General features: G+C 41.2%; 5 protein-coding genes and 2 long non-coding RNA genes across 9 annotated transcripts in view; 5 read left to right on the forward strand and 2 right to left on the reverse strand.

Moving 5' to 3' along the window:
* Nucleotides 1-8,730, forward strand: part of NMNAT3 (nicotinamide nucleotide adenylyltransferase 3) — a 12,559-nt gene extending 3,829 nt beyond the window's left edge. The window contains exons 2-4 of the mRNA XM_068201293.1: nucleotides 2,590-2,773; nucleotides 6,596-6,705; nucleotides 8,023-8,730. Of these exons, the coding sequence (XP_068057394.1) occupies nucleotides 2,590-2,773; nucleotides 6,596-6,705; nucleotides 8,023-8,432 (704 nt within the window). The 3' untranslated portion in view covers nucleotides 8,433-8,730. The remainder of the gene's footprint in view (nucleotides 1-2,589; nucleotides 2,774-6,595; nucleotides 6,706-8,022) is intronic.
* Nucleotides 8,731-10,749: 2,019 nt separating this feature from the next.
* Nucleotides 10,750-27,085, forward strand: RBP1 (retinol binding protein 1). 2 transcript variants are annotated; one of them, XM_068201295.1, is made up of 4 exons: nucleotides 10,750-11,551; nucleotides 12,170-12,348; nucleotides 23,577-23,677; nucleotides 24,140-24,565. In XM_068201295.1, exons 1-4 carry the CDS (start codon nucleotides 11,479-11,481, stop codon nucleotides 24,282-24,284), a joined length of 498 nt encoding a protein of 165 aa, XP_068057396.1. In that variant the 5' UTR covers nucleotides 10,750-11,478; the 3' UTR covers nucleotides 24,285-24,565. The 2 variants fall into 2 exon arrangements, with proteins under 2 accessions (XP_068057396.1, XP_068057395.1); XM_068201294.1 differs by lacking the exon at nucleotides 24,140-24,565 and adding an exon at nucleotides 26,812-27,085 and having other exon boundaries at nucleotides 10,807-11,551; nucleotides 23,577-23,678.
* A 17,047-nt stretch (nucleotides 27,086-44,132) lies between these two features.
* RBP2 (retinol binding protein 2) lies at nucleotides 44,133-52,213 on the forward strand. The gene is made up of 4 exons (XM_068201300.1): nucleotides 44,133-44,276; nucleotides 46,893-47,071; nucleotides 50,118-50,219; nucleotides 51,943-52,213. Exons 1-4 carry the CDS (start codon nucleotides 44,204-44,206, stop codon nucleotides 51,994-51,996), a joined length of 408 nt encoding a protein of 135 aa, XP_068057401.1. The 5' UTR covers nucleotides 44,133-44,203; the 3' UTR covers nucleotides 51,997-52,213.
* Nucleotides 52,214-62,393: 10,180 nt separating this feature from the next.
* Nucleotides 62,394-70,339, reverse strand: LOC137480238 (uncharacterized). The gene is made up of 2 exons (XR_011002756.1): nucleotides 68,310-70,339; nucleotides 62,394-65,143 (listed from the first exon to the last, which is right to left on the reverse strand). It is a non-coding gene; the product is annotated as an uncharacterized lncRNA (long non-coding RNA).
* A 1,433-nt stretch (nucleotides 70,340-71,772) lies between these two features.
* Nucleotides 71,773-84,243, forward strand: COPB2 (COPI coat complex subunit beta 2). 2 transcript variants are annotated; one of them, XM_068201296.1, is made up of 21 exons: nucleotides 71,773-71,910; nucleotides 72,164-72,250; nucleotides 73,128-73,254; nucleotides 73,808-73,956; nucleotides 74,998-75,144; nucleotides 76,175-76,274; nucleotides 76,404-76,546; nucleotides 76,774-76,973; nucleotides 77,254-77,364; nucleotides 77,614-77,702; nucleotides 77,778-77,884; nucleotides 78,168-78,311; nucleotides 78,961-79,091; nucleotides 79,375-79,582; nucleotides 79,812-79,922; nucleotides 80,730-80,944; nucleotides 81,214-81,306; nucleotides 81,384-81,564; nucleotides 81,684-81,752; nucleotides 83,403-83,495; nucleotides 83,894-84,243. In XM_068201296.1, exons 1-21 carry the CDS (start codon nucleotides 71,857-71,859, stop codon nucleotides 83,987-83,989), a joined length of 2,655 nt encoding a protein of 884 aa, XP_068057397.1. In that variant the 5' UTR covers nucleotides 71,773-71,856; the 3' UTR covers nucleotides 83,990-84,243. The 2 variants fall into 2 exon arrangements, with proteins under 2 accessions (XP_068057397.1, XP_068057399.1); XM_068201298.1 differs by having other exon boundaries at nucleotides 83,406-83,495.
* Nucleotides 84,244-84,769: 526 nt separating this feature from the next.
* MRPS22 (mitochondrial ribosomal protein S22) lies at nucleotides 84,770-91,675 on the reverse strand. The gene is made up of 8 exons (XM_068201299.1): nucleotides 91,540-91,675; nucleotides 91,185-91,345; nucleotides 90,297-90,461; nucleotides 88,004-88,147; nucleotides 87,450-87,533; nucleotides 86,373-86,518; nucleotides 85,194-85,302; nucleotides 84,770-84,945 (listed from the first exon to the last, which is right to left on the reverse strand). The coding sequence occupies exons 1-8, from the start codon at nucleotides 91,658-91,660 to the stop codon at nucleotides 84,853-84,855; spliced, it is 1,023 nt and encodes a 340-aa protein (XP_068057400.1). The 5' UTR covers nucleotides 91,661-91,675; the 3' UTR covers nucleotides 84,770-84,852.
* Nucleotides 91,676-114,720: 23,045 nt separating this feature from the next.
* Nucleotides 114,721-117,610, forward strand: LOC137479603 (uncharacterized). The gene is made up of 2 exons (XR_011002385.1): nucleotides 114,721-115,682; nucleotides 117,398-117,610. It is a non-coding gene; the product is annotated as an uncharacterized lncRNA (long non-coding RNA).
* The last annotated feature ends 25,150 nt before the right edge of the window (nucleotides 117,611-142,760 follow it).

The raw sequence follows: 142,760 nt of genomic DNA on the forward strand, positions 1-142,760 counted from the left end.
TTATTCCTGGCATAATTTCTCGCAGTGAATTCCAGACTTATTACCAGAAGAAATTAATCTTTAGAAGCTCCACCAAAATACACAAACAATTTTGTATGAAATTGGCATTTGATAAATTTGCTTTAGTATTAATAAGCTAATTAAGCATTATGATTTGTGTTAGTGTTTGTGAGAATTTGCAGTGACATGTTAACATTAACGTGCTTGAGGGACAGTTTTTGTTTCATTCCTTTTGTTATATTTAGTTTTCTGAGTACTAGCCACTTCTCCTAAACAGTTCGTAGAGAATATAAATTCATAGCAAGAAGAACTTTTTTGCTGCTTTTAGGAGGTATATTTTGAAAAACAAAGCCACTTGAGGGCCTGGAGGACTGTTACACAAATTTAGGACAAGCAATAATAACAAACTACATGATGAAAGAAAATAGAATTCCAGAGAAATAGAATTTGAAGGTAATTCTGGACCAAGGAGAGTATGAAACAACCTGTAATAATTTATGGGAGAGAGAATTGCAATAGACATTAAGAAAAGCCCAGGGTGACAGAATTTAATGATTTCCTCTTTGCACGCTTGCCAAAACTGAGGGGCATATTTGAACAGGTGAACTTTTAAATTACTGAATGGGAAACAAATTATTTAGAGCCAGTAATAAAATTATTTCCTATATTTTGACAGCTAAAGTTTGTGTTTCTATGTGGAAGTCTCTTGTGCCTCCTGTTTGCACTGTGCTTGGTTACTCCATTGTGAATCTCCTCAAGCCATTCCTGTGTTTGACTCTCTGAAGTGTTACCAACCTTGATTTTTCTCTTCCAGTCAGTTTCATTTCTACTTGGAAACAAGCTGATATGGCACCAGAAGCCTTTATCTCATCCCATCATTTATGCAACTCTAGGGCAGATTAAAGACTGAAATCTTTTCATCTCACAGGGATGTGGCAGACCCATATGCTTGGTTAGCCTGAGCTCACAGAAATTTAATTTTTTAATTTAATATATTCATTTAAGCTATAAGGGAAAAACTTATATCCATAGAAACTTAAAGAAACTGAAACATGGAAAATAAAATCATCATGTAGGAAAAGCCTTTTAATAAGGTTAACATAGTAGTGAATTCAAACTGCAGTTTCCTTCCCTTTAAATGAGAAATGAATTTAAACTGTAATTTCTTTCCCTTTAAATGACAACTTGTTATATCACTGTATAATACCAGAGTACAAGAGAATAATTGTTGTTCATAAATCAAGTGGAATTATTTCCAATTTCAAGTCAAGAGATGGACTTAATTATACGCACTTCTTTGCATGATTCTGGAAAATTTTATCTTCCTCATTTTGCCTGTAATGAGACTATTTTAAAACAGAGGATGGTTTGAACTGTCATCTTAAGAGGATGTAAATCTCATTGAATCATACTGCTGGTTTTTTAAGTCAGATTCAATGAAGTTCTTTTGAAAATTTTATTACATCAAAATAAATGTGACATTGCTAGAGTGACATTTTCGTGTTGGAATATTAAATTGTCATGTGCCAGTATCAGAAATGTCAGAGGTGTTGTTTTCCTTATAAAGCAATAAAGGTAGCATGCTGCATTGAAGTTTCTTTGTTAAAATAATTGAATTAGAAAAAATTAGGATTTTTTTCCCTCTTCAGTATCATATTTATCATAGTTATTTGAAATGCATGTGCTACATTAGAAGTAATTTTGTTCATTCCTGTTCAGTTGAAACACTCTTGCTCTCCTCTCAATTTCTCAAGGCTTGCAGCTTGTGGTGGTGCTTTATTTTTGTTTCCTGCTTTGGGGCCAGAACTGCAAAATCTAACCAGTCTGTTGTGTTAATGGTTATGTTGTGTTACAGGGGTAGAAAACCAGGGGCATATTGTCAAATGTATTTAACATGGTCAGCCAAACAGAAAGGCATTTAGTGGCTGATGAGCTGATGTGAGGAGCACAGTGCTCCAAGTCTCATTTTAGACTCCATTAGCCCCATCTTTGTGCTTGAATCTTCTGATTTGTCTGAATCACATCTATCACAGCTGCAGTAATATGCTGTAATTTGTGCTTTAGCACAAAGAAAGTCACAATGATTCTGATAGATAACAATGATCAGATATCTAAGAACAAAGAAGTGGTCAGTTAAGTCGGTATTTACTCTGGCTATATCAAAGCTGTACTAATTGGACTATGAAACTTAATTCTATCTAGATTTGATAGTTTGCAACATCAATTATGACAATGTCTACATGGTTTAAAATTGTCTGTTTACTCAGCTTTCCTTTTTTTTGGGTCATTTATTAGCATAAATATGATAGTAATTGTAAGCAGTTCACAGAGGAACAAAACATTTGCTTTTTTTTTTTTTAATTGCTGGGAATGAATTAATAACAAAACCCAAATCAAGTTGTTCATAGCATCTTAAAACTTTGACGTTAACCATGGAAGTTAACGTCAAACTTACCTTTGCTGAAGGTTGGACTTTTGAGCTTTGAAGAGGTCAGACTAGGTGAGCTCCCAATCCACCTATCCACCCTAAATTTTCAAGATTCTGTGAAGAGGATTTCATTTCATTTTTTCTTTTCTTTTTTCCCAAAGGAAGATACCAGGTGATTGAAGGCATAATGTCTCCTGTCAGTGATAGCTATGGGAAGAAAGGCTTGGTGTCAGCAAGGCACCGGCTAGCAATGGCCAAACTGGCCCTGGAGACATCTGACTGGATCCGGGTGGATCCCTGGGAGAGTGAGCAGGACACGTGGACAGAGACAGTGAAAGTACTAAGGTGATTACATTATCTTCTTCCTGTCTTTATGAAATTACTGACTGCCAAAAATTTGCCAGGCTGCCATGTCAATGCACAGAACTTGCTCCTTTAAAACACCCAGGCAAGTCAGGACTCCCCACTAGGAATCTTTCATTTGCTTTCCCCAGACCTGTGCAACAACCATGGTACTGCCCTCGTGTCCTTCAAGTAGTAGGATGCATGTGGAAAGCCTCTGCAAAATGATGGCCACTGCTGGGTTCTGCAGGAAATGTTCCTGCCTCTCATGTTACCTATCTTGGGTGTAAGTCCCTAAGCAGGTGATAGTGAGCTTGTGATCAGAAAGTAAGAGAGTTCACAAATTATGCTGTTCTTCAGGAGCATCTCTGTTCCAGGTTAGCTATGGTAGCAGTATTATGCCTCCAGGTTTATCTGTTCACACATCCTTGTGAAGTTTTCTTATTAACTCTAATGGTGAATTAAGCCCAAGCCCATAACTGCTGATGTTTTCTTCAAAATCTCAAAGTTCACTTTGGTTTTGTGCTCAGAGGAGAAGCTAAGCAAGTTGTCCAAAACTTGATGCAAGGACCTTGAAACATGTCCTTTCTGCATGGTAATAAATGGGGCAGGGAGTGAAAACACAAACTTCTTGTGCTAGCTGCTCTTTGGAAAAGGTGCTACAGAAGGTAACAGATACCATTAAACTGGAAGCCTTCATGGAAGCCTACAAGAAATGTGCTGTAAGAGCTATCACTGATTCTTCATTTTTATCCCCATTTTCTAGGTTACTTTCTAAGTGGAAACAGGTGTTCAAGCCTCTAAATTGTGCCCTCCAACAGCTGCCCCAAAAGCTCTTGTGGCTCTTTGTGAAAGCAGTTAAAAGCCAGACCTGTTGCTTTACAAAAGCATCCATAAGAATTCACTAGAAAGTTACAGGACAAAGTAGAGCTTTTTAGATCTGTTTTTATTTGCTTCCCTGAAGGAACACAGACATCCAGTTGCTCCTTTTGCCCCTTCCCTCCAGGCAGCAGAGCAGGATCAGGGTGGGAGCTTTTCTATCTTTGCAGAAAACTGTATTCTTTCTCTAATCATAGCTGTATGTCCCAGTTTGAGAAGTCACCACATGCTGTCTTACAGTATAGCCTGGGTATGGGGCTTTTGTCCTAAACTTCAGTCAAACAATTTTCCTCCAGAGAAGCAGTCTCAGATCTTACAGATCAGGTGATCCTACTCTGCTCTTGCACAGCTCCAACTGAAGTGAGTACTGCTTGCAAGACTGGGTTTGTAAATTATAAATCCACTTCAGAGTTCTTCAGGATAAGAAATCCAGTAAGTAAAACCTTATATGTATAATTTTCTGCTCAGGCAATGTGGTATGAACAGCCAAACTTCCCATCTGCCTAGAAAGTGAACCTGTAGTTATATTAGGAAATCCATAAAACATTAAAATGGCTGCTTGTTAAGGAGAGAAATGAGCTTAAATCTTGTTTTGTCCACAAATGTTGATGTGTATTAATGAGCTGAACCAGTGCCATAATCCAGTGCTGAACTTTGTCCCTTGAATGGAGAAGCAGCATTCTGATGAAATGCAGGTGTTTGTGCTTTACACTGTATTTAAGTGTCACAGGTGAAAAAAAGATTAAAAAAGAGCAGGTCCTTACTAAGTATAAACAGGCAATGGTTTATTGTAGAGTTGTATTGTAGAGTTAATCTATAGGTTCTGCGCTCCTCAAAAATCCAAGGACTAACTGCTGCCTTCACAATAAGCTCCCTCAGGTAGGAAACTTCAGTTCCAATAGAAAGAGATTTTCCTATTGCAAGGAAATCATTATTGTACCTAAGTGTCTCTTGTTATCAGTAGTTTGAGTTGTACACTTACCTGCAGTAGAACATTTAGTCCTGAAACACATGAATGGCCTTTTCCTACAGTACTTGTTTTAACTGAGCACGATAAAAATGTCATATTTCATCAAAACCTGTGGATTTTGCAAAGGATCCCCTTTCGTGACACAAAAGAATTTAAAGCAGCAAAGCTCAAGTCCCACTTAGGCAGTGCTATTAAATGAGTATGGAAATCTTGGAGACTATCCCAAGGCTTTTCTTAGGAGGAGGAGGGAATATAATAGAGCTGTTCCCACATAGCTGCTGTTTATGAGTATTCCTAGACAAGGAAACAGTATTGTCAGTAGGCAAAGGACTGCATTCATTGCTCCTGTGGATTTGATTGGCATGCAGCTATACTACACAGTAATTAAAAATTGGCAAAAATCTGCATTATCCAACTTCTGTTGAGTTGTGCTTGTGATTTAGCTCTATAGTTACTCAAAGCTTCATACACAGTTCAGGAAACTCTTGAGAAGTTGGCAGATGGGTTTGTCCTTTTTGCTGTATCTAGAGTAATGCAACTCCATTTGCTCCAGCCCTTGAGCTGCTGAGCAGACCTGGGCAGCTCAGATTTTGCGATGTTTGTAATGTTGGTCGTGCAGGGAGCCCTTTGCCAAACGTTCTTGGTTTTGAATCCTGGCCCAAGAATGTCAGAGCATGACACACAGTCGGTGTGCTTGGCTATACATAGCAGTAGCCTGTTTACAGCAAGGCAGGGTTAAAATTAGGTGTGTAGGAAGGCACAGACCAAGCTCCTGGTACCCACTCTCTGCTGCCATATGTGCCTCACCTCTTGGCCATGCAGTTTCTCTGGCCAGTGGCTGAGCACCAGAAATCACTGAAGGCTGCTTTGCAGCCTGCCTGGGTGTAGGTTCTTGACATGTATGCAGTTTATTCCTGTGGCTAAAGTGTTTGCACAATTAGAAAAGTGTACTTTTAAATCACTAATCTGTGAATTCCTTCCTTACAGCAGACATTCCAAGGGTCATCTGGGGCTTTGTACATACACTGGATTCAGACTGTTCCTTGAAACTCAGAACCTTTGTGTTGCTGCAGTTGGATAAGAGCTGATGGTCACTGTGGCTCCATACATGCTGCACAGAAATTGGACACAGCCTTGATTCTGTGTCTGCTTGTCCTGCCTGACCAGGAGCTTGTATCCTTGAAACAATGTTGGCTTGTGCAAATATGAGCAATGCTTAGGCCTGGCTCAGGATGGTACGAGGCAGAGACTGTTTTAAATAAGCAAGGTTGTGCTAATTTGGAAGGAAAAGGCCACTGCCATGAGGTGGCAATACCATTATTGCAGGGGGGCACCAGGGATGAGGAGTGATAAAGTAGCAGAAACCTGGAAAAACATGCAAAGGGATCCTTGCCTGCCCTCCTGGATCTGAACTCAGTAAAATTAGAAGCACAGTAGATGTTAAAAATCTTACGGGAATTTTTAGTTTCTTGGAATTGCAATTCTTCTAATTAAAATAAACAGGAAACAGCAAGGTAAAAACTCAGGGAACATATTTTTATGGAGAAGAGGAGAAGAGAGAACAAGACTGTCTCCTCCTCAAAACCGAGCACATGTTACAAAAACACTATCATGAGGGGTTGTATTTAGTCAAGAAACTACAGCTAGTGATTGAAGTGAGATTTAGTCGTGTTTCAGGCAAAAAAATCTCCTCTATGTTTTAAATGTAGCAGCTACCAAAATTGCCATAATGGTAGAATTTCGAAAAGAATTTACAAACCAAGATGCCATTAAGGAAATCGCATGTGAGTTCCACAAAATGTAACTACATTGATACTAATCTCATGGCAGCACAAATGTGCCAAATTCCTAAACAATGGTATTCCAATCCAAAGGGCCTAAAAGTAGACCCTGTACTGGAATGGGAAAGTGCTAGGTAATCACTTTGCTGCCTCTCTGAGAATTACCTCACACAGGAGCCTTTGTTTTTAATGCAGGCACCATTATAATGAAGCACTCAGAGCATTCAAGTCCAAGGAGGAGTTCACAAGAAACAAACATGCCACAGAAAGCTCTACGGGGGACTCCCTTTCTTGCCAGCAACCAGGTTGGTTCATGACTGCAAACATGATGCTGTGTTTAGCATCAAAAACTGTGCAGCTTTACCAGATTAGTAGTGAGAAAATTGAACATAGTAGCTGGTCAGTTTTGACAGTTGGAGCTGCATGGCAAAACCAAGCCATGCCAAATGCCAACATAACTGCTTGGGCAGTTGTTCTGGAATAGCTCCCACACAGATAAGACACCCTGGAGTTGTATTAATTCTTGATTTTATAAGCAACTCTAGCTCTGTCAGAAATGTATGTTGTGGCCCTGCTTTTTTTGAAAAGTACAGAATACATTAATAAAAAATATGAAAAATACAGGGATTGCTTAGACTTCTACTTCTAGTGTTAGACAATGGACAAAGTGTATGGATAGCACAGAAGTGATGCTGCCATGTTGATGTTTGCTGTCCAGAAAAGCTCCTGTTGGCAGTAGAGGCACGGCAGGCTCTGGAAACAATGTCAGTTTTCAGTTCCCTATCTAATCATCTTCCCTAGCCCTATGGCTTGCCAGGATGCTGCTGGATTTCTGATACATTGCCTTTTTCCTCTAGTCTTGTAGCATCTCTTGGACATGAATAATACATTTCCCTTGTTCCTGGTTCTTGAGGAGTTGTATCTTTACAGTTGGTGGAGGAAAGAAGTCACACTTTTGACACATCACCACTGGAATGTTTCTTACATTCTGAATCTCTCCTTTAAGGTGTTTCTGGAAGACTTGCAGATGTGCTAACCATCAAATAAGTGTAAAGTGAAGGCAAATCACCATCTTTCCCCTTCATTTCATGTGAATAGAAGGCTGTGAAACTACCTGGTCAATGTTTGTACAATGCTCAGGTGGAATAATGATGAGTGCTGTGGAAGAACTTTGAGGAAAGAGTTCTGTGCTGGGGCTTAGGCAGGGAACAGCAAAAATAGAGACAATAAAGAACAGCAGGGCAGGATGGTGTGGTGTAGCCAGCTTCAACCAAGTCTAATCTTTCTGCTAAAGTATTTCTCTTTATTTGCTTCTTCCACTTTTTGGATTGCTTGAGTGGAGTAAAAATTCTCCTTTAACTGTGTACAGATAATATTCAATATGCTTTGAATAATGATTAAGTAGGTGATAAAGTAGTTGTGACCAGACACATAAAAACCTAAACTGAATTTTTCTGGCAACCTTCTGAAAAAAAGCCTGGAGTAAAGGTAAATGATTAAAAAATAAATTAAAAAAAAATCTAAAAAAATCTAAAGTGGTGAGTTAAAACTGATTTTAAGTATATGCTTCCTAGAAGACTGAGAAAGGATAAGACATCTGTTATTTCCTTTTGTCTTTCCAGTTCTACCAGAATTAAAGCTGCTCTGTGGAGCTGATTTTCTACAGACATTTAAGACACCCAATCTCTGGAAGGAAGAAGACATCAAAGAAATAGTGGGAAAGTTTGGTTTGGTCTGCATTAGCCGGGCTGGCTCTGATCCATCTCAGTTCATCCAGGAATCAGACCTTTTATCCAAATTTCAGCACAATATTTTTCTAGTGAGAGAGTGGATCCAGAATGAAGTCAGTGCGACGCAGATCCGCTCTGCCCTGTGCAGAGGGCTGAGTGTGAAATATCTCATCCCAGACTCTGTCATTGCCTACATTGCACAGCACAATGTCTACACAGCGGAGAGCGAGCGCAGGAACGAGGGGCACCTGCTGCAGCCTCTCAGGCTGCAAAACACAACAATAAACCCTCTGAGGGACTGATTTCTGCACTGGGTGCCGTGTCAGACCAGGACCTTTGTCATGTAGATTTCTTGAGAAAGTTGTTTCTTATTAATAATGAAGGGAATGTCCAAAATTTCTTGAAATCATGTGGTGTTTTAAGTTCATGAATCTGTGTGAGGTAGTGTTCAAGAAAATTGGGATGCTCAGCTGTATAGCTTAAAATACACACTGAACAGCTTCCTTGTGAAAATAAAAGAAAGGAGATCTTCACAATAAATATTCTTAGCATTTCAATAATTTCAGTAAGTCAATAAATATGACTTAAGGGTCAAATATAGTATTTCCTTAACTGGTAATTCTGCAGTCCTTACTGTTCTAAACCAGCAAAATACAATGAACCATAACTTGAGAGAGAGATATATGTTTAACTGTGTATTACTTCTAAACTTTGACTTTATAAGACCCTGAATAGCTTTTTTGATTTTTGGTGATTTGGCCAAGATGTGGAAATCAATCTTTCTTTCATGCAAGCACTTAAAAATGCACGTGCTACTTCTGCCAATTCTGAGGCTCCGGGTTCTCAAAAGACAGGCAGTCCTCCTCCCCACATTTAAAGCAGTGTTTTGGTTTGAAAAGACAGGTGTCTGCTAAGGAAGGCAGGAGACGCCCTTGGAATGGGAAATGTAAATCCGCTCCCTCCGCATTATTATAAATTTAAAATTAAGGGGCTCTCACGCAAAGATATGGGAATAGCAATAACAGTTCTTTACTAGTGTGTATAAATAATAAATTAAAAAAACCCAAAAACCTACAACTTATTAGGGAAATGAAAATAAAATGTAGTAGTACGAAAACACTGCCAGAGTCAGAACAGGCCCTGGCACCCTGTGGGTCAGGGAGGTGGCAGCAGTCCCATCCCATGGTGGCTCAGCCCTCCTGCAGTGCCAGCTGTGGCTCTGCTGGAGCAGGGATCCTGGACAAGGGTGGAGTTTTCCTCTGAAGCTCCAGGGCTGGTGGAGATGGGCCTGGGCTTCCTCTGGGAATGCAGTGGGGAAGAAAGCTGCTCCTCTGGGAATGCAGTGGGGAAGAAAGCTGCTCCTCTGGGAATGCAGTGGGCAAAGGCTGCTGTGGGGTTCCAAGGTCAGATTGTATCCAGGTAGGAATGCTTGGCTCCTCCCCTGGGTGGAGCATCTCCCCATGGGATGAGGTAGTGATATCAGACCTTTTATCTAAAAGTGACACTGCAGTGACATTCAGTGGCCCATTAATAGAAGATATTTCCCAGAGAGGGAACTGGTCATGGAAGAGATAAAGAAAACTGCCCCACCTGGTTTTAACAAATAGTTATAGAATACACACGTCAGGTTACATCGCGCATTGCAACCTAAGATAAGGGGGTTTCTTTTCTTCTCCGTTCCAGAGTCTTCTCAAGAGCAAGCAATTGCCAAAGCCCCAGAGGAGATCAAATATCCAGTAGGGGCTTCAGTTGTACCACATGCAAACATCTGAGAGGCTCAGTACTTGAGTTCTGATGTCAGTGGGGAAAATCCACGCTCCTCTCTGCTGGTTGCCTGTTAATGCTGATTGAGTGTCTCTCATTTCTGACAGGAGTCACTTTCAGAGAATACAGAACTCTATAAACTGCTCCCTCTGTGTTTCAGAGCTCCTCAACTGAAAGCATTCATGCAGCAGTGCTGTAGCATTTATCACTGTACAGAGTAACCACTGCTTCCTAATACAAGTTTCCACCTAACTGGTCCTTCTGAGCCCCCAGCTGCCCAAGCAGCTTCCACTGGTGGTGTGGGAGGAGGGATTGTAGGAGAATAGAGATAGTGCTGAAGGCAATCTCGCCCCTGAGGAGTTGCAGCTGGACTAATTACCAAAGAGTAGGAACAGGCCTGCCTTAATAGAGCACAGCTGTGTCCAATAAGGCCTGCTCTTAACAGGGTGCAGCTGTGTCCAATAAGGGTGGTCCAGTAAGGATGGGTGTTATAAAAGAGTGGATTAGCTGGTCAAGGGGGAGTTGGAGTCAGGTGGCTGCTGCTGTGAGGAGTAAGGGTCAGGTGTTTGTGCTAGGGACAGAAAGGGTTAGGTGTTTGTGCTAGGGACAGAAAGGGTTAAGTGTGTCTGCTAGGGACAGAAAGGGTTAAGTGTGTCTGCTAGGGACAGATAGGGTTAAGTGTGTCTGCTAGGGACAGATGGGGTCAGATGTTCATATTAGGAGCAGTAAGGGTTAGTATGTCTGCTAGGGACAGATGGGTCAGGTGTTCATATTAGGAGCAGTAAGGGTTAGTATGTGTGCTAGGGACAGATGGGGTCAGGCAGTCATGGTAGGGACAGAAAGAAATCAGCCAGCTGTGTGGAAGAAAGAGAAAAGGAGTGAGTGTTGCAAGGAGCTGCCTGTGAGAACTCAGAGAGCAGGTATGAAAGTCGTGCAGTAAGACAATAAACTGATGGTGAGAGTCAGTTCCTATCCACCGTCGATTGGTGCCAAGCACTGGTGCCAACAACTGGTGGCCTGTACAGGATGAGTTCTGATATGGTGGCTCTTCAGCATTCAGGAGCTTGTGGAACAAGTTAAAGGAATAGCAGACACAAATGGCTTGACTGAAAAGGTCTGTATGATTGTTTTCTTGAAAGAAAGCATAAAGTAGCTGAAACCTATTCAAGAAAGAAGAATTTGGCTCAAAAACCACACAAGATAAGCACTTTTATAACTTTGGCTAATATCCTAAACTAAAGCTATTTGAAAGGGGTTTTTTTCTGAGTGGCATGAAGAATGAAGAGTAATGCGGTTAAAATGGATTTCCCTTACACAAGTAATATGAAAGGTGACTATTTCATTCATTTAAAATCAAGTCATCCTCCTGCCATTAGAAATCTCAGAGGTTCAGCCTTGTAGAAGGATTTAAAGGTGGCACTTCAACAATAATCGGATTAGAAGGACTTGCATAGCTCCATGGTCTAAAAAAGAGATAAAAGAAACCAGAGTTCAAACTTGCCCCAAAGCAAGGCAGTGAGTTGTGTGGTGCAGAATCAACCCACGGTTCTGAGCCGGTGATTTTGGCAATAACCTGAAGCAGGGATGCCTGCAGACTTCAATGGGTACTGGAAAATGGTCAGCAATGACAATTTTGAGGAGTATCTGAAAGCACTGGGTAAGGTTCCCTTCAAACTTCTTGAATGAATAATCAATGCCACCTGTCTTATTCTCGACGTGAATAGATTTTTTTCTTGTACAGTCATGAGTCATTTTTTTGAGAAGTATTTTTTTTCAGAAATGCACTTTAAGAATTGCCTTAAGCAAAATTGTTTTGCCTTAAGCAGACTCTACTTCTTACCATCTTGAAGCTTACATTAACAGACAATAAACTACATAGCTTGAAGAGGTATGCGGTGGATTCCAAACATTAAAAATCTCCTATTATTTGAAAAGCAGTAAAATTTTTATATTTAATAAAGGTTCTATGTAGTACTTAATGCAATTTTGTGGTTTTGTATTTGATGTTGTGTTAGTATCTCTACAGAAATATTGGAGGCCTTATTAACTGTCAAATAGAAATTGTATTTTTTATAGCTTTCACATAATAAGAAAACTGAAATATTAAGTTATTTAAGTTATAAGAATTAGGTTACATACTTTTTCTGGATCGGAAGGCTGGTTTGAAAGATTTGGACATCTATTTATCTTTGTTCATTTCAGTTCTCCCTAGAAGCAACAAGCTGCTTCTTGTGGAAGACTTTCCTGGATAAAAATAACTCTTTTTCTTTTTCAGATGTAAATGTTGCTGTAAGAAAAATAGCAAACTTACTAAAGCCTGACAAAGAAATCCTTCAAAACGGGGATCATATGATCATTAAAACGCTAAGCACTTTTAGAAACTACATCATGGAATTTGATGTAGGGAAGGAGTTTGAGGAGGATTTATCTGGGGTGGATGATCGCAAGTGCATGGTAAGAAGTAGAACTTCAACAATGGACAAAATGAATATTGATAACCTGAGACCTTTCACAGAACACAGCTTTTAACCATCCTGGTGACTATTCCTGAAATTATTTCTGTACTTCTCCATTTGCCAAGAGGTACCTACAGTTTTGAGCATGCCTTTAAATTAGAGGAATGCTAATTTTAATCAGGAGCACAAAGCAATTTTATCAATCAGCGAATAATAACCTCAGTGAAGCTGTGCTCATTTATACTGGGATGTTTGTTAGTCAAAATGACATCTAGGGTCACTTCCAGAACCTCTTTAATGAATAAGGTTTTACAGTAGAGGAAATCCACTGAATGCCAGGTCAGGCACTGTTCCTGTGTGAGAATGGCCAAGTGCTTAAAGATCGCCTGGGTGTTCTTATTAGAGTACACACTTAATTAGCCCCCTGGAACAAATCTCACTGAAATGAAAATGCAAACACTGAGGACTTTGTTTTAGAATAGCTCTGTTTTATGAAGTCTTTTTGCTTTTTAATTTAGGACTGATAAATAATCAGTTTACAGAGGAAAAATTTGACAATAGCAAGTTCTCACCTATTAGTTTGGCAGCATGACACTGGCAATATTCTACAGTTGGGAAGTTGACAAATAAAAGAAAATTATCTCAGGAGGGACTCTAGAGGAGAAATCTCATAAAAGAGAATGAATAGTTTTACATTCTGAAAAAGATAGTGCTATTTAAAACCAATACTTTTCTCTCACACTAAGATTTGCAAATTTGCTTTTGCTCTGATCATGGTAGGAGAGGGAAAAAAATTGTGAAAACCAGAGAAAAAGAATGGTTGGCTACTGATTGCCTCAGCAACTCCCTCTGTAGTCCTTGTTCCAGAGGGTACAAGTTTGATGAGAGTGCAGAATCCAACATTCACAGAAGGGAGGAGCAGGTGCATTTGTGTTTAGGAAAGTGCCCCAGTGGTATCTTGTGATTTTTGTCTCCTGGAATGCTCTTAGGATACTGAAGTCCAGATTCACTGAACAGTTATGAGCCCAAGGAAAGATTTAAGATTGAGGTAATTAAATTGCCATCAAAGATAGCAATGTTCAAAACATCTACTCCAAAGGTTTGTGTGTGCATGGAACTGTCCATGTGTAAGCATTATCTGTACTTGAATACCATTAATTCCCATCTGAAGGAGAACTAAACCATCCTCTGCATGGTGGAAAGAAGTAATATTTTATTATTTTTAACAAAGCAAGATTCTCTACCCTATTTTGCTAAATTGAGTGATAAGGGAAGGATTCAAAATGTTAAACAAGAAAAAAGAAACTAGAGAGAGAGAATTTCAGTCACTACAACAGCTGATTGATTTGGCATAGAAGCTGGTTCAGCCTACTTTCAAAGGTTACTCAAACATTTATCTGTTTACTGTTTAGTGGGAAGTGCTTATTCAGCCTTGGAAGCTGAAGGTATCAGCAGCTTCCAGCCTGTTACAAACAAGCAAAAACCCCAACCAACCAGGGGTAGTCGCTGTCTCTGACTGGGGTTTTTTAAGAAGGACTTAGGGGTGTAATTCCACAACCCCCCCAGAGATCTCTGTGTCTCTCTGTGGTGTCTGGCTGTAGCTGGACAGTCCAGGTCACTGACCACTGGTGCTCCATTTGCCTTGTAGCAGCACATCATGCTTTACAGTTCGATTTTCTTATTAAAGATTTCTTTTCTACATGAGACCTCTGCTTTGTCAATGGCAAAGCAGTACAAGAAGCTGTCTTGCTGAAGTGACTTCAGTCCAAATCTGATAACCATAATGTCAGGCAAAATTTGCAGTTGTTAAGCAGCAAAACGACTCCAACAGTGCAGGAGTCTTGTGAGAGAAGAGTCATGGATATTATAAGAGATACTGGACCACTCCTTGTGTTGTGTTAGAAAGAAAACCACCACAAAAGCAAACTTTAAATATCATTCTTGGTGTTCCATTTGTTCACGTAGAGCCTGTGGAACTGCATGCCATAAAAGGCTTAATCATTAATAGTCAGCCTGTGTAATGGGAGAGGGTGTGAATCAATTATTGTTATTTATATTGTGGACTGAGCAGACCACTGGGCAAGTTTTATCCAAGGAGCGCAATACATGAGCAGTAAAAAGTAACATGGATAAGACAAATTACACATTAAACATTAATCTATACAGCAGAGCAATCATCAGGAGACTAACAAAAATCACCTTAGAATTAATCCTTCCTGGATGTATAGATTGTTTTTTCTTTTAATGAAGAATATATCATCTAGTTAGAGTTAACATATCTGTAAAAACAATATCAGCACAGTGGACAGGTTAGATCCTGTGTGTAATTCACTGAAATTGTGTTCACCTTTCAGTTGTAAAATTTATCCTTGAGCCGGTCAGGGTAGAGTGTAACTACAGTAATTCCAAATCAGTTCTGTCCATGAGGAGGAAAGGCTAAAAAGTTTTGCTGATACTTATTTTTGCTGTTGGAGTTTTGACATGAGAAACTTGATAGTCTTGTGATAGTACAAGCACTCTCCTCCTTTGCAGTTAGGGTTTTTTAAAATATTTATAGTTGGTCACTCCTGGGAGCCTGTCTGAACTTTCTGGATCAGGGAGTTAATTGAGAAGGATAAACCTTAGCAATTTCAGTTTGTCCTTCTTCTGCCCTTCAGCCTGGCTTTCTTGCATGCACATGTTTTTGGGTGACTTTCACTGGAGGGATAGAGGGAACAGCAGCTGGTGACACCAGGTCCTTTAGGATGTTGTTTCTGCTGGGAAGTGAAAATTTGCGACTTTGGAAAATCGAAAGCCCTGCAGTTTAGTTAAAGATGCCGTTACTGTGTTCTGCAAAACCAAAGATGGGGATAGTTGAGCACAGGAGAGATCACAAATGACAGCTGGCATCAATGCTTCTCAGGCTTTCCACCCAGGATTGGATCTCCTAGATAAAAGTTAAATCTATTCACTTGGCAATTTTGTGAAGGAGATCTTTCTGCAACTTCAGTCATACTTAACTATGCAGGGTTGTTAAAAACTTGGCAGTTTCAAGTACAAACGTAAAATGAAAGTTCAGGAGCATCTTTCATTCCTTGCAAATGTTCCAAGGTGTACGTTAGATTGTGCAGAAGGAAGTTTAGAACATTAATTTGTGTTACATTTTGTCTCACGTGATGTGAATTGGAGCATGTAGTCAAATTCCTACTGCTTTGAAGGGTTTGTTCATAGTTTTAATTGGCAACATATTATCAGATGGAGAATGTACCGAGACAGAAATGTAAAGTTAAATGGAGAGCTCTGGCTTTGCTATTTCTCACACTGAGTCTTTGATCCTGCTGTCTTAATTCTCAGTGAAGCTCCAGTCTCATCATGAAATCTCAGTTTTAAAAAGAATTTCCACAATCTCAAGTTGTGATTAATTTAGCATCTCAGGTGTTGTTCTAAGTATGAAACTTTGTTTCATGCATATAAACATTACTGTGAAAAAAATTTACTGTGCATGCAAGAGGAAGACCCTATTGAAACAATTAATCCAAAACCATCTCTGAAAGTATCTCTCATTTATCAGCAGATAGTTTTGCTTCCCTTTTTCACTGTCAGTGATAACCAGTGAAGCTGGTGAAATACCTACAGTGTGAAACATGTACCAGCACAAAGGAACAAGACACATAAGCCTTCTGTACCTTCACAGTGTAATTTACTTAGTGTTTAGTAAAGAAATTATGAAAAAGTTAAGTGAAAAACCTTAAAATGCTGAAACAAAGGCTGAAGTTTCAAATTGCAAGTCTTTGCATCCAGTGAATCAAAGCAGACTGAAAATTGGATAGCTCAGATGCAAAAATTACTTTCTTAAAATTTTTAGTTTTCTAATGATTCTGCTGCTAAAGTCAGAGAAAACGTTTGCATTATAATTATTCTCTGCTGTTCAGGCATTTGAAAGACTTAATTGCTTTATCTTATGCTATGCAGAATTAATCTCTTTTGACAGAGGCTAAGGGCAAGTGATGTGTTAAAAAATCAAGAAAGATTTTATGTTCTAAATATAGAAGAGCAGAATTTCTTGGATAAGTGAGAACAGTTGTGTTATAACTGAGTATTTGTCCAAGCATATGAGAGGTGCTTTGGTAACTCAGAACCTTGTGCTCTCTGATACAGTAATTTTCTTCTTCCATTGAAGCAGGAAATGGAATGACAAAGGCAGGGAACTGGGAAACAGAGAAAACTGAAAGAATTTTAAACTGAATGTGGGAAATAATACATCTTAACCTTTTAGTTATCTAAACCTGAATATAAGTGGGATATAACCACGAATAAGATATCAAGTGGGTGTTTGTTTCCTTTATTGGAACTAACAGAGCTTGTAGTCCTAGATAAGACTTGCTGGGGTGGGGTAGGGTGAGGAGGATTTGGGAGTTGTGGAATTCCCCTCATCAGATCTAGAATACTTCTTACCATGTGAAACGGTTCACATTTAGTGTTGGAAACAGCGACACAAGGACTGTTCACAGACACCTGACTGTGCCATGTCCTGCTGAAGGGAAGGAAGTTGCTCAAAACTGATCATGGCTCTGTTTTAATTAACAAACGTGCCTAATGTGACACTGATTCCTCTCAGGTTTATACTCAGGAAAACTGCAGTGGAGGTAGTTGTTCTGGCAATAATTTGATTTATACCACTGCAAGGACAGAATAAAGCCCTATTACAAAATCACATGGTTCATGAAGCTTATTTAACTATGTAGGCAGGTTCCTGTGTTACACAAATGGAATTCACAGCTGTTAATCTAGTTCTGAGCAGGTTTGGGAATTAAGACTTTGCTGCCAGAAAAACAACAACCAACAAACAGCATTTCAGTACATGGAATTGCAGGAGGGATCTCCCACAGAGTGAGAAGATTCAAAATAAATTGTGCCTGTCTAGTAAGATGCAAGATCAGCAATATGTCTTTACTCGATCCCTCTGATTTAGCTGTTTTATTCTTTACCCTTCCAGTGCTGCCCTTTTGGGCTTGTAAGTATTTTCTCAAATACTTTGGTGGAACAAGCATTATTCTAGAATCATTGTTGCTGGGGCTGGTCTCCTCTCAGATTTAGTGCCTCCTGTCTCTTTGCAGTACTGTAATTTCCCCAGTTCCTCATTGGCATAATCCCTGATTTATTTTTTTTTTAATTTTATTTTGAGGGGGAGGGAGGTGTAATTTAAAAGAGGTGGACTTTATGATAGTTTTCTGTTGGTATTTCTGGCCCTTTACAAACTGCTCTCCAAAAAAGGTGGAGAAAAGTCCTCCAGTCAACGCTCTGAGGCTCCAGAGAGCAGGAGTCCATCCTGGGCTCGTCGCAGGCTCTGTCAGGATGGACTCTGATCTCTTCTGTCTGTGCCTCAGTGAGGAGGAGCAGTTTCTTTTTGCCTGCCTTGTCCCACCCTGCTTGCTCCTTGGGCATTAGTCCCTTTCTGTAAGTGATGTGCTCAGAACATTTGCACAGTGGCAGCAAATGAGATGATCAGAATCTTTGGCCGTATAAATGTCATAAACTTCACATTTTGCAGGGTTGGATTCCTGTCTAAACCACGAGGCTGATTAGAAGCTTTGGAGCTAGTTATTCACAGAGCTGCTTCTAGCATAAGCAAGCTCTGCAGGGAAAGTGGGTTTGGATAGGTTTAACATTTCAGCTTTTTGTGAACTCTAAAAAGCTCTGAGAGTTATGAATGCAGAAAGCACAATCAGAATCTGCTGAAAAGCTGAGAACCAGACTTAACAAATCCAATTTTGAATGACAAACCATTAGTGTTATGTACAATTGTATCTTGCCAAAATTACACAGGTGATAAATCTGTTATAGCCATTAATTTAAACAGTAAGTGTCTTAGAATCGATTCTGATCTTTGCACAGAGTGAATTTGATGTGATGGGATTACCTCTTCTTTCTGGCATGGGATATACACAAGTTATCCTATTTTTGTATTACTTGTATACAGTTTTATTTCAGTAAGAAGAAAAGCCACCATTCCTAAGAAATAAAACAGTATGCACTGTCTAAAATATTGATTCTCCTCCTCCCCCCACATATTGTCAGCTGCATAGCCCAGAGCTTTGCACCTTCACTTTCCTACTCCCTGGAACATATCTTGTCTTTGCTTTGCTCTGTTGATCTTATGAGCAAGGATTCAAGACAAGGAATTGGAACTTTTAGGATCTGATCCTATCTCACTACAGCTTACCTTTCATCGAAATTTTTTCAATCCAGTCCTAAGCCCCTTTTCTAGCAGTGCCACCCCTGGAGATGCTGACAGTGACAGAAGCAAAGGAGACTTTGCCATGACTGAGCTACAGCGTGGCTAAATAGGTTCAGCCTTTGGCCAGCACCAGGACCTGGAGATAAAGGTCAGGAATTGTTCTGTTGGGTTTGTTGTTGTTTTCTCAGTAGTTTCTGCTGCTGAACTTCCAGATGCAGATGTGATGAGACAAAAGGGGTTTCAGGGGAAGGTGACAAAGCTGCCCATGGCTGTAGCCCCTGGAGCAGCCTCCTGCACAGAGGCCATAGGGAGTGACCACCAGGCAGAATTCCTTCTCACAGCTACACTGGACTTTGTCTGGGACATCAACATGAGTTTGTTCCATCAACATTTCTTTTTTTCCCCAAATAAAACCTGCTTACAAGAGGTTTTTAAATCACTTTGATACTTAGTACAGATGAAATGGTTTATCTTGAGAATGGTTTTCTTGCTAGAGATATTGCTGTGTTTGACCAAAAGTTCTAGGATATTTTCTTTGGTGTTATTTATAAGACACAGCTCAAATTGGATTTTTCTGTTTCATCTGACCTAAAAAAAAATTACTTTCCATTTTTTAATCCTTCTTATATCATAATAACAGTTGTAAAATGGGCTGTCATTCTCCCAAGCAGAGACTTACTGGCTGAAGATGGAGCGTGGAGTGTGGTGCACGCCTAGCTTTGCAGTCATTTGGTGCTCCATATATAGAGACAACACTGAGGGAAGCAGGAGAAAAATAGAACTGATGCTGCTGTGTTTGTGCTACAGATAGGAAATCAATAACATATTTTTGATGAAAGGTGGGAGCTGCAATTCATACTTGTAAAGTCAATGTGTCAAAAATCTATGTAGCATTAACAAAAAAATGTTCATTAACTACTTGGATAAAAGGGTTTTTTTTCCATTCATCTGTAAAATCCATTCTGTGCCCTCAGCTGCTGAGCCTCTGACCCAAGCAGGCACACACGAATTGCCAGCAGGAAAATGAGAAATATTGTGCAGAGCCAGCACCAAATGTCTTTGCACTTAGACCTCACTGGGAAATGCAAAGTACTCTGATAACATGTTTGATGACTATTTCAGTAAATTACAAAAGTCACTGTCTCTGCCTGTGTTTCAGGATGATTTACCACTCGAAGCTGAAATTGTGCAACATTTCACTACAGCTGCTGCTGCTAAAGAAAAAGCAGATATGTGGTCAAGAATTTGTTTAGGGATTACTAAATATTTCATTTAATAAATCTACCTTGTCTCATAACTGGAAACAGTAATGAGAATACTTTAATTATCATTTCCTCCAACTTTAATATTCAGGAAGATTCAGGCAGTGCTATGCATATGAATTTAAAACTTCATAACACAAAGAGATTAAATCACTATCAAAAGCATGTGTATGCCTAAGTAATAAAAGGAGAATATCAAAGTACACAAAAAGTGAAACACTACAGAAACCATACCATAAAAGTAAAGAAAAATGTACTTTTTTGTGTTCTCAGGCTTCAAAGGCTTTTCCATTTCCCAGACGAGCTCCAGTCTCTAGTATTACACCTCAAGAACAAAGTGTACATAATCTGAAAAATCTGCAGTATTGGTGGTTGGATGTTTTGGGAAGAGTTAAATTGAGGCAAGACTCCCTGGTTTTTACCTCACTCCATCCCCTTTTCTGGCATTGCTTTAGTATCATTGATAGAACTGTTGACTAATTGCACCCATCACCATTCTCTGTTGAAGTTTCCTACAGAATACCATGCACATGACCTAGGAAGTGTTCATCTTAGGGTTAAGTATGAGCAGGTGGTAAGTAAGCAAGATTCAAGCTTGCTTATGGTAAACTAGATTATGTGGCATGTAGTTGAAAGGAATAAACAATGGCTTCCATTTATTATCGAGTAGTACAAGGTGCTCAAAAAGGCAGAGCTCAGTTTGAGAGAAATGCTCCATTTTCAGCTTGTTGGTTCTGTTACTGGAAACTGCAGCTCTGCAGTGTCCCCCGGGCTTGGCTGGCTGTCCCCCTCCTGTGGAGGAGGATAAGGAGCAGGAGCTGTGTCCCCCAGCCCGGGGAGGATTTGCAGTCGTTTTGGGCAGCTGGCAGCAGCTCTGTAATCACCAGCCCTTAGGTAATGCTATTACCAAAATGGGGGCAAACAAGGTTCCTCACAAAGGCATACTTTGCTAAGAAAAGCAGCTTTACATAAAAGGTAAAGTGTTTGTTTATCTTGGGAGTGTGTGCCAGGAAGAGCCAAAGGGTCACACAGAGCTACCTTAGCAGTCTGCAAGCTCCTGATTATACCATAGCAATATCCTGATCCAGTCCTCAAAAATAAATCCTTGCTCATTGATACAGCAAGAGAGATTATACATACAATCTTTGCCCTACAGTACTTCTAGAGTACTGTTTTTATGTTCCAATTCAAATATTTGGGAATGTTGTAAAGCAAGTGTTGCTCTGGTTTAGGTGTTGTAGAGGGTGGAATGTGCACATTAACAGCCAGAGCAACTTCAACCTCAGCTAACACTCTCTGTGTGTCTCAGTAGAGGTATTTGAGGTGAGAGGATGTGTTTTAATCTGAGTTAAAAGAGAATTTTGTGTATTGGTTTAATAAAAGAGACATTGAGACATTACAGTTTGACCTAAAGACAGGATACAGATGCCACTGATTAATCTTGCTGTCATAAAGTGGTGTTCCTGCTAAAAACGAAAATGACATTATGTTCTCTTGCAATGTATTCTGCCCTTTATAACCTTCAGAACAAAACAGCTACACACAGAAATCCGGAATTGTGTGGTTTACTCATATCCCCTCAGTATTATATATTTCTCAAAGGGAAGGCAGAGGATACCTGAGAATATTGTCTGATAAGACAGCTTGGTTAATGTTTGTGGGTTTAGACTCTGCGTGGTTATCACCAAATTGCAAAAAATAATTTCTAATCTTGACTGGAAAAACAAAAAAAAAAATCCTGAGGAAAAAAGTGTGTTGTTTTCTGAGATAAAACAATTTCAAACACCCTTGGAGGCTAAAAATTAACATTTCCTTGTGCTGCTACAAATATTTCTCTATGTCCCCCAAGTGTAGTAAGTCAGGGTAACACTCACAACTGACTCTGATCATTAGTAGGACCAGTGAGGTTGGATCCTACTTTATCATGGTGTTTTGCCTCTGAATTCACATCTAAACCCACCAAATGTAACTATTGAGCTAGACTAAAGATTAAACTATGCTGAGCTAATACTCAGTGGATATAAATAAGTGGAGTTCCTAAACAAAGTTCCACATAAAAATGCTTTATTCCACAGTATCCCTCAACTCATCATTCATTGTCTGTTACATTCATTTTTGAGAATCAGAAATGTGTAGATATGTTAACTTGCAAATTACACATTATTCACTTTGACTCCTGTTATTTGTTATCCTTTATCTCTTTAGTGGATGTGTGCAGATTGAGATATGGGAGAGGATTTAGGTTATGGTGACCACATTAGCTACAGTTTTACCCAAATGTGTTGTTCCTTCCTGCATTAGCATTTTTTGCATTAGAAGGACATGGTTTCATAAAATGTCATCTACTGCTTGGTTTAAATATATCACTTTACAAAAGAGAACAGAAGAATTTGTGAATGCATTTTCTAAATCAGAGAGATTTTTAGCAAGGACACGTGAGTTTGTTTCTCAGAGCCCCCATGGGGTGCAGACAGACTGATGGGATCAATTCCATTGCCTTGCCCATGATCATGTCTCCTGGCACTCTGGAGTGATTCATTTGCCATGCTGGTTTCATCTAAAGCTTCCCAGGGGAGGAGGCTGCTGCCTGCACTCATTCAAAGATAGCGGCTGTCACGGTTATCATTTAAGAATTAATTGTTTGTGACATACACAGATTAAATACATAGGACTGGATAGGTTTTGAGTGTTGAACTGGGTTTAATTACCAGAAGGAAGAATGTAGGCTGACTTCTTCTCTTAGGAACTACACAGGATAGATGCAGGAATTGTCCTTTAGTGACAGATCAGAATTCTTCATCTCTCCATATCTGACTGCTCACGCAAGCAGTGGCTGAAGACTTTTACAAGGTAGGCAGCGATTCCATATTTAGTCCTCAGAGCACCTTCAAACAAGCTGATTAACAGGCCATGTGCTAATATTAATGTTAAACTACCTCATGGAGCACAAACTGTGCACCACTCTTCCCTCTTTAAGTGTTTTACAGAGCATTGCTTCTCTTTGTCTTAGGGAGATGGGAAAGGCAAATTGTCTGTAAATGCTGAGCAGAGGAACAGGCTGCAGGATGCACTGTCATACAGTGAGGGAGTTTCATGAATCAGGCTTTCCTGAACCCCTCAGGACAGCACCAATAGTCACAGAATGCACTATTCATTACTGCACCTGACTCTTGACTTGCTCTGCCACTCCTGGCTCGAGAAGTTCCCCAGCCTCGGTTGCAAGAAGGAGGATGCTGCCAAAGTTACCAACTTACTGACACTTCCAAACCACTCTGCTGGGTGAAGGAAGGCAGATTAAGACATGAAGAAAGGCCAGCTCAGAATTCAAAAGCTTTGTTCATCCACAGGAAATGGGAATTGTTCTCAGGTAGAGCAGCTGGGGAATCATTCTTAGGGTGGAAAAAGCCAAACTGGATCTTAAGTTTTCAGCTCCTTTTGCAAATACAGTGTTAGGCTGAAGGGCCCTTCTGCTGCTGCATTATTCAACAGGGAGAGAGGAGTGTGTTCTTACACAATGGTTTTGATGGTATTTTTTCTTGCTTTATCTCATCCCTCCAGTTTTTGGCAGGCATTTGAGCAGCAACTTTCTGTTCAAGCTCATTTCTTTGGTAATTATCCTAAGTGGTACAACACTATCCAATCATACTTTTTATGAGATACAGTCATCATTAGAGATAAGTTTTGCTTCACAGAAACTAATCATAACATCAGAGATTACAGTAATACCAAACATGTCTGTTTTGTTAGACTACTGTGTCTTGGGATGGAGATAAGCTGCTTTGTGTACAGAATGGAGAGAAGGAAGGCCGTGGCTGGACCCAGTGGATTGAAGGAGATGAAATGCACCTGGTAAGATCATGTAAGAGGTTTTGAATGCCCCTCCATTCAAATGGTTAGGTATAACACAGCAGGGAATGTGCTATGTCATTTTGGCTTACTTTGACAAAATTGGGTATTGGTGCAGCATTTGACTTGTTTCTAAAGCAACAATTTCATTTGGACCCATTATGGTTTTATGTCTCTCTCAAAGCCTGACCATTTTGAATGCTGTTTCTATGCTCAGTCCCTGTCCAGACTCAACCAGGCTCAAATGTTCACACAAGGAAGACATTTATCAGAATGTCCCTGACAGTCTGTAAAATGCTCAGTATGGGAGCTGTGAAACTGAGCACCCAAAAATAAGGGGGAAATTCACAATTGTTCTTTTAAAATAATTATAGGCCACACTACATTATAGCCTAGAGAAATAAATCAGCAATTAAGCTTTTGAAATAGATGATTTTTTCAGATCATCGCTTTTATCTTTCTAAATTAACAGGACCTGAAAGAAGATGCCTGTTCTTTTGTCCTGTAACTCTTTATAGCATCCTCACTCTCTCATCAGTGTGGGTAAAAGGCAGTGTTCCTGCTGGGATAATAAACTCCAACCTCCATTTCTCCTCACTGTGCTGTTAGCATTCAGCAATCTAAATGGATATCTTCTAAATCTTCAAATCAGTAGCAGAGTTATCCAGTCTTTGCAGAAGTACCCCAAGCACCTTATTACTGAACATAATTTTGAGGAAGTATTGGTGGTTCTAGAATGCAGTTGAGGAGAGGAATGGATGTGACAGATCTTCCCACCTGGCCTTGGTGCAGCACAGGCAGGGAGAAGGTTGCTGTTTGAGGACTTTATAGCTGAGGCCATGGGCTCACCTGGAGGAGGGGAGGCAGCAGTAAAAGGAGATGCCCAAATTCCCAGTGCAGGCACACTCCCTCCAAGAAGCACCTGTGAGTATTTCCACACTCCTCCCAGCTGCACAGCAGGCAGGGCCATGGCAGCAGGCACAGCCCTTCCAGCTCCTCTGCTGGCAGACAGGTCCAGTCACCCATCACAGTGCCTGGCCCCAAGTTCAGCTCACACCTGGCTGCCCTCAGTCCTGCACATCTGTGCCTTCCCCTGCACACATAAACAATGGCACCAGTTGCTCTTGGATTTCTCTGGACTGGCATCCTGCTTTCTGGCCTTTGCTAGCTACCAGGCATTATCTCTTCCCATCTCCTGTCCCCAACACCAATTCCTTCAGCCCTGGTTTCTGCTGTCCTTGCTCTGATTCCTGCTCTAGCCATACAGCCTGGCCCTGGACCTCCATGCCCAGACCACTTTATAGACTTGTCCTTGTCATGAGGTTGATTTTAGAAGTCAGAAATTCAGATTCTGTTGCTCAAATACTTGTGTCTAGTGCCAGTTCAGGTAGCCCAGAGTAACCTCACTGCTCTGATGTTGCTTTTCAGAGGCTGGGAGGAATTCTGGATCATACCTGCCAGTCCATGCATTCACTCACTGGCACTTGGAAAATTTACCACAGTCTGTCTCCCATGTACACAGAAGTCAGTACAAAATTAATTCATGCAAAAGAAAGTAACCAAGTGTTTTAGAGCCCACTCCTCGATCTTTCAATTTTCTCACTTCTGTTATTTCATGAATTTCAAAAGATGTCCTCTTTATTTCTCTAATCCCTGTTAATGCAGCTCTCTCCATTAAAAGTACTGTAGAGTCCCCTTTAGAATCTTTGACCAGCTAAGATTACTAGGTCCTGTCCTTTTGAGAGAGCTTTAATACAATGAGAAGTTACCTTTAAAGAATTGATACTTCAATAGCTTTATGATCCTATTGAACTTTACACAATGAGCCAAGTGTTAATTTATTCTTTTCACAGTTCTGCAGAAGGTAGGACCACATCCTTTAGTAGTTTATCGCTTCCTATTTTCTTCATTTCATTCTGTGGTCTGTACTTCGTAGTTCTTTTTAGATTTTGTTTTATGTGAGTGACTTATTTGACCATTCCCCATTTCCTTTTGAGTTTTATTGCCCTTTTCTATTGTATTGATTGCTTCTGCTCTGTAGTTTTTTGTCACTGTCAGCAGATCTCTCAGCCCTTATTGCACACTCCTTCTTCTGGAGTGAACAGAACAGGTCCTAACCAAAGTCACTGCATCAGTCTGTTGTTCCACCAACTCAGCATGAAACACTTACTCTTATTGGGGCCCAGCAACATATGTCAATTAAGATTATTGACCTAATTTAAGGTTTTTTAAAGTAATTTTATCGAAGTCCCCTATAAGAATTGTGCATAACTTCATCAAAATATTCTGGGAGCTTTATTAAAAGTCCCATCTTGAACTGGAAAGTGTATCCCTTCTGCTAGGTCTTGCATGAGCACTGTCTTTATGTCCATTAAGAGTTTCCACACTCTTTTTTCTTGCATCTAAACCTTGCCCCAGGCACACACCTGTGTGCACTTCTCAGGTGAAACTTGAGGAGTTTCAGGAAGGGGATGGGTGAACAGGCAAACAGCAGCAGCCTCACAAATCCCAGCCCAGGATGGGAACTCTGCCCCTACTCATGCCCAGCTCACAGAGGTGCAGAGATCAGCAAGGGAGGTTTCCAAAGCTCCTGTGGAACTCAAAGAGTCAGCTTTATGCATCCAGGGTGCTCAGGCTCAGTAAAACCCTCAGTGCTCTGCTGGTTGACAGGCCTGGAGCAAATCTTCTGTACAGTCACCTGCCTCTGGTAGCCAGGAGCTCTGTGTTGCTAAAGTGACTCTGATTTCTGAATTTGCAGACTTGAGCTACCAATTGTCACCACACAGATTCAGAGCTGGTGAGGCAAATCCATCCCCACTGCTTTATGTATCCAAAACAGAGAATGCCCATTCCAAAGGCCTAAAGCAGTTCCTATTATTCACTGCAAATCAAGAACGTATTTGGCCCTTTAAGATCTGAGATCCCAAAATAACTTCCCTTGTTCCACCTTTCAGTAGAAAATGAACCCAAACCAGATGTTTTCTTTTAGGATGAAAAATAGGCTAAAATATGTACAAGCCTCCCAAATTAAATTTAATAGAAAATAGTGAATTCAAATTCAGCTGGATGTACACAAAAATCTGTTTTTGTGTCCTTAATACAAAAATTGTGGTTTCTAATTATTATCTCTTCCTAGGAAATAAGAGTGTGTGGAGTCACATGTAAGCAGGTCTTTAAGAAGGTGCAGTGAGCTACTGCTGCTACAGGAGTGAAGAGCAATGGAATTTACTGACTTGCCAGCAACTCTCCAAATGCTAGTACTGAGCATCCTCAGCAACAAGAGCAAACACAGAAATGAAATCACATTAGAACCATATAGCTGGAATAAAATATTTTTAGGAAATTGAAAAAAATTGCTGCAAATACAACTATTTTTAGAAATGCTAATTAAAGATACTAAACTCTCTAAATGTGTGCATACCATCATTCTCAACTATGCCAAAAAAGGACTAGTAGGTATGAAACAAGATGCTGGAGTTTTAGACCTTGTAAGCTATTTTTTTACTTTCAGCAGACATCACTCTTTTAGAGCCTTAGCCTTGTTTTCAAATGGTGAACTGCAGTTTTAAGGAAGCAAATGAGAGCTGTAGGATGCAGCTTGCACTGAAATCCTGAATTCACTGAAGCCAGTAAGAATGTTACCATTAGCTCTGGTGGAGTAGATCTATACTGGAAGTGTTCCATCAAAAATAAAAGTCTGATTTCTCAAAACAAGTAAATTTATGGATCGATGCTTTGGAAAAAAACAATGCTTACAAAAGCATGGCTAAGGGGCACTGCTTTTCCAAATGCTTTAGCCAATATCTGCCCTTATTTATTTTTGTTTTGGTTTTGGTTTTTTGGGGTTTTTTTGGTGGTTTTTTTTTTTTTTTTTTTGGGTTTTTTTGTTTTTTGTTCTGGAGACACTGAGAGTAAGTTCATAGCTAGAAACTGTCTATAACTGTACACACACCACACAGAGGATGAGACCAGCATTGCTTTGTACAGTATCATTTGCAGATATTTCATTGTCCCATGTTCTCGTGCAGACTGAGCATAGGAGAGCCTTGGCCTGGCAGTTGAAATCAAAACACTGATCAAAAATGCTGCCAGATTTTCAGTCCATCAGCACACTGGATCCAGAGAGCACCACCAGGTCATATCAAATTCAAAAAGGTTTAAATTCCCAAAGCTTTAGCATGTAACCCGGAATTCCAGTGTCTCCTGTAACAGCTGTTATCAGCCATTTTCAGGGACTCACTCAGTGGGGAAATCACCACAGCAGAGCCTGCTCTGAAGTGGGAACATCCCCTTCCCTGCTCTGCTGCAGCTCCTCTGCTCAGCCCTGCTTTTTCCTTCCCTGGAGACTCAGTGCTGACTGAGACAATTTAGACCTGTAAATGGAACAAAAGCTGCCATCCTCTACTAACCAGAGACTGTTTTAAAACATGCATTGTTATTAATCCTGTTTAGGAAAGCTGGGAGCCAGATCTAACATGGAATCACAGACTCACAGAATGGCCTGGAATGGAAGGGACCTCAGAGATCCATCCTGCCTGCCATGGGCAGGGACACAGCACGTGTCGGGATCTGTGATATGTAGATGCTCCCGAGGTTGTAGAAAGTCTCTGTCTTTCAGCCCCGCTGCCAAAGAAGGAGTCGTAATTCATCTGTGCTGGTTTTCAAGGTTGTTTATTTCTTCTTATCTAAAATATTTTCTCTCTGACCTGCAGCAGGTCTGTCCTGCAGGACAGTGTGCAGGGCTCTGCCCCTCAGTGGGATGTTACAAACATAATATACCAAAAACTACGTGTGCTATATTTACAATAACGTGCCAATATCTATCACCCATGTTGAACAGTGTGTCCCCAGCCCAAACCAACAGAAAAATGCCAACACCACAGTGAAACATGGAGGGCATGAAGAAGAAGAAAAAGGACAAGGCACGCCCAGTTTCCTCCATCTTGCCCCCTTTGAACCCCTTATCTAGAATCCTAAAATTCTACTTTTGCACCCATGCCACACTAATTACTACTTATATCAAACACTCAGAGCTTGTAATTCATCCTGTAAGACTGAAAACTCTTTTCCATGGACAGAGATCAGAGACAGTGTCTCTCGGGGCTCTGTACAGGGGGGCTCCTGACCCCCTGCCAGGGTCCCAGACCTTCCAGGGCAGCCAGAGGGATGCCCTGGATTCCCACAAGCATGGAGAAAAGAAGGTTCAGAAACAGCCATTGTAAAGTCTAAAGTTAGCACAGCAGGGATGGTAAACTTCCTGAACGATGTTATTTCAATGGTCCTGTATCTTGTGGGTGTAGCACCAGATGTGCTGTAACAGACATCTAACTCAATTTTCTAAAGTTCTGGGGTTTGCTTTACTTCAGAAAGTACCCAGAAGATATTACCCACAAAGACGTAAGCATCCCCATGTGATAAACAGGTGAATAATACTCCCTGTCCATGTAAATTCTTGTGCTAGCATTGCAACAGTTGTGGATGATACCACTCAGAATTACAGACATGCAATGAAATTATTTATTTGAGTTCCCCTGTAATTTTTTTCATGGTAATACTTATGGCTAAGGAAGTCTCTGGGAAATATCCTTGAGTCTGATCAGCCAGGTCCATGCAGAAGCTGCTTTTTTCTCCTGGAAGAGTGTGTTAGCCAGCCATCTGTCTGTCCAGAGCTAAATGGGTATCCCGACAGACAGACAGACAGACCACCAGCTCATGGGGATTGAGTTTTCTGGTACTTGGAGTGGGACAGATCAAAATTGGTTTTGATTAAATAGGTAGAAAGGTTGTAGGAGAGGGAAAGGATCAGAAACCTGTGGATCCTGGGCTAAAATGCTGCTCTGTTTAAGGGAAATTGCAAGTACTTGCCTACTTAAAATGCTATTTATCATCTAACACAAGGTTGAGGATATCTCAGTTGCCAAATTTCAGCACATCAGTCATTTGTCTTTCTTGGAAGATTATTGGATACAGAAACTTTTTTCCTTAAAGTTTCTAATTAATAAAGTATAATAAAGTGATGGCTCACATCTCCATCCCCAGATAAACTTGGCAGAATTTTTTTTTTAATGCTCAGCACTGACAGAGACCTTTTTGGAAATGTAGTTTTCCTTCAATAGAACTTGGCAGTTCATAACCCTTAATTCACCAGCTGTCTTCTAATTTTTGCCTGCAGTTCTCTCCAGTCTTGTATAACATTCAGAAACTCTTTTTGCAGAAGGTTGTAAGTGGATCAATTAACATCTAGCTAAGTAAATCCAATTGTTAAAAGCTATTATTATTGTAATCAAACAGACAGCTTTTCCCCTTTGGGTCATTTGGTACAAGGGCAAATTTAGCACCATACTAATAACTAATGGCTTATCAAGCAGAAGCAATGTAACCTGCTGCTAATTATGGAGGAAAGGCAAGCCCACAAAGCACTTCCACATCTCATGGATGGAAAATACAGGAACTTCAGAAATGTTTAACTTTGAATAGATTCTCTTAAAATCATCTCAATTGCTTGTCAGTATAATTGTAACCTCTTATCTCACTGCAGCAACCCTTTCCCTTGGAAAAGGAAATTATGTTCATCCATTGCTTCCACAACGATGCTTTCCAATTAATGTGTGTAAAATTACCCATGCTGTTTCCATGAACCTTTAACAACTGTTATCATGAAATGTAATTTAAAACTTTCTCCATAAAATAGGTGTTTCCTGAATGTATAGCATTCAACAATTACTTGACAAACATCTGCCTCCCTGACTATTTCATAACTACTTAGTAACCAAGACCTTCACAGGGAATTCATATTCAGATTGTCTTGTGACTCAGGAAACAAACTTCATATTGATTTTCTTGATCTTCAACAGAATTTCAGCCATGGCTTGCCAATATCCACTCTGTATTTCTACAGAACTGCAATACCTTCAGATAATGGACATCTTAATTTTGTTAGGAAAGACCAGTGCCTACAGAAGCAGTGTGAATGGAAAGCGTAAACAAAACAGGCTTTTCCCATTGTTGAGAAAACACTTTTTCTTTACGTGAACCCGCAACCTACAGGTACATTACAATGTAATTCCTCCCACCAAACAGCCATTCCCTGTTTTGTCCATGCCACTCAGGTTTTCTTTACCCCTTCCAGTGTATAAACTTGGCTGTTCCCATCTCTTACAGTCTAAGCCACGGAAACCAGAACTGAAAGAAGAGTTGGGGTTATAGCCTACATTTATGCAACAGTCCAGCTGTGAAGGCTGGGGAGGATGATCCCCAGCCTTCCTTAGTATGATCTGTGTAACAGTTTTACTGTAAAATAAACACGGGCTGAATGGCAAATTCCTCACAAGAAGAAGGAGCCTCAGATTCCCAAAGAGTGTCCCATGGGACTGAGCCCTGGAGCACAGCAGAGTCCTGGTGTGGCTTGGTTGTGCTCCCCTGGGCACATCCACTTCCACCAATGTCTGTCATTTGCTTGGCTCTCCTCTATGAAACTTGACAGTAAAAAGCAAGAGTTCACCACTGCAACATTAATAAACCTTCCTAGAATGTATCATTTTGTATTATATTTTCTTTTGGACGGTCTCATCTGTAACCACAGAACAGATTATCAGCTATTCATCCTTTCACCCTCTATCAGTAGCACATTTGTCTTGGATTATTACTTGGGTGGTACAGCTATTTCTATTTTAATAAGTTTTTTTTCACCTCAAAGCAAGTGTTTATTTAAATAATTTGCTCCTGTCTAGCAAAAGTAGAGTCCCTTCAGTACTATGTATTACTAGGGCAAGCTTTTTCTCTATATTAATAGTGACTTATAAGAATCCACACTGAAAAATTAAGCAAAATGGCACTTCAGTTCTTCACCAAACCCTTCAGTAAGACTGCCTGGCAATTAAGTTTCTGCACCATGGAGGCAAAATAAAATACCCTCTTTCAATGGCAACGTTCTTATTAAAGGAAGAGAGGAAAGAAGGATAGGAAACAGTCTGTGATTATTGACCCTACACTTATTTGCATAACAAAAGACCATTTGTCTTGTGGTACACCCTGATCCTAGTGCTGAGCAAATAAAAGGTCAATATTGTGACAAGAGCATTCCAAATTTAAAATCTTTTATTTTAATGTTCAGCTGTTTGACATTTCCAGATTGGAGCAGAAGCACGAGCAGTTATTTATGTGCCCATCAGCATTACAGAGTAGCTAACATTTAAACGTTGTGTGTGCACGTGCAGAACACATGGTTACGCAGACCATGGTTATCAGCAGCACACTGCAAAGATTGGCAGTCCTTTAAATGCTTTTAGCCTCACTTCCAGAGCTTTATTGTGCCTGTTTGATTGGCCTTTCTTTCCCCTCCCCTTCCAGCTACAAAAGGCAACAGTGCAGAAGAGCAGAGGTGAAACACAACAGAGACAAAGACTTAATGCAAAATTATACTGAAACTTGGACTTAAACAGAAAAGTTCCTCTCCATCCTGATGTTCCCACTGAATTTTTCTCTCGTGCAAGTCAGGATTTACTACAAAAAGGAAGTGTTTATAACACAGTGCAGTCACCATTGTGATTTGGTGAGGCTTAGAACCACAGCACATGGGGAGAACTCACTGGAATTTAACATTCCATCAATTGCAACAAGACTCACAATACTTCCTTGCTCCCCTTCTCTAATTTGAAATCACCATGATTTGAGTAATACTGTCTTACCTAGGTGCTGACGCTTGTCATCCGTAATCATTCCAATTTCCAACACTTCTCTCCAGCTGGGCATGCTAAGGGCATGCAGAGGAAGTTAACACAACTCAATAGAACTTCTGTGAAATGACTGTGTGATCTTTCACTCATCCTGTCACGAAACATGTTGCCATTCTCGATGCTGGCATTTCCAAGATTATTTTTATAGACGAAAATGAAAGAAAAGTGCCATTTTATGTGTGTTACAACAGCACAGAAAGAACTTGCTCAGACAGAGCACTGAGCAGCTCCTCCACACACCCAGCTTTGGGTACAACAAGGTAGTGCAGTCTCTCCATTGCCACACTGATGCCAATGTTCATCAGAGACACTTAATTACTCAGAACAATCCTTAAGGGCAGCGTATGGTCTGAAGTAGCCCTGGCTGGAAAGCCAAGCCATGACTACTCCTTGATTCCAACATGTGTTCATATTTCAGCTATAAACACAGACACTCTCTCAGTTTCTCTTTGGAACTGGCAATAAATTCTAAGTCTGAAAGAGTTACTTGGGAGTTTTAGACCTATTATACCTAAAAAAGCAGCAAAAGCACAGAGCAGACTGTCCCAATGCTCTGCAGCGTTAACTCATCATCCCAGCTTTGCCTGGGCTCAGCTTAGCCAGTCTGAGACATGGGGGCTGGCAGGAGACAGACAAACAAGAGCTGCACACGAGGTTTCACACCCTGAAATGATGCAGACACTGATGATTCATTCCCCATCAAGCCAAACAAAAAAGAAGTAGAACATCAGAGTTGCCTAGCAAAATAACCTGTGAACAGTCCGGTTCCACCTCCTTACGGACTAAAAGCCCCAAAATTCCACTGGAAGCTTTCTTTGCCATCTTTTGTGCGATTGAACACAAAGGAAAACGACTCCCAAACACAGATGCAGAATTATTTCAGATAATATTTTTTTCAACATATATTCAACCCTTTATAATGTATTTTTCTCTCACAGCAAGTCCACCTTGTAGACATTTGAATTATCACATTACACAAAATTCCATTTCTGGTTCCACCTCTCAGCATGGAAGCATCTATTTTTGGCTGTCTTTCCAAATGTATTTTGGGAACCAAAGAAACAAGGATGTACTTAAACTGCTGAAGGTCACTCAAAAACCTTACCAGGTGCTTAACTTTGAGTTAAAATTAACAGTTAAAAAGTACCTAATTTGCTTGATTTTTTTTTTTTCCCTGTGGATTTTATTGCTGTGGATATTTTTAGGAGAGCCTTTTTGCCTCTTCAGCCAGAAAAAATGCTTTGAAAATCTGATTAATGTCACACAGTGCTTCCCACTGCAGCTTGCGTATCTTCAGGGACATCTAGGTCCTTCTCAGTCACATATTCCCCTGAAGTGATTAGTTTTCAGTACCCATTAGACACTAAAAATTTGAAAAGGGAATGTCCAAATCTTAGTCAAGTGAAGGCAAATGTAGAACATATCCCCAGACAAGTAATATTGTTCTTCTTTTACGTCCCCCCCTGCACAATGCAAAGGAAAAAAAAAAGCCCCCACAACAGCAAAATCCTCAATAGCAAAATAAGCACAGCTTTCAGTCACAGAGATGACCAATGGTTCACTGCAGCTCATCTCTGAAGCATCAAGCCTCAAGGCACTGGATCATGAGAAAAAAAAATGTACTAGGTATGCACAGAAAAGTGCTCTTTTTGTAAGAGATATTTCTTTGTGAACTCAAGCTCTTCCTGGACCCACTGCAACTTTTTTTTGGAGTGCATTTTGTTTTGTTGTGCAGCAGGTGTGTTCCACCAGACAAAAAATAATTTTTGATGAAACAGCTGGGCAGAACAAGAATTTTCCTTTTTTCATATTCCCTTTTTAGTGTAAGTACTCCTTAATTTTTAAAATTTGAATTTTTTAAAGATGTACCACAGGTCATTTTGGTGCTAATTTGCTTATAATTTGGTCTTTTCACAATGAAAGTACGTCCTGAAATAACACTTTTTAATTTCTTTTTTATCTTTTGACAAGACAACAAAACTACCTGTAATTTTGCCAAGGATTTAAAAAAAATAGGTATTTCCATGTTTAAGACTGATTAATTAACTTCCATTTTAAGATTAATACAAGTATGTTTCCTTGTCGCATTTAAATCTCTAAATTCAACCTACTGTCTACATTGCAAATGCCCTTGAATGGGATTCTGCAAGGGACTGAGATCTCTGCCTTGATATGGGAGCTATAAAAGCACAATGCTATCACTGACAGAAAGAAAAAAGGTATTTTGATGTGCTGAGGAGATAAAAGGGAGATTAGCCAGCAGCTGCTGGGTCAGACACTAATGAAAATGTATTAATGAGGGGGAAAGGAACAGTCTTGGGCTGCTTTTGATAAATCTAAACTTGCAAAGCATCCAGTTAGAGACTGGCTCTGGTAAGTGAGTGTGTAACAGCCACCAGGGAAAGGTTGTAATCATGATGTGATGTGTTCTTTGAAACTCTAGCTACACCTGATTGCCACACAGCCCCAGAGCCCGGAGTTGTGAGGGAAGGATCTGCTGGGCAGAGGTGGCAAATCCACCTAGAGAGGCCATGAGCACATTCCAAGGGGTGGCTGGCAGGAGGCAATTCCCCAGCCCTGTTCACAGGCCTCGCAGCCCCTCCAGCCTCACTGCTCTTTGTCACTGTCACTCTTCCAGCGTGCTGCTGTTTGCACCCTTAGCACCGCTGGCTGAAGACGGAGCTGTAGGAGTCACGAGGAGGAAAAGGAATAATTATTTCCCCCTTGTTATATGTAACAGGTATAATTCGCGCCATTTTCTTGCATTATATATATATATAATATTAAAGAGTTGTTAGGATGTACCTTTTGGCATTAGAAGCCCCCCCCTTCAGGCAAAACTGAGTGTGTGTTGAAACCTGATTTACAAGCAAGGGGATGTGGCTCGCCAGGAGATGGGCCTTATCCGAGGCGATATGGAGACACCCAGGCGCTGATCCTCATCAGGAACATCCTCCCTCCCCGGGCCGATACATGTGAATACTCTGTTCCCCTAAATTTCATCAAGAGTTTCCACGACACCAGACTTTGAATTTCTCTGCCTTGTCGCCGAGAAGGAAATCTCATCAAGTTATGGGACTTTGAATGAAACAAAGGACTGAATGCCGAAATCCTGGCCTCAGGCAAAATTTTCCCTATGAAAATCGCTTGTACCAGGATGGTGGTGTGGGGGCATAGAGCGAAACCTCTGCTGAGGCTGATCTCTGTGTCTTGCACCCAGCGCCGATCCCGGGCTCGGCACTGTCCTTTTCCGTGTGGCTGGCTAAGTTAGATCTCTATTGCTAAAATAAATTCCTTTTATTTTTTTAATTTGGCTGGATCATTTTTCATTTATAACATGCCTCATGCTGAATAGTGTTCTAACAGACATATTTTCTACCTTAAAATGCCCCCCTGTTTCCACCTGCTGAGAGCAGAGCTAATTCATGCTGCAGTGCTCTCCCCAGAAGTTCTCCCCATCTTTCAGCTGCCAAGCAATGGAGCACAGTGCCCTGACAGCCAAGACTCCTCTTTTCCCTGACAGGATTGTCTTTTACCAGCAACAAAGGCTATGATAAACATCACTCTAACAGATATATAGCTTACTGCAACGACTTTGCTTTATGTTTGGCAAGTTAGAAAAAACTGCCCGGTTATCTATATTTTTACAAGTAACACATTTCATTTCAGCACAGGACTTTGTTTTCCCACTGCTGTGAAGGGACACTCCTCATGAGGAGTCTAATGGTGCTGAAGAAATACTGTCCAGCACAAACTCCTTTTTCAAAGCAGAAGTCAGAGCTGACACTTCACTTGTGCTGCTCCCACACCCCTGGCAGCCTGTGTCCATGTTCATGAGCAGGACACACTTGTATCCATATTGGGTTTTGCTGTGATCAAACCCCAGATCACCTGGAAATTTCTATAAAGTCATGATGGGGCCAAAAGCTACCATAACTGTAACTTCAAACACAGTCTAAAAGGGGCAGGTGGGGAAAATCTCTAGAGACCAGAGTAGACACTTTCATGTTGCAGTAAATTGCAAACAGTTTTAGCAAGACAGAGGTAAACATGGCTGTTCTGCCTTATCCATCCAGCTTTCTTAAGTTCCTTTTGGAATAGGCAAGCTATTTTCCTCCTTTCCTTTCCTTTCCTTTCCTTTCCTTTCCTTTCCTTTCCTTTCCTTTCCTTTCCTTTCCTTTCCTTTCCTTTCCTTTCCTTTCCTTTCCTTTCCTTTCCTTTCCTTTCCTTTCCTTTCCTTTCCTTTCCTTTCCTTTCCTTTCCTTTCCTTCCCTTCCCTTCCCTTCCCTTCCCTTCCCTTCCCTTCCCTTCCCTTCCCTTCCCTTCCCTTCCCTTCCCTTCCCTTCCCTTCCCTTCCCTTCCCTTCCCTTCCCTTCCCTTCCCTTCCCTTCCCTTCCCTTCCCTTCCCTTCCCTTCCCTTCCCTTCCCTTCCCTTCCCTTCCCTTCCCTTCCCTTCCCTTCCCTTCCCTTCCCTTCCCTTCCCTTCCCTTCCCTTCCCTTCCCTTCCCTTCCCTTCCCTTCCTCCCTTTTTTTCTCTTTCTTTTACACTTTTAGTGAAACACAGCCTGCCATTCTCTTATATTATATATAGAGAGATATATGTATTGGTAAATCTCTACCTAAACCTATAAATTTTCATCTAAAATACAGAATTTAGGAAACTTTCTTTTCTTTTTTATCTTCTTCTACATTAAATGTACTTGGTACATTTTACTGAAAAGTGAAATTACCATATTTATCAATTCCTTATTTCCATTCAGTTTCCCAGTGGCAATGTCAATAAAACAGATATAAATGCTCCTTCCCCTGCTTTGCATGCATGTGCATCCAGTAACTGAAACCACGTGGCATCCCTGCTGTGAAGAACCAATCCTGTCTGGGAGAACTCTCAACTCCAGCAGTGTATCTTGGATTGTCTTGCTTGGCCCATCTCCAAACACTGATGGATTACATTCATGCCTTAGGAGCCAGCTTGCAGTGTCACACGTGCTGCATTTTAACAGCACTGGGTGGACAAACTCATTGAACTACTGCAGACAATACTGGGATTTTTCAACTTAGTTTTTTTTTAATTATTACATTTTCATCTTAAGTACTATTTCTATCAAAAAATTGCCAACTTAGAGCCAGGAATCCACCAAAAGATCAGACAGATATCTAAATGCCAGTGTTCCTACAAAAAATTATTTTCCCATGTTCCAGGATGCCTTGGAGAGTTGCACTGGTTCATTCCTCAAACAGGGTGGGGCAGAACAAAGCCAGAGCCATTCCCACAGAGGGGATGCTGCTGTGGGGCTGGAGATGCAGACAGAGAAGAATTACCCACACAGCACTGTGAGAGGAGCAGATTAATGGGATTTACTTCACTGACGATCCCCTAATCAACAGGAAATAATGACCTGACATTCTGAGACGTGCAGCAACACAGGATGAGGGGACTCACAGTCATCCTGATTTGCTGCTGGCTCTCTGAGCTGGTATTTTTTTCTATCTGAAGCAGTAAAAGGGATTTATGGCAAAAAGAAAGCAGAAATAGATACACTCACCTATCCAGGAATTTTCCTGGAGGGGGTAATAGTTCTGGAACTGCTCTGCACTGATGGCAGCACAGTGAAGGAACACAGGCTGGGTGTTGGTGGGGATTTCCATCAATAGTTCTGGAGACAGCATACAGCCCTGTGGGACACTGGCCCTAACTCCTTGAGTTACCACAAGAACGGTTCTAACCTTCTTCTAAATGGCTACAGTGAACCCGAAATTGGGCACTAATTGCAACAGCTGATACAACCTTTTCTCTTTATCAGGATTGTAGAACTGGAAACAAAATCTTTCTGTCATTGAATTCTATCACTTATGAGTTATGTGGAAACTTGAGGTCTAAGATACTCGAAAGTATCTCTAAAAGTGTTATTCAGATGAGGTAAAGAGGATTGTTTCTGTCTGAAAAAACTGAATCTTTAAAATATTCTTCTAATGGATGAGAGCCCCTGCATTAAAATGGCATTTCAGCTTTTATGGTCAAGCATGAACAAGCCGAAGGAGATACCTATTTTCTTAGCTAAATTGTGCTTGTTGTGGAAGTATCAAAGAAAAAACCTCAGACTTCTTTCTATAGATTCTTCTAATTCAAAATCCATCCAACAGTATTCCAGTTCAATGTCTGAGTAATACAAACTTTAACTGATAAAGATAAGAAGTGGCAGTTGCAATTACAAAACTTTGCCACACAATAAATACAATTAAGATATAGATTACAGTTACAGATATTAATGCATAGTTCATGCAGGGAATTCCCGTCCTGAAAAAAATCTTTTAAGAGAAAATTTAACCAGCCCTAATGGCAATGACAAAGCACTTGAACAGGGTTCAGATTTTCCATCCATGCTGGAGTTAGTCCAGAAGGTTTTAGTGCAGAATGTAAAAGGTTCTGCTCACTGACTGCTCTGCCTGGTGGGTTCTTTCATGACCTTGGCCAAACCATGTTGTCTCCTCAATTTTTCTGATTTCACAAAGGCTGATTACTTTTATCTGCTTCCTCGAAGCCTGAATAAAGAACTTTGAATAGGTGCTCAGGAGACTAACAAACAAATCCAGTATTCCTCATTTATTTTGAAAATCAAGGTCAGTCAGTTTTATCCACTGATAGTTCTCTAGAGCGTAATATTTCAAAATGTAAACCACCTTAATAAAAGTGAGTTCTCAAAGCAATATTTTTTATGTTTTCAGTAACACAATCACAAGTGACATTATGAAGTCTCTAAAAGCTAAGCTAAAGTCCTTAGTTAGGAGAGGAGGGAGGCTTTTGATTAATAATGTTTGTAACATCTGCATCCAACTCCATCAACAAAATCAGATGGAGCAGGAGAGGTGAAAATGACTGAAAAAAAGACAAAACCTCAATGGCTGAAAACCAATTATTTCTAAGAGTGATTTAAAGCATATTTTCTGCATCTTTACTGAAGTTGAAGGTAAACACAAAATGTGCTGAACTGGCATAACTGACCTCTGTGTACACTGTTGCCTTTTTTCCAACCTGGAAATGAAACTCGAGATCATTTTAGTAATGCAGGAGCAGATCTTTATTTGAAGGTCTTCGAGGCAGTTACAGAAAGATGTCCACAAAAGCCCCCCCTACAGGGATGAGTACACAGTTACAGGTTTTAGGAAATCAGCACAATTGATAAAAGCACCAATTAGGAGGACAAGTGGAGATGCAATCCTCCCCAGGTCAAGCCCCTTCTCTGGAGCCCCCCTGGGCACTGGCTGAGCTGTGTCCATGAAATGGATCTCCAAGAGTTGCTCTCAGCCTTGGTTCCCAGGAAGAGCCAAGACAGCGCAGGGGCCTTGTGCCTCCCAGAGCTTGGAGCTCTGGAATTTGTTTTTTATTTCTGCCTAGGGAAGGGCCATGGAAAAGTACTGGGAAAACTTGTCACTAATAGAACAGGTGACAGAGCTACAGATATATGTGTGAAGGATACAGAGAACGTAGAAAAGAAAAAAAGGCAAAACCCAAACTGGCATCAACACCCTCATCCTCCCACAGCACCTGCACCCTGTCCCTGGTTTGTCATGAGGTGTCAGACAAGTCCCTGTTCTGAGATGGAAATGAGGGAATTCCCCCTTCTTTTAGGTGTCAGCAACAAGTGTGTCCCTGCAGATCTCTGCTCTGGCGTGATCAGCTGAGAACTGACACCAAATAATAAGTGTTTGGGCAAGAAGAACTCTAAGTACAACTGCCCAGAATCCCTCCATTCCCTCTCTGGAGGGCAGAGCACAGCAATAAAGCCCAGGAGTCACAGCCAGACCTCCAGCCCCAAGGCACTGAAGGAGGCTTGCTCATACTGAGTGTGCCTGACCCAGCGAGAAAGGCTGGGATCAGCCAGGGATGACCAAGGTAGAGCAGGGCCAGTCAACGCTGGGGGGAGGCAACCCCCACATGGGCCAGCAAACCGTATTTGCTGAGCCCCTCTTGCAAATACAACCTTTGGATTCTGTCCCCTCCTGCTGTACACGCCTCTCCTCCTGCTCCTGCCACATCCTGGTGAGGTCCCTGCAGGACATCACACATGGACAAGGAGCCCATTGCCTCCTTCCAGAGCACTCCTGGTGTTCAGAACGTGACTCCTGGTGTTTGTGCAGAACAGAGCCCCCAGCCTGTGGGACAGCACCTCTGACAGCTTTTGCAGCAGCAGCCATCACTGACTACATTGCAAGAGATTAATTTTCTAAAAAAATAAAAATAAATCTAGTGAGTGCAATGTGCTAACAAGTTAAAAATAATAATAGGTGTCTGTGACCATGCTGCTTCTGTCTGAATCCTTCAGGGGGATTCAGTTGCTAAGAACAACTCACGCAGTTTGCCATATTCCCATGTGTTAAACAACAACCAAATAACTACAGGCAAAAGTCCCAGCTGTCAAGCATGAGGAGTGTAGGGGCTGCTTGGGGGAGTACCAGGCATTTCTCTCCTGTGTTATATCAGCATATTGGATAATTTAAAAGAAAAATTAAATGAGGCAAGGGCAGAGTGGGAAGCATGTTACAGACTCTTCAAAACACCATCCCCTAAAGTTTACAGGGAAAATTCCATTTGACTGGTCCTGCTGTGCTTTATATAGAGCTCTGACAGAAGAACTTTTCCAAGGGGAATGCACTTGCAGCTCTTTCAGACAGCATGAAAGAGCTTTCTTCACCTACCCAGGTAGAATTTCTCTCTGGGCAGGTCTCAGACACAAAGGGAGGAACTGTAAGTGTTGGAAGCAGCATCCATGACTGCTGACTCTTCCACACATGCAGCATTTGGGTGTTTTCCACGACAGTTTTTCCTTTCAAACTGCCTCTAATCAATCCTGATTCATAGGAATGAGGCAAGCAATGCCATCTTGGTTTCTTCACGCACACATAAAGACTGGAAAAGTTATTTAGGCTTTTAGCAGAAGTAAGTTGATTTTTTGTGACTTTGCTTTATTTCCAAGGACTTAGTATTCAGCCATATATCTTAGCCCTCTGTTGAAAAAAATATATGAGCTCAGTGTTTCATTTTTAGCAAGTGGTTTTGTAAGAAAAGGATGCTGAGAACAAGACAGTCATGACAATTAGGAGAGGGCACCTTATCTGCATTTCTCCAAATGCAGACTTTTTCCATGGGAAGGTAACACTCTTTTGCCATTTTAAAAGTTTGTCTCTGTGTATAGAGTACATAAACAATAAATACAAAGCACAAAGAATAATTAATAAGATTTCAAGTAGATAATAAGTAAAAATTTTAAAACTTTGTTGAGAGGCAGGTCAGTGTAACGGGCAAGGCAGAGCTGAGACTTGGATGTGTGCACCCAGGGCTTTCAGGCAATAGTGTGAGCAGTACCTGTGCTGTGCCCTGGCACCCTGTGATTCAGGCAGGCATTTGGCTGTGGTGGAGGTTTTACTGTCTCTCAAGATATTGATTCATAAACTGAATATTCTCTTTGTGGATCTTAGTACAACAGTCTTTTAAAGCTCATGAAGCATCACAGAACTCTGTCAAGTCAATATTTCATGTTTTATTAATTCCCTACTTAGCCAGTTCTCTGATTGGTTAAATGTAGTGTCTGTAAACCTCCTGGTTGTATTTTTACCTGAAAAGGCTCAAAATGCTAATTTGGGCTGATGGATAAACACATGCTTAGAAAATACATACATTGGGGGAAAAATGCGAAAGAATTAATAAGGGATGAGCATAACCAAAACACTGTGGGGAAAAGCTGTACAAGTATATGTCTATGCTGTTAACTAGTTATCAAATTTTGTGCAAAGGATGCATTCATGTCATAATTAATTCTCTCAGAATGTGCCTGGCTCTGCATATCTACAGCAATGGAGCCTTCTGTTACTCTATTAATGGCCATTAATTGCTGATGGTCACAGGACACAGCTTCAGTCTCTTCCCCACCTCACCAAAATGAGTGTTAAACAGGAAGTAAACTATGTCAGAACTGAAATCAGTGAGCATCTAAAATATCCCACCTTCAGCTTCTAGCACTTGCTCTGATTCTAGGAAGTGACTGTAGACAGTCTGATATACTCTTATTCTTACAGGACCTTTATATGTATATATAAAATGTGTTAATAGTAGCAATGTATTATTGACATTGTTGCAACACAGAGGCTAAGAAAGATGTGCAAAATCCAAATATCCAAGCATTACATAATACACTACAGAACAAAAGGGGGTTAATTTTCACTTTCAATGTGGCATCACTCATAGAGTTCCATCTGGAATTTCGCAGAGTGGAAACAAACACATCAGCTGTAGATGTGATCAGCCCATTAAATTGTGCTGGAGATGAGACAGGTTTCAGAAAGCTGTTCTCATCCTGTGTAAAGCTGTCAGCTTCCCTGGATAAACTGCTCTGCAGACCAAGTGCACCCCAGAGCCAGGGCTGCAGGTCATTTCCTGGGGGCATTCCCACAGGAATTCAGCTCCAGCTCCCAGTCACTGAGTTCCCTCTGCCTTTGTCCCACTGAAAACCCTCTTCAGGGCTCCTACAAGTACAGATCAGGATACTTCTTTTCATTGTCCTAAATTAGCTCCTTAAGGCATTTTAAGAACTCAACTCCCAGAAACTCTCATCTTCCTTTGGGTTTGTTTTGAGGGTTTTTTTAATCTCTGTACAAATTTTCAGCATGTGTGGAATTTTGCCTTAAATTTTAACAAAGTAAAGGCTAGAAGGATAGAAGAGAAATCATAAGATCAGTAACTCTTCCCTTTACTTATTTCTGAGTTGAAGATCTAGAGCTTAATACTTTTTCTAGCAAATTTTAAAATAATATTTCCATTAAAAAAAAACAAACAAAAGAGGGGAAGGCAAGGAGTTCAAGGAGTTTTTTACTTTTGGTCACTTCAGTTATTGTCTCTGTAGAGCCATCTGTAGATTATCTTGATTGATTTAAGCCACATAACATAAAACCTTATCTTAAATTAATTTGCTTTTAGTACTTACTTTAAATTCCGATAAAGTTTGACTGCACATTCTCCATTCTGACACATTTTGAATGTGCTTATCTGCACAACTGAAATCCATGTTTTTCTCCGCAGCTATGTATAAAATAGATTTCCAATGCAAACTGACATGTTTCAGAGGAATTACGAAATCATTTTCAGGGCAGAATTGATACTAAGTATGATTGATTTTGATTTCGTTAACATTTGCTAAACTTGCTCTTAAACCAAAACAAAAATATGGAAGTGTAGTTGGTATAAGTACAGCTATTGGTATATGGCAGATATATTGAAAATCAAACAAAAGCAAAAATATTTTGAAGAGGAGTATTCTGTTTCCTGCCCTGTCTAACATTTGTTTCACACTCAAGACCTCCATAAGCTTTAAGCGGGAGTTCTGGATGGGTCAGCTCTGTAAGACTCAAATTCACAGGGAAAAGTGACACGTAGAAAGGAGCTAAAAGCCAATTCACCTTGGAAACTTTAACTGGGTTGTACAATTTGCCACGATGTTCAATATATTTCAAAGGTATCCCGTAATAGCCAGCAGTTCTCTACAAAGGTCACTGTAAAATCATATCCTGTATTACTCCATATTTCTGAGATTGTTCCTTGTCTGCCAGCTGTTCCGCTGAACTTTGTCAATGAAAGCAAAGTTTCCAGGGTTATCACTCTGCCCCTTCAACTGCATTATCTACAAAACCATAAACCTGAGTGGAAAAAAAGATCTGGAAAGGTTTATAAAAGATTCCCTGAGCAGAGGTTGTTTCCAGCCTCTCCTCCTGAGCTGAAGCTGGGTTTAGGCTCTCGCCACCATGCCTGCCGATTACAATGGGACCTGGGAAATGGTGACCAATGACAACTTTGAAGGCTACATGGTTGCTTTAGGTAAATGACAAAATATTAATTAGATCAAGAGAAAATGGTTCAATTGTCAGTCGAATCCTTCTAAAAATTAAGGAGCTTTTTCTGTAATGTACATTGTGGCATAAGGGTTTCTGCCAATCACATTACAAATCAAGTAATTGTTTTCAAAATTGCAATGATCTAAATATATAAGCAAATGAAGGCTTGTAGCCAGAGATGTTATTCTTTATTTAGATAAATGAAAAAACAGATACAGGAGGGGAAAAAAAACCCCAAACCAGTAAGTTTTCAGATCTAAAAGCTCTTTTTTACTCCTGGTGTATTCGTACTGTAACAGTGGGGCCACAAGTTGGTTAAAGAGGAATAAGATATTCTATAGCAGTAAGGTAACAATAATTCCATTATTGAATTAGTGCTTTGAACTAATTATGGTACAGAGGTGAAAAATTTGATACTTTAACTGATTTTCTACTAGTTTTACCAAAGAACCTTAATCCTAATTGATTGATCTGTTCAGATTGAAATAGAAGAAATACATAAATATATAGAAATAAACTCTCATCATTATTCATCAACAACTGAAAGCAGTTGCAATTTACTCAAAGCTTTCTCTCTCTTAAGAGAGAAAGGCAAGTTTCACTATTCATGGTTTTTAGCTTGTGCATTTGTGGACAAAAACTCAATAGCTTCAGGGACATCTGTAAATAATATGCATATATACTTGTGAGGGGCAAAAAGAGAGAGTGCTTGAAAATGAGAATGATTAGGAAAATGATTAGGACAATGTCTTGAATTTCAGGAGAAAGATACAAATTAATTGAAGTGATTTTGTGCATATGTGCATATATAAACCATAAGTTATATATACACAATCAGCTATAGTAATTTAAATCTGTCAATGAATAAGCAAAAATAACCCAACACCAAAACCACTGCAAAGATGCATATGCTGTAGGTGATTCTCAGAAAGAAATGGCAGGAAAGGGTGAAAAGATATTCTTCTGCTCTTTTTCTCACCATTTTACATTTTGTTGATATTTTAAGTATTAATGTGCTCAGATTCAAAGCACACTGAGGTTTTGAGGGTTTTTTAAAATTCATCTGTCCTTTTAATTAATGCATACACATTTCTACACTTTAATTAAAGATTAGTTTTGCCCTCTAAGTCAGAAAGTTTGATTTTATCATAAACATGTTACAAAGTACTTAAATGTACTATAATAGAACTACATATCATTTTTATTGCTTATATAGTTCAAAATGCAGTTATGAAAACCATGTTTTAATAAAACCTCCCTGATTTTTCTCCAGGAGCTACAAGACCAATATATTAGTCAGAAATAGCATTTCTTTAGAGGTCTAGACACTTTTTCCCTCAGAGAGAACTAAATTTTATGTTGGCTGGCTATAAATCAGCCCCAGAGATACCTTTAATCCACCACAGCAGATAAAATATACCCAAGAAGTCTTGAATATAAATACTGAACAAGACCATTATTCCCCATGTTTAAAAGTCACCTTTTTTTCAAGCCTATCCTCTGACTCAATTCAATTAGTACTTCCCAAGTAGGATAATGAATCTAGCAAAAGAAAAGGGCTCCATTAGAGAGGGACATTGCTGGGCTGGCAGTGATTAACGCCCACGTGAAAGCAGCAGAGGATGGCCAGCAACCCAAACCCATCTCTTGCAGAGGCATGGGAGGTGATTTCATTTGCATACAGCACCACAATAAGATTCCCTGGCAGCTGGTCAGAAATATTTATTGCAGGTGGTGATGCTGCTGGCACTGGGGGCCTGGCTGAGCAGCCTGGGATGGTGTCAGGGATGTTCTCCCTTTGGTGACAGCAGTGCCAAGCAGCTGTGTGCATGTTCATGTTAGTCCTCGTCATGAACACAGTAAGGGTGTCAAGGAGATCAGCACTGCAGGAAATGTTCTCAGAATATGAAACAGAAACTGTCAAATGCACTACACGGACACTTTTTTGACTTTTGACTTTGTATTTGTCTCCTGTTGAACTGCAATTTATTTGTGTGTCTGCTAACGAACAGTAATGGATTTCACTTTTTATTTGATTGTTTCTTTTTTCATTAATATAATTTTAATTCTTTTAAGCTAATTAATTAACCTCTTATATATTCCCAGACTACAGGTTCATCATAAAAGTAACAAGCCCAGGGCCTCTTGATTATATACTTATTCTCCCTTGATTACATACCCAGTCTAACATGCCGAATCTCTGATGAGTGTTACTCTGAGATCCTTCTTTAGTGAGGCAAAAAGGCACTGTCAGGCTTAATAGCCCCTCTCGTTCCACATTCTTGAAAAAATTCAGGTGATTAAACACACCAGCATCTATTCACTCCTGGTTGTATGTTCACAACATTCGCACAGATATCCCGTTAATAAATAAATTTATTATCAGTGGAAGAGCCCCAAGCTGAAAGTGTACTTGTAAACCCAAGATGATTTTTATTTGAAATTATCTTTTTCTCTGAAAAATGATGCAGGTAAAAGCAGCATTTGTGGAACTGTGTTTCACTTACTTTATTTTTTAATGTGTAAATTTAAATGCTGTGGGGTTTTATTTTTGTTGGCAAATACTGGAATTTTCACTCTCTTTTCCGGTTTCTGACAGGTATCGATTTTGCAACCCGTAAGATTGCGAAACACTTGAAACAAACAAAGGAGATTGTTCAAAATGGAGACGATTTTAAAACCAAAACACTCAGTACTTTCAGAAACTATGATGTGGATTACACTGTGGGAGTGGAGTTTGAGGAGCACACCAAAGGATTGGATAACCGAGTGGTAAAGGTAAAAACCTGGGACCTGCTCTCTGTTCATACTGCAGTCAGCACCAGGAGCCTGCAGTTGCCAAAATCAGCTGAATACATTCAGTAAACTCCCAATATTTTACAGACAACAGAGGATTTTTATAAAGCAGAAGTAATTTGCATCCTGAGACAGTTTTCTTTCCTGCTACAAGCATTTATTAGAAATGCAAATCAGGATGGCTACTGAGATACAAGAACACAATCCTTAATTAGGTTTTCCTAGTGGGGGATTTTTCCAGCTTTTCCCATACACCTTATGTATCTAGAAAGCAGCAAAATTGTATTTTTACCTATGCATCCTCGTTAAGGAAAGAGGGGGTTGATCCCTGTGAATTTAGGACTGTGTCAATAGAAGTTTTCATTTTGGGATGGCTGGGTTTGCACTGATCAGTCTCAGCCAGGCAGTTGAACAGTTAGACATTGTTAAAAATAAACCTGCACTCAGCTTCTACTGTTAGGGGAGCTTTGGGAAGGGGCAAGAACAAGATGTGAGCCAAAGCTCGGAGCGTGGCAGGGCACTGGCAGGGCAGGAGGGCAGGGAGGCCAGCAGTGGGTGCTTCACTGCCTTGGGGATAATTGGAAAAACCTGAGCTCAGAACTGCCCCAGGAAGCTGTGGCCATTTGTTCAGACACCTTTCAGGGAGATTTGTGCACATCACCTGTATTAAGGGCCATGTTGTACCCCTGCCCTACCTCCTGTGGCAGAGTCAGTTCCTGGGGGATTCAAACAAGGCTCTCAGAGAAGTCAGGGAGGAAAACAATACGCACGAGCACTGATTCACTTCCTGAATTCAGTTTCACGTTTCTGTATCAATACTGCCTCTGTTTTACTTTCTTCTCACCCTAAAAACTTAAGCAACACTTTCAGATGTAGAAAGGCCAGTAGATCTTAAATTTCCATTGGCTGTCCCTGTCGGAGCCTTGCTAATCCAGCATCCCCTTCCTCCTGTGGTCATCATTCACTGAATCTCCATTATCAGCTCTGCTGATTTCCACACCTCTATTTCCACATCTCTGTTCTGCCACTCAGCTCGCAGCTGCCAAACTGAGAAGCTGAGATCAAAACTCTGTCAACAAGACCTGTTTGTTTTGGCAATTGCCACAGGAAAAGTGGCAGCATAGAGGACATGTTTATATTTGAACTCAAATCATCCCTCACTGGAGGGGCACAAATTTAGCAGCAGACGTGGCTTGTTCACCATGGATCACTTTTAAGTCTCAAACTAACTTTGTGCAGTGTAATTCCTATGATTTCTTCCGAATTATTTCTCATTCGCAGCACTGCAAGCCATCAAAGAGTAAGACCCATTTTTTTTCACTATCCTGAACATCCCTATATCTAAATTTTCTTTCTGTTTCCTTTTCCAGTGGGCACTGAGTGGAACTAATTCCTGTGACAAAGTCTATGCTTAAAAACACTGCTCCCACATCTCTTCAGATCAGTGGAAGGCACCGCTAAGGATCTAAGGACTCATTAGTTTCATCACTCCTTAAATCCATCAATTAATGCTCTTCTAGTGCTCATCACCACTACAAAAGCCTTGCTGTGCAAAGAGGGAGGGAGGGAGGGAGGGAGGGAGGGAAGGAAGGAAGGAAGGAAGGAAGGAAGGAAGGAAGGAAGGAAGGAAGGAAGGAAGGAAGGAAGGAAGGAAGGAAGGAAGGAAGGAAGGAAGGAAGGAAGGAAGGAAGGAACTGTGCATTTATAACCCTACCTGATTTAATTACTTTTGCCTAATATTCATTTTGAAACAAATCATGTTATTTGTTTCCAGAGAGGAGAAGGAAAGAGGATGAATGTCATGCCATTACTTTCTGAATTGCTCTAAAAGTATTTTCTGGTCATTCTATTAACAAAACAATGCCTCAAACACATTAAAGTTAGATGAAAGTAATAAAATTGGTAGGCAACATTTAAATGTAAAGAGGGCATGGATAATTTAAAGAGCATGTAGCTTGAAAATTCCGTAAATAAGAAAGAAATTAACTGAAATGGAATGAGTTTTGTCTCATTATTAATGGAAAGCTCCCTCATAAGAGAAATAAATCATCCAGTGCTGGACTAGAAAATGAATTAAGCTCCCAATATGCTTGGAGCTTTATAATAACTGAGCTTCCATGGACTGTAACTGGTGTCTAATAAGGAGTTGTCTGATACATGGTTAAATACGCCCCAAAAGGACAGTGGTCCAAATGCACAACAATTCCAACAAAGTTGCTTTGAATGTACCCTGGCACCTCTGTAGACAGATAATTCAGCCCGTGAAGAGAACTTTTCCTTGCTGAGGGTTATCCTGCTCCTGGACAAGAATCAGCACACCCAGTACCCTGTCAGCTGCTGCTAGGCTGATTCATGCCAGACCAAGAGATGGTTGAGCATGGAAGGGATCTCCTGAGAGCACCAGCTCCAACCTGTCTGCTCAGGCAGGGTCAGCCACTTTGTCTAGCTTATGATCACACCTCTTTAAATTTCTTACTAATTGTTTTAATACTGTAGGAACTGACATGTAAAGACCAGGTGTGCCATCAGACATTTAAGAAAGTACATTAAAATATAAAAACAAATTTAGTGTATGAGATTATAGCAACGTACTTTTCCTCTTGTTACTTTATGCAGAGCTAGAGAAGGTTAGCATTGCACTTTGCAGTACAAGCCTTAGTGTCTTCACTCATGAAAACCCTTTTTCATTAAGGGCTTTAAACAGCAAGGAAAAAATGCTCTTTGCTTATATTGCATCAGTAGCTGCAAACACACACTCAACAATTTACCAGTTAATGTGAACACTTGTTACTCATGTATGTGAAGAAACACATGGAAATGACAACAAAGCACTGCAAAAGCTTCCCTCTGTCACACTGTTGTCATCCTGAATGCATTTGAGTTTTGTTTAAATGCTTTGGGGTTTTTTTTATGAGGAAGTTGGAGAATGATAGGAAGCAACTGTAATTGTGTATTCACATTGAACTTAGTTTTATATGTTCATAAACTTCTTGCTAATGTAACTGAGTTAATTATCTGATTCATGCAGTCCCTGGTGACCTGGGATGGTGACAAACTGGTCTGTGTTCAGAAAGGTGAAAAGAACAACAGGGGCTGGAAGCACTGGATTGAAGGAGACATCCTGCATCTGGTAAGGGCTGCTGCACAGATCCACAGCACATCACTGAGGCTGCTGCATAGATTCAGGTTTTCCATGTCAAAGGATTTGTTATTTTTTTCTAGTTAGAAAGGTCTTTAGACAGTTCTGATCTCTGAACTCTAAGGAAATTTCTCCTCTGCTTCAACTCAGGAATGCTCAGTTTCTGTCCACCTGCTCCCAATTAAGTCATAGCCCTGCAGTGGTTTTTTTGCTCCAGTCCACTTCCCTCCAGCTCTCAACCCTTCCTGTTATATTGCACCTCTAACATAATCCTATTCTTATATAATCACTGGGGGGAGGGGGGGGGAAGGAGAAAAAAAACCCCAATCAGATTGCAAGATAAATGTTATTCTTTTTTCTGAGCAAAACAATATGAAATTTTAGTACACTGTACTGCAATACAGATCAGAAACCCCTGGATATTCAAGAGGATCCCACAAATAGCCTATACTGCAATTATTTTTTCTTAGTTCAATAATAAATTCAAACATCTAAAGTAGCAAGCTGTAGCCCAAAGATAGATGTGGTGAGTCCAAGAGGGGCCAGAAGAGCCTGTGCAGGAAACCAGCAATCAGTGATGTGCAGAAAGATTTCAAAAATAACAGTATTGTAGAATCACAGAATCATTAATGTTGGAAAGGACCTCCAAGATCATCACAAAGTCCCAACTTTGACTGAACACCACCATGTCCATTAACCCATATCACTAAGTGCCACGTCTACTCATTTTTTGAACATTTCTCATAATGATCGTGATTGCAGAGTTTCCTGGGAAAGCAGTCAAGAAATGAGCATGACAATACTGGGTGGCCCAGTAGGTGGATGGAGAGAGACTCTTGAGAAGAGCCCATTGTTCTGTCCTGTGCTTTGGTGCAAGCAGTCAGGTTTGCTTTACACATGCTTGGTGTGGGCAGTCACAATGGCTCCCGCCTCTGTGCCTGAAAGGGCAAAGACAGGAATTCAAAACCACAAAGTGCCACCCAACTACAATCACCTGTCCGGTGCACTTCTCCAGCTCTGTCTGAACACACATTCAAAAGCTGACCTAAAATGTTCTACATGCTGGCACCAAGATTTAGACTGAGGCTGGTGGAAACAAAGCCAAGCAGATCCTTACAGCAGTCTTCAGAAAATGTCCTGCAGGTTTGGCCATTGCTGGCCACCAAGGTGGCTTCAGTCCCTTCAAAGCCCTCTTTGGCTCAGGAATGCTGCCTGATGGCACCAACAAACTGGCTGCATTGCAATGTGCCAGCCTTTAAGGGGTCACTGCAGCCCTGGGCAGCAATGGTGCATTGTTCTGGCCCCTGAGAAACAGCTGGGCACACCTTTGAAGCAAATCAGCTTTTTAAAGCATTCCTCTTTTTTTATTTATTTCCTTGTTTCAGTGCATCTCGTGAATTTTGAGGTAACATGAATTATAAACTATTACAGTTTTAATAACAGAACATGGAAAGGCCTTGAATTAAAGCAAAAATTTAATGCATTGTTCATGTTTATTCTGAGTTCAATTCATGTATCAAAAACTAATTACTGCAACATGAGGTGCATACCTGCTGTTTGGTTACATATAGTGCTCTTTTCTTACTGTTCTCGGTTTCATAAGAGTAAGTTTTTAATGCAGTGGCTCAGTTGTAGCAATTTCTGGCAGGATCTGATATATATGTGAAGTAAAACTTCTACCACTATATACTTACTAATTGTTTTAATACTGTAGGAACTGACATGTGAAGACCAGGTGTGCCATCAGACATTTAAGAAGAAGAACTAAAATGGAGCAGAAAGCCTCCCAGATCTTCATCACAATGTTATGCTGTTATGTTTTGTCTAAAAAGAAGAATGAAGCCAGATTTTCATTCCTTTGACTCTTCTGTGTGAAGATATTATGTGCCTGTTTATGGAAACAAACACATTTTATAGAAATAACATACCTCATAAATTCCTTTGCCTTTCAGTCTAGAGTTAAATAAAAGTAATTGTCTTTCAAATTATGTTTCCCTACGTCTTTGTAATGACTTCCAGAGGAATGTCCATTAGTAACAAGGCTGAAAATTAACAGTCACAATTATTTCAGTCACAGTCTATGTCTCCACAATGCTGTATTATCATAATGTGTCTGGGTGACTGAGAAACACTGGATACTCACTGGACTGTTTCTATTTAATTTAGTCCTGGATCACTAAGTCCACAGTTTCAGGCAACAGAATGCCTCACTGAGCACAATACATGTCCTTTCACATCAGGACCGTTCCCTTGGATTTGGCCCAGGTCTGCTGCTGCTGCTTATCACCTGATCAATATCTCACGGCCTTTGTGAAGTGCTGCAGTTACTCAGTGTGATCCTAACATGGATCAATGACAATGCTGTAACTTCTAGTTAGAACTGGCAGCCTAATAACCATCCCAGTGGAGAAATCTGCTGTTTGAAGCAAACCCTGCATTGAAGAGTTGCTCCATGGTGTGAAAACCAAGGCACACTTAGGACTGTGAGAGGAAAACTGCAGAGTATACACAGTCTGCATGTACCCTGTGCAGAAAGTGCCCAGCATGCTGCAATCTTCACCTTGTACCACCCTTCAGAGATTGTAAAAAGAAAAACCTTTTCCATGCAATTTTTCTCAGTTTTATTCAGGGTTTTTCAAAAGAGTTCATATTCTTTGCTAAAGGCAAGTTTAAGTTAACCATGGATGATGAACACTACTTCAGTAGATAGAAACTTTTATCATTCAACAAAATGTGTGCACACCTTCCCCAGAAGAGCTTGCATGCCCAAAAGCTCATCTGCTGTTTCCCAACAACATGAATTATTCTAATAAAATAGACTGACTTTCCTACAACATTGCCTTTCAGATAGAAAAACTTTCACATCAGCTTCAGCACTGTTAAGTTCCCTCTTGTCCATAGGCCCCCATCCTCTGTTTAGTATGGGATGAGTAAAAATGCACTAAACAGATCAGTGGAAGTACAGAAAATATGTGAAAAAGCTTTGGCAGAAATGGAGGAGCATATGCTTTCCCCTCATCTCCACCTGCTCCTCAGCCCACTCACTGTCAATAGCTCAGGGTAGGAAAGGAGGGAGTCTCCCAGCTGACAACTAGGTTACATCTGCAAAAATCTGATTAATATACCAGCAATACTTCTATGGCCATGGCCATTATCCTGCTTCCAGCTGGGATTGAGCTAATTTTCATTTTAGTAGCTAGTACAGTGGTGTGTTTTGGATTTAGTATGAGAATAATGTTAGTATCACACTGATGGTTTAGTTGTTGCTAACTAGTGCTTCCTCTAAGTCAAGGACTCCAGGTTCCCTGTTCTGCTCGTGAGGTGGTGCACAAGAAGCTGGGAGGGAGCAGAACCAGGACGGCTGACCCAAACTGGCCAAAGGGATATTCCACACCACAGGACATCATGCTGAGCATATAAAGCTGCAAGAAGGAAGAGGGAAAACTGTTGTGTTTGGGATGGCATTCCCCAATAATTCCTTGGTTTTCCCAAGGAGCTGGACACACGTGATGGACCCCACAGTCGCGGCTGTGGCTGGACACCCACCTGGGAAGTGGTGAATGAGCTCCGTGTTCTGCTTTGCTTGTGCATGCGGCCTTTTCTTCACCCATTAAACTGTCTTTAGCTCAGCCCTGAAGTTCTCTCAGGGATTGGCTCTGTGGTGCTTTGTTGCCAGCTGGAATTAAATCACAACAGGCATAGAAGTGCATATGTCAGGATATTTTTATGAATTGGAATTTGCTTCTTCTGATAAAAGTTGACTTGGTATCAAACTTCCTGTGTCCATTGCCTGGGCAATGCTTTTTTGTTAGCTTGCACAGAAGAAACTGCACTTGGAGTTAGTAAACTCCTTATTTTGTCTTATTCAGCCCTGACCTGGACTTTTCAGTAGAAATGTATTTAATTCACAGTTCTAAGTCTCTGCTAGTTACAAGGATAAGAAAGTACCACAGCTCATTAAGCTTTCAAAATATTACCAGAATGTAATCACTAGGAAACAAAATGTGCATGTTTTAATCAGTGACATTTCTCCTGGTTGGTACTTGCCAGGAGTAACCCTGTTTGTAAATTCACACCAAATCATAAATCCAAAGAAAACCTTTCATATATCACAAGGAACTATCATCAATTCAGAAATTATGAGTCTGAAGAGGGAAAGCAAACATTCTTCAACTGGTTTCTTATTATGCTCACTAGTTCTGTCTAATGGTTATGGTTCAGAAGTAAAGGAAGCAGGGAATTGAGCACAAGTAGACTTTGATTAGGAGGAAACTGGATCTGACCCTATTTTTTTGCCTATCTTGAAAATGAAAATTTCGGACTTTTTAACAGGAAGTGAGGAAATATGCAAGCTTTTTCACTCTCCAAAACAACATTTTATTTTTGCACAGACTGATACATAAGAACTTGCAGCGTCCTTTACAACTGCGCACACAATGCTGGAGACAGAGGAGATACTCATTCTGTTGCATTATAATTCCTTCCAAAGTTATCCTTATTTGTATCATATTTGTGATGTTAGGCTGGTTTCTAAGCTGTTCAAAGTCCCTTATCTCCTTGTCAGCAGATTAAATACTTGTGCTGGAGGAACAGACCTTGCTGGTAAATCAAAGAACCTTCATTCACATTTTTTCAGCCCTCTGGCATACAGTGCTGTCTCAGCTGTTCTGAAGGATTACCATTTGCATGGATTCTTTTCCTCACAGAGAATATTGCTCAAATACAGCCCCAGGAAGGGAATTTATCAGCAACCTTCTGATCCAGTGTAGTGGGTTGACCCTGGGTGGATTCTTGGAACCCACCAGAGCCTCTCTCTCACTCCCCTCTGCAGCTGCACAGAGGAGACAAAAAAAAAGCAAAGGGTTCATGGGCTGAGATAAGGACTGGGAGAGAGATCCCTCACCAGATACCATCACAGGCAAAACAGGCTCTAATTAGAGATATTAATTGACTTTATCACTAACAAAACAGAGCAGGACATTGAGAAGCAAAATTAAACCTTGAAAACACTTTTCTCCCACCCCTCCCTCCTTCCCAGCTCTACCTCCTGCCCCCAGTGGTGCAAGGAGACCGGGAATGGGGGTTATGGTCAGTTCCTCACCTGTGGCTTCTCCTGCTGCTCAGGGAGAGGAGTCCTTCCCCTGCTGCACGTGGGGTCCCTCCCACAGGAGACAGTTCTCCAGGAACTTCTCCAACGTGAGTCCATCCCACGGGAGACAGTTCTCCAGGAACTTCAACATCTCCACCGTGAGACCATCCCACAGGAGACAGCTCTCCAGGAACTTCTCCAATGTGAGTCCATCCCACGGGAGACAGTTCTCCAGGAACTTCAACATCTCCAACGTGAGACCATCCCACAGGAGACAGCTCTCCAGGAACTTCTCCAATGTGAGTCCATCCCACGGGAGACAGTTCTCCAGGAACTTCTCCAACGTGAGTCCATGCCATGGGAGACGGTTCTCCAGTAACTTCAACTTCTCCAACGTGAGTTTATCTCATAGCAGACAGTTCTCCAGGAACTTCTCCAATGTGAGTCCCTTCCATGGGAGACAAATCTCCATGAACTTCAACTTCTCCAACGTGAGTCCCTCCCACAGGAGACAGTTCTCCAGGAACTTCTCCAGTGTTAATCCCTCCCACAGGAGACAGTTCTCCCAAAACTGCTGCAGTGTGGGTCACTGTTCCACGGGTCAGTCCTCCAAGGACAGGCTGCTCCAGTCTGGGAGCAGGGCCCCTCTCACAGAGACTCCCATGGGGTCTCACCCCCCTCCAGGATTCCCCTGCTGCAGCGTGGGCTCCTACATGGGCTGTGGGTGGATCTCTGCATCCCTGTGGATCCCCGTGGGCTGTGGGTGGATCTCTGCATCCCTGTGGATCCCCATGGGCCGTGGGTGGATCTCTGCATCCCTGTGGATCTTCCTCCATGAGCTGCAGGTGCATTTCTGCATCCCCCATGGATCCCTAAGAGCTCCAGGTGGATCCCCATGGGCCGTGGGTGGATCTCTGCATCCCTGTGGATCTCCATGAGCTGCAGGTGGATCTCCATGAGCTGCAGGTGGATCTCCATGGGTAGGGGGTGGATCTCTGCATTCCCTGTGGATCTCCATGAGCTGCAGGTGGATCTCCATGAGCTGCAGGTGGATCTCCATGGGTAGGGAGTGGATCTCTGCATCCCTGTGGATCTCCATGAGCTGCAGGTGGATCTCCATGGGCAGTGGGTGGATCTCTGCATCCCTGTGGATCTCCATGAGCTGCAGGTGGATCTCCATGGGCAGTGGGTGGATCTCTGCATCCCTGTGGATCTCCATGAGCTGCAGGTGGATCTCCATGGGCAGGGGGTGGATCTCTGCATCCCTGTGGATCTCCATGAGCTGCAGGTGGATCTCCATGAGCTGCAGGTGGATCTCCATGGGCAGGGGGTGGATCTCTGCCTCCCCCATGCCCTCCATGGGCTGCAGGGGCACAGCTGCCTCCCCTTGGCTGCACCTCGGGCTGCAGAGGAGCCCCAGCTCTGGTGCCTGGAGCTCTCCTGCCCCCCTTCCTCGCTGCCCTTGCTGAGCTGCTCCTCTCACACGTTCTCACCCCACTCTTCTCTGGCCACAGCTGTGCAGTTACCTTTGCTCTCTTCTCAAATCTGTTCTCCCAGAGGTGTTACCACCACTTCTAGCTGACCAGCCCTGGCCAGCAGCACGTCCTTCTCTGGAGCTGCCAGCACTGGCTCTGCTGGACACAGAGGAAGCTTCCAGCCCCTGCTCACAGAAGCCACCCCTGGAGCTCCCACCCTGCCAAAGCTTGCCCATGCAAACCCAATACATCCAGAATAGAAAAGCCTGAACAACTCAAAACCACTTCCTCGTGAGTGCCATACTGGGGAAAGAATCAGTACCATTACCTGTCACTAGGCTTTTCAAATGACAATGACAAAGCTGTTTGGAACAAATGTTTATGGTGGAATTTCTGAAAACCTCTGCATTGAGCCAATTTTTCTTCCAAAAAGTTAAGCATTTTATTACCAACTTCTAAAAGAAGAGAGCAACACTGCAGGCAGAGGCTGTAGAATAATGTTGTCCAAGCTGCTACCAGTTGTGTTCTGGGGCAAAGCCCTACAGTGCTGTCTTCCTCTGCAGCTCTGGAGGATCACACACATGCAAAGAATGCTTTCCCAATTTGCCATGGATATCCTGGATGCTCTGCTGCTTGTGAAAGATACTCCACTGCCATCTGGCAAGAAGTATGAGGTTTTAAAATCCGCATTTACTTCAAGATCTGATGGAGACATAATTAAACAACAAAAAAAAAGTTGCTTAGTAAGATTTGTATTCTTTTAAGCAAGGGTATATATTTTTCTTTAGTGGGGAGAGATTGATAGAAAGGATTTCTTTAGCAAGTTTTTTTCCCACTAGAAAACACTATTTTCTTTAATTTGTGACTGATTTAAAGGGCAGAGGTTGCAGATACTTTAATTTCAGCTTGCTGATTACTTCTTTCTTATGCAGATTGTGAGGGTTAGAAGAAATCATTTTGTGAAAATGAGGTTTAAAATAATACTAATGAGACAAAATTTTCAATAGCTGCAAAAATGTTTTCAGTTATTCTCTAAATAGCACATTTGCTTTAATTATATCTCACACTGCAGTGTTTCAGTCACCATTAAATAGAAATGGGAATGCAATAGATGGCAGGAGATATTCCAGAGTTCTTCAAGGTGGAGGAATCCGTGGAAAGATGAGGAGCTTTGTTTTATGTGAGAGCAAACCTGGCTTCACTTGGAGAAAGAATATAAACATGGAAGGAATAGGGGCACACTCTCCTCCATGCTTCAGGAGAGGAAAAGATGGACAGGACAAGAAGGAGTAGCCTGGAACTGCAGCATGGAAACTGCAGGTGGCCATCAGACAGTGCCTCTGCTCTCCAAAGAGACAGGCAGATAAGCCTGAAGAGTCTCTGTGGTCCCACCACAGAATCCACTTTCTTCTGTCAGCAAACCTATCCATGTACCTACAGCAATAGTTGGCAAAAAGACTGGCAAGAAGGTCCCACAGATATTACAATTCTGACTGCTTTTATGGGGAAAAACAGTCAAATAGAGCCCTGCAGTAAGAGAAAAGCTACTAATGTATGGCAAGACCCAGAAACAGGAACATTGGAAGTTCTCTTTACCTGTTTTCATGCTACTGCACTTGGGATTTCTGCTGGGTTTGTTTAGGTTACAGTCTTTCAAAGAAAGGCTTCCTGAATGTCTGATAAACCCTTCACAAAGGCTTCTCCTATAAACTTGGCTATGACTTCAGAATTAAATCATGGCATGGAAGTTAAATGGGATGACTCTCTGTGAAAGCTGCAACAGGCATACTTTGAACTGCTTTTTAACGCGCAGTGCCCTTGCTGCCTGTCACTGCACCCAAAGTTAATTGTTTTCCTGTAATTTCTTAATTGTCTTCCCCTGCCACCTCTATTTAATTCACTTTTGGATATACACATGTACCATATCCATGGATATATATATTTATGTATCTTTACACACACATGCATTTACATCCAGGGGTAGAAGGGTTCATAGGTGCCCATGATATTTGTTTGCCTACACCCCCACGTCTTTTGAACCAGTTGCCCAGGGTAGACTGGTCAAGCAAACCTGACTGTAAAGTATAAAGTCTCTAAATGTAATATTTCTACAATATTATGTGAAAATTAATAGCATAATAGAACGCTTCCAGTAAAAGAAAGGCTACAGGGTGAGCTCATGTTCATCAAGTCCCAGAAAATCATTTAGGATAAATGCCTGTAACGATGAAAACCTTCAGCTGGATGCCAGTGAACTCAACCATGAGATAAAATCCCCTAGAAACCAAGCTTTGGTGGTTCTGCTGCTCACAGCAGTACTTATTTCATTGTCTGCTTTACAATATTTAATATTTTTTTTACTTACTAAATTATATTATTTGGCTTTTTCTGGCTGTCTCTCTAGGAACTGACTTGTTTTTTTTCAAAATTTGCTCATCTTTCCCTACACATGTGTAGGGGAAAAGAACTTTAATAACAAAAGTATATGTTTTCTCTTGGAGGTGCCATAAAGCCAAAGTTTGCTTAAATTTCCTGATGATCAGACTAAAGCAGTGTCTTCCAACAGAGCAGCAGTCCTAAAGGGCATCTGAAGAGTTCAGTGTGCCTTTTCCACACGTTGTCTGAACATACCCCCACTCCATGGTTGTGCTTTCCAGCTTGAGCAGAGAAAGGTTAATGAGCTTTGGCACAAAAGTGAGCTACAGTCGAAATAAAAGTCAATTTGTGTAACAAGTGAGACAACAGTAGGTTCTCAAAATATATAATTTTATCTTTTCTTGATATGGTTTTAGTTAATTTTAAGCTTTTGAAATAATTATAAGGGTGTTGAACTAGATACTGGAGCTAGTTTGCAAGTAGTTCTACTTAAGTCAGAGCACTTGCAGGGAGCCATTTATTCAGTTCAGCCAGCTCAGATCCTGATCAGGCCTCTACTGAAAACAGACTGTGGACTCTGAAGCTGCAGAATTTAATGCATCCAAAGTATCAGGGTCAGAAAAATCTGTATTGCTATTCACTGTTGTTGATACAATAAATGAATGCAGTGAATGCAGTGAAGTTTCTGAATGTTTAGAGACAGGGTTTTAAGTTAAACATTTTTCTTTTTGCTTAGATATTGAAAAGAAGCAGCTAAAAATAAAGGCACGTAACATATTGCTTTTTTTCCCCTGTCATTTTAAAAAAGTGAGATTTACAATTATTTATATACACATATATATTGTATTCTTTTAATATTCATGTATAACTTAAGTTAAATTAGACTTTCATTTTCTAAACACTTTTGAGAAGCCAAAAGCAGTCAAATAGTCAAGAAAATCACCTGGAGGATGAGCTTTACTGGTTAGAGGATTAAGGCAGAGTTGAATTGCTCCCTTTGTGAAATAACAGCCTTGATTCTCTGAAAACACAGATTGCTGTTTGCTACTAATGGGTGCTTTGTGTAGCATTACAGCAAATTGCTTTCCTTGATGGCATAAACTGAATACACAGCAAACATGAGCACTTAGTTAAAATGTTAGCACAGCCAGAGTTGCTAAACAAAAATAACTGTTTTCCACAGCAAGGCCTTGGATGATCAGAACGGAAGGATTTCTGGTTTAGGGGACTTGTGTCATCCAAAACAAGAAGCTGCCCCAGGTTTTCTATGGCCACGCTGGTTGCACAGGGGTTCTGCAGCAGAGCAAAGGGACAGAGGCTGGGGCTAAGGGACAGTGGCAGGAGGAGCTGAACCCTTGGCCAGATCAGTGTGGTCCCAGTGGAAGCCCAGGCAGCTCCAGCCTTTGCCTGAGCTTGGCCTTCCAGGTTTTTATAACTGGCTTCTTCATGAGGATAAATCTCTAGATGCTGTTAATAGAGTTTTTGTCATCTGTTTCAAATAAGAAAGTCAATCCTTCACAAAGTCACAAAAAAACCCCAAAAAAAACTGTTTTGCTTACTTTCAATATAAACAAATATAAGCAAGGCTGTGCATGAATACACCATAACAGCTTCTCAGATCTCAGGCTTTATTTATAAAGTATGTGACAGAACGCAGTACCTGTCCTACTGCAAAGAATTTAAATAAAAAGAGACCCAGAACATATTTGGAATCTTCCAGTGAAAAACTGAACACATTTTGGCACCTTGGAATGGGTTAAATAAGGCTCAAATAGCTCACCTCACCCTGCAAATTTGTTTCTTAAAGGGATTGACACAGATTAATATTCTTTCATAGAATACATCAGTATCACAACAGTGCAACCATTTATCTAATAATCTGGGCTTGCAATTTATTCCAAATATTTGCAGTCCTCTGCCTTGATGGCCAGCAATAGAACAACCAAGGGTTCTCAGTCCATCCACTGTGGATAGAATTCTGCAGCCAAGTGTGTTCACAGCCTCACACCCAGCAGCCAGTTTCCCCTTAAATAATTTCCTCAAATAGTAGGTCAATGCTAGAGCATTTGAGGGACACGTTTTGCTTATTTTTCTGGATTCCACTTGGACTTAAGGACAAAAATATGAAAATATTTCTATCAATTGATCTCACTTTGTTAAAAGGTTCTAATTTATCCTCTTCCCTGACCACTCCATGGGTTTTGGTAATGAAACCATAAAACCATTACTATCATATCTTTCCTGCCAGCTGCCTCAGCAGTAATTAATCTCCACTGACTGAGGAGCATAAAGGTGCTTTTATCACCATTCCCCCCTCCCCCGCATTATAATGATTATATAGCCAAAAAAAAAAAAAAAAGAAAGAAAAAAGGAAAAAAAGCATCAGAAAACATCTCTGGGTAGAAGAAGATTTCATGTGAGAACTTCTATATCCGGTTCAATGTCAGGTCTTCTTATCTAGCAGTATTTAGAGAGCAAAAGAAATAAATCTTGGTTTCTGTAGTTCCCTGTAAAGTGTGAGGTTGTAACTTTCAGAAGTTACTTGGAGCCACAAAAGAATTTGCAGTATCTACTCTGGAGATAAATGCTTTAATTTTGTGATATTTGGTTTTTTAAGAGCACTTATATGAGTAGTGCAATAAGCACTTTTTTCTATACTATTACCTTCAGCATAGAAAAATTTCCTCAAAGTCTTGTCTACACTGCAAAGACTTATTGCCAAAAAACTCTTTTTGTCACAAATCTATAAACACAAACATGATGACAGCCAGGAAAGCCCAGTTTTTGTCTTGTGCAAATCAAATCTACTTTCCCCAACAGCAGAATTCTCTCAGCCAACACACAATCACTAAAGATCCTGCTGACAAAATGACATTGTCTCCAGTGTTATTTTATAAACATTTCCAGCTTCTATTTGCAGCCAGAGTCAATCTTCTGAATCCCATTTCAGAGGAGCTTCCAAACAACTGCAGCACTAATTTCTAATACATTGGAATGTAACAATATTCATCAGTTGTCATGGAAGAGTTCACGTCGAAAATCAGACAGCATTTTCATTCAAGTAATTTTGTAACTAATTTTAAAAAGTTTCAAACAGTGGATGGCACCTCTTTCACTTACACACCCATACAACAAGCCTTGATTTTGTCAGCAAAACAGACAAGGGTGTACAGAACACAGCAAAATCCTAAAATCTCTTCTATTTGGGGGTTTTGTAATGGGTGCAGTGCAGCCCCCCGACACAGCAAAAGGTATCTCAAAGGAAAAAAGCCTTGTTGGTTGGTTTGATGCCAGGAACCGTTCCCATGCCATTGTCTGCCCACATATATTTACACTGAAGAACTGCTGAACCAAAATTGAGGGAATTCACCTTTTTTCATTGAAAGACTGGAGTTAAAAGGCATCAATGAAAATTTAAATAATTTTATTTACTTCTGCAGAAGACATTAAAAACTATCGTTTAGAAATATATGATAAATATTCTTTCCCAGACAGATTTACTACAAAGCCAGTTTTGGGATTTTGTGTCCAGATATCAGAGAGGAAAAAGAAATGGAGATGAACAGAATCAAGGCGCCATCGAGTGGTGAATCTTGTACTCACACTGTCCTCTTCCCTCAAACCAAAAATAGTCATTATTGTCATACCTCTGTGGAAAATTGAATAACACCTCCGTCTTTTCTTTTTAAGAACAGAACTGTTAAGATAATTTTTGTACTCATAACCCATCCGAAATTTCCAAGCACTTTTACTTTGGGGGGATGAAATTCCAAAAACATACTGGCTACATGTTGTTAAAACTCCTCAGCTTTAATTTGGGAAGCCATATAAGAAAGAATCCATCTCCATTTTCGATGGAAGAATTGCTAAAGGATATAAAGGTATGTGTGGGTGATGGTTATTATCACTGCTTGGAGGGAGGGGGAAGCTGACTGTATTACAGAATGGCAAGAACAGCAGCATAAGAGTTGAACCAGAAGCCTCTTGCATTAAAAAGCTCAAACTTTTTTAGTCTAAACTGAGACTCTGTACTCATCAACAGATTTTATACTTCATCTCTGGGAATGAATTTGTCCAGAAGATCTGAAAGCTTCAAATCCTATGTTAGGTTCCATTTATGTAATATACTGAGCAAGGATTGAAAAAGAGATACTCAAAGCTAAAATAATTCATTGCTACAGTCTGAATTTAGAAATTCAAACAATGGGCAGAGATTGTTTAGATCACATGTAGTCTTCAGACTACACAAAGAAGGTACACACCACACACTAATATTGTTGAATTTTTTTATATATGACTGTACCTCTGAAAAAAATAATGATTCAGGTTCTACTAGAAATGGGAAACATTACAGTTGTTACATTTGCCTCTGGAAGTATGTTATTTATGTGTGATTATTGTAAAAGAGCACGGATAAAATTTAATATAGCTTTCATCACAGCCTGCTCTCCTACATAAACAACTTGTTACTGGGTTATTGTGAAGAAAAATCTTCTGATACAAAGACACACATTCAGTGCTGCAGAAATGCCACAGAATCCTGTGTGCTGCTGGTTTTCTGAACACAATGCAAACTCATAAACCATGTAACTATGCAGCTCCAATCATAAATACAGAGGGCTTTGACCTTTCCTAGAAAAACAAATATTACACTGCTGTAAACAAATTTTAAAATAATAATAGATTTTTTAAAAAGTTCCAAACCTGTTGACAAGGCCACCTTCCATTTGACAGGCATATCTCGAGAGAATAGTGTTGGATTATGGTCACATTTGGGGTTTCTAGAAGGTCATTCTGACACCCTGTGTAAATTACCAAGACAGCAGCAGGGTTTGGTTTTCTGTGCCTAGCACACCACAAGGTTGAGCTGCATTGGAGCCCATGGGGAAACGACTGCTATCAAATGATAAAGACAAAAGACTTTGTGCCTTGGGATCTTAGTGACAACAGTGACATCTGTCCTTGCAACCCAATCCCCTCTCCTTTGCTGACGAAATGCACAGGTGGAAGGTAGTGTCTGATACCACTGCACTGCCACAAAAGCAGTTTTACCATCATTGCTGTTCCTTTGAGACAGACACTGTGTAGGCTGTTGGACAGGATGTTGAGATCCTCGGATTCTGGATTGTCTGGACATTGTACAGACGTTGCAGTAGGAGCTGAAGCCTCACCTCTGCATTTGGAAAATGTAAAACTGTCAGATCAAGAGAAAACAACCTACTTCCTTCCTTCACAAGCTACAGTCAATTATCAAAGTCTGGCCACAAACCTTTCACGTTGACTCAGTGTCCATAGTGCTGCTCTTAAATTTCCTTTTATTACCACTTTGGATAAAAAATAACTCTATCTCCATTTTGTCTAACTTTAACAGAAAACTAACACAGTGTTTCAGTTTTCCAGGGTGCTGGCAACCCATGCTATTCAATAAACAATTTTTGCAAGCTTATGGAAAATCTGATGCTGCATCATTTCCCAAGAATGCTCCAACTCTGTAGTTAACAGCGATAAGTTAAAAATATATAATAGCAAATAAAAATGGAGCTCACAGAATCTCTCTGTCCTGAAATCAATGTCATTACAGCAATTTTTAAGTAGCTACTGGACTGATACTCCTCAGACAAGAAGAACTCATTTTAGGATTTCTAGCTCATGTTATCTCAATACTATATTCAGGGCAAACTAAACTGCTCACTGAATCAGATCTTAGGAACAGTTTGGCAGGTTTGAAGATGAGCAGAGAAAATGGAATAAGTTTATCTGAAGCCTCAAAACTCAGTAAAAGAGCATTAGCACCAACATTTTACTATAGTGGAAGGCATTGTAAATCTGATAAAGAAAGAAATTACAAGCTCCAAACTTGGAATACCTGGGAGGATATAAACTGCTGCCTTCTGAAGCACTTCTGTGGGTTAAGGCCTGCCCTATTGCCACCAGTCTTAATGGAAATGGAATCATGCCAGAATTGGAACTGTGGCCTCCAGGAAATAAAACAAGAAGCAAGTGTTAATAAATCAGGAGCACTAACAGGTCAATCAGGATGGTTCTTGCTAAGTGATTACATGAATGACATAAAGATAGCACTTATCTAATGAATCAAATGGGCCCAAAGAAGCTGTAGCACATGAGGTCAAGAAGTGGAGTCTTTATATTATGTACAACACTTTGGTCTCTCTCACTGACAACCTTTTTTTCCTCAGAGTTGTCAGTTTAAAGACATCTCTCCTTGTTATTAGCATGTGGGTATCACATACTACAGTGCTATAACAATTAATACTTTAGATTTTCTCTTTAAATTAAATCCATATCAGATGCTGCTGAAAGTATGCTGATTATCTTGTTGCTGATTTTAAAGAAGGTGGTATTTGTGCTCACTTAAAACCCCTTAAAAATAGTAAACCTTTCTACTGAAATTTGAAAACAGTCTGAAATAGGTTATCTTGTTGAGATGAAGACACCCAGTACAAAAATCCAAACCCATGTGGCTTAGTTTTGGCAGAATTGTGAGTTGAAAAGGTAGGTCTGTAATGAAAGTGTCAGGCAATATTATTTTAGATGACACAAAACACAACACTTCCAATCTCTCCTTTACTGAGTCCAGTAGCTCATTCCTCTGCATGTACCACATACATGATTGCATTTGAAGGAACAACCATTTTTGGAAACAATCATTTTATGCAGCATACAGGCAGGTTGCAGGTTTTGGAGGGGATGGGGTTATATTTTTTCTAATCTGAAATCTAGCCTTTTGGCAGTTTTTATTTCTTTACTGGCATTTAAATTCCTCATTATTCTAGTCAGGTTAATGCTTGGTGTGTGAGTCAGGATTGTATCCAAGGCTGGGATGTTTCCAAGAGAGTTTAGAGACAGCTCAGACTAAAGGAGACAAAGTGCATTCCACACCACTGCTGCCCCTGAGCCACCACAGAGTGAAATGCTGTCCTAACAAGGGAGGCTTTAATTCAGATTTACAGCAGGGTTTGTCTCACAGCTCTGCCACCTACACGTTAATAACACCTTTCCTTTAAACCCACCATGTTCCATCAATCTTCACTGGCTGCCAAGTTAAGGCTGCAACGAGTTTTGCTTCAGTTCACTGCACCGCAAGTATTAACTCCTGGCAATCAGCAGCACAGCACATTAATTCCACATGAAATAAACACTTCACAATACTGTAGAGCTGACCTGAAGAGGTGAGTGCCTCTGTTTCTCCTAAAAGCAAGGACCTTATGGGAACAACACAGCACTTCAGGTTATAGGGGAGCTCCCTTAGGCAATTGGTAAAGCACCACCAGCAGCTCAGTGAGCCAAGCCCCGAGGCCCTGGGGAGCTGAGCCCCAGGTGAAATGCAGAGGTCCCAGGAGGTGCCACAGAACCCTGTGAGGAGAACCAGCAGTGCCTGAAGCCTGGAGAAAGGATTTGTGTCCTGGGTACATCAGTCAGGGCAAAGAAACCCTGGACCCCAGGACTGAGCTGCCTACTGCAGCAAGCAGCAGCACACATTATATTTATTGCATGTAAATGTTACATGTAATACATGTACATTACATTTTATTTATTACATCTATTATTAAATTAATAATAAATTACATTTATTATTTATTTTTAGGTATGGCTCTGCCTGACAGCACTCCAGAGCTGAACAGGAATTTTCACACATATGGGAGGTGCCGCATAGATATGACTCTTGTTTGCAGACCTCTAGTCTTACTTGAGAGAAAAGAAAGTGGACTGGTATTTTATTGTTAAAACAGCAGTTAGAATTCATTTGGTACACTAAGGATAAACAATTGGTGATTGTGATTGGTATCCTAAATTGCTTTCATCTTTTTCTCTGACATAATGATACTGTACTTTTTTTTAAACCTTAAAATGCTACATCCTACTTCCAAAAAACCTTTTTATTGCCAAACACATTCAAAATCTGCCAATGATTTTATAGCCAAAAGAATCTATGCTGAAATCTCAGCAAAGTAAGGTTGAGTGGATTGGCTCTCCTAAGAGACAAATATTTGGGTAATAAAAAAGGTCTTTTTTAGTGCTTTGCACTGAGAACTTTCAAGAGATTTTAAAGTAGCTTTGCACCTACAGGAAATGTGTCCTGCAACACCCTATTAGCAGTTCCTCTATGATACACTTATAGACACACCGATATCCACACTTACAGAAATGCTGGCTGTGCTCCTAACAAGAAGGCAGTTGTGGAATGGCCATTCCCATTGCACTGAAAATGTTCTGTACAGCATTATTCTGGCTTTTAAAGGAAGCCAGGCCTGTGGCTGCACTCTTCTCATCTGCAGCCATCTCTTAATTTCCCTGCCTCATCCTCTCCTCTCCCCTTTCCCTGTCTGTGGTCTGTAAGATATCGGGTAGCTAGAGGAGACAGGCAAACTCAGGTTTGTGCCCTTCCTCCAGAGTAAAGAAAATGTCAGATTTCTTCCAGGCCTGGGAGGAAAGAGCCAAATGCCCAGCCCAGGTGTGCTGCTCCAGGTGAGCTGCAGCAGGTGCTACTGCAGAGCCAAGCAGGCAGAGGTGAGAAAGGGGCACTGAGGAACTTCAGGGCAATGCCCACAAGGAACAGAGTTACCTCTCTTTCACTGCTCTGCAATAAAACACTGCATTGGGGTTTTTTACCGGAAAAAATATCTTTCAGTAAAGAAGCACAGGAATAGCTGTTGAGTTACACAAAGAACCTGAAGCAGAGATTGTGTTCTCATGTAATCCCTGGGCTTCTCAGAGACACGCCACAGTTCCAGTGTTTTGTCTGCAGCCCCTGGGGAAACAGTGGTCAGTACAGGACACACAGGACACCCCAGGAAAGGCAAACCAATACATATCATATTCCCTCTGTATACCCATTTGATTTCCACAGTGGATCATGGTTTGGACTCAGAACTCATACTAGTAAACTTGCCTCTAACAGCTTGTGAGGGATATTTCTTATTTCAAATTTAATTGGGTTTTTTTTCATTTCTTCTTTCCTCCTGTAAAGTCAGTCTTGGCTTATACCCTGTGCTTTTTCTCTCCCCTTTAGCTTTTCTATTACTACAACTTCCCAGGAGAAGCTAACAGCAAAATAATTTCTTCCTTTCTCTGCTGTTATTTTCTTGACTAACAAGCTCTACTCCTTCATCTTTCCCTTACCTTGCTGACCATCTCTAATTGCCCTGTAATGATCTCATCTCTTTCTGGACAGGGCTTCATTGAGTTTTTCAAGGAAAAACACACAGTGTGTGCTGTATACCCCCCACCACCTACATTTTCTATTATGGTCACTTTCCTCTACATCTCTTCTTTCAGTGTTCCACCTCAGCCATCTAAAAATCCTGAACTACACTCAAAATTCATACATTTTACTGAAATTGTTCCTTTTAGGCAGGGTTATCCGGATTCTGCATCCTCAGATTCTGTACTCAAACATTTTAAGTAGAATCATCACTGTAATGAATTCAAAGTGGAAAGCAAGACTTAAAGAAAGCTTAAAGTCTAAACTTGTCCGTAGCAGTTGACAATATTGTGCTCCTTTTCTTGCTTCAGGCATTTCTCTTCTCACTTTTCATCAGACTTGTGGGTTTTTTTTAAGATTTAATTGTCTGTCTTTTCTCTCTAGGAGTGAAAATCACAAGAATTGTAGTAACTGTTCTGTCTCTCTCGCTTTTGTTTGTTTATGTCCTTCAGACTGTAAACACTCCAGGCCAGTGTAATCCTTCTTGCAGTGTTGTGGAATAGAGGACACAGGGTTCCTAATCCCCAGTTGAACACTTGTATCGAAAGGAGAATTTTCTTTAACTGGATCCCAATGAATAGAAAGATCCTCTGTGTTATTCCTCCCCTTTATACAACAAAACGTGGGGAATGCAATTTTTAGAGATGGATCTTCAGTCTGGGAGCGGGGTCGGAGAAATTCCCTCAAGAGTGGTTCCTCGTGCTCTGGTGCTTCCCAAACCTCACATTCCCCATGTTTCTGTTAGATGCTGTTTGGAATTGCAGCAATTTTAGCTGGCAAAATGATTGGGAAAAGTGTCCCATTGCCTGTCTCGGAGTCTGCAGCACTGTGTTTGCCTTTGAGAGAGATGGGCATGCTGGGCTCCCGGGCAGGTCGCCCCAGAGCGCTGTCACCAGGCTCCTGTCCCCTCAGCAGTGTCACCACAGGGCACACCGGGGCTGCACTGAGGGGACAGGACCGGGCACAGCCGGGCTCTCCTGGGGACCCTCACCACATCTCCTCCCTGAGGGCTCCGGGGCCACACAGGAGGGGACTCTCTAGGGGACACTGAGGGGACACAGTCTGGGGCACCGCAGTACAGAAAAACTCCTTCAGCTATTCGGGAGTGTCCAAAGGAGGCCACGAGCATGGTGAAGGCGGGATGCCGTGTGAGTGGTTTAGGACACTTGGTCTGCTTGGCCTGCAGGAGACTCGGGGAGAGCTCACAGCAATCTCCAGCATCCTCATGAGGGGAAGCGAGGGGCCAGTAGCGATCTCTGCTCTGTGGTGACAGCGACAGGACCTGAGGGAACGGCAGAGAGCTGGGTCAGGAGAGGCTGAGGCTGGAGATCAGCAATAAAAAGATCCCTCATTCTCACGGAGGCTGGACACTGAACAGGCTCCGCAGGGCGGTGGGCACAGCACCAAGGCTGACAGGGTTCAGAAGGTGCTGGTAAACGCTCTGAGACGCACGGAGTGTCGCTCGGGGTGCGCTGTGAGGGCCCGAGCTGGGTTCCACGGCCCCCGCTGTGCCTCCACGGCCCCGCTGTGCCTCCAGGGCCCCGCTGTGCCTCCACGGGCCCCGCTGTGCCTCCACGGCCCCCGCTGTGTCTCCACGGCCCCGCTGTGTCTCCACGGGCCCCGCTGTGCCTCCAGGGCCCCGCTGTGCCTCCACGGCCCCCGCTGTGCCTCCACGGCCCCCGCTGTGCCTCCACGGCCCCCGCTGTGTCTCCACGGCCCCCGCTGTGTCTCCACGGCCCCCGCTGTGTCTCCACGGCCCCCGCTGTGTCTCCACGGGCCCCGCTGTGCCTCCACGGCCCCGCTGTGTCTCCACGGCCCCCGCTGTGTCTCCACGGCCCCCGCTGTGTCTCCACGGCCCCCGCTGTGTCTCCACGGGCCCCGCCGTGCCTCCAGGGCCCCGCCGTGCCTCCACGGGCCCGAGCCGCCTCCGCGCCTGAGGCAGCGCGCGCCCACTACAACTCCCACCCTGCCCGGCGCCGCCGACTACACGTCCCGGCATGCCACGGGAGCGCCCCGCTCTCGCGAGACTGAGGGGCGCCCAGGTGGCGCTGTCGCGAGAGCGGCGCGCCCGGAAGCTCCACGTCGGAGATCGGAGCGAGCCCGGGCGGCGGCGCCGGAGCGGGGCCGGGCAGCGCCGGAGCGGGGCCGGGCGGCGCCGGGGGACTCCGGGCGGCACCGGGCACACCGAGCGGCACCTGGGCGCAGCGGGGCCATGGTGAGCGACAGGCAGGGTCCCGCGGGGCGCCTCGCCCCCGCTGCGGGAGGGTGACCATCCGAGCCGGCCCCGGCGGGGCAGCGCAGCCCCGCGATCGGCGGACCGAGCGCATGAGGGGCCGGGGCCGGGGCCGGGGCCGGGGCCGGGGCCGGGGCCGGGGCAGCCGTGTGGTGCTGCCCGTGGTGTTCTCAGCCCCAGCGAGCGGCTGTCGCACCTCGGAGCGGCCCTTCCCGGCCCTCGGGAGCTGCAGGTTCCCGGGATAAGCGCGGAGCCGAGTGTAGCTGTGCCTGCCTTCCTGGTGTTTGGAGCGGGAGAAGTGAACCCAAATTCATCTCCACATCCCATGTCATAGCTGTGGTACAGGTACTACCTGGTAACCAGGTGGTTCCTTTTCCTTGCAGTGTCTAACATGGGTAACTGCAGGTTTTATTAATGCATGCAGTGTTCTTTGGTCGGCCATTATCCACTGAGCTCTGTGAGATAGAAGCAGCGTTAAATGATCTCCAGCGAGTGTCTAAAGGAATCCACAATGCCTCGAATATATTAGAAAATTACTTTGCTAGACTTCATGCATTTTAAATACTCTGGCTGTACATTGCCAGTGATTAAAGTGGAAGGTCAGAGCCATCTCTGTAAGATAAAAACTTGAACTTTTCTCTGCTGTCAGTTTCTACAAGACAGTGTTCCATTCAAAAACATAATTTTTGAATTGTGAATGGAAGTAAATTTTTAATGGGCAAATGTTGTTGTGCTCTATTGTGGTAGCTGACTTTTTTCCTGGTTTGTCAGGTGAAGTAGCAGGAAGATTTATTTTCTAATATTTGTATTAGAAGCAAGTTCTTTTTGCTTTGCTTTCATAGTTCAGGCACACTAGGAGGATGTGCAGTGCATCTTTTTTTTTTTTTTTTGACTCTGCTTGAGATACTTTTACAGTATGAAGAAATTCTGAATTTCACAAAATTAACTTAAGCAGAGCCACTGCCTTTGGTGGGGATGTGATGTCTTCTTACAGAAACAGATACACAGATAGAAAAGAGTAGTAACCGTCTGTCTGCATGGACAGCGGGATTGGATCCTTTTATTCTAAGAGCAAACTGCAGCTTTCCTTTTGCCTTTTCTGAGCTAGTTTGCTGTTAAATCACCTGGTAGTTTATTGTTTCCCCCAGCCTCTGCGACTGGACATCAAGCGGAAGCTGACCGCCCGCTCTGACCGGGTGAAGAGCGTGGACCTGCATCCCACGGAGCCATGGATGCTGGCCAGCCTCTACAACGGCAGTGTCTGTGTTTGGAACCACGAGACCCAGGTGAGGGCTTTAGCTGTGCCGTACTGTGAAATGTGCATAACTGACAGATGTGTATCTGGTGCTGGGAAATTGAATTTGTACAGAATATTCGGGCACTGCTGCTAACTGACTGTGCTCTCCTCTGGCTGAGTACAAGAGTCACTGTAGCAGTAGACAAGGAAGTGACATATTGGACACTGGTAAGAAAATAGAAAGAGCTCATTTCAAAGTCAGTATTTGCTCCAGTGCTATAAACATAACTTTTTATTTTCAGACTCTGGTGAAGAATTTTGAAGTGTGTGACCTGCCTGTGAGAGCTGCCAAGTTCGTGGCAAGGAAGAACTGGGTTGTTACTGGAGCTGTAAGCTGTTTCCTGTTGTGATTTCCTATTCAGCTGCACTTTCTCTGATCAATTTTCATGCCATTACTTTCTGCATCACATAATAATCTGATCTGATACGATTTTGTCGAGAAGAGAATACTACAGTTTCCCAGAAGTTTTCTCCTTTAAGGGAGCTTAGAAGCTTAAATTTTCATTTAAAGAGAGCAGCCTGCTAAGGTGACTGATTTTGCAGGTAATGCCAGGTAGATGGAGTTCAGCTTTTAGTGCCATCTGGAACATACTCAGCACAGAGTTCTGACTCAGAATCATATGTGCTACTTTAGCTAAGATTAAACTATTGACAGTCCTAGGAAAGATGAATTTGAAATTGCTTTCTACTTTTTTTTTTGGTTATATTAAAAATAATTTTTTAGTTTTGCTCCCCACTAGAGTGAGCAAATTTTATTCAGTGAATGAATTTATTCAGAACTTTATTCGGTGAGTGTACCTTGAGAGGAATAGTTGTATTCTGATCTTGGTAACACATTTTTCTTTATGGAGTGAATATTTTTGGCTAAATTAAGGTAATGCCTAAATATTTTTGTCTCAAGTTTCATTTCCTAGTCTTCTGCCCCGTACCCAGAGTAAAAATACATTTTCATTTCATTACCATATGCTGCCATGACTCAGTTACTTGTAAAAATGACAATTTGGTTGAAGTTTTTCCATTTCATAAATGACTTGAAACAGCAGTGTGTAATTTATAGCCTTCTGAATCCAAGTATAATTTGTATCATTGGCAAGCAAAATTCCTAAACATTTTGTTGTCTTTAATAGTGGAAAGTTTTTTCCTAGCTGCCCTGCATTGCACTGCACAAGAGACTTCTTTTCATGTGGCTTTTTCTCCCTTTTCCAGGATGACATGCAGATCAGAGTTTTTAATTACAACACCCTGGAAAGAGTTCACATGTTTGAGGCCCATTCTGACTACATCCGGTGCATTGCAGTGCACCCCACGCAGCCCTTCATCCTCACAAGCAGTGGTGAGAGTCCTTTGGGATCTTTTCATGTTCAGCTGTTCTCAGGCTCCTGTTTCCTGTGGAGTGAATGCTTGCAGGTCTTCTTGGGAAGACTCAGGAGTCCTCGAGCAAGAAGCCAATGTGACAGTTGTCATTTTGTTGTTTCTTGGTAGATGCATTCATGTTTTTTTAATGGAATATCAACTGCACTTAAAATTTAAAATATAATGGCTTGTGTTCTTGTCAGAGAAGAGCAAAGAGCCTTCTCTCTTAATATCTGCCAGAGGAAACATTCATATATGTGCTAATTAGCATGGCAAACTCTCAAATAACAGCTAAGGTTGTGTTTTTTAAAAAATTTCATTGTGGCTTCGAGTAAGTTTTTAGCTGGGAATCTGACTTGAAAGCAACAGAGAGCTTTCATCTCCCTGTGGTCCTGGAGTGATAATCCTATAGATGCAAACAGATCATTAGCAGTGCCTCCTTTCCATATTGTACCATGAAGTTCTGGAGGATTATGCACTCTGAGGAGGTCGTTATCACCCACTGAAGCTTGGTTGTTTGTGGTTTTTTCCAGATGACATGCTGATCAAACTCTGGGACTGGGATAAGAAATGGTCTTGTTCTCAGGTGTTTGAAGGACACACCCATTACGTCATGCAGATTGTCATAAACCCAAAAGACAATAACCAGTTTGCCAGTGCTTCTTTGGATAGAACAATTAAGGTAGAGAAACTATATTTGGGTTTTTTAGTTATTAAGTGATTTTATCAGTGTACACAAAGCAATAATCCTGTATGGATGATAGGTCAGTATTCTTAAAAGCAGGTGCAGTAATAGAATTTTGACTGAATAATTCAGTAAATTTACCAGATTACCTGTTGTCTGTAACAATTGGAAAATAGTTCTTTAAACTCTTTTTAAGTACTGTATCTCCATTTGGACTGCACAGAAAAATGGAGAGGAGTAATGGTTTTGCTTTCAGTGAGTGATTTGGGAGTAGTGAAACTGTGTAGCGGATGAAGACTTTAACTGTGCACTAAAAAGAAAAAAACTAACCCTGGTGAAGGTGTCCTTGGCTGTCTGTGCATGGAATTGTTTCCAGAGATGCCTTCAGCCTTCTCATGGTCTCATCTGCTTTGCAGCTGTTACTAAATACCTGTGACTACAGATTTGCAGCCACTGAGCAGTAACACCTCCTCAGATTTCCTGTACATTCTCAGTATATTGGCTGTAAAAAGCCAGCACTGATTTCATATGGCCACAGATGTTGAGATCGGGTGCACATAAATGTTGATTTGATGTGATAAACATGAGAAGACATTAGTATATCTACACCTGACTTGCTTCATTTTGTATCCTCATTTAACATGAGATTTGATATTCTTTAGTGTAACTGGAAAAATTAAAATTCAGGACACGGAAGAAACAATTAGTTACTAGCTAATTTTATAAACACATAGTACTTCTTAAAAACAGTGCTTTATATGGTTTCATGTCCTTTAAAAAAAGTTTAAAGCAACCAATTTCAATGTTTAGAGGTATGAGCGGAGAGCATGGGCAATTCAGCATGTTATTTGTGTTTATTGTGGGAAGGACTGCTGAGCAGTTGTTGAGGTTTTTCACCTAAGAAAACAACTGTGTCTTTGGAATTCTGTGTTATTTCACTTTGGACTTGTGAAGTACTTCTGGTTACCTGTTGTGTGTGCCAAGGATGACCTGGACACAGCAGGTTGCTGGATACAGGTGGTTGTGTTTTTTGGTCAGGTGTGGCAGCTTGGATCATCCTCTCCCAACTTCACCTTGGAAGGCCACGAGAAAGGAGTGAACTGCATTGACTATTACAGTGGTGGGGATAAGCCATACCTCATTTCTGGGGCAGATGACCGCCTGGTGAAGATCTGGGACTACCAGGTGTGTGCTCAGCTCTTCAGAAGCCTTTGTGCAGGCTGACACATTTGATATAAAATTTCTGCTGTTAGATTTTTTTCTTGTGACAAATTGATTCCCTGCCTTTTAGGCTTCATGTTTGTGGATTAAGCTGTTCCTCCATTATGTTCAAGTGTAAATATTGCTCATGTATCAACTCTTTCCATCCTTCCACCTCTCTTTTTTTTCTTCATTCTTTATAGCTTTCTCTTTCATCCTGTGCACACTGGCACAGTCCCAGGTGTTGCATGCACACCCATGCAGTGCTTCTACCCAAAACAGGGCAGGAGTGATGAGGTGCCCTGCTTGAATGCTCCTCAGGAAAGAGAGATCTAATCCAGGGATTCACTTCTGTTGCTGGAGCCTAGAGCTCCTAAGTTCTTCCTGTCTACAGGTCTGAGTGGCCAGAAGGGCAAGACAGAAGTTGTTAGGTGGTACTTTCTGATCACTAAAACTTACTGCCCTGGAGTAAATCCAAGTCCAGAAGTTGAAGCTGGCACTGTTAATTTAATTATTCAGTGCAGTCATGAACAGTACATGAGAGTGCTTGAGATTTTGCCACCATGTGCAGCTGGAGACACTATACATGCTCCAGTCTAAATTACCTCAAGCAGAGTAGCCTGTCTTTCACAACTGTGTGAATGAACATTCTTACCATAGTCCTCAATTAGAACTGTTTTCACCTGTGATGCAATCTTTGGTTATGATTTTTTTTTTTGAGTGAACTCAGCTTTCTATCATGTTTTAATGTGTTGTGCTATGCAGCTCTGAGAAAGCATATTTTCTAGCCATAAACACATCTGAAAATAGAGGAAAACACTGCTCTCAAGGGAAGTATTTTCTTCTGGGCAGGTGGTACAGCTCAATACAATCAGTTTTCAATAGCTTAGTGCTGTTGTTTGAACGCCTTGCAAATGTAAGAAATCTAGAGAATTTTCAGATCTATTTTGGATTTGGGGCAGATTTTTTTTTAAGAAATAAGGGTTAAAATGTGGCATTGTGTTCTCTCTTTCAGAATAAAACTTGTGTTCAGACACTGGAGGGCCATGCTCAGAACGTGTCGTGTGTCAGCTTCCATCCGGAGCTACCCATCATCATCACTGGCTCTGAAGATGGTAACTTTGGGTTTTCTGGTGTAGAAGGGACAGGAAAAGAACTGAGGGAAGAGCTGTTGTGGTGGTGTGGCTGCACCCCTGCTGCCCTCACACCGAAATGAAAGGATCCATCCCTGTGTTTTTCCCCAGGCACGGTGCGGATCTGGCACTCCAGCACTTACCGCCTGGAGAGCACCCTGAACTATGGCATGGAGAGGGTGTGGTGTGTGGCCAGCCTGAGGGGCTCCAACAATGTGGCTTTGGGGTATGATGAAGGCAGCATCATTGTTAAGGTACAGTTAATGGTTTGAAGTGAGAAATTGTGATTTATCGCTGTCCTGTGTGCACAACAACTGGTTTCTGATTCTGGGATAATATGTAAAATACTGACATTTTGGCATTTTAACTGGCATTTTTTGATAGAGATTGGCTATTTCACTTGATATTTTCAACTGAAAGGAAAAGGAACAATGTATTTTTTTCCATAGCCTCACTTCTTTCTTTCTTACTTACTTTCTAGCTTGGTCGTGAAGAACCTGCCATGTCCATGGATGCAAATGGAAAAATTATTTGGGCTAAACATTCCGAAGTCCAACAGGCTAACTTGAAAGCAATGGGAGATGCTGAAATCAAAGACGGAGAGAGGTTGCCACTGGCTGTGAAGGATATGGGCAGCTGTGAAATCTATCCTCAGACAATCCAGCACAACCCTAATGGACGGTAACACATTCCTTCATCACTTCTCCTTGAACAGGTTGGGGTTTTTTTGTTAACAGGTTCAAATAAAAGGGATCCAAGGTCCAAGAGGTGCTCAGTGGAGACCAGAAGGAGCATGACTCAGGAAGGAAACATTTTAGGCATATATAAAGCTCATGCTCTGTGTTTCAGTGATAACCTTGGGCATGGGAGCCTTTTTACCTTTACAGATAATCTGCCTTCTTGCTGCCGCCTGCTATCCTGGACACAGATACCTGACAAGTGCCTCTCTCTCCTGCCCCAGGTTCGTGGTGGTGTGTGGTGATGGTGAATACATCATCTATACAGCCATGGCTCTGAGGAACAAGAGCTTTGGTTCTGCACAGGAGTTTGTGTGGGCACATGACTCCTCAGAGTAAGTCTTGGTTTTTTCCTTTGTATTACATATGCTGCTACTTTAGTTTTCAGGCCAGGAAGACCAAAACATTCATGTAAAATGAACTTTCAATAATTGTCCTGCTTGAAAAGTTTGGATTTTTAGCACTCTGCTGGTTTTAGAAGATAACTCAAATGCAGTTGTTTTGTAGCAGCTTTTGGTTTAATAATTTCCTACTTTGGAAACCAAATAATTGTTTTGTTTATTTACAATTTAATCTCTATTTAGGTATGCAATCAGGGAGAGCAACAGTGTTGTAAAGATATTTAAAAATTTCAAAGAGAAGAAGTCATTCAAGCCTGATTTTGGAGCAGAAGGTAAGTACTTTAAAAACAGATATGCTGGTGTGGTTTTTGCACAATGTGGATTTCTTCCACCTTTATTTTCTCCAGGCATCTATGGTGGCTTTCTGCTGGGAGTCAGATCTGTTAATGGCCTGGCATTCTATGACTGGGAGAACACAGAGCTGATTCGCAGGATTGAAATCCAGCCCAAACATGTGAGTTTCTGCATGGGACTGAAGATATTACCTGTCTGGGTTTACTGATTTGTATTTTTTTTTTTTGACTAAACTGGTTTTCTTGCATGAAGCAAAGCTGTCAATAATAAACTAATAATTTAAGTTTATCTCAGTCATGTAGCAGAAAGGGCAGAAAAATTCCTGTATGTGTTGGCTTCTCAATCCTAAAGCTTCTAGAGTTGATGTGTTTTATCCTTAATTCCACGTAATCCTTCTTAGCCTGCAGTGTGTAACACTGCCACTGTTGATTCTGCTGTCACAGATTTTCTGGTCTGACTCGGGTGAGCTCGTGTGCATTGCTACAGAAGAGTCATTCTTCATTCTCAAGTACCTGTCAGAAAAAGTGGCAGCAGCCCAAGAAACACATGAAGGTGTCACTGAAGATGGAATTGAAGATGCCTTTGAGGTACCTTCTATTTAAAAAGTGCAATGAGATTAGAGATGGTAGAAGCAAGAGAGTGCAGCAAACTTAGTCCTTTACATAGTCCAATTTAAGTGTTAGTTTCCAGACCATTTTTACTATCACACATTGTGCACCTGCCTGAGGAACACTTAATAATTTTTCTGGGATTCATGAGGGGTGTATCCCTGTCTGAAACTCAGCATAACAGACCTTGAGCCCTTCATTTCTCTTCATCTGTTCACTACTGTCAGAGAGCTACAGAGATTTTTTTTAAAACACGCTTTTGGGTCATTGCTTGATTTTTTTTTCCTACAATTTTCAAGTTTTGTAATGTTATTCAAGTTTGAGAAGTGAAAAAACCTTATGTGGTGAATCAAAATTTCAGAAGGAAAGTTACCTTTGATTGTCTTGCTTAATGCTTAGTTTGGTGCTTGTTTCCTAGATTTATAATTGGCTTAGTTAGGAATTAGGATAGCATGCAAGTAAAAAGAAATTATCGTTGATGTACTTCTAATCTGTATCTAAACTTATATTTGCAACTTGCCCAACTTTTTAAGTATAGAATATGGAATTATATTTTAAATTGCAGTAGTCTTTCTGCTACCTAGAAGTACCTTTTTATGCATCTAATTACCCAAAATTTGCTTTGCAGGTTCTTGGTGAGATCCAGGAGATTGTGAAAACAGGTCTGTGGGTCGGTGACTGCTTTATTTACACCAGTTCTGTGAACAGACTCAACTACTACGTTGGAGGAGAGATTGTCACCATTGCCCACCTGGACAGGTGAGTTGCTGCTTCGGTTAAAGTCTCCAAGGTTCTCTCAGTGAAGGGGGTTCAAGGTGAACACTGGCAGCTGCTGCTGTGCCCTGCTTTAGCACCAGAGGTGGGAACAAGTGGGGCAGCAGTGCAGTTCTGAGGGATGAACAGTGCTGTGTGAAAGAGTGCATCCAGGAAAAGCAGAGTGTTTGATGGGAGTATTCTTGCTACCATAAGAACTACTGGAATGTTTTTTTAGAGACTGTTTGTGTGGATCTGTTGAAGCTGAGTGCTCTTTTTTTTGTTTCAGAACAATGTATCTCCTGGGGTACATACCCAAAGACAACAGGCTGTATTTGGGCGATAAAGAGCTAAACATTGTTAGTTACTCTCTGCTGGTCTCCGTACTCGAATATCAAACTGCTGTGATGAGGAGAGATTTCGGCATGGCTGACAAAGTTCTTCCCACAATCCCAAAAGAACAGAGAACCAGGGTCGCACATTTTCTTGAAAAACAGGCAAGAAAACTACTTCTTAGTTATCCAGCTAAATAAATCAGTTTGTTCACATTCTTAATTGAGTTTGCTAAGCAAAACCCAGTGATATTATCTGTGAGCATTAACTCTTGTTAATTATCCTGTTCGTTTGAGAACACTGTAACCTTCTGTTCAGAGTGCTTTTGTTAAAGTATTTAGGATTATGTTTGACCTGACAGGTCTCAGCTTCACTGTCAGATTTTTATTTTAGGGCTTCAAACAACAAGCTCTTGCAGTATCTACAGATCCAGAGCATCGTTTTGAACTTGCTCTTCAACTTGGAGAATTAAAAATAGCCTATCAGCTTGCAGTGGAAGCAGAGGTAATGATATAAATTTGGGTGCTTCATCCTGGATTCTGAGTATTAGCAGGTGTCTGAGAGGACCTTTAAGAAAAGGCAGTGGTAAGAGGGGATACAACTCCCTAAACACAACTGAAATGCCTCCAATTCCTTTGATGAAGTTCTTCTGCCCATAATTCAAAAGAATCTAAGCTGTGGGATGGGAACAAAGAATGGTGTCTGCTCAGAAAGCTACAGGAACTCCTGGAGAATACAAAACTTGAGCCCAGAACCAAGCCTTAATCTCCAGTACTTAACAGTGAGAGGAGGAAAGATAGGGCTGAAGTCAGACCTTTGTTCCAGCCTTGGCAAACTTAGACTGCTGCACTAAAAATGCTGATTTGTCCCATCATTATTATGCAGAGAGTCGATCTCATTGTTCCTGCTGTAAAATAATCAAGTTATTTAGAAGGAATGTTACCTTAGTTACAGACACAAATGCCTTTCAGCATTGAGGGTTAACTTGGGAGCTTTAAGAGATCGTTATAGTTAAATTTCCAGAGTTATGCCTGCCTCCCCCCTCCATGTTTACTGAGAAGCTGTTTAGTTTATGTAATGTTACAGCTAGGTAGGGATCTCTTAACACTCACTGTGTCATGCTGGGAAGCTGCAATAATCACAGTACCTCAATGGGAAGACAGGTGTAGCCATGGGATACAGCACCTTCACAAGTCAACTTATATTTTCATACTGAGTGCTGTGAAAACCTTTAAATGCTGTTCAGAAATGTGAGTGGTTTGTTTTTTGTTTTTTTTTCTTTCCCTTCCTCTCCCCTTTTTGTACAATCAGTCAGAACAGAAGTGGAAGCAGCTTGCAGAACTTGCCATCAGTAAATGCCAGTTTGGCTTAGCCCAGGAGTGTCTCCACCATGCCCAAGACTACGGAGGGCTGCTGCTCCTGGCCACAGCTTCAGGGAATGCCAGCATGGTGAACAAGTTGGCCGAAGGTGCAGAAAAGGATGGCAAGAATAATGTGGCATTTATGAGCTACTTCCTGCAGGGAAAGTAAGTAGCAAATGAGCTTCTGATTGTTCTGTTCTGCCTTCTCAAATGCTGAGACACTCAGGTTCTTCAAGTGGTTAACTTCAGCTAACTAAAAACTTCATGGAGAAAGATGGGCATAGGTCCTTCTCAGAAATGCTCATTCTATGATGGCTGCTAGATTTAAAATCTGAAATGAAAGCACCTTAAATTAATGGAATAGAATAAACAGCTTTCCAATACAAGAATTTATTAAGTTTACTGGTTAAAATCACATTTTGAAATCTTTTTAGGCTTGATTCATGTTTGGAACTCCTGATCAAAACTGGGCGTCTCCCTGAAGCTGCTTTCCTTGCACGGACGTATTTGCCAAGCCAAGTTTCAAGGTAATTTCAGCATATGCAGAGCATGAGCTGTGTTGTCTGAATGAGCTGTCTGTAACAAATGTGGTTTACATCTCCAGGGTTGTTAAACTGTGGCGGGAGAACCTCTCTAAAGTCAATCAAAAGGCTGCTGAGTCCCTTGCTGATCCTACAGAATATGAAAATCTTTTCCCTGGATTAAAGGAAGCTTTTGTTGCTGAAGAGTATGTTAAGCAAAGTCTTGCTGACTTGAGGCCGGCCAGGGAATATCCCCTTGTCACTGTAAGTAGAAGGTTTTACTGTCTCTAAAAAAATAACATTTGGTGCTGTGTAAAGTCACCTTTGAGCAACTCAGTGCAACACTTAAATGTGTCTGTTTTTTTTTTTTTTTTAACTTTTAGCCAAATGAAGAAAGAAACTTACTTGAAGAAGCAAAAGGATTTGAGCCCTCTGGAATAATGACATCTCAGGTCAGTGACTGATGAATCTAAGGGAGATTTTTGCTATCTTACAGTAACATCTACTCTGGAGAATATTTCACTGGTAATGGACAAATTGTTGCTTTGATTACCTTGACTGTAAGTGCTGCAGTTGGCTTCATGTTCTTTTGCCTCAGATTCTTTTTAATCCACATCTGTACCAACTAACAGCTTATTGACTGTGAAATTATTTGTGTGCTTCCTTACCTTGGGTAACCCTGTGTAGTGTGAGTAGTTCTAGAGTCTTTCAATTGAATTCATCCTACTGAAAAATAACTCCAGTTGCATTTACAACACTGCCTTGACTGCAGCTGGTTTTCTAAAAGCTCAGTAGCTGGAAATGGAAACTCTTGCCAATTGCAGCAATGACAAATGCTCTGTGTTCTTTGCTGGTGTGCTCCATGGTTACAGAATAACACTGCTCCATAACTAACTGACCAGGTTACTCAGGTACTTGAACATGGGTTCTAATCAATGTCTGAAGTAACAAACTAATTTTTTTACCACCTCAGTTGTGCAATTCTTACGCAGAAAATAGGACAAGTATAAGGTATAAGCATACCGATTGAAACAAACACTTAAAGCTTTTCAGAGCCTTAGGAGAAGATGACAATTTCTAATTTTGCTCAAGACAAATACACTACATTTGTATGTGAAAATCATAATGCGAGGATTTCTTAAAGGCAGTGATGCTGGCATTACACTTTAGAGGCTATAAACATCTAAAATCAAAACTGCACTGGAAACTTTTCTCTCCTTTTCTGAAGGAGAAACAGAAAAGCTACAACTCTCCATTGTCTGTACATTTTTCCTCATATGAGGTGCACTGCAAAACATAGTTTTGGACATCCCTGACAGAGCAGAGAGGTTAGGTTACTTTCAAGCCTCTGTAGTGACTCTTTGCCACTTGTGCATCAAAGGAAATACTATTAAAGCAAAATCAAACTTGTCTGCACGTTTGTTAAAGACATTAACATTGTCTGGACTACCTATGGAAACAAAAGTACTGAGAACTAGCTTGCCATAGAAGCTGACAACAAGACCTCAGTGTATCTTTGCATTCAGCTCATGATTGCATAGGAGCCCTAAACCCCAGTCACCTCTTACAGCTGAGGCTGAATATGGGGCGTTTTGTAGGAGATAGGTTACTTCTATAATTAAATACAGTTAACTGAATAGTACCATTGCTTCAATAAGAGTACTGACTGATGAATTATATTAATATAAAACTTGTGCAGCAGTGAAGCAAGAAGAAAGTGTTAAACCATTATAGGATGTGGAACACAAAGCCAAACAACTACTAAAATCTGCTGTCAGTGTCAACTAACTTAAGTCTCTCCTGCTGAGGATGTTGAAAATCACTAACAACACTTCAGTACTTAAAATGAACTGGTAATTTCTGAAGGTTCTCATTTTATCAGTTCCATCATCAACTGCTTCAAATATACTAGGGAGGGAAATAGTCTCCAGTGGAGTGAGGACTAGAATCTTTTCTGACAGTGAAGATGTGGGTCAGGAGTACCTGAGGGAAGCTGAAAGAGAACCACTGGGCAAGGGGCATTAGAGGTCTGCTGTTGTTTACCTGCTTTTGTTGAAAGAATTTAAATTAAAAGAAAACTAAAGGAATTTCTTTGCCATTAGAAGAAGGCTGAAGAACCAGTTCCCTCTCCTAAACAAGAAGTGATGAAGACAGTTGTGCAGAATTCTGATAACCTTCCAGCAAGAGATCAAAAGGTACCCAGTTTTATGAGGGGAAGTATAAGCACTCAATTCATTTTACATTAAAGACTTCAGTGAGCGTGAGTTAACCAAGCTACTGCACACCTGACTCTGGCAGCCCCAGAGCAGTGTTCAGAGCCCTGCACACAGTAACAGACCAGTTCAGCAGGCGGGGGTGACAAGGGGAGTTCAAACCTAGCTGCTCACAGCATGGGAAAAAGCGCACTGGTGGAAGAGGCTTCCTCACCAAGCAGGCCAGCTGCTCTCCAGCCTCCTTTAGCACTTGAGTTCCTCATGAGGCCTTGGCTGCGGTTTGCAGAGTACAGACCCATCCTACAGAGCCATCCATCCCTTAAGGTGCATCACATGTAACCACAGTGGTATCCCACTCATCCAGTCTTTTCTCTCCCTAGACACTGCTGGACTTGGAAGATGACTTAGATAACTTGGATCTGGAGGATATTGATACCACAGATATCAATCTGGATGAAGAGATCTTAGATGAGTGAACATCCTTTTATAGGTGACCACATCAGGAAATAATTTGGTCAAAACCTAGAGGAATGAAGTTCTTTGGACTACATGCTGCGAGTTATTTTGATTTTTATATCACAAGTGGACCATGTACATGTAGAAAAAAGTATACAGCTAGCAACTGTACAGAGAATCAGCTTCCAGTATGTTGAAATGCAAGATGTAAGCCTCCTGAAAAACATACTAAAAATGTTTTCATTTATCAAATGATTCAATAAATCCTTTTAAACATTCTGGTCCTCAGTTCACCATTTACTAAGAATAGTAAAATTCCTAAGAATAACCCAGCTTCCATAGTGTATATTCCAAATCTGTGAAAGAGGAGCACAGTAGCTGAAAAATAGTATTTTAACCTGACTTTTCTCAGCACCTACACTGAGGTATGTGGTTGTGTTTTCACTGTGCTGCCATCTAGCACTGGTAACCATCAGTATGAGCTCAGCTACTCTTTCAGACACCACTTCTAGCTAAAAGCTCCAACAGAGCAGCGATACACCTTAAGGGTTAGAAGTGGTGTTTGTTACACCCTTTCGTAAATGAAGCTGTCCAGACCCTGCACTTACCTCAATAACTAAAATAAACTGTGGGCAATTCCTTAGATTTAAGATGCAACAATAAAAAAGTTGAACTCAGGGTACAGTGTCAGCAAAAATAAATCATGATGGCTGCTCTAAGTTCACTTAAAGAACTTTTCAAAATAAACTGTTGTACTGATTCACATTTATTTCAGTAAAGAAAAAGACATTCTATAGCAGTCATTTTCAAGTATTTATTGTGGAATCCTCTACAGAAAATGCTTATAAACAGACTTAAAACTTCTGATGAGCTGAGGTTTACTTCATGAAGCTGAAGAAGTAGCCATTGCTTCTTCATAAGCCTGCAGGGCCAGCTGGATATAACCTTCTCTCTGGGATTCAGTTTTCACAAATACCTGCAGCCGTGGCAGGAGAGAGGTAATGTAACAGCAGAGTCATCATGCCAGTGGCAGATCAGCCACCCACAACTGAAATCCTGGTGCAGCTGTATGTATAGATTTTAAAAACCCCAGCGTGGCATGTACAACAGTTCTGGTTAAGTACCTACTTCCTAAGGTAAGGAGAAATTTAACTACTAAATAGGGTTCTGCTGGTTAAAAAGCTCTCTTCTGCAAGTTACATAGCTTAAAGCAGAAAAGCTTACCTTGATCAGATCAACTCCTTGAAGTTTCTGTTCCTTAGCTTCCTTTGCTGACTGACATTCGGGGTGAAGCATATGATACAGTGTAATTAAACTTGTAGCATCATCCAGCCTAAACAAATAAAGGCTCATTTTAGCAATTCCCTTCTCTTCAGAGTATTTACAGAGAGTGTATTTTGTGATGTACTTTGCACAGCACAGGCTGTCAAAGTGCTGGTTCCACTGAGTATCCAGTCCCTGGAATACACAGGCAAGTACCTACATCTATCCCTGCTGAAGCTGAAGCCTACTGGCCTGCTCAGCAGTAATACAGCTGACATCCTTCTGAAAATACAATTAATTACCAGTAATGAATATTTAGTGGAACTTTCTCACACTGACTGTGATGACCAGTATGTTTTACAGAAGCAGCATTAGAAATCCTGTGACACTGAGCTCTCAGCTGAGTTTAAAACTATTGAAGTGTGTGGCAGGAAAAGACATTCCAAACTCTGCTTGTTTAAATTGGCCAGATACATGAGTTTTCCCTTTACCAATCTGATTGTAAACCAGGAACCCTCCTGATTTCTCCATATGCTCAGGTTTAAAAGCAAGATCTGACTATAGTTTCAAGTTTCTAACTGAAACAGCAGGAAATAAATGCCACTATCACTGCAACTTGGAGTTCTGATGGTACAAATTTCTCCCAGCTCTAGTGACATTTTGAACTATTGAATATTGTTCACTTCAGGGAACTCTGAATAATTTAGCACCATGTTTTATAGAAATTCATCCATTTAAAATGAAACCTTATCTACATGTTCCTAAGCTACTTAGGAATTGCTCTAAAACCCAGAGTGTATCAACCTTATAAGCCAAAGATGAGCTCAGTATGGAAAGGCTTTAAGATCAGAAGTGCTCAGAGCTGGAAGTGTTCTGACAATTACATGGGAAACAAAAATAAAACCCCAAAAACTACAGAAGGCTAATTTCTGCAGAAACCTATATATACCCTACATCTTCATGGACTGTTACTGGTGCTCCTGTACAGCTAACAGTAGCTACACAGAGCTGCTAGAGCTGGCCTAAAACATCATGCAAATGAGAACTTGCCTACATCTGACAGAAATACTGTTTTTATTGTCAAAAAGGCAGGATTGTTCTAAGGCAAGGCAGGATTCCCAAGTGCCAGGCTGTACTTACAGGTCTCTGTTGATCATGTCTATGAGTAAGCCATCTGTCTTCTTCCTGCTGAGCAGGTACCACACCAAGCCCCCGAAGTGCCTGGTTGAGCGCAGCAGGTCGTACTTGCCGTGTTTCTCGATGTCCTCGTAGGTGCGGTGGTGAACCTGCGCACACACGTGCTGCTTTCATTGCAGAGCTGGAGCCTGGTGACAGCTTTCCCCCTGTACCTCTCACAGTTCTTAATCCTGTTCATTTCCCTAAGGTGCAGGGGTAAGCCACATGCTGAACCATATGCCTGTTACAGTTCAGGGTAACAGCGGGCTAGCCCAGTCCTTGGTATTTAGGCATAGACATCCTTATGGTAAAAGGAAGCTAAATCCTGTCTCTCCTGAACTTTTGGGGAGACAGGGACATAAGCTCTGGACCTTCACTGCACTGCAGACAAGCTGCATCTATTCTTTCAGGAGAAAAATACTAGAGCAAGGAGCTGTGAAACTTTACTTAGGAAAAAAAGTTACTTGAAAAATCGCCTACTACAAGTTACAACTTCTCAAATCACCGAGAACATTACAGTTTAAAGAGAAGTAAACGTTTTAAAAGCAAGTGTAGACTAGCATTTACCAGAAGCTACAGCTACTAATTTTATTCTGCTAGAACTATATTTTTGTAACTGGTCTTTGTCAAAAATAATACTTTGTGCACAGTGCTGTTTTTCAATATGCACTTTTGTCAGCTCCCTCGCTGGTCCTGCCAGCTCCTAAGACACCAGTCAGTGCGACTTCAGCAAAACTCTGCTCAGAGCCCCTGTCAGTGTTACCATCAATTCTGCTTTGCTTCCAAAAGTACCTGAATAAAGCCTATTTTTGTATGTGCAGTACCTTTCTAGGCTGGTGAAAATTACTTGTGCAAAATCCTCTTTTACTCTTCTGCATAAAAATAAACCCCAAAACTCATCACAAGATAATCTGTATGGGAAAATTAGAGCACATATGACCAACACCTCTGCTCCCCAGATAAATATTTATGTTTACAAAATAAACCCTACAATTCTCCACTAGGATTTTTTTTTGGTAGAAAAATAGAAAGTGAACTCACTCTGATATAGTCAGGTGAATCAGGCTCAAATTGAGCAATGCACATGTTCAGGACATCTTCATGACGGTCTTGCTGAAATACAGTCTGAAACAACAGTTGGGATTCAGGGGTAGATTATGTAATCACACCATCCCAACTTCCCAAAATCAAAACAGCCACAACTCTGTTCTGGACAGCACTTAGAATGAGTAACCCCTTCATCAAAAGACAAAGTGGACAGAAGTACAGCAACTGCCTTGATGACATTAATATAATGTTTCTTGATTTTTGATTCTGAAACACACCAGTTCACATTTCCATATTAAATGTACAATTGTTTCTAGTATGACACAGTATTTACACCTACCTAGGATTTACTTGGCCCTGACCTGGAACTTTGTTTCAAGTATTTTAACCAAGTTACAATGAAAGACAATTGTAAAAACAGAATTCAAGCAACTAAACACACCCATGCAGAAGGGATTATTCCGAGTTACTCTGCCCAGAGAGCAGAGTTTCACTATCAAACTGCAATGAAGTAAAAGTGCTCAGTTTCAAAGCCAAGAAGAGCTTACCCCGAGGTTCTCATCCTTGAATAATGTCGGGGGAATCACCCTGCGCCCTTCCTTTGGGAAGAATATCTGGATCATCCTGTCTCGTTCCTCCCAGGTGGCTTTGCGTAACACCCCGTTTGGTTCTCTAACTACAATGAAACGTTCCTGCAAATGAGGTAAAAACCAAACATTGTTCAAAGACTTCTCTCTTCATAGCCAGAACCATCCTAAAAAACCCTCATTTTTCAAAGTCCCTCTACTCCTAAAGTCACCCAAATAACACCAGTTTCTAACTGACTGTTGCCTTGTGCCAGATTCATCATTTCTGCCTTACTACCCGCTGAATAAGGGCTGCTTTAGCACCTCAGTTTTGCTGTCTAACAACTGTGCACGTGCCAACACTGAAAGCCACGGCTCTGGGAAGTTTACAGATAACATGACTCACACCCAGACAGGAAGTTAGCCTGATTTTATCATTTAATAACCCATACAAAATTAGGAATGCAAGTGATGCACTTTTGTACCTTTTTTCCAGAGGTAGCCTAGAATAAAGTAAGAGTAAGTGCAAGGCAAAAAGTACAACAAATTAAACAACATACTCAGATCTGTTCAGAAGCATAACTGCTTTAGGGTGGCAAATGGGAAAGTTTGTTGGACAGAAAAGTTTTCTGTACGGTTGTTGGGGGTTGGGCTTTTCTTTCCTTGTTACTTGTGGAACTTTTTCCCACTGAGTTGCTAAGAAGCACTGACGGCTGGGTGCTCTGGTTTTTGGGAGTTTTCTTTCGGGGGGGACAGAGACACGGCAAGAACAGAGGCAGGTAAAAGACAGCGCTGGGGAGTGGGAACTCTCTCTCTCTCTCTCTCTTTGGCATCGGAGGAGGACGGCCGGGCTGTCGCTCACCGCGGGGACAATTCACTGGCACCACTGGAGCTCAGCCCTGAGGGACCCATCACCGTCTGCTTGTGTGCCTGGGAATCCCGAACCCCGTGTGCCCCAGAAATCCCGAACCCTGTGTGCACAAGAATGCCAAACCCCGTGTGCCCCGGGAATCCCGAACCCCGTGTACCTGGGAATCCCGACCCCGTGTGCCTGGGAATCCCGGAACCCCGTGTGCCTGGGAATCCCGAACCCTGTGTGTCCCGGGAATCCTTAACCCCGTGTGCCCCGGGAATCCCGAACCCCGTGTGCCCCGGGAATCCTTAACCCCGTGTGCCCCGGGAATCCCGAACTCCATGTGCCCGGGAATCCCGAACCTCGCCTCTCCCTGCCCCGCTCAGAGCCGGGCCGCCGCTGCCCCGGCCCCGCTGATCTTTGCTCCTGCTCTGAGTTTCTCCATGCCGCAGTCCCACATTTCCAGCCACCACCATGAACCCTCTGGTACATCTCACCCACCAGCCCGGGATTTTGCTCATTCCTGCCGGCTGTGACGGTAACTGCACCAGAGGGGGAAGTGCCTGCAGTCGAGAAGACCGTTACCAGGTCCCTGGTTCTGTTTGTTGTCAGTGCTGTAGTTATTGGGTTTTGTTTGCTTTGTTACACATCCTAGTAAAGAACTGATATTCCTAGTCCCATATCTTTGCCTGAGAGCCCCTTAATTTCAAAATTATAATAATTCAGAGGGAGGGGGTTCACATTCTGCCTTCCCTAGCAGACATCTGTCTTTCAAACCAAGACAATGGTGCAGCAGGAGAATAAACAGCAGTTTCCTGGAGAAAGCTCTCAGTGTAATAGATTGGAGACTGGGCAGTTCGTTTCAGAGGATGATCACTATATGCACATTTGAACCATGAAGGGTTCTTGGAATCAGAACGTGGTTAAGAATTTTTCTGGCCTCTTATTACTCACACTTAAAGACAATTGAAATGTTTCATTACACAAAGGAAACTTTATCCTTATACTCCCCAATTCCATTAGACAACTATTTCTTTACAGCTTTCCTGGGAACTCATTCATCATTTCCACAGCTTTCCATCAGATCTTTGCAAGTGTGGAGTAGTTCCATCTTACAAAGGAATCCAATCCTACAGAAAGCTTCTAGGAGCATGGAAGAACTCAGCACTCCTAGCAGATCACAAGCACCTGCTTATAAAATAATTAACTACTTACCACACAGCTTTCCCATGCCTGCTTGTGAGTAGCAGAATGTAATTTATGATTATCAGTTAGAAGCAGGTATTCAGAAATACATTTTTCTCTACTGCCTTGTACCAGACTGAACTTTCAACTCCTCACCCCTTTTGCAAACTGACCCATCTATATTTGCATTAAAGCTTATTTTGAGAACAAATTAATACTGTTGATCACATTACTTACACGATGTGGAATGGAGTAACTTAAATCTGTAAACACATATTTTGCAGTTTCGGTTCCTTCAAGGACTTTGTCTTCTGCTAAGACATCATCAATTGGCTCTCGTTCATTCAAAACAGGGGGCATGATTAGTTTTGTTTTAGCTTCCTCCATGGCTTTTCTTGTTGCCTTGTAGGGGAAAAAAAAGTAGTTTAATTTTACAATTAAAAATATCATCCTGTTGGAAAGATAATATACAATTTGGGGACAAATATTTTAATTTAGAGAAGCTTGGTTTTCTTCTGCTGTTGAGAAAAAATGAGGCACCAATTCCACCTCTAGGTAGGTGAATTTCATGTAAACAATTTACCACTACTAAAACCTGGACAAAACGCTGGAGGAAGTTACAGAACTACAACAGACAAACACCAAGTTGCAGACACCAAGTTTATTTCAGGTGTTTTTCCATGGTAAATTTCCCCCAAAATATAAACCACAACCAACAGCTTTAATTGTGGCTACAGCAGAACTGGCTTAAGTCAGGCCCTTTGTCATCCTGAATGAAGTCAGACCACAGGGGAGAGGGAAAAAAAGAAGTTAAAGGATTCCCAGGGCTATAACTTAAGCATCAGATGAAGGTATTTGACAGAGTTAGGAAGCATTAACAGGTTAATAAAGAGAAACTAGCACTCAAAAAATATCAGTTTTCCTTCCACATTCCATCAAGATCGCACAAAATTGGACAAACCAAACTATTGCAAGTGAAGAAACACTGATTTACACTGATTTAGGGCATAACCCGAAACAAAGTAAAGAAACCAGGATGTTTTCAAACGCAGCAGTAAGGAAGGCAGAAATACGGGCATTTTGCTAAAATCAACACTTACTTCCGAAGGAAGCAGAGCAGCCTACCTCTTCCAGCTGAGCTTCGGTCATCAGCTTGTAGTGGGGCGGCTTGAGGCCCTTTTTCACAGGCCGGAACACCTTGTGCAGGTCGAGTCCCGTCATTTTGTAAAGCAGTGTCTGAACCGCTTCGTCCGTGAAGGCGGGCTTGGGCTGGGCGGCCTGTCCCTCTGCGGGAGAGGGCACACGCTCTTACCCGGGGGCTGAGGGGACGACCACGGTCACCCCCTGCCCTCACGGCTCCTCCCGCCCCTCCGCGGCCCCACACCCGCATCCCTCCCCGCGCGTACACGCGGGACAGCTGGCCCCCGAGGCTGGGCCGGCCGGGAGCGCTCGGGGGGTGCCCCCAGGTCCCCTCGCGTACCGCCCGCATCCGCCGCCAGCGCCCGCCGCGCGGGGAGCGCCCACAGCCGCGCGGGGAGCGCCCACAGCGCCCGCAGCCGCGCCGGGAGCGCCGCCGCGCCCCGCGCCCCCAGCGCCGCCATCTTCGCTCCCGCCCCTTCCCGCCCCGCGGCGCGCCGGGAGATGGAGTCCCGGAGCCGCGGAACGGCCCGAGCGGGCGGGGACCCGGCGCGACCAGCGAGCCCGGCTCCTCCCGGCCCTGCACAGCAGTCAGCCTGCGCCAAGAGTCACATCAGGTACCGGGAGTCGCATCCTGTACCTGAAAGCGTTGTCCAGATGTTTCTTGAACTCAGACAGGCTTGGTGCCGTGACCACTGCCCTGCAGAGCCTGTTCCAGTGCCCAGCCACTCTTGAGTGCAAAACCTTTCCGTGATATCCAACCTAAACCTCCCCTGACACAGCTTCAGGCCGTTCTCTCGGGTCCTGTCACTGGTCGCCAGAGAGCAGAGATCAGTGCCTGGCCCTCATGAGGAAGCTGTAGATCGCTGCGAGGTCTCCCCGGAGTCTCCTCCCGGCGAGGGAGAGACACGCGGTCCCCCGCCCCTTTCCCCGAGGCAAAGGGAAGAGCGTTGCTGCTCCAAGCGCTCCCGGCGCGTTTGTGCCACGGCAGCGCTGCGGAGGGCCTGCTGCGGGCGGGGAGCCCTCCGGAGCTCGTGGTGCCCGGCTCCCCCAGCGCGGCAGGGCTGCGGGTTTCCTTCCTTAGCGGGGAGTCTCCGGAGCAGGAAAAACGGGGCCGTTGAGGCCACCGTGCGGGACTGGAGCGCTGTTGACCCGCGGCTCCGGAGGGCTGCGGGCGGCAGCGGGTGCGCCGCACCGGCGGCTGCCCGCTGTGAGGGGCGGCTCCCGGCCCCGCGGCCGGGCAGGCTGCCCCAGCGGGAGGAACCGCTGGGAATTCGCACATTAAACCCCACCTGGCTCTGTCTGCGCCACCCCGGGCCTGCGTGGTGCCCGGAGGCGCCTGTACTGTGCGGGGCGGCGGCCTCGCCAGCCGGCCGCGGCTTCAGTGCCGCGGGTAGCGAGGAATTGCTGCCCTCCTGTTCGGGGAGCTTTAACGCTTTTATAAAGGAAGGAAAATACATGACTGCACTTAACCATAAAACCAAAATTAGCGTTATACTCAATAATTATGACATATCGGCTCTAATGTCTGCGAAGAGGGGATACTGACTTTTTATAACTGGGCCTGTTTCAGGGGGTTGTAAGTTTATTATGACTTGAAGTTTATTTATTCTAGCTGGTCTGTATATCTTCCATTGTGAATTTCAGTCTTACAGACTGTGCTTAGGGAGGTGTGAAACCGAATTTGATCTTAAAGATCTCTTCCAGTCTTGATTATGCTATGATTCTCTTATCAGCAGGCAGGCAAGTCTGTGTCCAAGAGCCCTGAAAGCCTCAAGTTCCCGAATATCACAGCCACCCATCAGTGCAAGCTGGCTCCTGCCTTCCCGTTGAAACAGGAAAGATTTCATCTCCAGGAGGGGCAACACAAGCAATGTGCTTATGTTCTGTAGATCTCCAATTGTTTTAAACTTTAGAGGGTTGTTCATTGCTTTGCCAGATCAAAGTCTAAGTTTTATTGCTTTTGAAAATGATGATTTGATGTCTGGGAGAAAATGAAGCTTTTTTAACATATATTTGTTTTAGTTAAAATAAAGTTAAGTATCAGCTTAAAAAAGTGTATTTGTTTCTTATCATTGATCTTTTTTGTACTGGGGACCATTCCTGTTTTTCTCAGCCTTGTATCCAAACACGTGCTCTGGGTTGAATTTAATATTCAGGCTTTTCAATATCCTGGCCTTGTCAGGAAGGTTGCAGGAGGACATGTTCTTCTCATATTTGCCTTGCTACAACTAAGATTGAAATTACTGGGTATTGCAGAGGGCAAATGAAACCCTTCATATTATTTTAATGTAATTTTGTGCAGAATTTATTTAAATAATGCTAAGAAATTGAAAAATAATTTTGATGAAATGGAGAAGGTGTTGTTTTTCAATTCTTGCATGGAAGATCTCTGGAGTGAGAGCTATACCCTATAAGGGAATTGGGAAGTTATTTGGCGACATGCCTAAAAGCTACTTCAGACCTGTTCATGAGTTTGGATGGCAAGCCAACATCCATTTTAATTCACAGAAGTGCTTAGAAAAACAACAGAATTTATTGGGCAATATCCAGGAGAGGTTAAATTCACATTCAGTCTGTACTGGAGTAGTAACAGCTGCTGTGAGGATTAACCTTTTTGGTTGGAGGGATGAAAGGAAATATTAACTGACTATACTGTAGATGGAAGTATAGCAGGTTAACATAATTTATAAAGTAGGATCATTTATAATGGGTAGGTTGGTTTTATTTTATTGTGGTTTAAATTTGTACTGAAGTAACCGCTTTAAGTAGGATATTTTATATCGATATAGTTAAAAACGTAACGCCAGCTTAAAGAATCGGTGGTGTAAAAATCCATAATGAAATAAATAATCTTTTTTGAGCTTTTGTTATTATTTTCAATGCATCCCAGGACAGTTGCTGTTGGAAAATTACAACCACGTGATGATGGGTGGATGTCCCCAGTGAAACCCATTGGTGGTCCAAGTGTGGATTCTACTGGGAAAGCGTCTACCCAAAATCACCTGCACAGTTGGCATTAATTTCCTTTTCACTGACAGTTTCAGGAGAGCAAAAGGGTCAGATGGCTGCTGAGAGTGCACCAGTTGGTTGACACCTCAGGGAAAGAGGAGACAAATGAGGAGCTTAGGAGCTTGTGGTGTTGCTTTGCCTATTTAATTGATAAAATAAGGGGCTGTAGTTTACTAATCTTCCTGAGCCATAAATATGTCAAATTAGTAGTGAGAAGTTGTTTGGAAGGAATTCTTTCTTGGAAAAAATACAGAGAAAAATACAAAATGTCAGGTTTGGTAACTGTGCATCCAATTGTTATGTGAAGAGCACAGAGTGAACCCGGTCAGGCTGTGCATGGGTTCACAGCTGATGATGTGACCTTTTTACAGTTAATAGTTGGTTCTCTTGATCCTGATAAGAAAAAATCTGGCAATGCTGTGGAACATTATTCTGAAGGACACAATGGACCAGGCTGGAAGCTCTTTTTACTAAAATCTGCACGGGTTAGTCTGAAGATAAATTATTTTTTTCCAGAGAAAGCATAGAGTCTCCTGGTATAGGGGAGATGACACAAACCTTATAATATAATCAAAGCCATTTTTGGAGGAATTAAATACTACACATGGTTTTGTTTCACCACGTACATTGAGGGAGTGGGTATTTTTTGCTAAAATTGTTGGAGTTGTCATTTTCAGTAGGATTTCCTATTTTCAGAGTTGCCCACTGAACCTCAGGTGCTGGAGCTCAGCTGCAGCATTCGCACCCTGTGTGCCAGCTGCCTTCTGCTGCTGCAAACATCCCCAGGGAAAGGGCCTGAAGAACGTGATGCAAAAGGCTCCTGCAGCTGTTCCTTCGGTGCTGTCACTGTTAGCAAGAGCTCCTAGTCAGCATAGGCTGAACACCAAACGCCCTGGAAGTTTTATTTGTGCCGTGACTATTGATGACTGTGTTTCAATTCGAAGGGGAAATGGCAAAGCAGGAAGGATTGTCTGTGCTCTTTATTTTCAGTTTTCAGCCTTGTTTCAGCCACGATTGCCCTGCACTCTGTGCTGTGTTCCTGTGAGCCACGGCGGGGCAGGAGCGAGGGCTTAGAGCAAGGGAAGTGCCCGAGGAGCTGCAGTGGGTAATGTAAATAAACTGTTTTCATTCATGACCCACATTTGCCTCTGTCTCACATAAAGCTGCCATAATCTCACTTTAATAATGATAAATTAGATACACACTAAGACCGTCTCCAGTAGTTGGGATTACATACATTATTTATAGTAGGGATATAAATTCCACTTCAGTTTATATTGTTTTCTTTGCTACACTATTAAGGGCTTGAGCCAAAGCCCATTAAAGTCCTTTCCTAACTTCAGCGGGCTCTGAATTAGGAGTCCCTATTTTTCAAATTAATTTTATTATTTCTTTCTCCTCTTGTAATACTTATCTTTTAAAAATAGTTATCGAGGAAAGAAATAATAGTACATATTCAGTATTATTCAAGGTAATGTATGGTTTCAGTAACTGGTTTTTTTCCCTGTTCTAAATAATTTTTAACTTCCCTCTACATTCCATCACTATTTCAAATCCTGTCCTTCTGAATCCAAGTGCTTGCCAAGGCACTGTGAACTGTAAATCTGGTGTGCAGCACAAACTTATGTGTGGGCAGGTGTGGGCAGGTGGGATGTGTGATCCCTTTGTTTTCACAGGAGAAAGAAGAGCAATGTCCTGGCAAATTTGTTGGTTTGTTTTGCTCTTTGGGCACAGAAAAATTAGAAGAAGATGGCACTCTCCAATTCAAAGGTTAATTATAATATTTTCCTCCTCTCCTGTTGCTAGCACAAGTAGTCAATACCTTCTTCTCATAATTGTCTTTTTATCTGTTTTTCACTGAAACCTGACACCTGAGAGAATCTTCAGAAACCAAAACTGTCCAAATTAAACCTAGATATGTGTTATGTGTTTTGCCTGGCCTGTTGTCAAAGGTTTCATAAAAATCTAAATCCCACGTGTCTGCTAGTTACACTTTTTCGTGTTTTATCATCCTTAAAAAGAAGCCTGAAGGTCTGGTTTTCCTGCTTCTTTTTAATCCAAGTTTCATCTGGACTATTGTCTAATTTTATGTTTCTTTATTTAATCATTTTCTCAATTAATTTACCTGGCAAAGAAGCACATCCTCCTAGTTATATACTGCTTTAATACCACTCAGTGGTAATTGCCAAGTTTTGTTTCTTCCAGCCTGTTCTTGATTTTATTAGTAGGCTACCCCTTCACTCTTCAATTGCTTCAGAAGGTGAATATATTTGTCTTTTTGTGACTTGTAACAGTTAAATACATTAATTTTTTTTTTTCTCCAAGACTGGTTCAATTTCTAAAATTTTGTTTGATTATTTTTTTCCAGTTTAACACCAACCATCTTGTTGCTTAGTGATGCCAAGAAACTACTCTTATCTGCATGCCATTCCCTTCTCAAGTTCTTTTTCCCTCTGAGACTCATCTGTCTGGGATTCTTTTACAATTTCACTTCTCCTTTTATGCAATTATTTTTCCTTAAGTCTCTCAATTGTTCTTCATAGTACCCCTAAGCCTTCCTGTCTTCATATTACTTTGAATTCATCTGGATTTATTAAAATTTGTTTTGTCACCTTGATCTTCTTTTGTCTTTTCCCAAATGAATTTTTTTTTGTAGAAATAGCTCCTGTGGTTTGCTATTTGACAGTCTGCACTTTTAAATTTACTTTGTTATTGTTGATAAGGGCAATGTGTACCTTTGGCTTGCTATCATATATAAAAATAGCCTGCATGATAGGGCCAACTTTTTTAACTATTTCATACCAATATCACACTATTTAAAATAGAAACACTGTGGGAACCCAGGGCAGACAGGGCGGTATTCCCCTTGCCCTGGGTTCCCACAAAACATCTCTCTTATAAAGGTGGCTCTGGAGATGTGTTTGTGTGTTTGGTTTTTTCCTTCTGTTTTTTTTCTTATTCTTTCCTTTGGATCCAGACTGTAATACAATTTAAATTTGCTTAGGCAAACCCACGGCACATTTAAAAAAGTAATTTTAAAGACAGGATCCTGGGGGTCTGACAGAAAAGCTAAACCAGCTGTGCTCTCCAGGACAAACAACACATAAATCTACAGTATCTTTTCTTCAGGATCAAGTAAGTGAAAGAAAAGCCTCGGAAAGTAAAAGATATTTTTATCTCACAGAAGCAGAGCTAAAAGAATTTTGTGTCAGTTAAAATCTTAGCCATTCCTGTTAGACTCATAAAATCCAACATTTTTTTCATTTTTGTTTTAAGCAGAAGCACTTTCATTTGCTAATCAAACAGCTCCATTTACCTGTTTGATATGAAGGTTGTCTTTAGGTCAAGGAAAAAATGGCTTTTCAGCTCTTTAGTAAAGAGCCAATCTCACAGGAACACTTTCCAGTTGTGTTTGTTCTGATTTGCTTAAGTAGAAAGGAAACAAGAAAATTTTAGAAACTGAAACAGAAATATAATTAATTTGGTCAAATAGTTACCAGATTATTTTCCGCATTTATTTCCAAGTGAACTTCTTGACATTTATTAGGTTGCTCACTGGAGCTAATAGGAAGGCTCCCATCCATTTTTGGACAAACTGTCTGACTGGAGAACGAGATGTCACCAGATGATTTCCAGAAGAGCCATGACAAAAAATGATTCAGCTGGTGTTATCCCTGCTGTTTTTGGGGCAAAATATATATGTGTGCTCTTCATAAATTGTTTTAAACCTGTGCAACTGAGGAAGCAATTGCATTTATGCTTCTGGGGATTTTCAGAGAGTGTTTATGGGTAGATCCCTGCATTTCCACAGGTCTTTCTCCTGCATGCCCTGCAGAAATGGAATGGGCATTAACAGATGTCAGGTTTTGTACACTGGGGTAGAACAAGTGCTGGCATTTTGTGAAGGCACATATTTCATATCTTAATAAATAATGTAGCTGGGCAGCTGGAGGCATCTAGTAGCAGTTTTATTAAATGCTTTAAGGGAAAAAAGCCAGCAGACAGCCAAGCATGGCAGGGGAAATATTAGGGACAGAAACATAAAACACAGGCCTGATTTTGCCCTGTGCACAATGCAGGGTGTCCCCATTGTCAGAGGGGTGAGTGTGGGACACACAGAGCAGGGAATTCTTTCATTGTTGGGGAAGGGGATAAAAACCAACCCTACAGCAAGCAAGCAGACTGAAAATTAAAATAAAAAGTGAAAAGTGCTAGAAGTCCAAGTGTTTTTGTCTGGTTAGATCTTTTTTATTTATTTTTTTTTTACAACTGCACAGGAAAAGGGAATGTCTTGGTCTTCCCTTTTATTTACCTGTTTCTGTGCAGGCTGTCTCTGATTCCTCCCCTTATGTCCACTCAAAATACATACATTATATATTTTCATAAACAACTTCAGTATATTATGTAAGTGAAAACAATGAATCAATTTTCTTTTTGGTTATTGAGCTGAGTCAAGTCACAGAGGGAACCAATGAGTTCCAGACCCTCCAAAGGAAAAAATGGAAGCAGAATCTTCCCACTTTGTTAGCAGCAAACCTCCAGATTGTCACAGCTTTTCAGGTACATGCAGCCTCAAGATGCAGTTTTATATCTGCCCAAAACTGATCTCAGACTTTCCTGTTCCCTCTGTTCAAGCCCTCCCTAAAAACATTTTGTTCTTCATAACAGTCACTAAACAGGGTCGATAATCTTCTTTTGAATTTTGATTAACAGCACTGTAGTTTGTGACACAGAAATTCAGGACCTGACTTTGAAAGGGAGCTTAAATGGAAAAGCAAACTGGATTCTATCCCTTTTGAGTCTCTGCAGCAGCATGGACCTCTCCTAAACCTTACAAGGTATCTTACTGAGATGCAGCCAAGCCAAGGGTATTTCACAGGAGAGTTTGGCAGCACTGACACAATTTCACTTTTGTAGGGAAGCAGGGGAGTTTTCGATTGATACGTACCAATTAAGCAGAGTATTGCTTGGAGGGTTTTTTGTAACAGTGCAAAATTAACTGTGCAATTTTCCTGCACATTTATGCCTGAAGGACTGAGTATTTACCCTTAAAGCAGAGCATCATTTGAATTAGTCGTTCACTCTTTTCCCTGCTCCTTTCTTCTCTCTTTTTTTCGTTGTACACCCAATTAAACTTCTTCTAAATGCTGATACGATATGTGCAATTTACTATATTCTCTAAATGTGATTATATTTCCTTCTAATGATAGTTCAACATTGCTTATCTTCAGACATTCTTTTGCTTTCTCCTCATAGTTTCCTCAGTTCTACTCAAAAAAGAAAAAAAAAAAAAGAATCTTCCTTAGATGCGATTGTTTTATCATATAGTAATGCACTTGTGAAAAACAAAATTGATCCGTGTTTGTTACTGTGAGCTGGTTTGGAATATCCTCTCCAAGTTCTCGTCGCTGCGGGTGTGGCCTCGGGCGCTAGATGGCAATGTGGCTGTGCGACATCCAGGGACCGGCAGCAGCTAACGTCTCAACACGTGAGAGAATCCTCATGTTTCAAAAATATTTGTAATATTGCCTTCTTATTATGAAAACAATTATAATGTGTAAATGCTCCTTTTTTTTTTTTTGCAGTCTAAAAGCTTAAAAACGTTTCTTTTTCCTGCATTATGACTGCACGGGGAACATTTCTTAATGAGTTCGACTGATGAGTACAACATTTACCCATTTTTTGATCTACTGTAAAGCTCTCCGATTGATTAATCTATCAAAAGGCAGAATTTTCAGTTCCTGGCATCGTCAGCATGTTCCTTACCATGAAAGAAGAAGGAGGAATGACAGGATGCTGCCCTCCCCTCTCTCCTCAATTAACCTTTTACTAGGTGTCAGGGCAATGATGAGAATGGACATTTTAAGAGTCAGGTAAAAACAAAAGGTGTTAGGTGGCAATAACAACCTTATATCCCCATTTCGAGCTCCGGAGCCATCCTGAAGACAACCAGTGCAACAGCTGTTACTCTGTCAGTGTTTGAATGCTTTTGATGACTTCAAAAGAAGTGACTTCAAAACCACTGACCTTACACAACTGACAATTGTTGAAGGACTCGATCCTGCACAGGCTCTCTAGACAATATTGTGTGCATTTTGGGAATGGAGCTGAACCCCATGTGGTGTGTTGCTACTTTTCCATGTCATATCCTACCTCTGTCCCACTGCTTCAGGTCTCCCTCTCGACCAGCCTGTGTGGGTCACTTTTTATCAAGATAAGCTGGTGCCCTATGTTTGTCAGGCTTTAATGATCTCACTTTGCAGACAGGCAGGAAGACACAATTTCTCAAGGAATTTTGCCTGGAGTGTATTATTTCTGTTCAGACGAGGGGGAAATCAGGAATGGTGAGGGCCCACCATGGTTGTCAGGGGTGGGTGTTCTGCCTAAGGCACCCCTGAATGGTTTTTTGCTCCTGCACTGGAGTGCTGTCCGTGGGGCAGAAAGGGTTTGTGTCTGCAGGTGTGTCTGCCTCTGCGACAGGAGGATGAAAAGGCTGTTTGCTCTGATGGAATTGAAGGGCCATCCATGGCCTGTGGTTCCTGCTGGGATGTAGGATGAAGGGAGCACTCTCATTCTTTCTCTTCTCAGAGGCGATGCTACTTTCCATGCCCAAAAGGAGAAGCAGAGCCCAGAGCAGACATTTGATTTCCAGTTTCTCTCTGTTGCCTTCTCCATCCTAGCGCAGCATCCACCGCTGTCTTGTGATAAACACCAGCAGTCATTCTATTGGGAAAGGAAGCTTGGATGGGAAAACTAAGATATTTATGGCCTTTATTAATGACCCTTCTCTGCCCCCAGTCTCTTTTTTGCTGTTGGTCTCTCTGCTCCATGTTCCCCACTGGTGCTTTATTTTGACATTTTTGACCCCTCATGCACTTCCTTTTTTTCCCACCCATTGTCTTTTTCTGTCCTCCTCTTCTTTTCCTGGTAATAGGGCGTATCCCTGTGGCATTTGGTTTTGTTTGGTTGAGACTGACGCCAGTCCCCACTGAAAACATTTTGGTTTGGGTACTCATAACTACTCTGTGTAAGTGTAAACCTCTCATGGCTACAATCTTTTATTTCTCAATGAGGAACACAAACAAGTAAAGCCCTTGTTTAGTGGAAATGAGATTTGGGACTTCCTGCAGACTGATCAACTGTAAAATCAAAGCTGAACATTTTGGAGAGCAGTGCTAAAGTAAAACAAAATACACCCAATGAATCATGAAAGAATTTTCCTGAGGTTTGAACTTTTGGGGTTTTCTTTCAATGATTCAAAATAAAATAGGAAACCAAACTGGCCACAGAGCTGTCCCCATCCTCTTGCAAAGCAATCAGTCTCAGAGCAAGCAGATCTATACCATGAGCACATGCTAATTCCAAACTGTGTCCCCAGTGCTTTAAAAGCCAAGGGTCTCCGTGCCTTCCCTCTGCCAGGGAGGCCACCTGTGCTGAGGGGCTGGGGCAGGGCAGGAGCCGCAGCCCGGCCCACTCCAGGAGCCCCCAGAGCCTGGCTGAACCCTGCTGTGGTCTGCCTTGAAAGAGAAGCAGGGCACAGATATTGCTTGGGAACAAAGCTGTCCTTTGAGGTTATCTCAATGACCAGATGATATCCCCTCCCTACAGAAGGAATTTTTCCTCCCATCCTTCCCACTGATGGCACCAGTGCAGAGGACACAAAACTGAGTGTGCTGTGTCTGGGGAGGTGTCCATGTGCCTCAGGGCTCTTCAGCTGGTGGGGGGAAACTCTTCACAACACCCTTTCCAAATCAGTTTGTTTTAATAGCAGATTAAATGCCCTCAAGTCTCCTACTTATGTTTTCAGTGAGAAAATGGCCAAGCAATAACTGAAGCCCCTCAGAGAAACAGGACATCCTGAGCTGTGGCAGATGGACTTCCTTTACACAATTTTAATGAAAAATTTCAACAATAGCTCTGTGCATGTTCTTAGAGGGGTTAGCAAGTGCACATGTTTATGTATACACACACACTGTGCAATGCTACACAAGCTTTTTAAAATAACATACAAAATACTCAATATATTTTGCTGGAAGAAATTTGTGTTGCAAATATATATATATATATATATATATATATATATATATGTATGTACTGTGTTATGACAAGAGGCAGGATTAGGTGGAGAGAAAATTTCAGGACATGGGTGGCCACAGTTGAAGGTCTTACAGGGAGTGTTCAGTAAAATATCCTTGGAACAGCAAATTAAAATAAATGAAGAATAAAGTTAACCAAAGTATCAGTGAACATAAACAAATCTTCATGCTAAACAAATAATCCAAGGAAGCCAAAGTGCAGTAATTAGAAAGGGATAATTATGCTTCCTCTACTTCCTAGAAGAGCTATGTCAGATTTTCAGTAATTTCCTAAATGCAGATTGTAAGATGCTGGTAAAAAATTAGAAACCCCTGTTAAAATTTATGATATACAAGAATCTACTGTGCCTGAGGGCCTGTTTCATGGCAATAAAGACATAGTAATTTTTTTTTAAAAATTAAATATTCTAAAGGTGCTGTCTGCTATAACACAAAAATATCTGGAAATGTAACACATAAGAAAACAAAACAGTTACGATACTCTCATTTAGACAAGGCTGTGGTAACATATTTATCCAGTCATTGACTGTGTTGTCTTTAGCTCACACTAAAGTTTTCCTCTTTTGAAGGAGATTTTTTTTTAATCTTTGTGATTGCTAATTTCAGTTCATTTCTGAGGTACCAGTTTTCTAGGAAGAAAAACATATGGGCACTGTTCTGATGTCAGTTATCTGGAACTGTTCTGTGGAACTCAGTTTAGATTTTGAAGGAATGCTCTGTGGTAATAAACTATTCTTATGATATTTTAACAAAATTACATTGTTGTCAAAATGCAGTAACAGCATGAAAAACATATTTATTAAAAACTCTCTGCATTTTTTTGTATATAGTAAACAATCTGGTCTGCCCATCCCTTCTGGATGAGCTGAACCTCATACCCATGCTTAGAATGACCCAACCGTAACTGCAGCATCACCTTCAGCCTCTCTTTTGTGTTTCTGTTGTCCTGTATTCTCAGAAAGGAGTCAGCATTAGAGGCCCACAAACACAGTGAAAAAGACATGCCCCAAAGTTGATGCAGTCATAACTGGGAGGCTTTTCTGTTGTTGCTGTTAGCACAGTGTGGAGAAGCCTTTCCCAAGGTGCTTTAGACAGACCAAGGCTATAAAGGAGCAGCACTCAATGTTTTCTTTCAAAAGTTTGAGTCATACTTAGAACTACAATAAAGACTTCTTGTTTTTCTAATCTCAAATGAAGATGTGAAAAGGCTCTCTAATGTTGTGTTTCCAAATTGGAGCCTGGTTTTGGTGTTCCTGGGAAGTAATGGACTGTGGGCAGGGAGCGTTTGCTCCCAAGGAGCAGCACCATGGTGTCCCCATCAGCTGGAACAGCTGAGCCCTGACAGTGTGTGGCTGTGGCAACTCCACTTGCAGGCCAAGAAGAGCAGCCCCAGGTAATTTATAACTGCATTTAACACACACTCAAGAATAGGGACAAGTAGCAAAACTCATGCTAGAAAATGTGGATGCAGGTGAGCAGGGTTTGTTTAGATCGATGGATGTGAATTCTGGAAAAGAGAATACAAAAATTTACACAAAATAAATCTCATGCAGAAGAAATATTTTATCATCTAATTTTTCTGTCTTGCATCTCAAACTCCATGATAGAAGATATTTGTACTATAAACTTAAATTTTCAACTTTCTGAGAAGATTCTTAAAGATTCTAATGCAGCATCAGAGGAAAAAATAATTGGAACAATAAGTGGCAATCAGATGCATTTTACTAAGACAGACATTTGCATGCCCTGTGCTATGTCCAAGAGTCATAGAACTTAAACCTGTAGACTTTAGGAAGATGTTGGTTTTATACCTCAGGTCAGAAATCTTTTCACTGTCAATGTCTTTAGAGTCACAGTGGATTTAAACAGAAAAATTATGTCCAGAATATTTTTGTTCCACTGTCCTTAGAGCCCTTAGGAAGGGGAAAGCCCATTGCCAGTTATTTTGGTGTGGTCTAACACTGCACCTCTTTAGCATCTGTGGAACGCTTAATGTCTTGTGATGGGTAATTAGACCTGTTACTGGGAATATTCCTGTAGGTCTCTGTAGGAGCTAGTGAAGAGCAAGAGGGCCGATAAGTGGCCCTAAATCAGGAGAAGGTTTGTTTGTTTGGATGATGTTGGAATTTGCTCAGTGACTCTGCTTCCTGCACACTGTTTAGAAGGTGAAGCTGCACATGGGGCTGAGGAGGAAGAGGATGAGTGTGAGCAGACAGGCACAACCATTTCAATGCAGGGCAAGAGTTTGTAGGGATTTGCCTCCACACCAGGAGAAAACTTACAGTGGTGAAAAGCATCCTGTGGCCCTGTATCCTGAACTTTTTGTTCTGAATAAAGCTGTGATTTTAAGGTTTCCATTTCCATCTCTAATCAAATCTGAACTCAAAGCTGAGCCTGAAGCTCAGGACACAAGCTGTTATCCTACTTCCTGTTTTATTTCCAGAGTTGTGCTGCTTGTGGGTCTGAATAGAATCACTAGTCACTTGCTTCCAGTTAGGATTTCTCTGACTGGTTTTTCACAATTGCCCAGCAGATCCAGTGGAGCTGGATATCTCTGAGAAACCAGACGCCTCATTTTCAGTGGTTAAATGTGGTTTCAGGTTTCCTAGAAATTTAATCCCACAACTGTCTATAAAGACAATTTGTACCAAAAGCTGTGATTTAGGGTTACATGGATGCAGCTTTATGTTGCCACATCTTTCTTCTTGAGGATGATTTAAGATATTGGGATGCAATATTATTTTATGACCCAAGTTTCCAATTCCAGTCTTGTCTTTCTCTGAAAATGAAAGTTCAAACAAGTCATTCTTCAGCTGAAGATTTGATGCACATAGTAAAATAAATCATTACAGAAGTTTGATAAATTCCTCACACAGATCAAAGTCAAAATAAGGCTTTTCTAGACTTCATTTTCCATGAACAACCAAAAGCTGCAAATACATTACAAACTCGGTTAACATCCAAGCATCTATTAACATCATGAAACAAGTAGAAACACCTGCTGTGATTCAATAACCCTGTTGTCTAGAGGGTAGGAAATTCAATTGGGTAATGCCAGATCCTTGTTAACTGAACTCAAGAGCATCATTGAGCTGTCTTCCAGAGGTTTTATTTCCCTTGCAGGTAGCAGCACTGAGTAGAAACAAAATAGGTCAGAACACAAGGGATAAAAAGGGACCATTTAGGAGCACTAGACAAGTGACCTAAAGCATGGTTTATTGTGGATTAGTTATCTTAATTTTGGGATAGTCCTCAGAGAATGAGTGGAGCCATCTCTCCAGCCAGAAGAACCCAAAAGTGTACGAGCTCCCAACAGGAACTCATGGGATTTATTTTCTTTTGCTCAAATCTCAGACATTAAGCTACGCAGGCCTGAGAAATAAAGCTGACCTTTTGAAATGATCATACTGCTTTCTGTAACTGAAAACTCTGGGCTAACTTAGCTGAGCATGTGAAGGTGTCTTTTAGAGGAATGAGTGTCTTGGTTTCCCACAGCTGGACTGCACAAGGAGAATGTACTCTGTGTGACAACTGAAAAGGAGGTGTCATTCAAGAACTTACAAGCCCTCTGTGTCCCCCTTTAGCTTTTAAGCTTGGAAGAAAGTAGGGAAATGAAGTCTTGGCTTCCAGTGGAGATAAATTTCTGTTTCCTGATTCCAGCAGTGTCACAACTGCACTCTCGCTGGCTGGAGTGCATGTCCTTTTTACTCCCTCCCTGCCCGCTCCTGGGGAGGGGGGTGTTGCCTGCCTCAGTGTTTGGACTATTATTGCCCAGGCTGCTTGTGATCATACAGTTTCACCTGCATTAGACCTGGCTCTGCTGTTTCTTCTGTTCAAAAGCTGCACCAATAACACCTCCCTTAGTGTTAATTATTAGCTCACACTGTCAAGGAGGGTTGAGATATGGATATGAGCTATTCTCACAGGAACAAGACCCCATGGCTGAAGTTAACCCCACAGGACTTTCTTAAAGCCATGCAGGAAATCTGTGACAGATCCCAGAATAAATCACAGATTTCCTGTCTCCTTCACTTGTGCTGTAACTACAAGGCCCAGAATTTCTTAGGTGAGGAAAGTGCTATCCAATATTATCTTTCTTTTTCTGGTTTACTGTTGCTCCAGTTCACTGCACAAGTTGCTGTTGTGACTGTTCACCCTATGACTCCTTTTTTGCTTTATTTTATGGAACATGTATGAGTGTTGTACAGTGAGCAGTGGTAATGCTGAGTACCACTACTCCAACATTTAAACAAGCAAACCTCAATAAAAGTGAGTATTTGTAGGTGAAGGTAATTTATTGTCTGAGACCTTCTTCAAACAAAACTGCCCATACTTCTAATCTAAATAGCATTCATAGAAGCAGGTTTGGTACATATCAAATAATAACTGCCTGTGCTAAGATAATACATACTGATAGTGTTAAATTATTTGAATGAGTAATTTTCCTTTCTGCATATGCCACTTTGTACTTTGTAAAATTGGCATGTTCTGTTGTTCTCAAGCATAGTTCCTCTTCAATGAATTATAAACTAACAGATGCAGCATTAGCAAGGGAAAGTAACTAGTGGATCTATAGTTGAATGAGATGCTCTGAGCATACTATGACCTTTACTAGGGCTTGATAAAGACAAGTTGGAGGAATTTGGTTTGCTCTTTGGGTATCTTAGATGTTCACATGGATTGCTGAATGTTTCTTTTTTTTTTTTTTTAATTACTTTGCCGCTAGGTTAAACTTTAATGGTTTTCATTCTGTGCTTCTCAATTTGCAGTCATATGGTTCTTCTTTAGATAACATTACTTGTACAAATTCCAGCCGAAGCAGAATCAGTAATCTTCAGCCAGTCTTGACAGCATTTCTAATGCAGTACAGCTATGGAATTTCATTCTATCTTCTTCTTGCTAAATAACTGAACAGAAACATGGGAACAAATGAGCTTTGTGTGTGAACACCCTCTTCTTACTTTATAAGATGATACTTAGATCACTTGTTAAAGGTGTAATTGTTTTGAATGCAGGACCTTTGTAGACTTCAGTGGGCAATTTCATAAGCAGGATGCTGAAGGTTTGTGCTCTACAGATGTTTAAAAACAAAGCCTAACTTCCAGCACAGAAACTGATGCATGAGTCTGCAGGGAGCTGCTCTGAGTGGAACCCAACCCGTGCTGACATGAGGGACACCAAGGACACCTGCCTAGTGCACTCTCCCCAACATTCTGGGGCCCAAGAAGCTTTTTCCATGGAGCAGATGTGGGTCCACAAGAGGGCAGGTGCTTTGCCATAGCCCCTGGTTCCTCCTACAGCCAAGAGCAGTGAGCACGGATGTGCAGAAATCCTTTCCTCTGCAGGGATGAGTTCCCTCCCACTCACCATGATCCTGGTGGGCCTTGCCTGACCCCACACAGCTCTCTGTGCACCGTGCAGGCTGGCTCCCATTTCAGCCATGGTGCTCCCTTTACTGTCCTGGCTCCCATTTCAGTGGATAATGGACAGCCAGCTGGATTACAATTGTTTTCATGGAAGATTGATTACTTTTTGTTGTGGGAAGAGTTACTCTTTAGGGTGAGTGCTACCACTGTAACATCTGTACTAATTCTGAATCAGTATACACATCACATACTGCCCTGCGAAATAAAACAGAAAACATCAGCTTAAGGAATGGCACTGTTCACTTGAGCCCATGACAAGGCAGAAGGATAACGAAGATGAAGATTTGGAGGATGATGGTGAGGGGGATGACGTCTCCCTCACAGAGCTTTAATGAACATGAAAGCGACATGGCGCAGATCCAGATACTGAACTCCAGCTTAAATCAGTGTAAAGGGGACGGGTCTTAACCCAGGTGGTTATCAAATTCTTAGACTGTAACAAAGCATTAAGAGAGTTAGCACTCAAAAGGTAAAACTTCAGTCTGAATATGCTTTTGAGAAAGGGTATGCGGTGGTTCTTAATTAGCAGAGCTGAACTGCTCCATGTTCATTTGATAGTTGTCTCTAGCCTCCCTTTTATCTTTGTGGTTTAGAAATACTTATATGTCTCTGTAGCTGTAGCGTTGTTCTTACTTCTGTAAGGCCTTGTAAATCCAAAGTGATGTGATTAGCAATTTATGTAATTATTTTGATTGCAATTAAGACAAGTTAAAGAGAATATAAACCAGCTTCAGTTAGAATATTCTATCTTTTCCATAATGGACCCTTTATTTAATCTGGCTGCTTACAGTGGTTCTGCCTGGTTAATGAGGCTACATGCAGTAGTGGTGTTAGCAGAAACTATCAGGTCCCATCATGCTGCTGTGTTTAGTAAGTCTGATTTCTTTGTGAAAAACAGCTGTTTTGTACTTGGGCTATCTGAGTTCAAAGACATAATCAACAAACCTCATAGTTCTGAAGTCAGAAAGCTGTTTAGTTCTATGAGACTAAGGATTGATTGCAGGATTAGAATATCCCTAATAACAGCTGGCTGCATCTGGAGAGTTCTGCAGCCATAGATTCTTGCTTCATCTTGTTACGGTCATTGGTTTCTATTGTTTCTTTCTACATTGATCTGAGATGCAAATAATTTTTAAAAATTCAGTTAAATTTCCCAAAAGAAACTTAACTGATGTTTTATAACCAAATATAACTATCATGTAGCTACACACACTTTGAAAATTTGAGAAAAACTCAAATCTTATCTGCTTTGTATGGAGCGTATGCATACATCATTAATAAGTCATACCAAAAATAGTAGCAATTAAAACAATAAAAATGTAATCAGTGATGTTTAGCACAGGCGCATGATTTCAATTTTATATGAGTGATGAAGAACATCCACCTTCAATTCTTATTGTAGTTGTCTGTGGAAGTACCACAGCACCTGGTCACCATGAACAACAACAGCCATTCTCAGTTTACTGCCTAAAATGGCTCTTTTCCCCCTCCTAATTCCTGTTTGTCCTTTGTGTACATTCAGTGCCTATTTCAGGCATAAGGACAGACCTATTTTAATACCTTCCTGATTTACAGATCCAATTCTGCCAGGCAAGAAGGGGCTGGTTTATACCAGGTTTCCACAGTAAACACGGACCCATTCGTAAGCAGAATGAAGTGCTCACCCCAGGGGCTGTGTACCCAAACCTACACCTTGGCTTTACAAACCAAGCAGGGGCTGCAGAGCTGCCCCCAGCAAGGGCAGCCCACTTTGCCAGAGCAGCTTTCCCCACTGCAGAACTCTTGGGGAAGGACAGCAGCTCCCAGGTGAGGCTCTGCTGCCTGCAGGTGGATGCAGTCTGGGAGCTGGTGGAGAGGTGTGCTGCTGGCAGCAAGGGAGGCAGGAGCTGAGGCAGTGCAGCTGCAGTGCTTTATCAGAAAGCTTGATATTCCACCTCTTGTTGAGTTACTTGTTTGCCAAGCTGCTCGTGTGTCAGCACTTGCAGTGTAAGATTCCTCACGTCCTTAATGGCAGGGACAGGATGGACTTGCAGTGATTTTCCCCCCTCCCCAGATAATTCAGGCTGTTCTGCGCCTCTGCAAAGCAAGCATCCAAAGCTGGTGGGCAGGGATGCTTTGCCTCAAATGAGTGGGTTTCACTCAGTTAAAAGCTAGTATGTACTAACGTCCCTTAGCTGCTGATCATTTTTATTTTTGTCTAATAATGATTTTAAAAGTGGAATTTTTAACCATTGCACTTACATGATATTATAAGGATTTATTATCAAACCACCTGTATTCAGTGCTTTAATGCAGGCTGAAAATCAATTGTGCAGTATTCTCTGGAAAGGAAATCATTATCCTTCTAGAAACATCTGTTATTGTGCCACTTTGCAAATAGAGTTTCATTATTTTCTCAGAAAGTGAGCAAAGATAAATGTAGAACTTGACAGTAAAAATGGAGTAGAACTGCTTAGATTACCAGGTGTATCCCAAAATGCTTTAGACGGACAATAGAAGATGAATTTTCTTGCAGGATGTTTTAGCCTAAGCTCTTTCTAATCTTCACAAACTTGGAACCAGCAGCCCTTACACATATTTTAAATAGGTAAGGAAAAAAGTTATGGCTTTTTTTTTTATTTCTAATTTGCAGTTTTAAAAGAAATGCTGTGGTGCTTGCCTTGATGCTTTGGAATCACAAAAAGCATTTTTAGTTTTATTCCAGTGGATATTTTCTCTTGTTTGTTATTTCTAGCAGACTGATTAATGGGATCTTGAAAATATTCCTGAAACCCTCTTGGTTTCAGGAAGGTTTCTGAACTGAGTTCAGAATTTGTGTAGGCTAAAAAAGTCAGCATTCCCAGAGAATATCCATGGGAATGGGAGCAGTGAGCAACAGAGAGGGTCACCCCTTAATCCTCCTTCTACCCCTTAGTGCTGTCATTGCTGCCTCCTCGGTGGGAAGGAGAAAGTAGATCAGGAGCAATACAAGTCAAAGCTACTAAAAAGTGATTCTTTAAGGTGTTCTTCCCCCAGAACCATCACTCCCCTTTATTGGAAAAGCTGCTTTCTACAGCATCCCTGTCCTCTAAGCTTCTGTAAATGACAATGAAAAGAGCAGGGCATACCTGCTGAGTCAGCTGCTGCTTTGTTAGAAAACCAACCTGGGGGGCTGGAGAGGGGGAAGTAGACATACCCTGGTGTAGAGAGTTCACTGCAGAGTCAGTTCAATAAAACTTGTGCTTCCCAGTCCTGGCAATGCATTTGGACATTTCAAAGGGCCTGATAAACAGCAATAGCCTTGTCTCCCACACATTAAAGCTTCATCATGACATTGCATGAAAAGAAGCAAAACCTGGCAGCACAGTAAAGCAAAGGGTAAGGTGTTCCTTGGATGGGTCAAGGTGCTCTGAGCTGCTCTTGCTTCGCTGAAAGAACAGCGTTGCTTTTCTGGCAGCAGAACATCTGTAACCTCTGTCTGCCTCAAAGCAGCACATCTGTTCACAGTTATGGGTCAGTACCCTACAGGAAGCTCACCCGTACTGTGCTCAGAGATGCTGGATCACAGCTCCCAAAAAGCATTCCTAAAACTTTAATTAGTGAAGGAACACAGGATAAAATGAATGCAAATCAAAGCCATGAGAGTTAAAGCCCCAAACTATTGCTTTTAACCTGATGAACATCTAGACAGCTGTAGGCCAGCAATCATCATGGTTTGTTTTTTTTTTTTTTTTTATTCAATGCTGTATTTCTTTACTGATTTAAGTTAAAATTCTTGATTTTAAAAAGTACCAAGGAATAAAATTTATATTGGTAGTGCTGCAAAGCTCATAAAGAGCCTGGGCTGTCTGATCACAACGAATTCACAGCACAGCTTGTTTTCTGCAGTCATTCCTGTCTTGCCAGCCCAGAGAAGCTGCAGTGTTTCCCTCTGTCAGGCAGCTTCTTGGAAGTTCTTCCAGCTTTAGGGGGAATGTTGAAACATACAGCACACACAGTTTGCAGTGACATTAAAATCAGTTTACTGGTGCTACAGTTGCCCTGTAAAGAGAACATTTCTTTGTTTTGGTTCTCTTACCTCTGAAAATAGATTTGGAGCAGATTGAGATGAATATTTTCGGTTCAAAAATATGTAGGCCTATACACATGCAGATTTCTAATTATAATATCTGCCCTGAATCCAGTTATTCCAAGTCTGATTTAACTGGAATACAGAAATATTTCTGATAATGGTAGCACTAGAACCTTTTGCCCTGTGGCAGGAAAGACAGATCAGAAAGCAACTTAGAAAACTAAAATTTAAAACTAAAACTAAAATTTCATAACGTCACCCAATTACTTTGTCCAAAAGAATTCATGAACTTGTTTGAAACATACAAATAATAGTACAAAATGTACTGAGCTGACATTTTCTCTGTGATTGGTTCTGCTTCTTGATAATCTTAACTATGAGGCTGACCTTGCTCTCCACCTTACACCCATTTAATGTAGTCCAGTTTCATTGCTGTGTCTTGGAATGAGCTGATAATACTGAAATTTTCCTATAGGATGCCTGACTTTTGAGCTGCTGGAAATATGGTGTTAATCTTCCAGTAAAAAAAGGAAATTACACTTTCATTTTCCTATTTCCTTGAAGCACAAGCACTTCAGCGTTTCAGTGCTCTGGCACAGTGTCTATTCTGTGAACTTTAAATTCCACCATGAGGACCCTGAAGGAGGTCACTGCTGTAGACAATGACTTCTAACACACTAAAGCTGTAATTGCTAAAACAAGTTAATCTGATGACTAATCTTTTGTTCTTAATTGACTGTCATGACTTATAACAAGCATACTCACTATGGCACTACATGCATTCATTTGTGTGGCAGGAAGTGCTTTGTAACCTCAAGAAACAATGTATAAAATATGCCTGGGACATAAAAATGTCCAAGTTATTTACAGAAAGACACTTGGGAGGTTTATAATGTGCTCATCTCTAGCTTAACTCTCTTCTAATTGCAGTTAATAAAATGCCTCCCCTTCCCACAGTTTGAAGGGCAGTGATGTTCCTGCTGAGGAAGTTGTAGCTGAACCTGGAGCTCCTGACACTTAGGGGATATCCAGGGAAAATTCTGTCTCTGTTTCATCTGCCCACTTCCCCACCACATACTGGACTCCAGAAAATCACTACATTACGTTGGACAAACTCCTGCTCTGCTGCAAAAGCTTGAACTCATGCCTAATATTTATGCAGTATGACATGGAGAAATTATTGATATATTATTGAATGGCATGATTCAGTCCTTTTAATCCTTGAATATCAGTGTTGTTCTTGTGCAAAGTCCTGGATACCTTCAAAGTGCATAAATAGAAAACATTAGTAATCCCACTGAGTCATCAGATAAAACTAGACAAAAACATTTGCTACTATGTATGTGCTCTTTTGCTAATAAATCTAACAGTAGAATATTATAGGTATTTGAATAATACCAGTTTAAGGTTTAAATTGACAGTTAAGCTGTAAATATGAGCCCGTGAGGTGTGAAGGAAGAGCTTTTGGCATGGATTCTGTGTTCAAGTGTTCTGTCAGCTTCCTGAGCTTGATAAACAGTTCCAGTAACCTGGCTTCAGACACCACTCTGCAAAGATCTTGGTGCACAGGTCAGCTGATCCTCTGCATGCAAGTACTTCAGAGACAGAGCCTGTAAAATATTACCTGCTGGGCATAATGCAGAGGATAGCAGCCTTGATGGGCATGGGTTTTAGAAAATGCACAGAAACACAATCAGGACAAATGTTCTTGCAATTGCTCTCATGGCACCAAGGTCAGAAAGGTACATGAGAGGCAATGAGTTCCTGGTTTTCTACAGAAAAGAGTTTTACTCGTTTTTTCTGTGCACAGGTTGAGGGAGAAGGACAGCCTGACAGTGATCATAATTAAGCATCAAGAAGCTTGGTTCAGAATTAAAAAATATAAATGAGGCAAAACTGATGAACATCTATTTGAAGGCTGGGATTTGAACTAAAGGAGTTACCACAGCCAATGTAGCCAGATCCTAGGTTTCCTATAGCAGAAAAAAGCTCAAGATTCCTCTTAAAAAATAACTTTGGCCTGCATGACTACGTGTGCTGTCTGGCAGGATATACAAAATCTCAAATTTTGTATATCCTGCCAGACAGCTGCAATGGCTGAAACAATTAGTGTAGTAAGCTGTTTATGTAACTTTTTTCCCCAAAATATTCAGAGCAGGTAATTTTTTATGCTTGCTTCCTTTGGAACCTGAACTTTGTTAGTAGTTAGCGTAAGATGTAGCAAGGTCCTTGCTAACTTCAGGTTTACATAATATCCAAAGAAAACATCATAAAGTTCTATTGAGCAAGTCATTCAGAAATGGAATCAGAAAGTCTCCTCAGCCCCTGGATGCCTTGCACACGATTGGTGCTGCATGTAAAAATCCACTAGAGTAACCTGTATGGATTTCTTCTGTAAACACAGTAGCACACAGACAAGAAAGCTGGCAGAAGTGTTGAGAACAGTTACAGTGCAGAAGGCAATGATTTATATTGATGTCTAAAGCTGGAGAGAAGCATATGATTGTTGTATCAAACATTAGGAATTTTCCCAGAGAAACTTTGCTGCTTTTGTTGATAAGTGCACAGCTGACCGCTTGCTTTTCACTCTAGCAAATTATTCTGCTGATTGATAGCTCAGTTAATTTCAGAAGGAGCCTTCTTGCTGTAGGTGCAGCTGTGAGTTCTAATCAAGGGAAGCAATTAATTGCTATCTCTGTGGCTACAGAGGAGCCAACTGGAGAAGCAAATGTACTGAGAACAGTCCTCAGCAGATAACTGAGAAAAGTGACATCCTGCCTAATATTTACTCCCTGTAACATTCCCTTATATGCTTAAGTATTTAGTAACTGGATTTGTCAGTACTACTCAGTCAAGATTTCTGTTTTCATTATTTTAATTTTTCTTAGCTTAGCAGTTAGTAAGAGGGAATGAACAAGGAAGACCTTATACAGGATTAAGTTAAATAACTGACTCCCACATTTTCAGTCTGGATATAATATTAGTACCCTGTGTCCCAGGTAGACTTTTAAACACTATCTGCCACAGCTTTCAGTGAGAGCAAGGTTGAGGCCAGGTCATATAAACTCAAGGTCAGCATATCAAACTATACTACTAGAGTAAAACCTTTGCATGATTATGTCTTTCTGGTGTTCAGATACAACAGGTAAAATTCTGAAACTTCTGACACTGCTAATATTGACAGTCACATGAGTAAGAAGAAGAAAGCAGTTGCAGTTTTTCAGAAGTGATTAACTACAATATAAAAATAGGATCATTGAGTAGAGTTGCTAACCTGGACTATAATATGCTTTCACACACAATTTTTCACTTTAATGTCAGTTGAATTTTGTTCTCACAGACTGGAAAAGCAGCAGTTAAATGAAAAAAAGTGACAATCAATTATTTAAGCAAAAGAAGATATAAAAAGTTTATCTCATATGAGGCTAATCCAATAATACCCCCTGTATTGATATTCTGTGTAAAGAAAAAGAATTTTCTATTAAAAAACAGTATATAAAAAGCCAGGGTTCTTCAAGAGGTATTGAGCATACCTCTTACAACTGCCACCCTTAAGTAAAATGAAAACCCAAAATAACCTTCCCAACACTAGCTCTGACTCACCCTGTATTTTGATTTTCATTATCTCATCTTCATGATGCATTTGCAACTGATAAGACAAAAGAATTGTGCCCATGTTTCAAGAACTGGGGCCTGCCTGGCCTCCAGCTGTTCCTGATCTTGCAAATTGCAAGGCTACAAGCTGGCATGTTCAGATTCACCAGAGCTGCAGAATTGTCCTGGCTTAGAATTGAACTAAAAGGAATTAAGGCTTGCTGAAAGTTTTAATCCGACAGCAGAAGGAAGTGGTTACTGAGTCTCCTTTTTTCAGTTGTCAGATTAAAGTTTAGGAAGTGTTCAGGTATGCTTGGGGCAATTTAAGAATGCACACAAATATGCTCGTTGAGATGCCTGGGGGTAGTGCTGTGTGGAAACCCAGGCACTGGGTTTGGTGATTCCCTAAAATTGCTTATCAAATGTTTTAAAAGAATTTTTCCCTCTTTCCAGAACAGGGTGAAGGTAAGGTTAATAGAGACATTTCATTTATTCTAGAAGAAAGTACCTTGATATGTAAAGCTAATCTTGCTTTTGGAGCAGAGGTGAGGGAAATTGCTGCATTTAGCCATGACTTTCTTTTGTGTGAAGTGAAGCCTGTGCTTAGGCAACCAGAATACACCTGCTTGTTGAAATCAAGTTAGGATTGCCGATTTCTGGAGAGGCTGTGAGGCTGCTGCTGGCACTGCCAGCTTGGCTGGGCATTGCATTATTGCCCCCAGCTCCCCACAGCTTCTTTTGCATGCAGAACTCACACCTGGCTCATCTGAGAATTTAAAAGGAACTTTCTAATGATGTAGGAAGGAAGCTTGAGGTTTAAAAATCCATTCATCACAGACAAGCAGTTTGGGCACTGAAATGAGCTGGGGACTGCTTGAGCCACGGAATTCAGAATCCAGCAGTTGAGAACAGCAATATTTCATTCAGAGGAGGACAAAGAAGAGCTGTTCTCTTTTCTCTCATAGATAGCAAACTGTAAAACTTCCCCTAATGTGCCATAATATCCATATAGGCTTTCGTGTGAGACAAATTGTTTGGTGTCAGTTACACAGAGGAAAGCAGGCAGGATGGGAAAAGGCAAGCTTTTAAAGTCTGGCAAATTTAATTCTTATTCATCCAAAGTTAAAATTAATTGCCTTTGGATCAGTATTACATTAATTGTGAAGGCTGCTTCTCGAGTTTCAGCTTTTAATAATCAAGACAGCTTTCCAAGAGTTCACTCTGCATCCAGCTTTTTCATTTAGATCTGTTTAGAAAACTGATTCTGGAAAAACTCAGATTCTAAAGCCAAATTTGTACTGGGACAAGCTCTGCTGATGGCAAGAAATTACCACTGGTGCAAATTTGAGCTAACTTTTGCATTGTCCCTTTATAAATAACTGTGTGTGCCAGCCCACCAGTAGGTGTGTCAGAAATGGTCTGTTCATATGGTTACTTGAAAGTATAAAAGCACCTATTATTTCAGACACACAGACACTGGTGATGTTTATGATAGATTTTGCTCCCTATTTGCTGTGACTGATGTTTAGCTCGTTGCTTTTTAAAAAGAAAAAAAATAAAATTATCTTCCCTTCTATGCCCAAAATCCATTATGTTTTATTTCCTATCCTGGCATAGAAGAACTTTCAAGATGGTAGAAATAATTTTGGGACAGCAAAATGTCACAGTGAGGTTTTTTATTCCATCCAACAAAGAGAAATATTTTAACTGCAAAATACTTGGTCAAGATGTACTTCTGTACCCAAGTAAATTCCCTGTGTTTGCCAAGAAAAAAAACCAACCCTGCAGAACAAAAGAAAGTTTGGAATGAATAAAAAGTTCAATAGGAGTAGATGCTATCAGAGCTGCTCTTTTACTTGAAAGGAACATGAAAAACCTTTTGTAGTGTTCCTATAAACTCTTCGAGGACACTAACTTCTCAGAAAATCCTCCTGTCTGTAATGTGGTGTGCATGGTCTGTTACTCCCGAGCAGAAAGAGACCGAGCGCCTCACTTTTAGCCTCCCATCTCTTCGGTTTTCAGCACTAGTGGGGATTTCAGAGTCTGCAGCAGAGGTCCAGGCAAGCACAATATTGTCAGTGGCAGAGGTGAAATGTCTCCTACTCCTTCACCTCCAGCAGTTTGTCCGTGACACAATCACAGCTCCCTCAGCTGTGTCAAAGGGCACAGCCAGGCCTTGAGCGGTGCCACAGAGCTCTGCTTAGGAATAAACACACATTATTCAGATTTTTTAAATTACTGCTGCGTCCACAGCTGACTTTAACCTCTTCCTTCTAACCAGCTGGATCTGTGCACTACCTTAATTTCTGGCAGTTGACAAACGGACGGACAAGAGATGTGTACAATCTGTAACTTCTGATGTTCTCAGTTGTTCCCTTCTAATAATGAAAAGCTCCTAAGTATTTTGAATGGAATATTGACATCTGTTTTGACAGTGTTGGTTAAGTGTTTTCATTGTAATTATTCTTGAAAAAGGAAAAGCAGTTTGAAATGCAGCTCTAGGCTGGGTTCCAACTGGGATAATTACATGCTACCTCCCTTTAATCCCCCTCCAACATTGTTTCCTCTGATGTTCCTTAGCTGCTGGCTTTAAACCATTGTTCACTGCTGTTTAGCAGAGCCCCTGTTCCTCTCAGAGATGGGTACACATTTTTGCATATTATTATGTTAACCAAGGAGTCCTGTAGTTCCAGAATTGCTCCGTTTTGGGCCCATACCTCAGGGCAGAGCACAGGTGATCCAAGGAAATCCTCCCACAGCTCTTCACATATGGAATCCCAGCACAGCTCAGGTTGGAAGGTGCTCCCAAGGATCAGCACATAGCCGCTGTGTTTCCCCTTTCTTTAAGGTGAGAGGAAACTGAAGTAAACTCCAACATCTGTTGAAGTACTCCAGGTATTTGATTAATTAGCTGTGGTGACTTTGAGCCTGCTTTGGCCTGACTGTGCTGTCTAAGGAGCAGGACAAACTGCTGATGCCTCCCGGTGTCATTGGCAGGACAGGGACTACAGGGTGATCAGAGAACTGATCCATTTCCCTTCTCCAAAATACCAGGATCTCTCTCACTCTTGCTTCCTCTGGCCAACACGTGAACGAAAATTACTTTGAATTTTTTATCCACAAGGAGTGCTTGAAAAAGGAAGCATCTTTCTTTCTCTGTGATTTAGCCTCTCAGTCAGTACCTGGTCCTCCAGAAACACAATATCCTTGGCTCTGTGGCACCTCCCCTCTGTTTCACTGCTGAGATGAGAGTCTTGCAGCTATCTCAGGGTGGGAAAGGCTGTTTTGTTTCCTTCAGCCAAATCAGTAGCCTTGTTTTCAGAACAAAAAGTCACTGATGGGAGTAACAGTTCTTTTTGGTGGGAACTGAACTTGGTTCCAGTGTAAGGCTTGTGATAAATGTCGCCTCAGTGGTTCCACTGAACCAAAACAACTTGGCACTGCCAGGCAATTAAAATGTAAACAATGAAGATTAGACTGTATTGGGGGGGAAAAAAAAAGGGGGAAAAAAAAACCTGAATAGAGATAACTAAATTGCAGTTGGAGCGGGTCAGATTTGCAGCATAAAACCTGGACCAAAGTCCTGTGTGAATCTAAAAGGGATGAGTTAGCAACTGATAATGTAGGAAAAAGGGACATGACTTTCCTCTTTGGAATTCTGATCGCACTGATATGGCATGGACTCTCTTGTCTCTTCCAGAAAGCTGAACTGCTTTGCTATCTTTTTTCCCTTTCTAGTTACAAGGCAAGGGAGAACCAAACAGACTTGAGAATTGTATTGCAGATGCTGCAGCGGAGTGTGGAGGATGAGCTGGTTGAGTCAGTGGTGTGTGCAGTGTTTACTTCTTTTGGAAATAAGCAGGGAGTTCAAAAGGAAAAAAATAGCTTCCTCAATATTGGGCCTTTTTACTGCCTTTTAAACCCTCCACCGAACCTCCCATTTTTGCAAGTTTGTGAAATCACTGCACAAGCTGTGGCAGACCACTGATTGTTGTGGCTGTGTCACAGTAATTAATACTATAAGTTTCTTTTTCATCTCTCTCTCTCTCTCCCTCTTTTCACTGTAGTTCTCCTGGGTTAAAGTGCCTTGTACATTGAACTGTAAATGTGGGGACACTGGTAAAATCACTCCTGTTCCAGTGACCTCCATGGAGCTACACTGGTTCGTATGTATTTAACTACACGTATATTTGTATTTAACTACATGTATATTTGTATTTAAATACATGTATATTTGTATTTAAATAGATGTATGTTTGGTCGATAGCCTGGTCCACTAAGGTGATGGGCACTGAAGGGTGCAGGAGGATAACCCAAGATTCACAGTGACTAAGGAGAGTGTAAAATGGGAAGGGACACTCAGGAGGTGTACTCTGTGTTTCAGGAGCAGTTGACTGAAGAGTCACATCTGGTCCCATTGAGAAGGGAATTTAACATGCACAAAAAATCGTTACTTGAAGACCAGGGAAAAAAGTTTAAGCACATTAATTGGCAGGCTGGGTAAAAAAATGGGAATTTTCCAGAGAATGTGTTGTCAATAGAGAGAAGAAAGTAGCATGGCTTGGAAGACAAATCCAGTTCCTAATCTAAATGCAAAAATAGGGAAAAAAGGGAAAATTATGGTATGTGTAGCACAGAAAACCATCAGAGTGATAATACTGTCAATCAAATGGGTGGGTGATGGCTGATTCCATAGCTGTGGAGTTACTGACATAATGTAGGAGTAAAAAAGCCTTTTGCAGTCATTGGAGAATTAAGTTTGCTGCATTTTAATGTTACTCAAATGTGTAATTTACTTGGGCTTTACTTCTACTTCATTTGTTAGCAGAAAGTATCTAGATAATGCAAAATGAAATTTTTGTTAGCTCCAATCATCATGAGTCATTTGTAAACAAGCATAAAAGCTTAGAGACATAAATTCATTACTTTAACATCAATGCTAAAGTTCTTTTGAGACTGATTCTTTGACCACTCTTCGTTTCTGTGGCCTCAGAGATCTAACCTGGGATTTTCAGTCAGAAGTTTATTGGAGGCATTTTAACAAAAAGCAAAGCCAGGGGAGTCTCACATTCAGCACAATTTATCTTGTAGGATAGGTTTTATAATCTTCATTACAAACTCTGTACCTTCCCAAGCTCTGGTAATGAGCACTGTGTATCCAGAAAATAACAGTTCATGCTGCTTTTAGTTCCTGGAGAGGTTCACTTTTGAAATCTGAGTGAATTCCCATGTTCAGACCAAAACTGGCATGTACACACCAAGAACCACATGTGTCTGCCTACACACACACATCTGAAATAATAAATTGTAAATTTGCTTTTCAACTGAAAAACCTTGCAAAGGCCTATTTTGGTTTTTTCTAAGCACAGTATCATTGGTTTTAGTTTGAAATTGTTCTCACAGCTAATGATTTAATCAAAATTATTTAAAATCTGAATATAGTAACTCAAATTTCTATCTCAGTTTCACAGGGGAGGATTTCTGGAATCTCAAGCATGCCCATATAACAGAAGTTCCCCACCTATTTTTGTTTTCCAAATGGAAATTATTAAATGTAATGTGAAGTGTTGTCCTGATTTGCTATGGTACGAAGACTTTGACAAAAATTCCTTTAATTTCAATGTTATGGGAGATAAGTTATTTAAATGTAAGCCTTGCTTAATCATAGAATATTCATGATATTCTGATTAACACTGTATGGAGTTCAAAGTGCACCTCTCAGAAATGTACCTGGAAACAAAACCAAGGCACAGAACTAAGGTTTATTGGTCACTTATATTACCTGCTTCAGAGGCCCCTTTACCCACAGCCGGTGTGTTTTTTCTTCTGCAGAAAGAAATACAAATTCCTTTTCAGACCGGAGGAGTTGTCAGAATCCAGCAAACCTACTGTGACCAGTGATTAATTGGGAAAGAAAATAGATGAACTGATTGCATCTTTTGCTCCCACAAATGGACTGTGTGAGAATCATGAACTTTTATCTCATGGATCCTGATGTTTGACCATTCTTGTTATGTACAGCAAGGGAGGAAATAGGTTTTTGATTTCTTTAGCATGATTTAAGGGCACCGCTACTATTTAACTCATATACAGCTTCATTTATCACAAGCTTTATAAAATACTGAGCTTTGGTAGCATTCAGGGCTCCAAATTCCAGAAAGCATTGCTGTGGTCCTGTCAATCCAGATGCAAAACTGCGTTCCTGGTCTTCCAAATTTTTTTTTTTTTTTTTTTTTTTTTGCAAGATCACTGTGAAAGCTGAGCATGCCTGGAATGCAGCAGTTGGCCAATTGATTTCCATTGCTCTGTCCTCAATTTTCAAGCAAAAAGAGCCCTTTTGGTTTCTTGGTGTGATATGCTAAGGCCAGTTCCCAGCCAATGCCCAGAAGCAGCGCTGCAATATTCACATCAGCAGAAATTGTATTACCCTGGGAGCTGCTGGGCAGAGCCATCATATTCCTGCAGCTCTCCAGGCATCCTGAGCCACTGAGGCAGGAACTGAAAATGGGACTGGAATGCCCAAAAAAAGATCTCCAACATCACCTGTGGGGGTTTGGGAAAGTAGAATTGTTGGAGTTTTCTGCACTTTGGATTTTAATCTTACAGGATTTTAATGGAGCATGAAATATGCTCCAAAAAAACCCCAAGGTTTTAAGTGAGTTTTTGAGACCTCTGGGGTAGTTTATTCCTGATAAGATGGAAATTCATGAGATCAGTCAGATGGAAGCTCATAAGAAGAGGGGTTAGACACAAATTCCAGTATTTTCCTAGCAGTTTTTCCCTTTTTAATGCCTTGGATTTTTATAGGTTCCGAGGCCACTGAAGAGTTGGAGGAGCGCTGGCATTGCTTTTTAGGGCCTGGGGTATCTCAGGTTTCCCATGTTGGGTAACTGTTCTTGCTCTTTCTGAAAGCAAGCACCAGGAGATCTCGCTATCCAGTGTGCCAACCCGCTCTGAAAATGTGGAAATAGCAATTTTCTGCTGAAATTCTGATGATAAAGGACAGACACTGAGTAACAGAGACTGCTGGACAAGTAGAATGTGTAAAAGCTACAAGAGCAACTATTTAGAAAAGCTGACAGCTATAAATATAACACATTAAAAATTAATTTACAATGTTCAGCCTGTCTGTCCCACTTTTCTGTCTGGGACCTATGTTAACATTATACACTTAAGACATTATATCATTATTCTTATTTTAATGCATTTCATGCCGATAGATTTAATATAAACAGAGGTGCTGACAGGAGCTTCAGTTTAAACAGGTTTAAATGTGAATTTGACTTTATGATTCTCATCAGGGAAAAAGACTAAACAGTTTAAGTTGATTAAATTTTCTTAAAGCTGCAGCAAAATATAATGAAAGCCATTTGTGCTTTTTTTTGCAGGAAAATTGAGTGGCTCAGTGTTAGTGACTGACAGCTTGGTGCAATGAATTCTTTTCTTGTGAAACAGAGTCAAAACAGTTTCTATTTTTCATAAACTTCTGCAAGGTAGTTTCAATTTTCTGATTTTCAGAGGAAGCATAGCTTGTCCATTTAAGAGTGGGCTTATTAGACCAAACTATTTATGTCAAATTACTAAAAATACAGAGAGTACCAGATATTCCTTAAATATTATGTTTTCTTGTGCTATGGACATCACAGTGATCAATTTTTTTCTTCCTCTTTTTAAAATTAAATTTCTCCTTTTTAAATTTTATTTATGAAATGTTGTGATTAGGCAAAGCCTGGAGCTCTGACTCAGCCTGAATACTTGTTTAAGCATGGACCACATTCAAAGCATGGTCTATCACATGAAAAAGGGTGGTGGTAGTAAGTTAGAAATAATTAATGGGTCAGGCTCTGGCTAAAGCTGATTTGTGTTTACTAGAAGTTACTTTTGCATAAGGAAAATGTCATGTTCCTGCTCTGAAACAAAGCCATTTAAACTATATTTAAAGGGAATGCTGTATCCATATACAGACTTTTTTGTAATCTTTTCCCTGGAGCAGGATCTGAGCTGCGCTGAGTGAGTGCAGTTGCATTTTGCATGTCATTGCCATGGAAATATCACCTCCAGGATTCCCAGCTGGGCAGTGCTTTCTCAGTGTTGAGGATTGCCCATCACAGTGTGAGGACATCCTCGTTCACAGGTAACTTTGGGACCAACAACCAGAGGAATTGGCCCAGGGCTGAACACCTGGGAAGGGTAAGAGCCACCTGACCAGCCCAAGGGATCCCAGGCTGCCCCCACACACGAATCAGCTCTTTACAAGTGGAACTCCAGGAAAGCTTCAGCTTTATTTTTGGTCAGAAAGTGATTCATCCTCTTCCTGTTCTTGCAAATTACAGAAATATGCCTTCACAAAAACTCAATCCTTTTTGACATGTTCTTAGGAATTATTTCATATTCTTGGCTCCAGTATGGTATTTCATAGGACAGGAACTGGGAGGCAAATGCTTTGTGTCTTTGTGCGGGTTGTTTTTGAAGTCGCCTGAAAAATCAGATTAGACATCACAGCCTGTGTCACTTTTCAGTGCACTCTATTAAACTTGCAACATCTTGCTGCAAGTTTGTTTGACATCTTTTGCCCCACTGGTGTTAAAAGTCATTCAAGTCCACAGATGTTAACTTTGGAAAATAACTTTCCATAATAAATCAGTTTAAATTATGTTCCTGGTTAGCGATAACATGGATAACTGGTCAGTTGAAATACTTGGCCACCGGTTCCCTGTGACTTCATGAGAAATCACATCCCTGCTCTGTGCCTCAGTTTCCCTTCACCTCTCCATCTACTGATCCTCCCCACCTTGTGTTTAGAGCAAATTTAGAAACTTAGAGAAAGAGCAAACTGCTTTGCTTTGAGTGTATATTATCAGTTAAAGTTACTTTTTCTACATTTGCTTATGCAGAAAATAAGGGAAATTTTCATACCTGGTGTGTCAAACTCAGTTCTGTTGGTGACCAAGAGTCTGCATTTAGGTGGACATTGAAAAATCTTTCAGGTGTGTTTTCAAATTTACTTGTGATCCACCAACCTGCATTCCAACGATCTCACTGAGCAACAGAATCTCAGCTGTTTCTTCACTAGCTCAAAACCTTATTATTAGCTCTGTCATTCTCTAATTTTTAAGGCATATTTTTGGCATCAGTTCCTTCACTTCTTGTCCATTTTTTTGAGCATAAAATAAGACCACAGCAGCTTCCACACTTGCCAGGCCTGCAATGGGAAATATCCTTAGGGATAACTGTCTCAATATTTGGAAACATATCCCTCTGGTGTCACTAGATTTCAAGTTTCCAAGGATATCTTTGGACAGTCCCACTATTAGATTTATTCAGAAAGTCAGAGGGGTCAGTGAGTGCATGGGAAAGAGGATCAGTAGGAGCAGTAAAGGCAACCATATGTAAGGATTCACTGCAGTGAGAGATTCCAGCCTGATGAAAATGACCCCGGAACCAAGGCTGGGACTGTTGCCTTGCAGCTTTGCCAGGTATTAGAAGCTACAAATCTCTGTGATCTCCCCATGCACCTAATTCAGAGTGCATGCTGTGTGACTGAGGTCTGTTGGAGTGGCTGGAAGGACGGTGCCCCTGGCAGCGCCCGGCTGTCCCTCTGCTCAGCCGGGCTTCCCAGGCATGTGAGGGCAGGAGCAGCTCTGCCTGACAGGGGCCTGGGGGTGGCACTGGCTCAGAGGCACCAGCACAGGACAGGAATGATGTGATTTCTGCTGGAGAACACACATATTTAACCAGGGTTTATTGTTTAATTACGGCACTCGTTTATACATCCGCTTATTACCAGAGACAGAGTGAAAAATCTGGCAAGGGAGCCTCAGTGGTAAATGGATTTTGTCTTGCATAAAATGACCATCTCTGTGTCAGCTATCAAAGCTGTGAAAGCATGCTTGGAGCCACCCCAAATATAACATTGCTATTAACTTCCTCTCCACTTAGCCATAATTGCCTCATGAACTGGAATGTGCAACTCCAACTGGCTTCCTTGGAGGACAGAAATCTCCTCTTCTTGCCATGCAGAATAAAATAGAAAGTAACAAATAAAAGAAACCTTTTTCATTATAAGAAAATTCTTCTTTCTGTGAAGACTTTCTTGTGGAAAGTAATAGATGCAGGATTAAAAAAGAGAGAGCAAAAATGACCTGCAACAAGACATTAAAATATTTGCTTGAATCCAATCCACCCACTCATTTGTAAAACATGCAGTTAACCAGATCTGAAACAAAGGACAATAAAGATAAACAGCTGGACACTGAACAATTAGCAATACAATTGGTCATGAATATTTCTTTCCCCTGTTTGCAAAGTTATTGTGAAAGAGAAAAAGAGAATCGTTCAGAGCAGCTCTTTAATGTGTATTTTTAAAAAGCATTCACAGGAACATGTAATTCAGAAATGTGTTGGGCTGCATGTTTGTATCTGCAATGCCTTCTCTGACAGCAAAGACCACACAGACTGCTTTGGGATGTGGAGCTATTCTCTCCAGACTTTTTTTTTTTCTTTTTAATTTTCTTCTTTTGAATTGTTTCTAGGTCTTAATTCTAAATCTGTGCAATACCTAGTATAAAGAAGCACAGACTGGAAGGACTGCAGAGGGCATGGACTTTTAAACCATGTAAAGCTCTTTCAGACATGGATTTTTACATGTACATGTTAGTACATAGAAAGTAGAAAAACCAACGTCTTGGATGGTTTTCCTGGTCCCCCCCACCCCCTGAAATCCTGTTGTAATTAATGCAAAGACTACAAAAATTTCAGGAGGTCTGAATTTGATCTTAAATCCTTCAGGGATGGGGACCTGTTGCATATACCTGTAGCACTTAAAAAATATTAGTATTATAATCTCAGACTTCACTGTCCCAAAGCCTCTGCCCAAGCCAGGACAGGTGTTTAGGGTCCAACTTCGGGCATCTCAAGGCCTGTTTTGCAATAATGTGTGAATGCACACTCAGATGGTGCCCCTGAGCCTCTCTGTGCTATCAGCACTGGCTGAGCTCCACATCCACCTCATGCAGAGTTGTGCACCTCAAGGAAAGGTGGAATTAGTGATGTGGCAGGAGGGGCTCATCTGAGCAGTGTGAGGATGTAGGAATGGGGTGTGTGGATGCCTGGTCCATTTGGCTGTGCTTCCTTTTTGTGGCTGGGGCTTTCCTTCAATCAGTGCAGAGAAATGGCCAGAGAAGTTCATCTGTTCCATGTACCTACCTCAGGTGAGAAGAATTGGAGACTAAAACTGTCTGATTATGATTGCTTCATTTTCAAACCCGTTCTAGCTAAGGAGTAAACTTGGGATATTTGTGGAGGAAGGACATTTCTCTGCATTTTAGAAACCTCTAGCCCCCCTTTCTGATAAAGAAACTTGTCTCATGTGTGGACACAGAGCACTCCTTATCCAGCAGTGAATGCTGCACAGGTGTACAGCTACAATTACGTTGACAGCAAAAGTGTTAAAAACAATGCAACAGAACTTTAAGACCTTTCATTGCGACGCAGCCATGAGTCCATGAAAGTACTCCGGCAGACGTGGGGGAGAAGCAATGAAAGCAATTCAATGAAAATATTCATGTTTATGCCTAAAGTGGCATCAGAGGCAGAGTTTGTCACAAACTTCAGACAAGAAACCTTATGAAAATGACAAGCTCGTACACAGACATGTGTCAGTAGAAACTCCAGGGTTTATTTTATAAGCATTCACTTAAGCACTGCACAACAGAAATGTAACACTTCCCTGTTGCTATTCTCACATTTCATAACAGTGCACAGAGAATTCCATTTTGATGTTCTCAGAATTTATGTGATGTCTGCATTGAAGGGAGTCTGAAATGCACTGCTCTGCTGGGGTGAGGGAAATCATCACTTTCATGTTTGTTGGACTCCAATAACCTTTTTGAACAGGATCCCATGCTGATGCTGGTGCTGTTCGGGGGCTGGACCAGGAAATATGTTGTTACTTCTTGGCTTCAGAAAACTGGGAAAGCATGTGCACTTCTGGATCTGTTTTTTCCCACCAGCAGCCTTTGGTATGAGATTTTCTTATATCCTTTTAAAGTGGAAAAAACAAATATTTGCAATCCTTTCCTATTGACTTCATGAAGCCCATGCATACCTTAAATTCTTCATCTGCATGGGTATGGTGAAGATTACAGGTTTTTCCTCCATCCCACAGATCTGATGTTAATGTAGGATTTCCAGAGAGGAGTTTAGACTTTTTTCTTCCTCATAGGCCTCCCATGCCTCTTTACCCTGCAAACAATCAAAAGTTTAAATTTTCAGGTGTGTCTATCTCTGATCAGATGGACTGCACATTGCTGTCTACCAACATCTCTTGAAAATTCTCCCTTTTCTAAAGATCATTTTCCAAACAAACTGCTTAGATTTCAATGACAAACTCAGCCAAACACAGCTGGCTGCTCTGTGACAGTGAGATCTTCCTGGACCACACTTCTCAGCAACACTGGGAGCCAGGGATTAAAGTCACTTTCCATCCACACAGACAGCCACAAGTGGCCTGAAGACTTAAAGTATCTTCATAGTGGGGCTTATGCTACACAAATTATTTTCTTGTTCCAACTCTCAAGGATAGGGTGACTATTGAAACAATCGTCTTGTATTTTCAATCAAATTCAATCCTCACTGAGGTTGCTTTCAATAATTATATAAATCTAACTTTTTATAGCAGAATTTATTGCAACAGTTACAAAAAATGTAAGCATGTCTGTCATAAGCTATATTTGATACAACGAAATTCTTGTTTGCTAATTCAGCTGAGCAAATGGAAGACAGAAGCAGCCTTTTCATCCTCTGCTTCTCTGTCTTGTGAACTGTGCAGTCCAGAATTCCACCCCAGAATAAACACATATCAGCAATTCACTAAATGTGCAAACAGCTCCTAATGCTGTGTGTGCTTATTTAGTCACAGGAGCACTTCTGTAGAGGGTTCATGTAGATATATAAAGCTTAATGCAGAGAAAGAGGGTCTTTTATGCTTGTATTGAATTGCCAAAGTGAAATCCCATGATTATTAAAAGTGGAAATGCAGGTTCTAGGCCATTTGAAATATCTGTTTGTGGAAACAGCCCCTTGTTCTTCTGTGTGACTGATATAAATACTACTTCAGCAATTATATAAATATTGGCAGCCTCAGTAAAGAAATGTATAGGCTAAATTAATGGAATAATTACAAATTTCATCATGTCTGTAAGAGCTGACATAAAAATCTCCTCGATGGAGTAGGGATGTGTATTTTCATTGGTTTACTCGTTTCTGCTAGGACATTTTATGATCATGCACAAAGCTTACCTGAACATAATATGGAAGGGGATTATCAGAAAATATGGATATTTTCAACCACCATGAGAGAAAAACTTCCCAAGGTGGAAGTGGAAGTGCAATTCAGCCTATTTGAATGCACCTGAGAGATCCTCTGGAACACCACAGGCTTCTTTGTGGGTAAATCCTTCCCCAGAACCACAGCTTACAGAGCTGGAAGTGTCCCTGTCTGTTCTACCAAAGAACACATTCAAATGCTTTTTTCCCAGTGTGGAAAGCAGCCTCACTCAGCCTTTGATGAGCAGCAGACACTTGTTCAACACTACCATTAAAGAGCTTCCAGCATAACATCTTAGGCCTGTATAAGCAAACAATTTGTCAAGCAGGAAAGAATAATTTTGGTTCTCTGCCATCTGCCTTTTGAGGGCCTGTCCCACTTGCAGCACAAAGTGCTTAATTCTGCACTTAAAGGGGCAGGAGAGATTGTTGCCAGAATTGCTATCTCAATTGCCGCGTTATTTGTTTTTATTGCAATAGTTCTGCAATGAGGTTTTGCAGCTTTACACTCCCCAGAAAAAAAAAAATAAAAATATAGGCTGCCACAAAAAAAAAAAAAAAAGAAAAAAAAAAAAAAAAAAAAAGGAAAAATCTGAGCAGGCTGAGGCAAAGCTGCTCTCATTTGCATGTGGGGAGGGACGTGTGGAGCATCAGTCAATCAGGTATTCAGACAGAAGAGCAGAGTGAGGCTGAAGAGAGGCAGAGACAGGCTTTGCTGAAATCGATAGGAGATCTCTCATTTGTTACAAGAAATGCTAATTACTTTTAGGAGCAGAGCATTCATGATTCATTGCTCATAATCACTATGAGTAAAGTATTCCCTGGTCCTGGTCCCAGAGGCCTTACAGCTGTAGGGTGAAAGAAACATCAGCAGAGTAGTTAGAGACCAGACAGAACATGAGTGAGATGCTGTGGCTCGGTGCGGTGTGCAATTTACCTGTAAAAAATACATTTCATCATCTCATGAGCAAATGAGGCAGCGTGGGGACCTGAGCAGACCCAGTTCTGGCATTTCACAGAAATGTTCCTGTTAAGGAATTAAGCAGGAACATAGGTTACAAGAATTTCTTGGGGTCAGAATGGGACAAGCCCTCTTGTAACCTAAGGTGTTACTGACCAGATAAATGTTCTTTAAAAAGTCTCAGGATGGTGTTATTGGAGATAATACAATTGATCAAATACTGTTGTATAGTCCCATAACAATTATCCATTTTGGACATTTCTACAGAATTATGAATGTTTGGCTTTCTAATAGACAATTGGTTTCAAATAGCCACTGTATTTCCTAACTGGTTATGGGGAGGCAGATCTATATATATACAGATATATATATGCCTTTTTTCCATACTTTCTTTTTTTTTTCAGATTTTCTCTGACCTTTGGGTATGTTGAACTGTTTTTAGGTAGAAACCTACAATATTATGATTAATCAATGAAAGGATTTCTGCTTTTTTATAGCACATGCAAATCGTCTTTGACGGTCAGCATGGTTCTGTTTGGTGTGGTTCTCATTTTAAAAAGAAAAATATACTGTTAGCTGCCATAAAACAAAACCAAAGCCTTAAATGAAAAAAAAAAAAAAAACAAAAACAAACCAATAAATCATATTTAATACAGGCACGTGGAAGATATTTGCATGTTTCTTTGTGGCTGCACCTAATAATAAATAGATTTTCACAGCTGTTAGAAAGATACTGCTGTAATGTGTGTTAGAGCTGCCAAGGTCCATTTCCCAGGATTGGGCAGGATCGTTTCTCAGTCAGAACTGCTGCTCTCTCTGCTCCCCACTTTCATGTTGTACATCAGACTCGGTTTTCAGAGCAGACTGGAAAAGGCTCCAACCTCTCGCAAGGCAGGATGATCGAGTTGTCCTAATTAGGACTTTCATACCCAGTGTTCCTGGGGTTTGGCCCCCTGTCCATCCCCTGGAGAAGGTTTGCAGCCCCTACAATGAGGAATTCAGTGCATGTCTATGGGCAGACAGCTTTTCTTCATCTTCTTTCCTCTCCCTGACTAGAAATACCATTTAAAAAGCACTCATCTGACTTGGTTCCGAAAGTAATATGCATCAGGTGTTCCCTCTCCTGAAACATTCTCCTCCTAGAACTGCTCAGTGATTGTTCTCCTGTTCTCCTCTGCTCCCTTTTCCAGTCTGTTCTTATTCCACTGCCCTTCTTTCTCCCAAATCCTTTTTGGAAAGCAAAGAGCAGGGAGTGATGGCTGAACCACACATTTTAGCAAATGGCCGAGCCCTTCCTTGGCACTCAGCTCGTGGAAGAGATTGAAAGGACCTCCCTGACTGTGAAGTGAGAGACAGTGGAGAGACCCCCTGGACTTCATTGAGTAAGAGCTTGTTTAGAGGGGGAATTAAAAGAAGCATACTAATGATTCCTGGGAGCTGGTGCTGTGTGGATCAAGCTTTTGTCAGCTTGAGCAGCTCCCGCACTGCACAGGCTGAAGTGTTCTCTCTTTGGAATGCCTTGTAGCCGGGATCCTGCTAAGCAGCTACTGCAGAAGCAATGATATAAATCCCATCTCTTCAGCTGGATGCGCCTCAGGTAGGCGCACTTCAAATAAAAGTGTGTAGGATCCCTCCGTGCACAGCACCTCAGCAGCCCTTGTGACCTGGGCATGTCCCTGCATCACACTCTCAGCGCAGCTGGGAAGTCACAAGGCTAAAATGAAAGCCCATTTTGGCATCGGCACAGCTGGAACCATTACCAAAAAAGAGTTACTGTGTGTTTGCAGTATCTCTGGGCACTGGTGACAGGATCACTGCTTGTTGCACACCGGCTTTCTGGAGCAAAGAGCTAAACTTCAACTCTCTGTCTGCCCAACTCAGGGAATTTGGATTGGAAATGAAGCTGCAGCACGTACATTAATCATTTTCTTCAGTAACTTGTTTATTCATTTCCATTCTGCCGCTGCTGGATCAGAGTTTTTGGCAGGAAAGTACAATATTTGGCAAAACTGCCACGTTCTGTGTGCAATGTATTCGTGGTGCATATAACACACATGCAGCAGTCTGCACAAACACCTGAAACTGGATCAGCATGAAGTGATTCGGTGCTTTTGGTAGCAGCAGGCTGCACAGTGAGTCCCATTTCCAAAGCTGTGCCCAGCAGTTGCCAGTGAAAGGATCAGAACAATTTCCCTGCCTGCCATTGCTCTGTGCTCCACAAAGACCTGGAGCCACCCCCGCGCCTGCTCCACTCCAGGCAAGGAGCTGCAGCAAATCCAGCTTTGGTTTTCAGAGGCAGGTACTTAATTGTCTCCTTCTGTCTTTCTCCAAGAGATGATTCCTGCCAATCATTCAAAGATGGTGTTAAGTTTCATGAGTGCCTCTTGCTCCATGGCAAATTTTCCAGTGGAAACTCCTCTTTTTGGAAATTGTTAATTGTCACCACCCTGACACCGTGGTGGCGGCGGTTGCTGAAGGGAATTTCTCATTAGCCATGGTGCCCTGTTCATTTCGTTTTCATTTCAGTTTAGGTTTTCTGATAATTGTATTGTGCATCGGAGTTTTCAGTTTGCTCTGAATGTTCACATGCTGCAGGACTGCAGCAAAGGCTGAAATTCACAGATTTTACTTCAATGAAAGTCCCATTGAAAAGGAACATGAATGTTATTATTTTTCCAGGCTCACGTTTCTCAGTATTTCTACAATTTTTTCTTTTTAACACAGAGCCCATTCGAAGTGCCCTGTGGCCATATTTATGACATGAGGCAGAGCAAGTAGATTTGGTTGTGTATTTTGTAACTGAAGCTACACTGCTTTCTACCTTGTTTCTTATGGAGTAACAGAATATCTAATTTGACTCATTTAATTTCAACCATTAAAAAAGCAAATGTGGGGAAAACACAGTAATTGACAAAGCATAAATTATTATTTCCCCGAAGCCAAAGTGTCACTATGCAAAAAAAAGTTATTCTTTGATTAGAGATTCCAGGATGAGGTTCTTCTCTTCTTTCTTCTGTATTTTGGTAATTTTTAATTTTTATAAATTTTGAGGAAAATGTCTAAGCAAGTATATTCAAAGTCTCACTCCACAAATACCAACAAAAATTGTCTGTTTCCTTAAACATAAAATAGGAGACTTCTTAAAGATGGGGATTTTGTTTAAATTTTATACAAAGTTTATTAGCCAGGCAGCTATTTCTGATCAAGATACAGCCAAACAAGAAAAGAAAAATCCATCATAAATCCTCTCATTTGCAGTGGACAAAATAAGTAGAAAATAAAGGAAAGCTTGTTTAGAGAAGAAAATTTCCTTTGTTTTTATTCTCTACTGAGTCTACCGCATATCTATTTTTAAACAATTAACAGAGAGTACCAAAACCTCCCTGTCCACAATCAAAATATTCCTGTCTAAATCAAACATGTGAGACTTCTGGTATGAAGACTTCAGTTCTTTAAGCATAATCAACAAACAAGAAATATTTACCTTTTGGCCTGGAGTAGGAGATACAGAACTGTGACACGGAGTTATTCACAGCTTTCCCAAGAAATCTTTGCATTTTACCATTTTACATTTTACTCTTGAAAATTTGCATTTTAAGCTTATTTTTTTTTTTTAGCCTGATGTGCCTGTGGGTGTGAGGAAGGAGGGTTTGAAACATATGTACTCTATATCTTCAATGTGCAAGAGAAGAGGGCAAGGAATTTTGAGATGCAAGCGCTTGTTAAGTGCCACCTTTTTTTCACAGTCTCTGTTCTCTTCCGAAGAAGAAGTGTTCCCATGACACACAGAGCTATGGTCTGCCCTTCCTGCTCCTTCTGCCCTGTGTCCTCTGCCAGGGGGGAGGTTTTCTGCATATGGAAAGCTCCAATAATGAACAAATATACACAGCAGCACCACAAGAAAAGTCAGAGGCTGCAACTTCTATTTCACTTCAGGGTGCAGTAGAAAACCCTGAGTTCAATTTTCAGGCAGCCTGACAGTTGGGTTGAGTTTCATTTAACCAGATGGCCCTCCTGAATAAATGCTCGTTGCTCTGCCAGGAAGGATGAGTTACAGGTACATTAAATACTTAGGGGTTTGGAGATTTTATTTCTTTTGAAAAGACCAAGGTGGGCAGGGGAGGAAAAGCTTAGAGAGGAGTAACAGTGATCTTTTGCTGCTGTGGCTTGTGGTGATGAGTGCCCTCCTGCCTGGAGCAGGGCACACCTTCCCAGGGTCAGCGTGCTGCTGGGGGGAAACGAGGGCTCCGTGGGATCCCCCTGGGATGGAAAGGGGGATTGTGCATTTAACAGAGAGACAAACAGCAGCAGAGCAGCGTGGGCTGGCTGGCTGGCTGGCACATGAAGGCTTTCGGGTTGGGATGGCTCAGCTTTGGCTTTCGCCTCTCAGTTTGTGTCACAGCTCCTGTGTGATTGCAGCAGCCAGTTCCATGTGTGGAGCTCAGTCACACAGCCCCAGCACCAGGCTGACACACTGAACATTAATCAGAAACACTGAACATTAATCAGAAACGCTGAACATTCATCTGGGCATGCAGAGGGATGATTACAGCAAAACTAACAGAGAAATACTGGGAAAAGTTGCTCAAATGAGAAAAATGGTTGTGATGTTCAGTCAGAGATGTGAACCTTGCCTTTTCTCTCGGCAATGATATCAGCTTAGTGGGGCATAACCACAGCAGGCTTTCCTGAAGATTATTGAAATTATATATTCTATAGAATTATATTGCACTACTATATCTTTGTTATTGCAAAATAATTTAAAAGGCTGCATGTATAAACTAAATTTCATTCTTCTCCTATGAAACTCATCTCTAGAAACATAAAAACGTAAGCCAAACATACACATGCACACACAACTTTTCTAATATGAGTTTGATACTCTCTCTGTGTGTATCAATTACATCCAAGTCATATTCCTGGTCCTCAGTTCAGTCACTGCAGTGCTGTAGTCATATACAGCATGTCACCCCAACCCCTGGTGAGAGGTTTTGCTCTGCACCTTTTAAGTCTGTTCTCTAGCTGAGTTATAACTGAGTTCTTGCTAATGTTCATCATTTTGGCTGATTTTAATAGTCTGTTGTGTTGGCAACATCAAATACTGCAGAGCTTCATTAGGCCAGTGATGCCTTCTCGACTGCACAATTATATTGCAAGATTTGCACTGAGTCTGAGGACTCACCTTTTTTATATTTTCCAACACTTTATGAGCAGGAACAGCCCAAAGAGTTGCAATTTGTTCTGTCAAATGTCTGTGATGTTTCCCTCTGTTGTATTTCCATTCAGTTACAGACACACTTTGTGACATGCAATGTTTGCCTGGCATCCCTCTCCATCCCTGTGCAGAAACTAGAATCACTTCAGAAACTCCAACACAGCTTATAGGAGAGAACTGCTCCTTCTGCCAGCACTCCAAGTGTCTGCTTATATCTATAGCTCATGGTGGGCTGAACTCAGAAAATGCTTTGTGTTGGAAAAAATCGGGAAAGCAATTCTTAAAATATATCAAATTGAGCTATAGCTTTAACGTGAAACAACCAAAAAAGGAACTTAAAATCTTTTCTCACTGCAATGAAATTAAACGATCTGTCAGATTTTGCAGTAAACTGATATTATTGTAATGCTTTTTAATCTGACACACTTGCACAAGAACCCATTCTCCCAGCAGAATCCTCTGACACAGAGCTAATTTGGAGAAGATTTGAGAGTATGATGCAATATCAGCTGCGTTTGCGTAACTCATCACTGTTTTCATTTGAAATCGCTCGTTAAGACTCATGTTACTGTTTGGAAAGTTACTCAGTTCTTTCCTTTTCAAACTTCGAAGCACATTAATATGCCAGGAATAAAAAAGAAGCTGAAGATGACAGTAGATATTGAATTAGAGTGTTATTCATATCAAATGGAAGATTTCAGGCTAGGACACTAATTGAAAATTCTGAGTTGACAAGTAAACAAATGATTTTTCTACACATAGAAATGAGAATTTACAGTGCCCACTTTCTTTTCTTGCTATTTAATTTGTTCTAATACGACAGCTTTTCTGCATCCTTTCTTAAGTTTCTGGAACTAAAAACTTAGCAGTTCATTTAAACATCTTCAGACACCACCTAGAAAATTATTATCATTTTTGTGTTTAAAAATATGCATGTCAGAGAAATTGTTCTGAGATATCAGAGAAAGAACCTGAAAAAAGCTTGTTTGGAAAAAGAAAATTCATTTTCAGCATAACAAGTATTTTCTTTTTTAGAGCGCTAGTTTTGGTTTTGAATTTGTTCCCACACACTACTGTATTAAATTTTGTTCTAGTTAAAGCAAAAGCCATCCACTTGTTTTCCATTAGAGATTTTGTACAGAAAAATATGAAGAAAATAAATCACCCCTTTCTGCTCTTTCTTTATAACTCTATTCAGTAAGTAATTTTAAAATCAATAAAAGCCTGAAACTCAACAGACATTTTTCAAAATGGTATTTAAATGCTTAAAATACATTTTCTTACCATATACAGTAGTTGAAATGATTCAGTTACACTTAAAATATTTCTAAAGAATTCCTCGTGAAGTATTATTCAGATCTGTCAGCATTACAAATTGGCTTCATAAAATGGCACTAGCAAAAACTGAAAGCACCAGGATTACATTGCACTTGTTCTCTTCACATATTAAAAATTTGTTAAACGAGAGTGTGTCAGAGGAAAAAAATTAACTCCCACACGTGCAGTTAACAATTTCACTTCGATACCGGCGGTGCTGGCTGCGAGGGCTGAGGCAGCAGGGTTGGTACTCATGGAAACTCAGCGATGTCTGGGGCAAATGTTAAGTGGAAATGGACAGCATTTTAAATCTGTTTTGCCACTCAGATGTATGTAATCCACAGAGCTCTGACAAAGCCGAGCCTTGCAGACCTTACAGATTCAGCCCAGAGTTCGACCAGTCAGGTTAAATTTCCTGACCCACTTCTTCTTCTCTGATTGTGACCATTGCTCAGAAAAAAACAGAGAAAGGAAAAAAATGCACCCACCCACAAGCCTCCAAAAGGATAATCGTGGAAGTTACATTTCGTCAGTGCAAATTCTTATTCAACCTGTCAAAAAAGAATTAACAAGAGGAAAAATCTTGAACCAAGTCTTCAAGGTTTGATTTTATTATTAAAAAATTTCAAAGGTGGTCTTGAGAATGAAAACTACCTTCACTAGCAGGAGTGAATCTTGTTTGCAGTGAAATTGATTTGAGAGTTTTCACGGTTTGCTTTAGGTTGGGGTTTTTTCTCATACGAAAGAAAAGCAGTGCTAACACATCTCGTGAGTGCTCAGAGCAGAAAGTGGTAGGAATCCAGGCAGGAAAGGGAAGTGAGGGTGAGCACAGGAGTTGTGAGCGACCACTGGAACAGATCCACACTGCCTCCACAGCTCCCCAGAGAATCACTTCACCAGTGAAACTATCCTGTGGAACCTTCTTTTGTGGGGTTCTGCAGGACACTTACCCAGCCCAAGCAGAAAAAAAAACCCCTGCTTGGTATTTTTCTGGCAAACCCCCAGCTAGTCTTACTTGAAACTTCCTTATTTCTTCACCTGATGGTTTTTAAATACATGTAATGCACGTATGCGATAGCTTTGTTTTGAACATTTGCTGTGAGATTAAAATAAGATTTTAATTTCTGGTATGCTCTTGATGTTCAAAAAGTGTAGGATGGAGAGCATTATTAGCTATCTGCTGGTTGACAAGGGGGCAGGATTAGGTTTCTTTAAGGGAATTACACTTTTGATGACCCCACTACATATAAAACATGTTAGCTAATGGGGGTGCAGAGGGGGCAGATTTAAGTGTTTGATCAGGAAATCCTGCATGAGCATATTGGATGGAAATTTGATTAGTAACCTTAGTGACAAGGGGATCAGATCCACTCTCAACATACAATCAGATCTGGCAGTACATGCTTTTTTGTCTCTTTGAAGGAAGGGAACATTTGTACAGAATCAAGGCAGCGTATTGGATAATTTAAAAAGCTGTTACATATTGAAACCTGGAAAATCACCTTTTTTGTTTTATTTTGGAAATATGCTTGCAGTTATCCTGGTGTGTTTTTTCTTACTAAGAAAAAAAAAAAAGCCCACCAAAACCAAAAGAAGAAAAGAGTAAGACTTTTCAGATTTACTAGAAATATTTCTAGAAAATAGTCTTTTTAAAATGTATTTGTATTTTACCTCAGTGTTGTAAAGAATGCTGAAAAAGAACAGAATTTAAAAAAAAAACATTGTAATTCCCTAGTATTTGTGTAAAAGTATCTTTATGGTCTTACACTGGTTGTAAGCATTATATCTGTCAAGCAAGCTGATTTGGTTTTGAAAGCCAGTTATTTTTTAGGTGACTAAGGCATGCCACGGAGTTTTTAACTAACGTGTTAAAAATAAATGTCTCTGTTTTGATAGGAGAGCCCTTTTCTTTGTGCTTGACTTTTGAAAGGAGCTCAGAGTGGCTGCAGGAATCAGGCAGGCTGCCTTTTCCTTGGTGAGGAGTGGAAACTGAGGATGAGGATGTGGTGGGTGAGGAGTGGAAACTGAGGATGAGGATGTGCTGGGTGAGGAGTGGAAACTGAGGATGAGGATGTGCTGGGTGAGGAGTGGGAATTGAGGATGAGAATATGCTGGGTGAGGAGTGGAAACTGAGGATGAGGATGTGCTGGGTGAGGAGTGGAAACTGAGGATGAGGATGTGCTGGGTGAGGAGTGGGAATTGAGGATGAGAATATGCTGGGTGAGGAGTGGAAACTGAGGATGAGGATATGCTGGGTGAGGAGTGGGAATTGAGGATGAGGATCTGCTGGGTGAGGAGTGGAAACTGAGGATGAGAATATGCTGGGTGAGGAGTGGAAACTGAGGATGAGGATGTGCTGGGTGAGGAGTGGAAACTGAGGATGAGGATGTGCTGGGTGAGGAGTGAAAACCGAGGATGAGGATGTGCTGGGTGAGGAGTGCAAACCGAGGATGAGGATGTGCTGAGCACCAGCCACACATCTGGACACAAGGTTTGCTTTAGGAAGGACCAAGGCAAGCCCCAGACCTGCTGCCCTGCACCTTGTGTGTGAAGGAACGGGGAGGAGGAAGCAGCTCAGGGAGTGCCTGTGGGCTCCTCTCTGTGCCTGTGACCCTCTGAGTGTCCCCTGGCCCATGGGAGGAACAGCCAGGTCTGGCACATGCGGGGCAGGAAATTTGCTGGTAATGCCCCACCATAAAGAGGAGAGCCCAGGGTTCAGATGCTGCCTCTGCTGCTGACCTTAAACCAGCAATTTCCTATCCCTTTGCTCCCTCTTCTGCTGCCCTGCTCTGTTTTGGGCTCCAGTTATGGAGGGTGGGATGAGGGCTTGGAGCATCACCCACAAATCAGCCCAACCTTTGGGATGAGGGCTTGGAGCATCACCCACAAATCAGCAGAGCTTTTAGCATCGGTCAGACTGTGCTGTAGGGTCAGGGTGCTACTGCTTTATAAATAAGATTTCACAGGGAATCCTAGCACCACAGCAAGGCAGGCTGTTCCTGTGCTTTAAACTGGATGTAGACTTCAGTTCTCACTTACTTGTGATTTTCATATTTTCAAGGACAATTGTATGGAAATTCAAGATGTGAAATCAGCCTTTGAGTTCTAAAAGGAAAAGCACGTCAAATTTTCCAACGTGCTGTGGAAAAAAATACTCAGAGTATCCTTTTATATAAAGTCCACTGCTAGAAGTAATTAAGTAATAACATCTGATGACACAAGGACTGTCATCTGTTTAGACTCAAAGAACTGGAGAGCTCAGGGAGCCTGGGTATCAGATAACAGGAATGCTGCGTGGTGCAGCTCCGCAGCAGCTCCGTCCTTGAAGTGAATGGGAATTAACGAGGAAAACCCTAATTGTTAAAAATCTGTGCATGCAGGAAATATAGACAACTGGCTTGGGAACGGTTCTGAGCTGCCCCAGGCCTCAGACTGGCATTGCTCCTGCGATGGAGGTGGGAATCTCTGCCTTTCCATGCACAGGAGAGTCTGACCCAGCAATCTGAACCAGGCACATGCACAGCCTTGAGACACGCTGAAGAATTTGCAAATTATTTTCTAAAAGTACTTAGATGAGTATTAGCCTTTCCAGTGAGCTTGATGACATTATTTATTTTATACAACAGTCTCATGAGAACATCCAATAGTTTCATTGTAATTAATTCATCTAATATTTCAAAAATAATACACCCAGCAGTTTCCAGCTCCTGCCATTAAGGTACAGTAAATGTTTAAGCTTGCCTTTTTTCATTTTACTACTTGATGTCAAAATACTTAAAATTGTTTTCTCCTTATAGCTAATATTAATTTTTTTTTTCTTTTTAATACCATGGTCCTAATTGCAGAGAGTTATAAAGGAATGACAAAATATAGTGGAAAAAACGGTTCTGATCGGATTATAAAGGCTAACAACTAACCAGCAAAGTGGAACTTTTTTTTTAACACCATCCAATGATGTCACCAGTTTGAGGTTTCTCTGGGACTTTATTAAAATGTTTGTGACAGAGCCAATGTAAACCATCCTAAATCTAACACAGAGCTGAAAGGCCTGATTTTAGGGAATGCAAAGATATGGATCATTGGGTCTGTCGAAGCGGCATCTTGAGCCAATTATTGGTGTCATCTTGAGCCAATTTAATCAATCCAAGGGGGACTCGAAGGGGGTGGGGGTGCAGGGTTGCAAGTGTTGGTCAAACATTCTGGCAAAAAGGGATTTGTTGTAGCAGCAACCAATCTCTGGTGTTGACTTACTTCCTGCAGCCCTGGGTTTGTGCACGCTGTAAATAACTGATCAATCAGCTCAGCTGCTCTCAGGGCTTTAATTGCTGGCTAAATTTGTAGAAGATGTGGTTGTATGTCCACAAATGTGAGCCTGAATTTATTTAAGACACTTCCAGAGTGGCGGTAATTTAGCGTAAAAGAACTTGAAATCTCAGACGGTGTTACTTTCAAAATAGCAAAAGTGTACAAATATATTTCTAAAGAGTAACATCTACTGACATTATCTAAGCCTGATCGTGCACACAAGTAAGCTTGAGAGTTGTAATTCCTATGATAGAAACTACTCACACAGTGGAAAGGCTACTCAGTGGAGGAAAGGTAACTTGCAACACAACTGCTAGCAACAGAGAATTGAAGTGAGAAGTGCCCTTAAAGCTTAATAATGGGCTTTTGTTTTATCCTGCCAGACCCACAGCAGCAGTTTTGAGTCAGAAAATCTCTGTGAATAAATATTTAATTTAAATTCTACTCAAAGCATCTTTTAAAGATTTTTTTGTTTCCTTTTTCTGCTTTAATATAATGGTATGGGTAGGAGAGGTTTTTATGAGTGAAAATGCCACAACGTCTCCCTCATCCAGTAAAACAAAATGAATCCTCCTTGTTACTGTGATTTTTCACCTCAATGAGCATTTGCAAGTCAGAGTACCACACATATTCTCTTGTTGTAACCACACATGCAGTTGTAATTTATAATGTGTCTGTGCTTGAATAGAATTGAAATCTTGGGTCAAAAATGCTTCCCTGTAGTTCTGCAATTTGCACCTCTCATCATTTTAAAGGTAGAGAGATGGTTAATCTCTATTCAGTAAGAACTGAGAGAATGAAGTGTAAATAGATGTAGGTAACAGTAAGAACAAACAGTAGAAACAGCAGACAAAACCTCGCACGCTGGGATAAAAATACATTTCTTACATGGGATTAAAGTAGTGTGTGTATTTTAAGTATGTCTCATAAAGATTATCTATCTATCAAACTAAATTAGTGAGAAGGAGATATTTGTTTTGGACAAGATGTCTTGGAAAAGCAATTTCTGTGTTTTGGAACGGTTAACACTGCAGCTAGTTGTGTCACTGCAGCACAGACTGAATGCAATGAGGTGGAATGTGAGATGAGCTGATAAAATAAAAGCTAACATTTAAAGAAGTACACGCTCAGCTTTGCCATGGCATCTGTGCTGTTCGAACAAATGGCCATTTGCTTTAAGATATCCCAGAAAATCAGCTAAGAGCACTCAGGGGAGTGTCCAAACCCAGCCTCTGCTTCCTTGCTGCAACATGCACGTGTGGAAATAGCAGTGAAAAGTGAAAATAGCAGCGAGCACCGGGCAGGATGTTTGTGGTGTGTTCACTGAGCTCTGCACCTCTGCTCAGCGCATGTTCCTCTCCAGAATAAAGGATGGAGATGTTCAGACAGGCGGGCAGGGAAGGCTGCTGTGTGTTCTGGGGGTGTTCCAGCACCTCTCTGCAGCAGGATCTGCCTCTGACAGCAGGGCAAGGAAAAGCTGGGATACAGAGCAGTAACTTAGGCAAAAGTACAGGGAATCTGTTGAACACTTCAGTCCTTTGAGATTGGATCTTTCAAACGTCTTGGTTTGTTTGACAGAGAATTAGTTCTGTATTTCAGCAGCAGAAAAATGTTGATTATAAATTTAAGATGCAAGGTATGTCAGTTTACAAGAATCACATAGAAATTCCTGCTCTTCAATGCACTCACAGCTCAAAAATATGATTAATTTTAATTATTAATTTGTCCATTTAATTTGTCAGTAAAATAACATCTTTCTTATATTTATAAATAATATTATACTTTTTATCACTCCTACCCAGTGTACCTTTTCATCTGAGAGTGACATATTTGTGATGGTTCAACTTCAGCTATAATCTGCAGGCTCTAGGTCTGTAATTTATTATTTGCTCTAAAAGATCAGGCTCAGAGTTTAAACGTCCCTAGCTGAAAGTTTATACCAGTCAGGACAGAAAATTATTCTCTATGCCTAGGTTGAAGTACATTACTTCTTTATTGAATTAATTATGATAAGGATCATAACTTTAAACTAGGGGTGAGGTGCTGGCTTTCTACTAGGATTGCTTGAAGCAATTTTCATCTGAACATTTTTTTAGAGTTATTGAGTCTGGCAGGTCTGAACTTTATGAAAGAGTAACTTTCTCCCCAACTTAAAAGACGTTGGACATTTATCCAGGCAAAGGTTTACCATATCCCATGTCTGCAGCCAGAAAAATTTGCACTGCATACTGAACAAATAACTACAGAACCAAATTAAACGC

The sequence above is a fragment of the Anomalospiza imberbis genome, chromosome 10 (assembly GCF_031753505.1).
Source record: "Anomalospiza imberbis isolate Cuckoo-Finch-1a 21T00152 chromosome 10, ASM3175350v1, whole genome shotgun sequence".
NCBI lineage: Eukaryota > Metazoa > Chordata > Aves > Passeriformes > Viduidae > Anomalospiza > Anomalospiza imberbis.

What these genes read in the sequence shown, in the direction of transcription:
- MRPS22 (XM_068201299.1), bottom strand. Translation starts at nt 91,660, where the DNA reads ATGGCGGCGCTGGGGGCGCGGGGCGCGGCGGCGCTCCCGGCGCGGCTG. An exon ending in GTTACTCCATTCCACATCGT is followed by an intron (nt 88,148 to 90,296) that starts GTAAGTAATGTG and finishes CCTCATTTGCAG; the next exon opens with GAACGTTTCATTGTAGTTAG. An exon ending in GACATGATCAACAGAGACCT is followed by an intron (nt 85,303 to 86,372) that starts GTAAGTACAGCC and finishes TTATTTGTTTAG; the next exon opens with GCTGGATGATGCTACAAGTT.
- COPB2 (XM_068201296.1), top strand. Translation starts at nt 71,857, where the DNA reads ATGCTGGCCAGCCTCTACAACGGCAGTGTCTGTGTTTGGAACCACGAG. An exon ending in ACCATTGCCCACCTGGACAG is followed by an intron (nt 79,092 to 79,374) that starts GTGAGTTGCTGC and finishes TTTTTGTTTCAG; the next exon opens with AACAATGTATCTCCTGGGGT. An exon ending in AGCTACTTCCTGCAGGGAAA is followed by an intron (nt 80,945 to 81,213) that starts GTAAGTAGCAAA and finishes AAATCTTTTTAG; the next exon opens with GCTTGATTCATGTTTGGAAC.
- RBP2 (XM_068201300.1), top strand. Translation starts at nt 44,204, where the DNA reads ATGCCTGCCGATTACAATGGGACCTGGGAAATGGTGACCAATGACAAC. An exon ending in AGGCTACATGGTTGCTTTAG is followed by an intron (nt 44,277 to 46,892) that starts GTAAATGACAAA and finishes GGTTTCTGACAG; the next exon opens with GTATCGATTTTGCAACCCGT. An exon ending in AAGGAGACATCCTGCATCTG is followed by an intron (nt 50,220 to 51,942) that starts GTAAGGGCTGCT and finishes TTAATACTGTAG; the next exon opens with GAACTGACATGTGAAGACCA.
- RBP1 (XM_068201295.1), top strand. Translation starts at nt 11,479, where the DNA reads ATGCCTGCAGACTTCAATGGGTACTGGAAAATGGTCAGCAATGACAAT. An exon ending in GGAGTATCTGAAAGCACTGG is followed by an intron (nt 11,552 to 12,169) that starts GTAAGGTTCCCT and finishes TTTCTTTTTCAG; the next exon opens with ATGTAAATGTTGCTGTAAGA. An exon ending in TGGATGATCGCAAGTGCATG is followed by an intron (nt 12,349 to 23,576) that starts GTAAGAAGTAGA and finishes CTGTTTTGTTAG; the next exon opens with ACTACTGTGTCTTGGGATGG.